Raw genomic sequence first — 134,203 nt, forward strand, 5'->3', positions numbered from 1 at the left:
CGCTGCAGCTGTACATAGTCCATCTGTAAATAGCCCATCTACCTACCTCATCCCCATATTGTTTGTTTTTTTACTTTGCTGCTCTTTTGCACACCAATACCACTACGTACACACCACCTGCTCATCTAACACTCCAGTGTTAATCTGCTAAATTGTAATTACTTTGCTACTATGGCCTATTTATTGCCATACCTCCTCACGCCATTTGCACACACTGTATATAGACATTTTTTTTTCTATTGTATTATTGACTGTACGCTTGTTTATTCCATGTGTAACTCTGTGTTGTTTGTGTCGCACTGCTTTGCTTTATCTTGGCCAGGTCGTAGTTGTAAATGAGAACTTGTTCTCAACTAGCTTACCTGGTTAAATTAAATGCAAGGTGAAATAAAATAAACATTTTAAAAAACGGTGCCATTCAGAGGGTGAATGGGCAAGATTTAAATGTTTTAACGGGGTATGCTAGTAGGTGCCAGGCGCATCGGTTTGTATCAAGAACGGCAACACTGCTGGCTGTGTGTGTCAATAATGGTCCACCACCCAAAAGGGGTGTATATACAGTAAGTGATGAGGGAAAAAAATCATTTTTAGCCGTATCCATTTTCCCTCAGATCAAATCATATACACTTAACTGTCAATATGTATAATAACGGACTGTGTTTTGAGACTTCTGTGAAGTAAAATGCCTCCAGAATTGATGTATGGTTGAAGATATAAAATTAAAATATTCTCTTTATTTCATTCTATTACAGATGAACACCACTTGAGATTGTGATAAAAGCACACAAAAGGCTACAGACTGAAATCCGGTCACGGATAATTGGAAGAGGGAATTAAAGAAAATATTAGACGTGTTATTTCTAAAAATGCAGAAAGTTACAGGGGAGAGAGAGAGAAGTTGTGTGCCACATTGACTTCTTTGTCATTGCTATCGATGTTTTATTCTGTACAGAGGACAATTTTATACAAAATTAATCTAGATATAACACTACATAAAACAAAGTAAATCATATGTACAATATTAAATGAAGCCACGTAGTACAGATCACAGACAAAAGGACACTTGTCAAGTTATTATATTCTGGAAAGTACATGTTCTAACTAAAAACCTGCAGAGGCCAAGCAAAGAATTCCGGAAAACATTTGTTGTCTAACTTGCCATACGAGTAATTGATGTGTCTTAAAAAAAAACAGTTTGAACACAAATAAAAAGCAAACTGATCAAACATCTTTCCAAATGGTACTGTTATATAAAAGTGAAGATTTGGGCGGGGCGGGGGGGGGGGGGGTCAAATTGTTTTGGTGAGTGCCATTCGTCCAGGACAAAAGATACATGGTAGTTAAATGAACACCTTTTTGCATTGAAGTATTAATAATGCAGTTACCAAGCCAAGCCTGGATGTCAGTCTTTCAACATTGGCCTTTTCCAGCTACAATGCAAAAACGAGCATCCAGGCTACCAGTTGCCAGAGACTAGAAACAGAAAAGACAATACAGATTGGATACACGTACTAGATTTGCAAGTTCAAACAATGGTACCAGAGAAAGACTAACATTTACAATGGGGCCCCAATCAAATTAAAATTGTATTCGTCACATGCTTCGTAAACAACAGGCGTGGACTAACACTGAAATGCTTACTTATGGGTCCTTTCCTTGTCCAGTCCAGGAAATGGACAGCTTCCTGAACTGGAGAAAGCAGAACAGACTGTACATATAGACTCAACGGGACACTGAAGAGCGCTTCATTGAAGATACACAAACATGCCACATCTTTCAAGTTTCAGGAAGTGCTTTTTCAATGGACTTATTCTTGATGGTTACAGATATCATCCAAAGAGGTATTCAGGTTTGAAATCACCTCTTCCTATGCTCATTCAACGGTCACATGAAATGGTTGTCATCCAAACAGTGTTGCTGTTCTCATTGTGTAACATTCCGCCATTCGATAAACGGCTCTCTGATCCCCATTTGTTCAGTACTTCACAACAAGACAAGTAACAGTCCTTTCAGCTCCACAGCAAAGCACTTCTGGGGAGGAGGGCACTGGTAAAAACCCACACGGAGAAACGTGAGACCGCTGTGGGGGGGGGGGGGGCTTCAGGGCATGTGATACCATGTGTACCTCTGGAACATGCTTGACTAGCAAGCAGCGCCAGGGCTTCTGAAAAGCCTGCATCGGAGGACACGGTGTGCTTTTGAGAAGGACTTCATTACAGTCGGGCTGTGCAGAATCACAGTTCTACAACATCACCTTACATCCCAAATAACGTATTATGTGATCGAGATGAGTAATTCTGCACCTCGCCTTCCTCAAACTGACACCCCCAGGTAAAGTGTCAATGTAATTTCTGTTGGAACGTTTGTGGAATGTTTCTGCATAACGTAGCATTACAGTGTGTGTGGCTACAGGTGTCTTGATGGACTCTGTGTCAAACCAAACACTTCCTAGCTGGCCATTGAGAGTTAAATGAAGCTTCCCAATAGCAGTAAGAACTGGGGACATGCATTATGTATGAATTAAGGAGACTGACATGTCTAAGAAGGGCCTTTGAATATGACAAACTGGGTGCAGACCAACAACCACCCAATGTGTTTCTCCGTATGAAATAAGTACCATTGTTTGAACTGTCAATATTTCATTGTGATCTGGCTCACATATTGCCAATGGACTTAAACAGAAGGGAAATCAATCCAACGAAAGAATGTGCATGGCACAAAGTGTAGGGTGTAAAGAGTCCAGTGTCCACAGAGAACCTCCCGTCCTCCCTCCATCCTAGTCACAAAGTGACTTCATCAGAACAGATGGATCAGTCACTTCAGAAAGTCCTGTTGCTCTTCAGCTTATTTTAAAAAAAAAACATTTGAATCATCTGAGGCTCCAAAAAACGAAGGCAAACGACGCAGGCTGTCTACCTAGATAGTCATCCTGGTTTCTCTCACACAGAAAAACACAGAAAGAACAAACAGTCTTGGCACTGGCAAATGTCCCTGGGATTACAAAAAAGAAAAAAAAGAAACTAAAGAAACAAAACTTCCGAAAAGTTGATCCAACAGTCACCCCCCACCATCCAACAATGGCTGTTCTTAGTTTTGTTTCCCCTCAACAGAAACTGAAATGAGGAAACGAGAGGAGCCTCCCCCATTCTGTTTCTGCTCTCTACCAACTGCGCTCAATGAGGGAACATAGGGGCTTGTCATGTTGCTAGTGGAACGGAACTTCCCCCCCTTTTCATGTACAGTAAGAGCCTGGAGGGATGAGCCGATACTGTTATGCACGATTAAGCAAAAAAAAGTTGACGGCAAGACTAAAAAAGAAAGTTGCGGCCCCACCCCTCCCAAAAAGAAACACCTGAGAAAGCAGAAATCCAGGGGGAGGGGGGGGGGGGGGGGTGTTGTGTACTGGCGATGATGAGGAAACTGGGCCAGTAATCTGAATGTGCTGTGTGGATGAGGGTGGAGAGAAGAGGGGACTGGACACTAGAGGAAAGAGAGAAGATGGGACTGGAAACTAGAGAGAGAGGGGCAGACCTAGAGCCCATCGCGGGTAGTGATCATGACGTCGGCTCGGCGACGGGTCTCCAAGGCTTTTGCGGTGTAGATGTCCTGAGGGAGATCAGACTTACGCCGCATCATAGGCCGGTCTTTCCTCTGGTCTCTCGTTCGTAACTGCAACCAGGGAAGGGGAGAGTGTTAGAGAGAGTTCGGTCCAATGGAATTAAAATGCTTTGCTTGTAACTACAGTATCCTCCTGGGTATGGTCTACTACGTTTTTGTCACAAGTACCACTCTATTTTTCACGTTACAAAGTCATGTTTAGAGACAATCACCAACTGACAGAAAACCGCTCACCATGCGTCATGCTAATGAACTAAGGCAGCCATGCACCAAACAGGACGTGAGAAAAGAGTTGGTGAAATGTTAGCTACCAGGACTACCCTCATGACAATTAACAGAAAGAAAAAGAAAGACAGAAGGGAAGGAAGGAAGGAAGGAAAGGTGAGAGTCGAAGAGAGAACAGACAACAACAAAAGTAGTTGATTCCAGTGTTCAGTCCATGGTCTGATGAGTCATCCCTCCTCTTATAGGAGAAACAGTTGATGAGTCATCCCTCCTCTATAGGAGAAACAGTCGATGAGTCATCCCTCCTCTAGGAGAAACAGTCGATGAGTCATCCCTCCTCTTATAGGAGAAACAGTTGATGAGTCATCCCTCCTCTATAGGAGAAACAGTCGATGAGTCATCCCTCCTCTTATAGGAGAAACAGTCGATGAGTCATCCCTCCTCTTATAGGAGAAACAGTTGATGAGTCATCCCTCCTCTATAGGAGAAACAGTCGATGAGTCATCCCTCTTATAGGAGAAACAGTCGATGAGTCATCCCTCCTCTTATAGGAGAAACAGTTGATGAGTCATCCCTCCTCTATAGGAGAAACAGTCGATGAGTCATCCCTCCTCTTATAGGAGAAACAGTTGATGAGTCATCCCTCCTCTTATAGGAGAAACAGTCGATGAGTCATCCCTCCTCTATAGGAGAAACAGTTGGAGTCATCCCTCCTCTATAGGAGAAACAGTTGGAGTCATCCCTCCTCTTATAGGAGAAACAGTCGATGAGTCATCCCTCCTCTTATAGGAGAAACAGTCGATGAGTCATCCCTCCTCTTATAGGAGAAACAGTCGATGAGTCATCCCTCCTCTTATAGGAGAAACAGTCGATGAGTCATCCCTCCTCTTATAGGAGAAACAGTCGATGAGTCATCCCTCCTCTTATAGGAGAAACAGTCGATGAGTCATCCCTCCTCTTATAGGAGAAACAGTCGATGAGTCATCCCTCCTCTTATAGGAGAAACAGTCGATGAGTCATCCCTCCTCTTATAGGAGAAACAGTCGATGAGTCATCCCTCCTCTATAGGAGAAACAGTCGATGAGTCATCCCTCCTCTATAGGAGAAACAGTTGATGAGTCATCCCTCCTCTTATAGGAGAAACAGTCGATGAGTCATCCCTCCTCTATAGGCGAAACAGTCGATGAGTCATCCCTCTGTAGGCGAAACAGTCGATGAGTCATCCCTCCTCTGTAGGCGAAACAGTCGATGAGTCATCCCTCCTCTATAGGCGAAACAGTCGATGAGTCATCCCTCCTCTATAGGAGAAACAGTCGATGAGTCATCCCTCCTCTATAGGAGAAACAGTCGAGGAGTCACCCCTCTATAGGAGAAACAGTCGAGGAGTCACCCCTCTATAGGAGAAACAGTCGGAGTCATCCCTCTATAGGAGAAACAGTCGGAGTCATCCCTCCTCTATAGGAGAAACAGTTGATGAGTCATCCCTCCTCTATAGGAGAAACAGTTGATGAGTCATCCCTCCTCTATAGGAGAAACAGTTGATGAGTCATCCCTCCTCTATAGGAGAAACAGTTGATGAGTCATCCCTCCTCTATAGGAGAAACAGTTGATGAGTCATCCCTCCTCTATAGGAGAAACAGTTGATGAGTCATCCCTCCTCTATAGGAGAAACAGTTGATGAGTCATCCCTCCTCTATAGGAGAAACAGTTGATGAGTCATCCCTCCTCTATAGGAGAAACAGTTGATGAGTCATCCCTCCTCTATAGGAGAAACATTCCAGGACACATTTTGAAAAGAGTGATCAGGGCCCAATGTCATAACATGTCTCCGAGTAGATCATAATGATTAAGATGACAGGTGCAGGGGGGGACCTGATCCAAGATCAGCACTGACGGACAGACCGAAGACGGACAGTTACCTGAGCGACTTCTTCCGTTAGTCTTTTTTAACCTGTGAACTTCTTCATAGGTTAATGGACCATCAGACGCCATTGCTACTGGACCGTTGAGGCCAGTGGAATCAACACGGATAAGAGACTAATGTTAACAGGAAACGAACACACAAAAAGAAAAAAAATGGGAGAAAGAGACTTAAGTCGCATGCAAAGACGAATGATTCAGAGAGAGAGAGAGTTTAGATAAACAGAAAAGTTTTGAAATTGGATGCTGGAGTCATGGCTTCTATTAGTGATCTGGTGAGAGTAGAAAATGATGCGGTGCAGACAGACTAATTCAACTGATCGTTAGTAAGGTCATCAAGAGTAGATTTTTACCTTATACTAGGACTGTTCAACATCCACCCTAGAAGACTACCTATAATAAAACAAGACATTGGGAATGCAGTTCACAGTAGATACGTCCACCTTAGTTTGTATTTACTGAGACCAGAAATGAAGCCATATAAAATAGGAATGCAGTTTAGGAAGACCATTCAGTCAACTGGCATTTCACTTGACTTAGTACAGGGTTGGCTACGGAGATCGTATGCCAATATATCATTCAGCAACCAACCAATCTCCTGATCAACCTCCTGATCTTAACCAGGAAAGGGTGATGCAGAGCATGTGGTAGAAAAGACTGGTCATGCTCTGCACAGCAAACAGTCCTCAGAGCGAAGACGGAGAGGAAACTACTTCAGCTCTTTAGGATGCCACGCATGCACACACTGCTGTGTGTCCCTCACACACACACACTCACCTGTGGGTTGGATTTGGCAAGGTTCTCAATCTTGATCCAAGCCTCTTCCCGGTCTTTTGACTTGGCCTTCTCTCTATAGGAGGAAACAAACATCTACAATCATAACCTTAGCCCCCCCCCTACAGTCACTACAATGTATATATGATATATTATCATTCAGATTTGCATATGTAATAATCATTACAATACTGTCTAAACTTTGAGGCATGCTAATCTGGAAGAAAATATATTATCATAATCTATTTACCATTACAATATTTGGTCAAGATTTGATACATGCTAATCTGAATGAGAATATTTACTGAACAGGTTCCACATTTGAAATGTAATATTATCATTCACATGAGTATATCATATTCTAGTCTTAACTACAATCTGTAGTCGAGATTTGAGACATACAATATTCTCATTTCGGATTAGCAAATTACATACTTGTTTTTCTCTGCTCTGAACTGCTGTGTGCAGTCATCAAACAACTTCTGGTTCATCTCCATGAAGAGTTTGAGAGCGTTGTAGATGAGGCCATGGATGGTCCTGCACAGAGAGACAGACACACAGGCAAAGACAGCAGCGAGAGTCAGTCTGCCCGTCATGTCTATAAGGGTAGCCCTGTCCTCCAGCCCAAACCAAAATTAGATTCCAGTGAATGACTAAAGTAAGTCTGAACCACTGTTGAGCTCCCTGCAGTCGACACTAGCACTTTCAGAGCAGCTTAATATTAAAAGAAGTCTCGTTCCACGTACAGTTTGGTAAGGTGTTGAACTTTCTAATCATACATTGTTTTTGTTGTTTGTTAATTAAATATGCCTCCAAGGAACAGAATGTGTTTTATTGGTCATCTGTTTGATATAACCTGCCTGTAATGCCAGATGGCTGTGTACTTTTGCCACTGGTTATTTTGCGCCAGGCAAGCTCACAAAAAAAAAGCCAGGCAAGCTCACAAAAAAAAAAGTCAAGCAAGCTCACAAAAAAAAAAAGCCAGGCAAGCTCACAAAAAAAAGCCAGGCAAGCTCACAAAAAAAAAGCCAGGCAAGCTCACAAAAAAAAAAAGCCGGGCAAGCTCAATCAAGAGCAGCTAAAAAGTTTATAGTATTTAAACCCAGGTCTTGCTAATACTACATGTTCTGAGATCTTGGAGTGAGTGGCCTATGAGGGCAGATCAAGGTCACTGTTATTAGGTGTCACAGCGGAAAATGAAAAGTGTCTTCCTGGACCAGGTAATCCCACCATATCTTAGTTTGTGGTCTTTCTTTTGGTGCCTAATGAACACGGCTCTTTTTTGAGGAGGGGCTACTTACTTGTTCCAGTGGGTCTTGGAGTTGCGGTAGAGCGCCGGGAACATGATGGGCAGGATCTTGGCTGCGTTGTCGCTGATCAGACTCATGATGTACTCGTTGTTCCAGTAGTACAGAGCTCTCTCTGCTACCTGCACAATGACCCAAAGCACACAGCACCATCGATGAGGACAGCTCACTCATAATGGTGATGGCAGGAGGCGCAATATATACAGTCGTGGCCAAAAGTTTTGAGAATGACACATTAATTTCAACAAAGTTTGCTGCTCCAGTGTCTTTAGATATTTTTGTCAGATGTTACTATGGAATACTGAAGTATAATTACAAGCATTTCGTAAGTGTCAAATGCTTTTATTGACAATTACATGAAGTTGATGCAAAGAGTCAATATTAGCAGTGTCAACACTTATTTTTCAAGACCTCTGCAATCTGCCCTGGCATGCTGTCAATTAACTTCTGGGCCACATACTGACTGATGGCAGCCCATTCTTGCATAATCAATGCTTGGAGTTTGTCAGAATTTGTGGGTTTTTGTTTGTACACCTGCCTCTTGAGGATTGAACACAAGTTCTCAATGGGATTAATGTCTGGGGGGTTTCCTGGCCATGGACCCAAAATATCAATGTATTGTTCCCCGAGCTACGTAGTTATCACTTTTGCCTTATGACAAGGTGCTCCATCATGCTGGAAAAGGCATTGTTCGTCACCAAACTGTTCCTGGACGGTTGGGAGATGTTGCTCTCGAAGGACGTGTTGGTACCATTCTTTATTCATGACTGTGTTCTTAGGCAAAATTGTGAGTGAGCCCACTCCCTTGGCTGAGAAGCCTACACATTAATGGTCTCAGGATGCTTTACTGTTGGCATGACACAGGACTGATGGTAGCGCTCACCTTGTTTTTTCCGGACAAGCTTTTTTCCGGATGCCCCAAACAAATCGGAAAGGGGATTCAGAGAAAATTACTTTATCCCAGTCCTCAGCAGTCCAATCCCTGTACCTTTTGCAGAATATCAGTCTGTCCCTGATGTTTTTCCAGGAAAGAAGTGGCTTCTTTGCTGCCCTTATTGACACCAGGCCATCCTCAAAGTCTTCGCCTCACTGTGCATGCAGATGCACTCACACCTGCCTGCTGCCATTCCTGAGCAAGCTCTGTACTGGTGGTGCCCCGATCCCACAGCTGAATCAACTTTAGGAGACGGTTCTGGCTCTTGCTGGACTTTCTTGGGTGCCCTGAAGCCTTCTTCACAACAATTTAACCGTTCTCCTTGAAGTTCTTGATGATCTGATAAATGGTTGATTTAGGTGCAATCTTACTGGCAGCAATATCCTTGCCTGTGAAGCCCTTTTTGTGCAAAGCAATGATGACGGCACGTGTTTCCTTGCAGGTAACCATGGTCGACAGAGGAAGCACAATGATTCCAAGCACCACCCTCCTTTTGAAGCTTCAAGTCTGTTATTTGAATTCAATCAGCACGACAGAGTGATCTCCAGCCTTGTCCTCGTCAACACTCACACCTGTGTTAACGAGAGAATCACTGACATGATGTAAGTTGGTCCTTTTGTGGCAGTTCTGAAATGCAGTGGAAAAGTTTTTGGGGGATTCAGTTCATTTGCATGGCAAAGAGGGACTTTGCAATTAATTGTTATTCATCTGATCAATCTTCATAACATTCTGGAGTATATGCAAATTGCCATCATACAAACTGAGGCAGCAGACTTAGTGAAAATTAAAATGTGTCATTTAAAACTTTTGGCCACGACTGTTGAGAGATAGAGAAGCACACTTGATTGGTGAAACATCCTTCCATTAAGCCTAAAAATAACTGTACCAACATATCTCTAGAACCCCTCATGTTGGTTTCCACTACAAGGTCGAACCAGGCGGTACGTTCATTACATCCTGGATCCTGTTCGGTTTCAATGGACTGCTTAGTTCTAGGAACCAACTAGAAACATTTCACTACTCAAATTCACTTTCCCACATAACCGTAATGACTAAAAGTTAAAAGGACACCAATAACAGGGTTCCCATGGCATGGGGTCAGTCACCTGGAAGTGTGGGCTGGACACACACTTGGCCAGCTGCCTGAACAGTGGCTCCATGACCTTGACGAACTCGGATGGCTCGATGACGTCTAGAATCTCCTCCAGCTCGTTAAGGAACATCACCTCTTTGGGGGAGTGAGTCTTGGGCCAGTATTTCAGAAGGGCCATGACCACCTGGGAGACGCATTGAGCAGGGAGTGGAGTGGATATTGACCAACAGATCAGTGAGTAACGTATACAATAACGTTCGTGAATAAGCAAAAACATTACTTTAACTTTAAATTTAACTTTTTATAAAATAATTTATGTTAACATGAAAAGAGCATTTACACACATTACTGTTCATTAAAGTCTAAATAAATTATTTGTCACATGCGCCGAATACAACAAGTGCAGACCTTACCTTGAAATGCTTACTTAAAAGCCCTTAAAACAGTTAAGAAAATATTTACTAAATATACTAAAGTTTTTTTTAAAGTAACAATAAAAGCTCTCGAGTGGTGCAGCAGTCTAAGGCACTGCATCTTAGTGCAAGAGACAAAACTACAGTCCCTGGTTCGAATCCAGCCTGTATCACATCTGACCATGATCGGGAGTTTCATAGGGCAGTGCACAATTGGCCCGGGGGCATCCGGGTTTGGCATGGGTATGCCGTCATTGTAAATATGAATTTGTTCTCAACTGACTAGCCGAGTTAAATAAAAAAAATAAATAACAAGGCTATATACAGGGGGTATCGGTACCAAGTCAATGTACAGGTTAGTCGAGGTCATTTGTACATGTACAGCACCAGTCAAAACGTCTGGACACACCTACTTATTCTAAGGGTTCTCTTTACTTTTGGACACGCCTACTTATTCTAGGGGTTCTCTTTACTTTTGGACACGCCTACTTATTCTAGGCGTTCTCTTTACTTTTGGACACGCCTACTTATTCTAGGGGTTCTCTTTACTTTTGGACACGCCTACTTATTCTAGGGGTTCTCTTTACTTTTGGACACACCTACTTATTCTAGGGTTTTTCTTTAATTTCACTATTTCATACATTGTCTTAACTATTATTCTACAAACTATGAAATAACACATATGGAATCACGTAGTAACCACAAAAAAAAGTTAAACAAATCAAAAATATATTTGAGATTCTTCAAAGAGGCCACCCTTTGCCTTGACAGCTTTGCACACTCTTGGCATTCTCTCTACCAGCTTTACCTGGAATGCTTTTCCAACAGTCTTAAAGGAGTTCCCACATATGTTGAGCACTTGTTGGCTGCTTTTCCTTCACTCTGCGGTCCAACTCATCCCAAACCATCTCAATTGGGTTGAGGTCAGGTGATTTGGCATGACACATACCCGTATGGCTCACAAAATCATTTTAGACCCAAGCCACCCCGCTGTACCTGGACTTTGAATTACTCCCCTCTGGGCGCAGGTATAGGGCACCCCTCAGCAGGAAAAACAGAATGAGACAATTTGTGCCAGGTGTGATATCCCTCCTAAATAGCTCGGGTGAATGTTCCCATTGACCCTGTAAGGCCAGCAGGCTAGTCTTTTCTTCTTTAAAAAAAAAGTTATTGCTTATTTCTTACCATTATTAGTTTTATTGGTGTGTAACTGTTATGAAAGTTGTATTGTCAATCTTGTTTTGTATTTCAACGCCATTTTAAATGTGTAGTCAGTAAGTAAGTAAATAGCGCCTGAATACCACCCCTACCATGTCACAACACAACTGTATGGCTCAAACGCATTAAGAAGGAAAGAAATTCCACAAATTCACTTTTAACAAGGCACACCTGTTAATTGAAATGCATTCCAGGTGACTACCTCATGAAGCTGGTTAAGAGTGTGCAAAACTGTCAAGGTAAACTTTGAAGAATCTCAAATATACTTTGATTTGTTTAACACATTTTTGGTTACGACATGATTCCATGTGTGTTATTTCATATTTTTAATGTCTACACTATTATTCTATAATGTAGAAAATAGTAAAAAATAAATAAAAGGAAAACCCTTGAATGAGTAGTTGTGTCCAAACTTTTGACTGGTACTGTAGGTAGGGGTAAAATTGCCTATGCCTAGATAAACAGCAAGTAAGAGCAGTAAAAACAAAGGGGGGGGGTAGGAAGCTTGCCCCCAGTGATGTACTGGGCCGTACACACTCCCCTCTATAGAGCCTTTTGGTCGGATGCTGAGCCGTTGCCATACCAGGTGGTGATACAACCTGCTCTCGATAGTGCAGCTGTAGAACCTTTTGAGGATCTGGGGACCAATGACAAATCTTGAGTCTCCTGAGGGGGAATAGGTGTTGGGTTGTGCCCTCTTCACAACTGTCTTGCTGTGTTTGGACTAGAGGTCGACCGATTAAATCGTCATGGCCGATTAATTAGGGCAGATTTCAAGTTTATAACAATCAATTTATAACAATCGGTTATCTGCATTTTTGGACACCAATTATATTGCACTCCACGAGGAGACTGCGTGGCAGACTGACCACCTGTTATGCGAGTACAACATCAAAAGGACCTGGTGGCTGCAAAGAGCCACGGTAAGTTTCTAGCTAGCATTAAACTTATCTTAGAAAAAAAACAATCAATCTTAACATAATCACTAGTTAACTACACATGGTTGATGATATTACTAGTTTAACTAGCTTGTCCTGCGTTGCAAATAATCATTGCGGTGCCTGTTCATTTATCATCGAATCACAGCCTACTTTGCCAAACGGGTGATGATTTAACAAGCGCATTCGTGAAGAAAACAAAAGCACTGTGGTTGCACCAATTTACCTAACCATAAACATCAATGCCTTCCTTAAAATGAATAGACAAGTATATATATATATATATATATATATATATATATATATATATATATATATATATATATATATATATATATATATATATATATATATATATATATATATATATATATATATATATATATATATATATATATATATATATATATATATATATATATATATATATATATATATATATATATATATATATATATATATATATATATATATATATATATATATATATATATATATATATATATATATATATATATATATATATATATATATATATATATATATATATATATATATATATATATATATATATATATATATATATATATATATATATATATATATTTTTTTTTAAACCTGCATATTTAGTTAAGAAATTCATGTTTGCAGGCAATATTAACTAGGGAAATTGTCACTTCTCTTGCGTTCAATGCAAACAGAGTCAGGGTATATGCAGCAATTTGGGCACGTTGAACAGTGTGAAGACTATTTCTTCCTAACAAAGACCATAATTAATTTGCCAGAATTTTACATAATTATAACATAACATTGAAGGTTGTGCGATATAACAGCAATATTTAGACTTATGGACGCCACCCGTTCGTTAAAATACGGAATGGTTATGTATTTCACTGAAAGAATAAACTTTTTGTTTTCGAAATGATAGTTTCCGGATTTTACCATATGAAAAGACCTAAGGCTCGTATTTCTGTTTGTATTATAAGTCTATGATTTGATAGAGCAGTCTGACTGAGTGGTGGAAGGCAGCAGCATGCTCATAACCATTCACTCAAACAGCACTTTCCTGCGTTTGCCAGCAGCTCTTCGCAACGCTTGAATCACAGCGCTGTTCATGACTTCAAGCCTATCAACTCCCGAGATTAGGCTGGAAATACTCTAGTGCCTATATGAACATCCAATAGTCAAAGGTATGTGAAATACAAATGGTTTAGAGAGAAATAGTCCTATAATTCCTATAATAACTACAACCTAAATCTTCTTACCTGGGAATATTGAAGACTCATGTTAAAAGGAACCACCAGCTTTCATATGTTCTCATGTTCTGAGCAAGGAACTGAAACGTTAGCTTTTTTTATTGCACTTTTACTTCTCCAACACTGTTTGCATTATTTAAACCAAATTGAACATGTTTCATTATTTAATAGAGACGGAATACAACGTCACTGAAGGGGTAATCAATACACCTTACTTGTGAGCAGAAATTTCACAACTTACTGGTTCAGTGAGAGTGCTGTCCTTCTCTAGAAACTGCACCACACAGTATGCCAACTAGGGGGGGGAGAAAAAGACAATGGAACAAAATTACTGTCTGATCCTAAAAATCAGACTAATTGTGTTGACATTCACAACGATAGGACACAATTACTGGTGACACTGGCTGGTCCCGTCAGCCTAATTGTGTTGACATTATCAACGACAATAGTCACTGACAAATAATTGCAGTCATGAAGTTGCAGTAACTGTAATACTTGCAGTATAACTGCAATGTAACAACATTACTTTTTGTGAGGTGTTCTCATTTTGCATTAGGCTAGCTCTAACACAGTTGATCAAGCTGTAATGTAGATATTATGCCATGGTCCATAGAGCAATGTATAGCACAGCAGTTTCACTATATATATATATATATATATATATATATATATATATATGCGAGAGATAGAGATATCTCTATCTAGTGAAACAGTCCGGCAGACACCAAGAGAAACACAGCAAGCGAGAAGCTGGCCCAGAAAGAGGGAGAGGCCCCTGGACAAGGACCTTTGTCTTCATAGTAATTCTGGCTTGTGAGTAGCAGATATCTGATTCCAGCTAGCTTGTAGCAGCCAGGCTACTGCCCTCACCTGAACAGGCCAGGCCCCACTGGAAATAAGCCCCACCTACACCTAATATCAGTCATTTCCGTAGTGTGCATTCAGTAGGGCAAAAGGGGCAGGACAATCAGAATGTGGCAGATAGAAAGAGATTAAATAGAGCTGAAACTCCCTATTACTGTTGGCAGAGAATCATGTCTGTTGTATACACTCTATTTCTGTGTGAACATTCTGTAACGTCGCACCCTCTTGAAATGAGCCCATGGCTGATAGAACAATCAGAGCTGTGTCGTGTTCATTACGGTCACACAATGGAAAACGTTTTAAAATGTCCACACACACTACACGTTAAAAGTATGTCAATTGTAAAGTATTTTGTAATTTTATTTTTGTTATGGTCAGAACCCAGTAAGACTAGCTGTCGCCATTGGCGTGAGCTAATTGAGATGAAAAAAAGATGAAATCAAATCTTTCAACGGAAAACGAAAACACACGTTTCTTATTGGACCAGGAAGTCCCTCCCTGTTCCAGTCTGTTTTCTTCCATTTTGTACCCAATGAACACGACCCAGACCCTAAACAGACACAAGAGCTTACCTGCGGATGGTAGACACTAAGTGATTTGACTTTGTGCAAAGGCAACAGGACCTTTAAAAGGAATATCTTGTGCTCCTCTTTTAGTGGTAAGGCAAACCCATTGATTATACTGTGAAAGAGAGAGAAACAATTAGAATGATTCTAATATAAATCACTTCAACTGAACTCAAAATAGTAATGAATATGAAACAGATAAAACAGCAGCAGAGCAATGGTTAGAGATCCTATCTGCAGTCCAGAAGACATTGTGAGACTGGATAAAAGTCCAAAATAACTGTACTGCAATACACGCCGAGTTACAGCTTAAGGTGTACCTTCCAAGTATCTCCAGTAATTCTGCTATTCCATTATGGTGCTCAGTCTCATAGATAAACCTGTCAAAAAACACAGAGATATTACATTTTGGTTACACAACCAAACATCAATTTCTTAGTGGTATGAAACTAAAAACAACCACAAGTCACCATTGAATCTTTAGCAATTGATTTGATGTGTTTTTTTATTTATTTTATCTTTATTTAACTAGGCAAGTCAGTTAAGAACAAATTCTTATTTTCAATGACGGCCTAGGAACAGTGGGTTAACTGCCTGTTCAGGGGCAGAACGACAGATTTGTACCTTGTCGGCTCGGGGGTTTGAACTTGCAACCTTCCGGTTACTAGTCCAACGCTCTAACCACTAGGCTACCCTGCCGCCCCAATAATAAACTATCTGACATAAAAACGAAAGCGGCTAAGATTAAACTTACCTATAAAATATATTATTGATGTGTTTTCTGATGTAGGCCCGTAGTCCCAGGAACTTCCCATATATCCTGTGGAGGGTGGTTTTGAGGAAGTCCCTCTCCCGTGGGTCTTCACTGTCAAACAGGTCTAAAAGCTGTGGACACATGACATCCCTCCAGCGCTTAACATTAACTTATTTTAGAACAGATTTCTTTAGTAAATAAAATGGTTCCTAACACCATGTGCCAAAAATGTGACTGAAAATTGTGTTGTGCGATGCAAGGAAACGCTTGAATAAAAATATCCTTCATTAGTACCACTGGTGTTGACAATGGAAGACTGCTGGTCTCTGATCCCATGTAAGTGCATCTCTTGCCGTTGTGCCATGAGCAAGGCACTTAACCCTCCCCAAAGTTAAATATTGCACTGATAGGCTACAGTATAAAACACGTGGTCTGTCAAGCCCCACCCACCTGGAGAGCAGGCCTTTGATCCAACCCTGCTCAAACACAAGAGTTGGCTTATCAAGGTCCTGTTGAGCAGGTGATTTTTTTTTTTTAACTAAATGAGCTGTGGTTGAGCAGGTCTGGAGCAAATGCCTGCATACCCCGGAGCTCTCCTGGACACTCGAGGAGGAGGGTTGGTCTCCCTGCAACATTACAATTACAACCAAATACTTTGTCTTTATAAAATAATTCCCTCATTCGGTGAACCAAGGAGCAAATGGCTAAGGAGGATGAGGTAGCGAACAAAGATGTCCATCTTTTGTAAAGGTTAAAATATTCAGGGGAAATATTGACAGCATAGGTCATAGGAGTTACTTGTCAATTAGTAACTTTGACAGAATTACATGGTCAGTGTATGTTAGGAGGCGAATCCTGGCCAATTTTAAGCGCTTGAGAAGGTTTTACAAATTGGAGTATTCGGGAATTGTGGTTCCACACGAGCACCTGTACCAAATGGGTGTCAGGCATGTGCGGTTCTACATGAGTGCCGGTGGAAAGTTATTTTAAAATTAATACATGCTAATAGCTAAATAGTTAACTACACAATATACAATATTTTGAATTGGCCATGTAGTTATCTTTATTTTACCTGCTGGGCAAATGTCCCTCCCCCCTCTGGCAACAGCAGGTTGCTGTTGCAGGTTGCACACACCATTATTTTTATAGGATTTTCATTGGGAAAAAAAAGTTTATTTTATTTGACCCCCCTTTTCTCTTAATTTCATGATATGGTAATTGGATCGCAATTGGATCTTGCCTCCTCGCAGCAACTCGAACCAACAGGCTCGGGAGAGGCGAAGGTTGAGTCATGCGTCCTCCGAAACATGGCCCACCAAACCGCGCTCAACACCCACCCGCTTAACCCGGAAGCACCAATGTGTCGAAGGAAACACTGTTCAACAGACGACCGAAATCAGCCTGCAGGAACCCGACCCGCCACATGGAGTCACTGAAGCGTAATGAGCCGAGTAAAGCCCCCCCTGTTTAACCCTACCGTAATCCGGACGATGCCGGGAGAATTGTGCGCCACCCTATGGGACTCCCGGTCACAGCCGGTTGTGACACAGCCTGGGATCGAACCCGGGTCTGTAGTGACGCCTCAAGCACTGCGATACAGTGCCTTAGACCGCTGCGCCACTCGGGAGGCCCCCACACTAGTAATTATTATCAACAAATGTGCAAACACAGCTAGGCTCGCTTTGTCTCAAAAACACATCTCACGACAGCATGATTAAAAAAAACCTTCGTGCTGGTCAATGTAGGCCTATATTAATTATACTCCGATGCACTCTGCAGAGATTTGGAGGACACTGAGCAAAACATCGCATCCGGAAGGAAGACTCTGATCGGAGAATTCTAATTGTTTGATATAGTGATTTGAGTGATTTTGTTTACCTTGCCCATTCGGACAATTTAAAATGTATAATCTATGTGTTTCTTTCAGCTCTTACCTGCATCACAAACTTCTGGTCGATGTACTTCTTTGCTATGTTCGGTTGAAAGTCAGGAGATTCTAAAAACCGAAGGAAAAATTCGTAGACGAGCTGGAAAGAAAACATTTTTAAAATGCATAATTTGCAGAATGCATAGCAAGAGTGCCCTTCCTTACAAAAATGCTTGGTAAAAATCTTAAAATATGTTTCATTAGAGCACATAATTAGACAACCTAAATTTCATTAGATCACATAACAGCGTCAGTAATTTGGTGGGTAAAATGTGTATATAACATCGTATCATAATGATCCATAATAAAAACAGCCGTGCTCTTTTTGTCCAAGCCGAGAGGTAAGGAAGGTCCAACGATGGTTTATGCTGATTAGATACTTTAATTATACAGCACTGTACTTGAGAGAATGTAAGGTCTGCAACACTTCATTCCTACTCAAACAGCAGGTTCGTGTGTTCATTAGGACACGCAACAGAAAACAAAAAAATAGCCGGCTAAAAGTCCAGATAGTACCTTCGGTTTTAAGTCTGTTTTCTTCATTTTGGTGCGTAATTAACACGACCCAGGCCATGTGAACTGTGTTAGTAAATATCCCTAGGTACCTGGAGATGTGGCCATGCAGCCTCAAGTGTAGGCTCGTCCTCCTCGGGGTCGAACTCTGCTCCTGTGGGGTTGGACGATGGAGGCAGCGTTCGGAACATGTTCACCGCAAACTAAGGGGGGGGGGGGGACAAAAAGAGTATATTCAGAGTCAGTAGACCACAGTGATGAAGGCCAGTATGGAGTCAAATTGCTTCAGTGGCTGTTGTTCTACATTGAATGTAACAGGATTGCCAAGAACACATACTTGACCTTTCCGTCATACCTTAAACCAGGGCTATTCAACTATATTCTTACTGGGGCTAGATGTAAAAAAAATAAATAATAATAATAATAATAATAATAATAAAAAAAATGTCCTACGTGATTATTCTGAAGAACTGTATAAAACATTTAAAAAAATTTTTTTTTAAAGCGGCACACCAATAAAAGGAGTCGTCTTAAACGTTGCTAAAAGTAATTTAGAAAGATGGTCGCAACCCAACAATTAGATCATAATTGAAAAGGAAAAGCAACCATTGTTATTTTTTATTTATTTAAACTATTAAAAGCTTCCTAAAACTTTAGGTAATCTTTTTTTTTTTTTTAACTAAGCATCTCAATAAACTAAAATATGTCAAATCAGGTAATGCCAAATTCCAGTCTGAAGGAAGTATGCTTTGAATTAATTTCCCCTCAGTCATTTTGTGCATCGTTTGTCTCACTCCCTTCAAACAAGTCCTTGTGAGCGTCAGAGGGGGAAACAAAAAGGCACGAACGTGTTCCTTAAGAGTCATGGCTTTCAGAAATATTTTGTAGCTGAAACCATTCAAAACGAGAGAGCCAAATTCAAAATAAATAAAATAGTCAACATGCAACATAGGCGCTTGAAACTGCTAAAAACCCAGACTACGACAATCCACTATAGTACTTGTCATTTTGGCACTGAAAGTCTGGATGAGATATTTTATAATGATCAGAATTGATCAAAGGGCCAGTCTAAATCAATTAAAACAGTCTGGATTTGGCCTGCGGACAGCCAGTTGCATAGCCCTAAACTAATCACAGATCTGAATTAGTGAAAGTGATAGAGGAGAGCACGTTATCCCATCTAAAATCACTTCTAGATCTGTGTTTACCTCAAGGGACCAAGGAAGGGAGGGGGGGGATGTCTGAAGTATTCCAAACACGCCCCTAGTTAGTATCCACTTGGCAAAGTCTAACACTGTTCAATCCTTTGACCCAAGCGGGTTACCATTTGTCTCTGAACATCAACTGACTCTGCGTGTGGGGAGCTATAACTGCTTCTGGCAGTGAAGACAGATCATGAGACAGTGCAGTTGGCTTGAGGAATAGAACACTGCTATTTCTGTTGGGCTGATCGCTAGGTACGCTATGTTCAAGCCTAGATTTAGCTTTGAAAAAAAAAGAAAGAGAGATGTGTTTTACATTTTAATATGTCATCTTGTCTGTATGTAATTCGAATAATGAACTGCCTTTTGAAGATATTTCAAAGTTCTCCGGATCTGAAGATCCATTCATTCAAAAGAGGGACGTTTTCTTGAAGCACTGTCAAACTATTATAATAACTCTCATTTGCTGCCCAGCTACATATGGAAGCTTAGATCTATAATAGAGAAACATTTCAGACTGGACATGGGTGATGACGTCAGACATACAAGGAAGAGTAGAGTAGGAGATTAGGAATCCAGGGCAAAGAATTATGACAATATATATATATATATATATATATTTTTTTTTTTTTTAAATCAGGACTAAACGGAAGATTTTGACACATGAAAAGGCTTGCTGCATTTACACTTATTCATGAAAGCCTTATGCCGAGTCATAATGACATTTCACATTAAAAACCACGATGGGCGGCACGCATGCAGGGTATTGCGTCGCTCTCCATATTTCAATTATTATTCTTTGCAGCTTTGACATCCATAGCTACTTCCTATTTGTATGCGAGTCGTAACCAGGGTTCATGTCAATTCTGGAAGTCAATTAACATTGTACTATATTGAAGCTTCTGGTAGGCTAATTGACATCATTTGAGTCAATTGGAGGTGTACCTGTGGATGTATTTCAAGGCCCCTACCTTCAAACTCAGTGCCTCTTTGCTTGACATCATGGGAAAATCAAAAGAAATCAGCAAAGACACAGAAATAAAAACATTTGTAGACCTCCACAAGTTTGGTTCATCCTTGGGAGCAATTTCCAAATGCCTGTAGGTACTACGTTCACCTGTACAAACAATAGTATGCAAATATAAACACCATGGGACCATGTAGCCGTCATACTGCTCAGGAAGGAGACGTGTTCTGTCTCCTAGAGACGAACGTACTTTGATGCAAAAAGTGCAAAGTGCCGGAACAACTGCAAAGGACCTTGTGAAGATGCTGGAGGAAACAGGTACAAAATGATCTATATCCACAGTAAAACGCGTCCTATATCGACATAACCTGACCACTCAGCAAGGAAGAAGCCACAGCTCCAAAACTACCATTAAACGCCAGACTACAGTTTGCAACTGCACATGGGAACAAAGATCATACTTTTTGGAGAAATGTACTCTGGTCTGATGAAACAAAAATAGAACTGTTTAGCCATCGTTATGTTTGGAGGAAAAAGGGGGATGCTCGCAAGCCGAAGAACACCATCCCAACCGTGAAGCACGGGAGTGGCGGCATCATGCTGTGGGGGTGCTTTGCTGCAGGAGGGACTGGTGCGCTTCACAAAATAGATGGCATCATGAGGTAGGAAAATTATGTGGATTTAATGAAGCAACATCTCAAGACATCAGTCTTGTAATAAAGTGCTCGCTGCATGGAAGTTAAAGCTTGGTCACAAATGGGTCTTCCAAATGAACAATGACCCCAAGCATACTTCCAAAGTTGTGGCAAAATGGCTTAAGGACAACAAAGTCAAGGTATTGGAGTGGCCATCTCAAAGCCCTGACCTCAATCCCAAGGAAGATTTGTGGGCAGAACTGAAAAAGCGTGCATGAGCAAGGAGGCCTACAAACCTGACTCAATTACACCAGCTCTGTCAGGAGGAACTTATTGTGGTAAGCTTGTGGAAGGCTACCCGTAACATTTGACCCAAGTTAAACAATTTAAAGGCAATGCTACCAAATACTAATTGAGTGTATGTAAACTTCTGACCCACTGGGAATGTGATGAAAGAAATAAAAGCTGAAACAAATCATTCTCTATTATTCTGCCATTTCACATTTTAAAATAAAGTGCTGATCCTAACTGACATAAGACAGGGAATTTTTACTAGGATTAAATGTCAGGAATTGTGAAAAACTGAGTTTAAATGTATGTAAACTCCCGACTTCAACTGTATACACACATACTTTATTGCATTATTCTTTTGGTGCACAAAACAATTTAGGCAACAGAGATATTGATCCAGGAGGGGATTGAATGTCTCTGCGGTCACCAAGAAGCTTGATCTTGGCATCAAGCTAGCAAGTCAGAAAACCAAATGCGTGGGGCCCTGAGCTTGATATAATTTGACACGTTAGATTTCTTATAGTTATACTTAACTTATAAGCAATGGCTAAACTCATATCGTCGGCATTTTGAAATAACCTCGGTATACTGGCCAAACCTAATGGGCAGCGCCATTGTGGCCATTTTATTCATTGGCTGATTGCTCCCAACTCATAGGAATCCCCACCCAGTTGATTACTTTAAAATGGTGGAAGCCCTCAATGGAAACGCCCATGCTAAAAACAGGTTATATCCAGTATACCGAGGTTATCCATTATAGGTCCTCTATTCATCTCTATGAACACAGGAACAGCGCCGTTATGAAGTACATATTTTTCTAAAGTTGACGAAATTCCATGTGTCCACTTACATCAGTGCATTCATAACAACCTAACCGTTATGAATTATCTATTTGATCAAATAAGCCTCATGTAGGATTTTAGCAATTGCATTTTTTTTGTTGACCAAATTCAACACTCATTGACCTCCATACAAAATATCCTAAATTCGGATTTTCATGGACGGATTTTGGGGTGGAGTAAAACATCCCGCTTCGGCTCTTTCTCACTGCCATTGCTTTCAATAATTGGGGGTAGCACATCCTGAACAGTAAGTCAGATTGTCAGAAGGTTGTTTGTCCTACCCGCTCTGAATGTGCGACCCCCAATAGAGATGAGAGATTATGGTAGCACATTTGGTAATATTGAAATGTGTGCTACCCTACCCTTTGTATTCAATTCTGAACAGTAGAGACACAATAGTAGCACATTCTGATGGACAGCACAGACTGTCAGAAAGTAGCACTTTCTGGGCAGTAGCAGAGATGATCATAGCACCAGCCATAGAGACACCCCCGATCGAGCTGGCCTTAGGGGTGTCTCCTCTCCTCAGTCTGCTGACACTCACCACGTGCACCACCTCTGGGTAGATGGGCTCTGTGATGACATTCCGGTTGTGCGTGATGTACTCCACCATCTCGCTCAGCGCCGCCCGCTTCACCTCCTTCCATTTCAGGTCACTTAGTGGGTCTGACAGGAAGTCAAAGAGCACGCAGCACTGGCGCAGCTTCTGCACAAACAGCTTCTCCTGCTCTGCCGGAGCACAGTCTGAGGGGAGAGAGAAAATAGTGTTTAAAATATTGTGAAAAAGTCATTTTCAACGTAATAAAGTGCTCGCTGCATGCAACAAACTACATACAGAAAAAAAGTCAAACAAAACACACTCATCTGAAGAACACATTCCAGTTTTTACCCTGTTAACTTGAGTCAACTTCCTTATAACCCCATATGGTCTTACAGCTGGGGAGGTCCTTCATTAGAATTTGAAACGCTTAAGTTAAATTATTGCTGAAAATTCTAGTTCAAATCCCTGCTTGACCGGACTTAATGTTATGTCCCCTACTCAGATAAAAAGCCATCTTTGCCTGTTCCCACAAAAGAAGATGATTTGGGGGGAGCAATATATAAAATAGAGGTCGACCGATTATGATTTTTCAACGCCGATACCGATTATTGGAGGACTAAAAAAGCCGATACCGATTAAACAGGACGATTTTTTACCTTGGCTTACTGCGTTCGCGTAAAAGGCAGTCTCCTTGTGGAGTGCACCGAGAGAGGCAGGTCGTTATTGCGTTGGACTAGTTAACTGTAAGGTTGCAAGATTGGATCCCCAGGGCTGACATGGTAGAAATCTGTCTTTCTGCCCCTGAACAGGCAGTTAACCCACCGTTCCTAGGCCGTCATTGATAATAAGAATGTGCTCTTAACTGACTTGCCTAGTGAAATAAAAGGTATTAAAAAATAAAAAATAAATAAATAGAAAAAAAAAATCAGCACATCAGCGCCCAAAAATACCGATTTTCGATTGTTATGAAAACTGTTTGATCTTTCGGCCAATCCGATTAAATCGGTCGACCTCCAATATAAAAGCCAACAGATGTGTAGAGAGGGTGGCAATATGTGAGAGCCTACAAATGCGCAGTCAGGTCACTTCATTTGGTCAAATACACAACTGAAAAGGCATCACTTCCTGTATGTACAATACAGAGTTAAGAACATTGTTTCCACCGTGGTAACCAAAATGCTCAGAACATACACTCTTGCTGCACAGCCTGCACCATGTCCCAAAGTCACCAATAACAACACTGCTATTGTAAACAACAAAGACAGCAAGCAAATAAGCACATATGCCATCACTAATCCCCCATTTGCCATGGCAGGGTGGTAGGCAGTCAGCATGACAGAGAACTAGGGCTGGGCAATACATTGATTTGATTAATTCCAATGTATGTTTGTGAGCGATATTCCAAATGCCTGTATCACAATAAAACAAGTATTTTGTATCATTTATGTACATTTGTTCTAAAAATCTTTTTGGTCACATTTCTGTCTCTCCTTGTGTGGGGTGGGCACCTCTCCATTAACACGAACACATGCCAAGCCCCTCCCCCGTCTCACACACAACAACGATGACAGATCACTCCTTCCTCCCTGACAAGTGGTTTCAACTCGCTACATCCATTTGAAGTTTGATTCCAACAGAAAATCAGTCATATGGACACCAAAACACATTGAGACATTATTTTTACTGTAATAGGAGAAGGTCACTTTCCTAACGATATCCTTTTTATGTCTCAACTCATCAAATTGCAGAGTAGACACTTCTGAAAAAGGAGTATCAATTAACATTGATGATGGGAAATGTATGCTTAGGTTGTGTCACGTGGCATTTCGGTACCACATGCTGCTAGTAGCATTTTAGCCAAAGACGAATACTAGACTCGTCTTCTTTATTTTTTTTACAAAGTGTGCAATAAGCATAAAATCACAATTATATAAAAGGAATTGGAGACTCGTTCTCATTCTGAGAAATAAGGCAGGCCACTTGATTTCAACATCTTAACAAAGTGGACAGGCTAACATGCTGTTCAAACAGTTGGAGATGGATAGAAGGGTGTGTTCATTACAATCCAACTGTTCTGTCTTGTTAGCAAATAAGTTGGCTGGCCTATCACTAGCACGTGGCCTTGTGCTTGAGACCCGTGTTACTTTTCGATGGTGCCTGCTACGAGAAGGGCAGGTGCATTATGCTGGTTCTGGTTAAATTGAACAAAAATATCTTCAAAGACAGATCAGTAAGTATTGCAAAGAAAGGAGGTTAAACTATTTAGATAAAATAATGACATAATTAGCAGGCCTTACGGTTGTGGAAGGCTTAATTTAGGAATAATTTCACCTGATTTTTTTCTTACTTGTTGGAAATGCAGTGTATTTGACCTCTTGTACAACACAGCTTTGAGAAATGTATTTTTGTCATTTTAAAGATCGAGATGCTGCAAATTGTCCATCAGTAACACAAAATAATAAATGGAGATCTGATTTAGGCCATATGGCCCAGCCCTAGAGATAATGTCAGTAGAACATGCTAACACATACACAACTTGGGGCACATTCCACAGCACATTATTTAATGTATTGGTGGGGGGAGGGAACTTGAGAAGTCTAATGAGATCATAGGCCTACTGATATGTATACACACACACACACACACACACACACGAGGGGGTACTCCGGTCAAAACAAAATTCAGTTGGTGGTACAGTAACCGGAAAAGGTTGGTAACCACTGCTCTACAGTCCTACACCTGTCAATCAACTGATCAACGCATCCTACTGCACGCTGCCTATTAATAAGGTGGTAACACAAGACCCTTCAGTGCTTTCTGACCTGTTGCATCCTGACCGGTTGCATCACCGCCTGATATGGCAACTTCTCGGAATCCGACTGTAAGGTGCTACAGAGGGTAGTGCATAAAGCCCACTACATCACTGGGGCCAAGCTTCCTGACATCCAGGACCTACACTGCCGTTCAAAAGTTTGGGGTCACTTAGAAATGTCCTTGTTTTTGAAAGAAAAGCAAAAAAAAATAAATGGGTCCATTAAAATAGCATCAAATTGATCAGAAATACAGTGTAGACATTGTTAATGTTGTAAATGACTATTGTAGCCGGAAACGGCTGATTTTTTTCATGGAAAATCTACATGGGCCCATTATCAGCAACCATCACTCCTGTGTTCCAATGGCACGTTGTGTTAGCTAATCCAAGTTTATGATTTTAAAAAGGCTAATTGATCATTAGAAAACCATTTTGCAATTATGTTAGCAGAGTTGAAAACTGTTGTTCTGATTAAAGAAGCAATAAAACTGGCCTTCTTTAGACTAGTTGAGTATCTGGAGCATCAGCATTTGTGGGTTCGATTACAGGCTCAAAATGGCCAGTGTCAGACACTAGGCGGTGTCAGAGGAAGGCCCAAAACATTGTCAAAGACTCTAGTCACCCAAGTCAGGCTGTTCTCTCTGCTACTGTATGGCAAGCGGTACCGGAGCGCCAAGTCTAGGTCCAAAAGGCTCCTTAAAAAGCTTCTACCCCCAAGCCCTAAAACTGCTGAAAAAGTCATCAAATGGCCACCTGGACTATTTACATTGACCCCCCCCCCCCCCCCCCCTTTGTTCTAACACTGCAGCTACTCACTGTTTATAATCTATGCATAGTCACTTTACCTGGCATTTCACAATAAGAGGAATGGCCTATAGTGGAGGCTTACATAGCCTATTGCGCATGGGAACAGCTAGAAGAGAGGTCAGTGATGTGTGCAGCCAAAGTAAAAAGCTAAATATTAGGGCTAAAGGCCAAATATTTACCAGTCAAAGTGCACAAAAAACAGTAAACAGATTATGAAATGGCATATCTGTCTGTTCCTCCAGGCTACGCTCAGTGGTGCCCGGGCATGCAACGCTCCACTATTGATTAGGCCTACGTTTTTACGACACAGCGCAATGTATTCTTACCAAGCGAGTACACAATTACTTTCTATAGGCTGTAAACGGTCTTGATGAAGGCTAATGATTAGGCCTGATTACCAACAATGATATGACAGCCTACAGGCAGGAGAAGAGAGATCTGGCGGAGTGATTCCAGGAAAATAACCTCTTCCTCAACAAAAAACGAAGAAGCCGAGTGTGGACTTCAGGAAACAGCAGAAGGAGCACGCCCCCATCCACATTGACAGGGCCGCAGTGAAGAGGGTGAAAAGTTAAAGTTCCTCGCTGTGCACATCCCTGACAACCTGAAATGTTGCATCCACACAGACAGCGTGGTGAAGGCGCAAGTGCGCCTCTTCAACCTCAGGAAGCTGAACAAATTCAGAAACAAGATGCACCTGAGCTCAATTTCGAGTGTGTAGATTGATTAGCATTTTTTTATTTGATTTTATCCATTCTAGAATAAGGCTGTAAAGTAACAAAATGTAGAAAAAGTCAAGGGGTCTGAATACTTTCCAAATGCACTGTTAGTCACCACTAGCCAGCATCCGCCCAGTACCCTGCCCTGAACTTTAGTCACCGTTACTTGCCGGCTACCACCCGGTATGCAACCCTGCCCCTTAGAGACTGCTATCCTATGTACATAGTCATTGAACAGTGGTCACTTTAATAATGTTTGGTTTTTGCCCTAGCACTTCACAGCTGATTCAAATAAATCAACAAGCTTTGATAATTTGAGTCAGCTGTGTAGTGTTTGGGCAAAAACAAAAACGTGCACCGTGTTTGGGAAACGCTAGGTTATAGCCTACTGACGTTACACGTGTGATTCAGAAATGAGGGATAGATTTTTACATTTACAGAAGAATGGATTCACAATGATATATTTCACATTGGATTTATTAAACTACAAAAAATTAAGAATTCTTAAATTTGGTGCCACTCTGCACACAAACTTGTTAGCTAGGTAGCTCCGGTCCAAGGTTTAGCCAACTCTCAGAAGTTCAAAGACAAAAGCCCTTCACAGAAGCCGCTCCTCCTCCGTAGGTAGTGTAGCACCCCGTATTATCGACATATTCAACAGCGTTTAAGAAATATTACCTTCAACGGTGTTATCTTGAGATCAAACCATCAATATTTTGTGATTATTGGTGTCGTAAAAAATGTTAGCTGGGTTAGCAATTAGCATGTTTGACATTTCAGTGGAAATACTCCTATCAGCTTTTTGATAAGCGTTTTTTTTTTTAAATTAACATTTATTTATTTATTTTTTAAAATAGGTCCCGCATTAACGGCATACGGTCCCCAGTTATTGGCACCTCACTATTTTGTTCAATTACAAGATATATCCGATTGATGTTGTTAAAAAAAATATTATAATAATAATTTTTACAGGTCACCAGCCTCGTATCCAACGTGCTTACTAGATAGTTGGCTAGCCAACCAGAAGAAAAATAATGCCTGTCAACTTTTCACTGCGTAGCCTGGTGCGCCCTCCTGTAGACTTAAGAATGGTCCTTCAACCCGTCTTCTTCATCTTCAGTGTGGGAACCAAATAATGTCTCATTTGTTTTAGACTAATCTTATGTTAAGTAGATACGTTTAATACGAACACATGAGTATGAATAATGTAGGTAAAAAGTAGGATATTAAATTGTGGTTTGTTGCGCAGACACATTTTACAATAAACAGCATATACATATAAACTTTTTTGAAAACTCTCAAAACCTAACTTGCATAAACTGCAATGAAAATCGGTGGTCTTCTAGCTAGAAGGGTGCCTTCAAATCAAATTTAATTTGTCACATACACATGTTTAGCAGATGTTAATGCGAGTGTAGCGAAATGCTTGTGTTTCTAGTTCCGACAATGCAGTAATAACCAACGAGTAATCTAACCTAACAATTCCACAACTACTACCTTATACACACACACACACACACACAAGTGTAAAGGGATAAAGAACATGTACATAAAGATATGAATGAGTGATGGTACAGAATGGCATAGGCAAGATGCAGTAGATGGTATTGAGTACAGTATATACATATGAAATGAGTAATGTAGGTTATATAAACAAAGTGTCAGTCAGTCGCAAAACGTACGGTTATATTCAGGCCATTTAAAATGTTGAGCCAACCCCTGGTTTAAAGCGGGCCTTGCAGGTGAAGGCGGTGTGTGTTTAAAGCTATGGAACGCCGTATGGGTCATCGCGTGTCAAAAAAGATACGTCAAACACTGTTCTATTATAGAATGTTGTGTGTGTCGAATTTGCATGTGCAAGCCCAGCACCACCATTACCGTCACTGTCAAAGCTGTACAATACTGTGTTGCTAATAAGGCATTATTTGTTCAACTGTGTGAGCATTTGAAATTAGATCAGGACCAAAATGACAAGGATCAAAAATGTTTGCAAATAACTTTGATACAGATGATATTAGCAACTTCTTGGGTACCTAGCTAGCACCAATACAACCAGCCTGAAAACAAAGACCAGTAGAAACGGCTGTCATTGTCAATATTCTTTGCAATGATTTAGGAATCCATGTGAGTAAGTATTAGCTTGGTAGCCACTTGTTCTTCTATTGAAATAACTAGCTAGCCAGCTACTTAGCCTTGTTGCCCAAAACTAGCGTCAGAAGCAGCCATCTAGCTAGTGTGGCTTGACCAGACGGGGTTGCGTGTTGTGAAACTAGCCACAATAAGGATTAGACAATAGTGGAATTTGCATTTCGACATTCAAAATAAAATCACTCTTAGAAAGTAGAGGTCGACCGATTAATCGGAATGGTCGATTAATTAGGGCCGATTTCAAGTTTTCATAACAATCGGAAATCTGTATTTTGGGGCGCCGATTAAAAAAAAAATGTTTATACCTTTATTTAACTAGGAAAGTCAGTTAACAACACATTTTTATTTTCAATGACAGCCTAGGAACGGTGGGTTAACTGCCTGTTCAGGGGCAGAACGACAGATTTGTACCTTGTCAGCTCAGGGATTTGAACTTGCAACCTTCCGGTTACTAGTCCAACGCTCTAACTACTAGGCTACCTAAAAAAAAAAAAAAACTATCACTGGACGACTGTACCCAACCATAAACGCCAATGCCTTAAAATCAATACACATAAGTATATATTTTTAAACCTGCATATTTAGCTTAAAGAAAGTCAGGTTAGCAGGCAGGTGAAATTAGCAGCCAGGTAAAATTGTGTTATTTCTCTTGCGTTCATTGCATGCAGAGTCAGGGTATATGCAACAGTTTGGGCAGCCTGGCTCATTGCTAAACTAAATTGCCCGAATTTTACATAATTATGACATAACATCAAAGGTTGTGCAATGTAACAACAATATTTAGACTTAGGGATGCCACCCGTTAGGTAATATACCAAACGGTTCCGTATTTCATCGAAATAAACATTTTGTTTTCGAAATGAGTTTCCGGATTCGACCATATTAATGACCAAAGGCTCATATTTCTGTGTGTTATTAATGTTATAATTAAGTCTATGATTTGATATTTGATAGAGCAGTCTGACTGAGCGATGGTAGGCAGCAGGAGGCTCGTAAGCATTCATTCAAACAGCACTTTAGTGCATTTTGCCAGCAGCTCTTCCTTGTGCTTCAAACATTGCGCTGTTTATGACTTCAAGCCTATCAGCCTAATGGCTGGTGTAACGGAGGTGAAATGGCTAGCTAGTTAGCTGGGTGTGCGCTAATAGCGTTTCAAATGTCACTCGCTCTGAGACTTGGAGTAGTTATTCCCCTTGCTGTGTAAGGGCCATAGCTTTTGTGGAGCGATGGGTAACGCTGCTTCGAGTGTGGCTGTTGTCGATGTGTTCCTGGTTCGAGCCCAGGTAGGGGCGAGGAGAGGGGCGGAAGCTATACTGTTACACTGGCAATACTAAAGTGCCTATAACATGCAATAGTCAAAAGGTATATGAAATACAAATGGTATAGAGAGAAATAGTCCTATAAATACTATATTAACTACAACCTAAAACCTCTTACCTTGGAATATTGAAGTCTCATGTTAAAAAGGAACCACCAACTTTCATAAGTTCTTATGTTCTGAGCCAGGAACTCAAACGTTAGCTTTTTTACATGGCACATATTGCACTTTTACTTCTCCAACACTTTGTTTTTGCATTATTTAAACCAAATTTAACATGCTTCATTATTTATTTGAGGCCAAATTGATTTTTAATGATGTATTATATTAAGTTAAAATAAGTGTTATTTCAGTAGTGTTGTAATTGTCATTATTACAAATAAATTTAAAAAAAAATAAAAAATGTATAAAATCGGTCAACCTCTATCAGAAAGTGATGCCGAAGGTCACAAATTGGTGGAATCATTCCATATTTAGACTAGATAATATTAAACAAGGTTGGACTATTGGAATGTGGAGCAGTGAAATGGGGTATCAGTCTACTCGGTGACACCCAGATTAGCATCGTAGCTCTTATTGCGGGACTTTGACTGTGGGAAATCATCTCCCCAGTCAGCCTATTGTGCATATTGACATTCATATTGCACTGTACAGACTTACCTAAGGATTGGAGATCAATGAAATGGTTCTTCTCAGTACCCAATTGCTTTCTTCCCCCCAAAGCACTCCTCGGAGTTATCAGGCACCAAAACATACATTGTCAATCAAACGTAAAAAGGGCTTTATAAATACATCAGCAGATGTCAGAGAGCCTTACTTATATTGTTTTTCCTCTGGAACAGTGTTCAATACACATAGTAGGTTGACTGGTACAATAAATGCGCCTCAATTCAAAGTTGTTTCAGAGTCCCGCAATAAGAGCTACGATGCTAATGTTCTCTGGGTGGCACGGAGTCGACTGATACCCCATGTCATTGATCCACCGTCCATAGGTTAAGGCTGTACAGTGAAATAAGTATGCCACCAATGCAATTCTAAAGTCTAATAGATCCAGCGGGATTTCAACAGATATGTCAACAATTTGTCCGTTTGTTTTTATATTGTTTTGCACAATCTATTCCACTATTTGTATTAAAGTGCATCACTTCCATACAGAGACTTATTTTTGAAGGCAAACTGCAAATTCCACTATTGTGGCTAGCTTTCACATAGGTGGGTCCGACCACCCTTAATGAAATAAGAACGGTCTTATAAAATTAGGGGGTATTTCAAATGATGACACCTTGCTAGATAGTTTGCTTGCTAACTATAGCTACTGAAACACTGTCATTTTGCTAGCTTTATGACCAGCACTGTCCAGAGGGGGGGGGGGGGGGGGGGGGAGTGTGTTTGCGCTCGTGCTGCAGGTGCACGAGACAATTTTACCAGCATCATAGCATGCGTGTCGTTGAGACATATGAAATACAAGTGATTGTAATAAATGAGTAATAACTACGTAAAAAATGTATGAATGTGTTAAATGATTGTGACGTGCAGTCATTAAGGTCTTGATTGGTCAACAAGTTATTTGACACGCAAAGATTCAAACGGCATTCCATTTCTACTGGTGGGTATTTGACACTGGGCAAAGACTCAGTTCGAATACATCAGAAAGGACTCACATATCCACATTGTTTGGATTGGGCAAAGTAATAAGGCAGTGTGACATTTCTTTCAGCCATCCAATCACTTAAAGATTTGTGTTAAATCGCAAGGAAACAAGGGACAGAATGAAGGATCAATAATGCATTCTAAAGTAATCTAACAGTGCCACAGTCAGTTAAAATCACCAGCCCTGCATGCACCCATACCTTGCCTATGTCATGTGCAGACTACTCCAATTACAAAAACGCTTGCTGATAAAGTTTCTGTACATGTGCCTAAAATACCCTCTAATGGGATGTGCAAGAGAGATAAAAGCATCTGCATTAACCCTGATGTAACCCCCATTACTATAGGACACAATAGTGTCACAGAGGCAGCCTTGATCATCTTTACGTGACTATAATAACAGCAGTAATGGGAGTCACGTTGGATTAAGAGTGACATCTCCGTAGGTCATAATAACATAATAGTTAACAAAAAAAAGAAAAAAATCGCAATCTGTTTCAGTAGGGGCTACTTTAAGTTGTGAAAAACTTTCCAGGCAAACATTTTGGTTGTGTATTTCAAGATAGCGGTATTACAACCTTTAAAACGAGTTTAGCAAGGAGCGCCAATGTGACATAAGGTCTGTTATAAACGGAGTGGTTCGAGCCTTAAATACTGACTGGCTGTGCAATACCACGGGTATGACAAAATATTTACTTTTACTGCTAATTACGTTGGTAACTAGTTTTTAATATCAATAAGGCACCTCAGGGGTTTGTGGTATATGGCCAAAATACCAGGGCTAAGGGCTGTATCCAGGCACTCCGTGTTGCGCATAAGAACAGCCCTTAGCTGTGGTATATTGGCCATATACCACACCCCCTCGTGCCTTATTGCTTAAATATACAACGGCTTTCATTCAGCCAATCAGCATCTAGGACTCAAACTACCCGGTTTATAATGTCATTTAGTAGAAACTTTAATCCAAAGCAATTTACAGCCAGGCATGCATGCATTTTTTTTCTTCTCATATGGGTGGCCCCAACGGGAATCAAACCCATGACCCTGACGTTGCAAGTACCATGCTTTACCAACAGCCACAAAGGACCAGTGAAAATTACTTTTTGTATTACTTTGACAGGTCACTGGCAAAGACATGGGCTCTGAATAGGTCAAGCATGCCTCATAAGCAAAACACAATGCACCCATCGCATTCTCCACATTTTCATTGTACCTTTCTTTCTGAATAATACACCTAAGGCCTTTCTACTGCCTTTTCCCCTAGTATATTAGCAAGAGGGAGCCTCCGATGTCTTACAAGGACACTGGGGATAAGAGGGAGAGAGACCACTTGATTGTTCAAAACAAATGAATGTCATTCAATGTAGGGGTGTTGGTCGACTCCAATTCTGAACCAAATCAATAAACTCCCCACGGCATAACGGATCTTATTCAACACCATCAACTCCATTGGCTTTCACAGAACAGTTGGGGGCATAGGCCCACCTTTCCAGAACAGGCCATGTCTGCGTGCTATTGACTCAGTGTGCTGGCTAGCCCAGAGCTTAGTAAATGCGCTAGCAGCTAGCCTATTAGCCTACTGCTAGCCTATTAGCCTACTGCTAGCCTATTAGCCTACTGCTAGCCTATTAGCCTACTGCTAGCCTATTAGCCTACTAACTGTGACTCTCAAAGGTTTGTTGTTTCAGGCGAGGGAAATACCAGGCTTTTGCCCTTCTTTGGCGGTGGCGACCTCTCCTCCGTTGGGAAGAGGAAGGAAGACAGATAAGGGCGGGGAGGCAGCAGAAGCAGAAAAGGGGCTACTGCTGCGGAGGCAGTAATCTACACACCTCTGGCCAATTTGTGCCCAGATTAACTGGAGTGTGACAAACCATGGGCCAGAAAAAAAAGAGGTAACGAACACAGGCCGAGTCTGCCGTACAACCTCTTAAAACTCTTACAAAGATATAAAAACATACAAATCACACTCTCAAAACACAGAGGGAAACATAATGAAAACCTTCCCTAGGCTATGACCTCACTGGGCTGTGCGGGGGATGGGCAGAGGGAGTAGAAAAACCAGCTTTTTCTCAATCTTTTCATGTAGCTCTGCCTGCAATCCCTAAGAAAACCATCCCCTGATCCCCTATAAGGAAACAATAAAACCCTTTCCAAACGGCTATCCTTCTGAAACAAAGACCCTTAATGCTTATCTTCCCATCTTGGTAACAAAATCAGCCAATAACCAACGGAGGGGAACAGATAGAGAAATGCTGTCTCTGTTCTCGAGGACAAAATGTAACAATGGTTCCTACGTACCTCTGAAGTGCATAAGAGCCACCGGCTGGAAAGGCCCATTGGAATTAGGTGCATCCACAACCATCCTGATTCCAGCTTTATTGCATGTCAACATCTAAACTCGACCAGGAAGGCAATCCACTTAAGGTAAGGGGCCAGCCTCCATTTTAGCACAAAAGCAGATGAGAAAATGAAGCGTTCTGCTGCTGGAGGGAACTGTCTAGTTAGTGACGTCAGCGGTAAGGAGCAAGCCGGTTGGCTGAGCCCAGCCACATAAAGTGACGTGGGCAGGCAGCTCGGGAAGCGGATGTTGATTGGTAAACAGAGAGTAGGGGGCAGGACTTGCAGAGACAATATATTGGTCTGTGATTGTTCAGAACCGTTTTGAGCTTGGCCCTGCCTTCTTTAAGGACTAGGAGCTCTACAAATTCACTGTATTCTATTCCAGACATTACTGAATATGACTCCAAGTGCCTAATGGTTGGTAAAATTCTCAATTTGAATGACAAAAAGGTACATACATGGATTTTTTAAGATACTGTTAGAAGTAGGGTTTCAGATGTTTTCAGAAGATGGGCAGAGACTATGCTGTCCTAGCTTCAGGGGGAAGCTGATTCCATCATTGGTGAGCCAGGACAGAGAAGAGCTTTTGACTGGGCTGAGCAGGAGCTGCATTCCTGTAGGGGTGGGAGGGCCATGAGACTAGAGGTGGCAGAACGGACTGCTCGGGTTGAGGTGTAGGGTTTGAGCATAGCCTGAAGGTAGGGAGGAGGGGAAGTTCCTCTTGCTGTTCCATAGGTAAGCACCAATAATATTGTTTAACATGATTTTTGAATGACTACCTCATCTCTGTACCGCACACATACAGATAATTGTAAGGTCCCTCAGTTGAGCAGTGAATTTCAAACACAGATTCAACCACAAAGACCAGGAAGGTTTTCCAATGCCTGTCAAAGAGGGGCACCTATTGGTAGATGTGTGAAAATATAAAGAGCAGACATTGAATATCCGTTTGAGCATGGTGATGTCATTAATTGCACTTTGGATGGTGTATCAATACACCCAGTTACTTCAAAGATACAGGCATCATTCCTAACTCAGTTGCCTGATAGGAAGAAAAGTGCTTGGGGATTTCACCTTGAGGCCAATGGGGACTTTAAAACAGTTACAGAGTTTAATGGCTGAGATAGGAGAAAACTGAGGATGGATCAAACTAAGGATGGATCAACAACATTGTAGTTACTCCACATTATTAACCTAATTGACAGAGTGAAAAGAAGGAAGCCTGTAAATAATAAAAATATTCCAAAACATGCATCCTGTTTGGAACAAGGCACTAAATTAATACTGACAAAAATGTGGCAAAGCAATTCACTTTTTGTCCTGATTACAATGCGTTATGTTTGGGGCAAATCCAACACAACACATCACTGAGTACCACTCCACATATTTTCAAGCACGGTGGTGGCTGCATCATATTATGAGTATGCTTGTAATCGTTAAGGACTGGGGAGTTTTTCAGGATAAAAAATGGAATGGAGCTACCCACAGGCATAATCCTAGAGGAAAACCTGGTTCAGTCTGCTTTCCACCAGATACTGGGAGATTAATTCACCTTTTAGTAGGACAATAACCTAAAACACAAGCCCAAATCTACACTGGAGTTGCTTATCAAGAAGACAGTGAATTTTCCTGAGTGGCCGACGCATAGTTTTAGCTTAAATCTACTTGGAAAATCTATGGCAAGACCTGAAAATGGTTGGCTAGCAATGATCAACAAACAACTTGACAGAGCTTGAAGAATTCTGAAAATAATAATGGGCAAATGTTGCACAATCCAGGTGTGGGACTTACCTTGACAGACTCACAACTGTGAGAAACAAAGTCCATAACTTGCTTGTAAGCGATGACATTCACATTCCGACTAGCTATGAAACTCACTTAGACAATACCTTTGATGATACAGTGGTAGCAATTAGAGGTCGACCGATTAATCTGAATGGCCGATTAATTAGGGCCGATTTCAAGTTTTCATAACAATCGAAAATTTGTTTTTTTCGACTCTGATTTTGAAGATTAATTTTTTTATTTATTTATTTTAACACCTTTATTTAACTAGGCAAGTCAGTTAAGAACACATTCTTATTTTCAATGACGGCCTAGGAACGGTGGGTTAACTGCCTTGTTCAGGGGCAGAACGACAGATTTTTACCTTTGTCAGCCTGGGGATTCAATCTTGTAACCTTACAGTTAACTAGTCCAACGCTCTAACCACCTGTCTCACAAGGAGCCTGCCTGTTATGCGAATGCAGTAAGAAGCCAATGTAAGTTGCTAGCTAGCATTAAACTTCTCATAAAAAACAATAAATCAATCATAATCACTAGTTATAACTACACATGGTTGATGATATTACTAGTTTAACTAGCGTGTCTTGCGTTGCATATAATCGATTCGGTGCGCATTTGCGAAAAAGGACCGTCGTTGCTCCAACGTGTACCTAACCATAAACATCAATGCCTTTCTTAAAATCAATACACAGAAGTATATATTTTTAAACCTGCATATTTAGCTAAAAGAAATCCAGGTTAGCAGGCAATATTAACCAGGTGAAATTGTGTCACTTCTCTTGCGTTCATTGCACATAGGGTCAGGGTATATGCAACAGTTTGGGCCGCCTGGCTCTTTGCAAACTAATTTGCCAGAATTTTACATAATTATGACATAACATTGAAGGTTGTACAATGTAACAAGAATATTTAGACTTAGGGATGCCACCCGTTAGATAAAATACGGAACGGTTCCGTATTTCACTGAAAGAATAAACGTTTTGTTTTCGAGATGATAGTTTCCGGATTCGACCATATTAATGACCTAAGGCTCGTATTTCTGTGTGTTATTATGTTATAGTTAAGTCTATGATTTGAGAGAGCAGTCTGGCTGAGCGATGGTAGGCACCAGCAGGCTCGTAAGCATTCATTCAAACAGCACTTTCGTGCCTTTTGCCAGCAGCTCTTCGCAATGCTTCAAGCATTGCGCTGTTTATGGCTTCAAGCCTATCAACTCCCGAGATTAGGCTGGTGTAACCGATGTGAAATGCCTAGCTAGTTAGCAGGGTGCGCGATGGAAGCTATACTGTTACACTGGCAATACTAAAGTGCCTATAAGAACATCCAAAAGCCAAAGGTTAATGAAATACAAATCGTAGAGAGAGAAATAGTCCTATAATTCCTATAATAACTACAACCTAAAACTTCTTACCTGTTCTCATGTTCTGAGCAAGGAACTGACACGTTAGCTTACACGTTAGCTTTCTTACATGGCACATATTGCACTTTTACTTTCTTCTCCAACACTTTGTTTTTGCATTATTTAAACCAAATTGAACATGTTTCATTATTTATTTAAGGCTAAATTGATTGTATTGATGTATTATATTAAGTTAAAATCTTCATTCAGTATTGTTCTAATTGTCATTATTACAAATACATTTAAAATTTAAAAAAATAAACGTTTTTACATCGGCCGATTAATCGGTATCAGCTTTTTTTTGTCCTCCAATAATCGGTACCGGCGTTGAAAAATCATAATCGGTCGACCTCTAGTAGTAATACATGGTTATAACATCTACCGAAAAGACAGAAATGCCAACAGAGGCGGTATTGCTGTCTATATTCAGAACCACATTCCTGTAAAGCTTAGAGACAATTTCATGTTAAATATTATTGAAATAATATGGCTACAGGTTCATCTGCCTCACCTAAAGCCCCATTCGTGTTGGAAGCTGCTATAGACCACCAAGTGCTAACAGTCAGTATCTGGATGTGATATCAACAGAGAAATATATTTTCTGGGTCATTTAAATATTGACTGGCTATCATCAAGCTGCCCACTCAGGAAAAAACTTCAAACTGTAACCAGTGCCTGCAACCTGGATCAGGTTGTCAGTCAACCACCAGAGTAGTTACAAACAGCACAGGAATTAAATCATAGACATGTATTGATCACGTTTTTTACTGACGCTGCAGATATTTGCTTTAAAGCAGCATCCAAATCCATAGGATGTAGTGATCACAATAGAGTAGCCATATCTGGGAAAGCCAAAGTTCCAGAGGCTGGGCCTAATATAGTGTATAAGAGGTCATACAATACGTTTTGTAGTGATTCATATGTTGATTATGTAAAGAATATTTGCTGGTCTGTGGTGTGTAATGAGGAGCAACCAGACGCGGCACTTGACACATTTATGAAATTACTTATTCCAGTTATTAATAAGCACGCAGACATTAAGAAAATGACTGTAAAAACTGTTAAATCCCCTTGGATTGATGAGGAATTTTAAAATTGTATGGTTGAGATGGATGTGACAAAAGGTATGGCATTTAAGTCTGGCAGCCCAACTGATTGGCAAACGTACTGCAAATTAAGGAATCATGTGACTAAACTAAAGAAAATGAAACTACACTATGAAACAAATATACATTATATTAAGAATGATAGTAAACAGCTTGTAAGCTGGTAAATGAAATTTTTGGGGGGGGAAAGCCAACTCGGCTCCTTCATTCATTGAATCAGATGGCTCATTCATCACAAAGCCCACTGATATTGCAAAGTACTTTAATGACTTTTCATTGGCAAGATACGCAAACTTGGGGATGACATGCCAGCAACAAACGCTGACACTACACATCCAAGTCTATCGGACCAAATTATGAAAGACAAGAATTGTACTTTTGAATTCTGTAAAGTCAGTGTGGAAAAGGTGAAAAGATTATTGTTGTCTATCAACAATGACAAGCCACCGGGGTCTGACAATCTGGATGGAAAATTACTGAGGATTATAGCAGACGATATTGATGATTGGCTGAGAGAAATTGATGATAGAATGATTGTGGGGGTTGTCTTGTTAGACTTCAGTGCAGCTTTTGACATTATTGATCATAGTCTACTGCTGGAAAAACATGTGTTATGGCTTTACACCCCCTGCTATAATGTGGCTAAAGAGTTACTTGTCTAACAGAACACAGAGGGTGTTCTTTAATGGAAGTCTCTCAAATATAATCCAGTTAGAATCAAGAATCAGAATCAGGAATTTTTACTAACGACATACCACTGACTGAGTAATGACTCAACACTATACACGTCAGCTACTACAGCGACTGAAATGACTGCAACACTCAACAAAGAGCTGCAGTTAGTTTCAGAGTGGGTGGCAAGGAATAAGTTAGCCCTAAATAATTCAAAAACTAAAAGCTATGTATTTGGGACAAAACACTCACTAAACCCTAAACCTCAACTAAATCTTGTAATGAATAACGTGGAAATTGAGCAAGGTGAGATGACTAAACTGCTTGGATCAACACTAGATTGTAAACTGTCATGGTCAAAACATATTGATGCACTAGTAGCTGAGATGGAGAGAAGTCTGTCTATAATAAAGCAATGCTCTGCCTTTTTAACAACACTATCAACAAGGCAGGTCCTACAAGCCCTAGTTTCTACCTTCTTAACAACACTATCAACAAGGCAGGTCTTACAGGCCCTAGTTTTGTCGCAACTTGACTACTGTTCAGTCGTGTGGTCAGGTGCCACAAAAAAAGAGACTTAGGAAAATTGCATTTGGCTCAGAACAGGGCAGCACGGCTGGCCCTCAGAACAGGGCAGCACGGCTGGGCCTTGGATGTACACAGAGAGCTAATGTTAATAACATGCTTGTCAATCTCTCCTGGCTGAAAGTGGAGGAGCGATTGACTTCATCGCTACTTATATTTATGAGAGGTATTGACATGAATGCACCAAGCTGTCAGTCTAAACTACTGGCACACAGCTCGGACACCCATGCATACCCCACAAGACATGCCGCAAGAGGTCTCTTCACAGTCCCCAAGTCTTCCCATAGTCCAACAGACTATGGGAGGCACACAGTACTACATAGAGCCATGACTACATAGAACTCAATTCCACATCAGGTAACTGACGCAAGCAGTAAAATTAGAAAACAGATTGAAAAAACACCTTACGGTACAGCGGGGACTGTGAAGCAACATAAACACACACAGACACTACTATAGATATGTGCTAGTGGGGGAGTAGGGGCCTGAGGGCACACAATTGTATAAACTGCCTTCATTTTGTTGGACCCCAGGAAGTGTAGCTGCTGCTTTGGCAACGGGATAGATAATAAACAGTAACAGCGTATCTGATGAGTCAAAAGAGATTAGTGCAAAAAGGGTATTTGCAGATATTCCGGGTAGCTATTGGTTAACTATTTAGCAGTCGTACAGCTTGGGGGAAGAAGCTGTTCAGGGTCCTGTTGGTTCCAGATTTGGTGCATCAGTACTGCTTGCCGTGCAGTAGCAGAGATAAGTCTATGACATGGGTGGCTGGAGTCTGACAATTTTATGTAGCTCTGCTGTCAGAAGTGTTATCCTCAGGACAGTTTGACAGTGAATAATAATTTGTGAAACATGGAAATTATTTGTCGGTGCATTATATGTTTTAGAAAACCCTATTTAGTCTGCACAAAAAATATTGTCTTCTCTACACAAGTGAAAAGAGTAGTGGGAAAACTTCAGTAGCAGAGAACTCACATGCAGGGCATTAAATGCCAACTGACCATTGAAGTTGGAGAGGGTAACTAGACAAGAGTAAATTATCGTTGTCCTTGTTTCAGTCTCCATCACATCCTTGTTTCAGGATCCATCACGTCCTTGTTTCAGGATCCATCACGTCCTTGTTTCAGGATCCATCACGTCCTTGTTTCAGGATCCATCACGTCCTTGTTTCAGGATCCATCACGTCCTTGTTTCAGGACCCATCACGTCCTTGTTTCAGCCTCCATCACGTCCTTGTTTCAGCCTCCATCACGTCCTTGTTTCAGCCTCCATCACGTCCTTGTTTCAGCCTCCATCACGTCCTTGTTTCAGCCTCCATCACGTCCTTGTTTCAGCCTCCATCACGTCCTTGTTCCAGCCTACTAACACTTTTCCTCCTCAACCTGCACATTATGCTTTCAGTGTGTTGTCTTGTTTGCTTCTGATCTGGAAAAGACAGTCCGATGTGTTTTTATGGACTGTGTTTTATCTTGCCAAAAAGGTTAAAGTGCTGACATTTCATGAGTAGCCAAGCACTAATACACCTGTTAATCAAAACCCATAGATTGCAGCGCTGAGATGGCAAGAATAGGGCTGAGTAACGACAATTAGCATAATTGCGGATCACATGGATCTCTGAAGAGAGAACTTAACGGTCTGCACCTCTTTCTAATTATAATCTACGAGCCAGGCTTAAGGTTATTAAAGGAGGGCAGCCTACCTGCCCCAATAGAGGAGGGCAGCCTACCTGCCCCAATAGAGGAGGGCAGCCTACCTGCCCCAATAGAGGAGGGCAGCCTACCTGCCGCAATAGAGGAGGGCAGCCTACCTGCCGCAATAGAGGAGGGCAGCCTACCTGCCGCAATAGAGGAGGGCAGCCTACCTGCCGCAATAGAGGAGGGCAGCCTACCTGCCGCAATAGAAGAGGGCAGCCTACCTGCCGCAATATAAGAGGGCAGCCTACCTGCCGCAATAGAAGAGGGAAGCCTACCTGCCGCAATAGAAGAGGGCAGCCTACCTGCCGCAATAGAAGAGGGCAGCCTACCTGCCGCAATAGAAGAGGGCAGCCTACCTGCCGCAATAGAAGAGGGCAGCCTACCTGCCACAATAGAGGAGGGCAGCCTACCTGCCACAATAGAAGAGGGCAGCCTACCTGCTACAATAGAAGAGGGCAGCCTACCTGCCACAATAGATGAGGGCAGCCTACCTGCCACAATAGAGGAGGGCAGCCTACCTGCAACAATAGAAGAGGGCAGCCTACCTGCTAAAATAGAAGAGGGCAGCCTACCTGCCACAATAGAAGAGGACACCATACCTGCTGCAATAGAGGAGGGCAGCCTACCTGCCACAATAGAAGAGGACAGCCTACCTGCTGAAATAGAGGAGGGCAGCCTACCTGCTGCAATAGAGGAGGGCAGCCTACCAGCTACAATAGAAGAGGGCAGCCTACCTGCCACAATAGATGAGGGCAGCCTACCTGCCACAATAGAGGAGGGCAGCCTACCTGCAACAATAGAGGAGGGCACCATACCTGCTGCAATAGAGGAGGGCAGCCTACCTGCTACAATAGAAGAGGGCACCATACCTGCTGCAATAGAGGAGGGCAGCCTACCAGCTACAATAGAGGAAACACAGTACAGGGTGTGAGCTCCATTGGAAACTGGGTTGGGGTCAATTCCATTGCTGTTCAGTCAATTCAGGAAGTAAACTGACATTTCAGAAATGTAACTAAGGAGAATTTAATTAACATAAATCCAAATGAAATTGACCCCAGCCCTGATTGGCTGATATTCTACCACCATAAGAGAAGCCTCTCCAATAGGGAAACTCATGAGACGGTATAGGCTAACAGAATACCATCTTGTTCCTTATTTCTCAAGGTGTCTTTCCTAATGCATATGTACGTTCCAATCTATGCCAAAGGCCTGGAGCATTAAAGATTCATTTTAGGACTAGACTTTAAAAATAGGCATTTACCATTAATTTACCATTTATCCAAGTCTCCCGATTGCAGCTTCCAAATGTTTATATGACTTCTAAGTCGTCTGACACAGGTGAATAACATTTAGAGATTTATGACGCCTATCCGTTTAGTGGGGTTATTGGTGCCTGCCAAGTGGGTGAATGTACTGCAACAAGTAAGAACACATAAACCATTGTAGTCTGACATACTGTAACTTTACATTTGTAGGTATGTAGGTATTCAAATGTTTTGAGAGAAGCTCCCTGCTCGCCTATCAGATGCAGTTAGTTAGCAAATAACTTATAATTTATATGTATGTCATTAGCTATTTGCCAGGGAATAGTGGACTGTCAACAATACATAGTGATGCGCGGGGGGGCAGTCCTGTACAGCCACAGTGCAGTCCTTAAACATGTCAGGTGTGATTTGTGTGATGACATTAAAAGGTTTGGCTTGCTCAGACATGCTCCGGTTGCTCCCACCTTTGCTTAGAGTGGTTACTGCAAAACAAACCAAGGACAACACCAATGCCTTTGTGTTGTCTGGTAGAGAAAAACAATATCCATACTGGCGTCTAAGTGTAGAATGCACGGCCAATACACTGCTTCTCTGTACGTAGTAAGATATGCTAGTAATGTTGGATCAGTAGGAAGGAGAGTTGTGTTTGTGGTCTGGGGGGACAAAACATGTTGTGCTCTGATATCCTTATTAGCATCGGCTACAACTTGGAATGCAATGCCAATACACTGCATTCTATGTAGTATGCTATTGTATGGATATTGGCACAGAACCAAGCACTGTTTAAACACGGTTTAAGCTTTGAACGTGCCTGGTTGATTGTGTACAATCAACATAATTCCTCTATAGAAAAGTAATACCTCTGTTTGTGGTTCTTTGTTGTCAATCAATCAGTCATTCAACCAATCAATGTCTTTCTTCTGCGGGTAAGAAGAAGAGACCCACTGGGCTCAGATGAAAACAAAAATACAAAATTCCCTTACGTTGATGCCGTGTCACCATATCCAATCAGTTTACCATTCAACGTCATCACATATACTTTTTGGTCTGAAATGACGTGGAAACAACATTGATTTAACCAATTTGTTTGGCCCCAATGGGGAGCGCACTGTAGGATACTTTTCTGAAAGCAAACGATCTTGTCTGTAATGCTCTGTGTAAACAACTGAGTCATGTAAAGGTGTAAACCTCAACCCCCTATATCTCATCGAGTGCATCACACAGGTAAGACCAAACAACAACTGCCAAGTATCTGTATAAAATATAAAATCACTCAGTCAGTCCTTTCAATCACTGTTGGTGGGCAGCATGTCGAATGGTACATCATGTCACTCTGCTCCCTCGAATATTACATAACAATCTATACTTAAATTATTTTATTTTTTTAATTAAAAACAATAAATGGAAACAAAACAGTGGAAATAAAGGATTTTTATCTAGATTTGCGGAGAGTCTATTTCTCAGGTTAATTATTTCCAAGAAGCAATACAGGGCCCTATACCGAAAGCATCTCAGAGTAGGATTGCGGATCTATTCATTTTTATCTGAAAAAGCTAAACTGATCCTAGATCAGCACTCCTACTCAGAGACACTTTGTGAATATGGGCCCTGGGCCCATATGTGTGCTGAGATATGATCTGAATAGCAAAACTAATATTAACGAATAACATTATATAAACAAGATGGCAGCTGATACTAGATCAGCACTCTATTTTGTCATTTGTTTAATTTTATTGAATATTAAAACATACAAATCTACCTGCAGTGAAGCCGCTCAAGATTATATTACATTCAGTCATCTAACAGACCCATCTAGAGTGATCCACAGAAGCAACCATGGTCAACACTCTTACCTTAACTGTGCCGATTCCATAGTGGCACCAATCCCACTAATGACCGATCTTTGTCTCAAGACTCCATTTGAATCACTGTTACCCTAGACATGATGTGCAGTCCGTCTCTAGGGACTATCTGTTTCTTCAAGATAAGACTTGAGATACAGTTGAGTGCAGATGATTAGCATTGGCGATAGACATGAACTGCCATCCGCTATGGTCTAAATAATGTAGCACGCTAAGTCCTGAAGGTTAAAAAGCTGGTTATGAGAATCCTAGGAGCCTATGAATTGTTAATATAACCTCCCCTGATCCTAATAGGTCAGAACTAACGGTGCTACGCTAATGTCATGCATGTGATTACCGGTAAACACAGAATGTGTGAGCCCTTGAGACATATTGAACTCAACTGTACAATGATAAACTGAGAACAGTGAATATTTAAGAGGAGTCACTAACTTCTTGTCCTACTCCGATTCTAAAACGTCATCTTTGAGGCCATATTGGAAGTGAGAGAGTGTTTGTTTGGAACCACACTCTTGTGATAAGTAACCTTTCCTGAGACCTGAAGACTTACATTGGCTCCCTGAGCTAATACCTAGGCTTTAGCTCAGTGGGCTAACACAGTCTTGTTAACTCGGAGACTTGAGTTTGAACCACCCGAGTCTGTCACGTGTACTGTATATGTGCATCTCAAGAGTACCTTTAATAGCAGGCAGCGTCTGCAGCTTCCTATTGGTGCTGATGGGGAAGACAGACGCACTCAGCCTCCGCTCCCTATTGACTGCTGAGTTTGAGCCAGGTTTCACCCTCAGCAGCTGGGTGTTAGGCGGCTGCGCGCTCTTCTTATTGGAACCCTGTGGAAACAAGAGTCGCAAAGCGAGGGTTCCCGTTACTGGCCAGCAGTTTCCTGCCCAAGGAAGCCAGGGATCACAATTACCCAAATTGTTTCCACAGGGAGGAGTCAGTGATGATGTGGAGTTGTGGTTAAGGGTCATGTTCCTCTTCCAAATCAGATGTTTCCCTGGGAGGGAACCTGATCAGAGGTGCTGTGTGTGTGTGTGTGTGTGTGTGTGTGTATGTATACGGTCTCTGTTGACACAGGGTGTGTAATGGAGTCCCACAGAGACAGATAACTGATAGAGCTGTACAGGCAGTGATAGTGGCATCATGCTGTCTGTCTGTCTGACTGTCTGTCTGTCTGTCTGTCTGTCTGCCTGCCTGCCTGTCTTCTCAAGGTTCAAAAGTTGTCTGGAAGTGTAAATTACGAATATGGACAGAGTTGTTCTCATCTCACCCTCTGCAATATCCTGGGTGTATTTTCCAGGTAATGATAACCACAAAACACACCCCAGATAAAAAACAGTATTACTATGCAATAAATGCTATATGATACACAATAATATTTGTTTAACAGTGACAACTGTGTGTTATCAATATCGTATCACTTCATTGTGACTACAGATAAAAAGTAATAACAGTCAATAGGCTTGCTGCTACGATTCTCTTCTAATCAGTATTCATGTTCACACTGGTGTGGTAATTATACAGCACAAGAGCCTCTTGGTCAAGGGACTTATCAGATATACATATGTTTTAAGTCTAAATAAATACTACAGTACCATACTGTAGGACCATACGGATAGACTGTAGACAGCCAGATGTGACTGTCTAGTTTTAGTCAGTACCTAACAGTCGATAAACTGACAGTGTATTAAAAAAACACTTACAATGCATAACACTAATATTGATTAGTAGGTTTTCTAAGAACTCTGCATGCCAGAGGAACCCTGAGGCTTTGTTCCAAATGGCACCTTTTCCCTATTTAGTGCACTACTTTTGGTCAGAGCCTTATATGCCCCTGTGCACTAGATAGGGAATAGGGTACCATTTTGGAAACACTGACAGTGTATTTATAGAGCCAGAAGTCTGAAGCTAGAAAGGCTCTAAAAAGGTGAAAGAGGATTCATGACATCTCTCATTAGACCGGTTTGTTCTTTCCACTAACCCCAATTAACCCCAGATAAAGTCATATATTCCTTGGCTCATTGAGTACTTGTACAGCTTCCCGAGAAGACACCTTCCTTTGCCTATTTTAGAAGAATCCATGCAGTTTGTTTCACACATGAGTGTAAAAGTATATTGATTTTCACCTTGCTTGATAAGTACTTGATGGGTGTAGATAGAATATAACAGAACAAAACAAAGATGGGTCCAACTCTGTTTTCAAATCAAAAGGTTCATCAGTATCATTGTTCATCAGTACTTTCCAACTTTTTTTTAGATTTCTTTGAAGTATGGTGGCAAAACTAAGAAAATACAGGTTGGACTGCTTCCTACCTCATGGTCAGAGTTGGAATGTCCATTTTTGCATCCAGGTTTGCTTGATTTCACAGGCTTGGAAGATTCCTACATAAGACAGACAAACTGTGTGAGTGACAGTAGGCCCAGGTTAGATAAACAGATAGATAGATAGATAGATCTGGCAAAAAGTACTTGAATCAGTTAGAGAACACATTGCCCTTTATGGTTGTGAGATCTGGGGTCCACTCACCAACCAAGAATTCACAAAATGGGACAAACACCAAAAACAGTGTACAATGTAAAACACCAAATAATGCATGCAGAGCAGAATTAGGCCAATTCCCACTAATGATCAAAATCCAGAAAATAGCCTTGCTATTGAGAGAGGCTGCTGTTGGCAGACCTGGCTCTCAAGAGAAGACAGGCTATGTGAACACTGTCCAAAAAAACAAGGTGGAAACTGAGCTGCACTTCCCAACCTCCTGCCCAATGTATGAGATTACACAGTCCCACAAAGAATTTGAAAACAAATCCAATTTTGATAAACTCCCATATTTATTGGGTGAAATACCACAGTGTGCCATCACAGTAGCAACATTTGTGACCTGTTGCCACAAGATAAGGGCAACCAGCAGTGGTGTAAAGTACTTAAGTAAAAATACTTTCAAGTACTTCTTAACTTGTTTTTGGGGGGGTATCTGTGCATTCCATATATTTTCCCTGACATCCAAAAGTACTCGTTACATTTGAATGCTTAGCAGGACAGGAAAATAGTCACATTCACACACTTATCAAGAGAGCAACTCTGGTAATCCCTACTGCATCTGATCAAAATACTTTTACACTTTTACTCAAGTAGTATGTCACAGGGGGACTTTCACTTTTACTTGAGTAATTTTCTATCAAGGTATCTTTACTTTTACTCAAGTAATACTAAACTCAGCACTGTCAACTGTGTTTATTCTCAGCAAACTTAACATGTGTAAATATTTGTATGAACATAAGATTCAACAACTGAGACATAAACTGAACATATTCCACAGACATGTGTCCCTGAACAAAGGGGGGCGGGGGGGGGGGTCAAAATCAAAAGTAACAGTCAGTATCTGGTGTGGCCACCAGCTGCACTAAGTACTGCAGTGCATCTCCTCCTCATGGACTGCACCAGATTTGCCAGTTCTTGCTGTGAGATGTTACCGCATCCTTCCACCAAGGCACCTGCAAGTTCCCGGACATTTCTGGGGGGAATGGCCCTAGCCCTCACCCTCCGATCCTACAGGTCACAGACGTGCTCAATGGGATTGAGATCCAGGCTCTTCGCTGGCCATGGCAGAACACTGACATTCCTGTCTTGCCGGAAATCACACACAGAACGAGCAGTATGGCTGGTGGCATTGTCATGCTGGAGGGTCATGTCAGGATGAGCCTACAGGAAGTGTACCACATGAGGGAGGATGTCTTCCCTGTAACGCACAGCATTGATATTGCCTGCAATGACAACAAGTTAAGTCGGATGATGCTGTAACACACTGCCCCAGACCATGACGGACCCTCCACCTCCAAATCGATCCCAATCCAGAGTACAGGCCTCGGTGTAACGCTCATTCCTTCGACGATAAACACAAATCCGACCATCACCCCTGGTGAGACAAAACGGCGACTTGTCAGTGAAGAGCACTTTTTGCCAGTCCTGTCTGGTCCAGTGACAGTGGGTTTGTGCCCATAGGCAACGTTGTTGCCAGTGATGTCTGGTGAGGACCTGCCTTACAACAGGCCTACAAGCCCTCAGTCCAACCTCTCTCAGCCTATTGCGGACAGTCTGAGCACTGATGGAGGGATTGTGGATTCCTGGTGTAACTCGGGCAGTTGTTGTTGCCATCCTGGATCTGTCTCGCAGGTGTGATGTTCGGATGTACCGATCCTGTGCAGGTGTTATACATGGGCTGCCATTGTGAGGACGATCAGCTGTCCGTCCTGTCTCCCTGTAGCACTGTCTTAGGGGTCTCACAGTACGGACATTGCAATTTATTGCCCTGGCTACATCTGCAGTCCTCATGCCTCCTTGTGTAACCAATGTGAAATGGCTAGCTAGTTAGCGGTGTGCGCGCTAATAGCGTTTGTGGCGCGATGGGTAACGATGCTTGATGGGTGTCAGTTGTCGATGTGTGCAGAAGGTCCCTGGTCCGAGCCCAGGTAGGGGCTATATTGATGCTGTTGACCCGGATTGCTGGTTGCTGCGGAAAAGGAGGTCAAAAGGGGGGGGGGGGGGGGGTGTAACCGATGTGAAATGGCTAGCTAGTTAGCGGTGGTGTGCGCTAATAGCATTTCAATCGGGTGACGTCACTCGCTCCGAGACCTGAAGTAGTTGCTCCCCTTGCTCTGCGAGGGCCGTGGGTTTTGTGGAGCGATGGGTAACGATGCTTCGTGGAAGGCAGTTGTTGATATGTGTAGAAGGACCCTGGTTCAAGCCCAGGTAGGGGCAAGGAGAGGGACGGAAGCTATACTGTTACACTTGCAGCATGCCTAAGACACGTTCACGCAGATGAGCAGGGACCCTGGGCATCTTTCTTTTGGTGTTTTTCAGAGTCAGTAGAAAGGCCTCTTTAGTGTCCTACGTTTTCATAACTGTGACCTTAATTGCCTACTGTCTATAAGCTGTTAGTGTCTTAACGACCGGTCCACAGGTGCATGTTCATTAATTGTTTATGGTTCATTGAACAAGCATGGGAAACAGTGTTTAAACCTTTTACAATAAATATCTGTGAAGTTATTTGGATTTTTAAGAATTATATTTGAAAGACAGGGTCCTGAAAAAGGGATGTTAATTGTTTTCTGAGTTTATTAGGTACTTTTTCCACCACTAACAACCAGTGAAGAACACACCATTGTAAATACAACCCATATTTATATGTATTTATTTTCCCTTTTGTACTTTAACTATTTCCACATCGTTACAACACTGCATATAGCCATAACATGACATTTAAATGTCTATACTGTTCATTTGTGATTGTTTATTTAACTTTAGTTTGTTATCTATTTCACTTGCTTTGGCAATATGTTTCCCATGCTAATAAAGATCCCTTTGAATTGAATTGAATTGAGAGAGACTCATTCAATAACCAATTAGGCTATTTCACCTATGAATCCTAACAGTTTTGTTATTCAATAATATCTTTACATCTAGCCTACTCACCTTATATTTTTTCCCTTTATTCGGCATTTTTAGGCGAGGGTCGGAGCCCCCCGTCCTTCTGAAAACTCCGTTCGCTCCCTCAATGCCTCTGATCCCTCCGTGTGACAAAAGTAGCCCACACCTCTGTTTTCGTCCATAGAGGTTTGAGTCGTTGACTTCGGTCATGTGACTTTAAAATCCATCCACACAGCTCTCCACTTCATTTACCGTCACTGCCTATGGTTACTGCACTGTCATAATCCTTAACGACCTTGTGCCAACTCAATAGGGGTGTCAGACAGACTGTGATAGGCTATAATATCAAGCTAGTCCGTACTAAATTTGTAATATGTCATAAAACGACAGGGATTTCAGTTTATTCACATCAAAATATATTAATAGAAGGTAAGAGAAATGACATTTGATTTAGTAGGTGCCTAGATAAATATAAACCTGTCTAAAAGAGTTTAATTGAAATGTTTTCCGTGACTGACACATTCTTGAATAGCAATACCGCCCCCTAGTGGTACAATTAGCTTGTAAATGCTCTTTCTGAACCCGCATTTGTTCAAAGATTGTTTTATCACAGAGACATATGAATTTTCGCGAAAATCTGATTGTTTCTTGTTAAAAATATACCACAAAGGTTGGGCAATACTGTAGTTTAGGTTAATATTAGTTTTCAGGCAGTAAAACAATATGAGTTTATCAGCCTACTCCCATTTCCCCCCCTTCAGACAAAAGTTGAGACCGGTCTGAATTGCATTGTGGGTAGCGTAGTAGTTTTATGGGACATTTCCATCGACTGAAAGCTTCAAATTCGTCATCTGGTACTACAAATACCAGCATGCACTGCATGAAGACATCTGAAGGGTAGCAAATGTACCGCCGCATTGACACGTTACCAGTTGATGTGGTTTGACCAGGCGTTTCTTTGTTCAGTCTACGACCGACTGTTGGTCGTTATTTCGGAAAATGTCGGACGGTGGCGGGGGCGACGATAGCTCCGGCACCATGGAGGTGTCTACTGCCGTACAAACGGTTGCTGATGCCGCGGTGCTGCAGAAGCATATTCGTAAACTTGTCCCTCTGCTCCTGGAAGATGGCGGCGATGCTCCGGCCTCCTTGGAAACCGCCCTAGAAGAGAAGAGCTCCATAGAGCAAATGAGGAAGTTTCTTTCGGACCCCCAAATTCACACCATTCTGGTTGAGAGAAGCACACTCAAAGGTCAGTCTGATTCAACTAAGGTAGTTAGTTAACTAACTAGCTAGTTAGTTTAAGAAATTGCTAGATAATTGTTTTTAAAAAAGAAATACAAAAATTGCTAGCTAATGGACTGCACCTTCGTAGGCTACATCTTAACGTTATCTAACCAGTCAAATGAAATGTACTCATGCTGCTGCAGCGTCCGTCAGAGGATTCCTCTCACCCAAACATTTACTGGCGGTTTACGTAGCTAAGTTAAAATGTCAGAGGTACAATCTTATAGAAAATACAAGGCAGTCTTGACTGCCAAAAGCAGATAACGTTTACAGTGGATGCGCGGTGCAATGAACGGCTCCGTTGTTCTATAGTTTTGCCCTCAGCTATAGGATCATGTGAAAATCAGGCTCCTGTTAGTCCTAGACCACTGTGCCAGATAGAAATGCCATTTCAGTCACACACGCACGTCTATATTCCTTTTATCATCTAGGCGTGGCACACTTAACTAAGGAAATTAGATAGTTATCTGTGCTGATCATATAGTTATCTGGCTACAGTGACGAGGAGTAGAAATGTCTCCATTCGAGTAATGGACTTTGATTGTTTTCTGTAGGCTTGGTTGGGATGCACAGACAGAAAGTGAATATTTATATGAATGCTGCAATGCAGATTTTTATCTCTAGCAGCAGTGAGTGACCTCATATTGCAGGGAGGGGAGCACAAAAGATTTGAGTCATCTCTGAAAGCAGTGTCATGCGCTCAGTAGGGTTGGGCGATTTTACGAATGTATCATCTATCGACTAGGTTTGACAGCCATCGTCGATAGATGACGCATTCGTAAAATTGCCTATCGACTAGGTTTGACAGCCATCGTCGATAGGCAATTTTACGAATGCGTCATCTATCGACTACGTTTGACAGCCATCGTCGATGGTGAAAACATCGTGATGTCATCAACATATTTGAACTTGACTACACCTCCGAAGTCTGGCAGAGCACCACATGTGTGTGGTAGTTAGACTACTAGCATAAATCAAGAGAACCGTGACTTAACTAGTTAAATAAAATAAAAAAATATTGTAAAGAGAGCGGAGAGGGCAAAATGTCAGCGCCTGACATGCCCCCCCCCCCCTCCAATGTCGGATGATCATGGGCCTTTTCAACTTCGTTGTCTTGGTTATTGTTTTACAATCTTAATTTCTCCTTAATCGCCATTCGATTTGAATGTGACTTGTTGGCCTAGGCATAGCCAAATCTTTCATGATCAACCATCAAATGAATATATTTGCCCAACGGATTTCCATTTCAGTTGTTTGCCAATAGCCGCCTAAATAAGTAACAATAGTAGTAATGAGAGGGGGAACAAACAATTGCAATATGGACTAATAAAATTGGAAGTTTAAACAAACTTTATACGTTTCTGCTTTACTTGACCAGAGTGTATGCAAAATAATTTGTGCAGTCAGAAAATTTCAAACCAAACGGGAAATAATAGGCTATAGGCCTACGCATACCCTTAGTCCATATAGACCTGATCAGAAGGAATTTGCCTCGACCACGCCAACAAATTGGGGGGACATTCTTTCCCATTGACCCCAATTGTCAACATTTTTGTTTTGTAATGTTGTTTTTTTGTTATACAGAATTTGCAAAGCATGCTGAAAATCTGCTGTGTTCAATGTACATGTAACCAGGTAAAAAAAAAACATAAACCTACAATTCACAATGCTCCCATGTAAGGAAAAAGACCTTGCGAGAAGAACCCTGTGCTGTGGCTTCAGGTTATTAGGTGTGGGAGAGTAGGGGAGATGTGAGGACCCAGCGTCCAAGTAGGCTTAACGTAGCTATGTGTATGGAAAACATTTCACCACCGGTAACAGGCTGACAACACTGCTCGTGTCGCGTGCGCGAGCGTTGCAAAAATAAATTCAGAAATCTTTGTTATTCTATTGTTGCACCCACACTGCTCGTGCGTGCCAACGAGCGTCTGCTTTGCCAAGGGATAAAAATAGAAATCAGTTATATTTCTGATGCAGATTGCGCTGCAAGTCCTGCCTCTCCCATCTACTCATTGGTTAATAGAAGCAGGTACCCGCGGGCCATTTCCTCATTGGTTATACCCTCGTGGGTGACTGAAAGACGAACAAGGTCAGTGGCGATAATGCACCTAATTTATGAAAGTTGCCAATCCCAATATAAAGTCAAGAGAAGAAAAGGCCTGGAAGGAAGAGATGACTAGAAACAATTTGGTTGACCATTTTAAGTGTGGATTAATTGAAGGAGTAGAGGACCTTGTGCATTTCAGGTAAAATAACAGCTCAATGTTTATATCCCAGGACAAATTAGCTAGCGCCAGCAAGCTAGCTAAATAGGACAAATTAGCTAGCAAGTGCAAGCTAACTAGCTAAATTGCCATATGTTTAATGCTTTTCGACCTGTCCCCAAATTAATATAATTGGTTCAGAGTGTTTTGATATTTTAACCTGCGTGTCGTGGTCACGTTTGGTGTGGGAGGACAAAATAAATGTATGCACAATGGCGCACGTGCGCAGCCTGTTTGGGTTCCGTGTAAGGCTGTATCACAACTGGCCGTGATTCGGTGGAGCACAATTTGGCCCAGCGTCGTCTGGGGTAGGCTGTCATTGTAAATAAGAATTTGTTATGAACCTTTTCTAGGGCAGGCGTTCTGCTAGCGGAACCCCTCCACAACATTCCGCTGCAAAGGCAGCGCGAGAAATTCAAAACCTTTAAAAAAAATGTTTTTATGTAACTTTCACACATGAACAAGTCCAATACAGCAAATGAAAGATAAACATCTTGTTAATCTACCCATTGTGTCCAATTAAAAAATAAATAAATAATGCTTTACAGCTAAAGCACAACCCATGATTATGTTAGGTCATAGCCAAGTCTAAAAAACACACAGCCATTTTTCCAGCCAAAGATAGGAGTCACAAAAAGCAGAAATAGAGAGAAAATGAATTACTAACCTTTGATCTTCATCAGATGACACTCATAGAACATCATGTTACACAATACATGTATGTTTTGTTTGATAATGTGCATATTTACATCCAAAAATCTGTTTACATTGGCACATTGCGTGCAGTAATGTTTTGATTCCAAAACATCCGGTGATTTTGCAGAAGTACTCATGATAAACCATGATAAAAGATACCACTGTTATTCACAGAATTAAAGATAGACTTCTCCTTAATGCAAACGCTGTGTCAGATTTCAAAAAACACTTTACGGAAAAAGCATAATCTGAGAACGGCGCCCAGAGCCCAAAACAGCCAGAGGATTATCTGCCATTTTGGAGTCAAGAGAAGCTGGAAATAACACCATAAATATTCACTTACCTTTGATCTTCATCTGAAGGCACTCCCAGGAATCCCAGTTCGACGACAAATGACTGATTTGTTCCATAAAGTTCCATCATTTATGTCCAAATAGCCACTTGTTGTTAGCGTGTTCAGCCCAGTAATCCATCTTCATGAGGCGCAGGCACTTCGTCCAGACAAACTTGAAAAGTTCAGATGTATGGAATCAATCTTTAGGATGTTTTTAACATAAAACATAAATAATGTTCCAATGGGAGAATTCCTTTGTCTGAAGAAAAGCACTGGAAAGAGAGGTAACTCTGTCGGGAGCGCGCGTCATGAGACCAAGGCACTCTGCCAGACCACTGACTGAGGTCTCATGAGCCCCTCCTTTATTGTAGAATCCTCATTCAAGTTTCTATAGACGATAATAATAATATGCATATATTAGCATCTGGGACAGAGTAGGAGGCAGTTCACTCTAGGCATGCTATTCATCCAAAAGTGAAAATGCTGCCCCCTATCCCAAAAGAGTTAACTGACTTGCCTTGTTTTATTTAACAACATTTAAAATACTTGTTTAGTATTGCCCGTTTTGTAATGCCACTCACTACTTGTATCTGTATAGTCCGTTTGTGTTGGTGGTCTTAGCTAGTTACCGGAACATTAAGCTAGCCATCACTCACTCACGTGGCTGCCCAGCACTGTGATGAAAAGGGATTTTCATACTTTCTTTTTTTAAAAGTAGTGAGAACACTCAGGAGCGGGAAATGTTGAAAATTGATCTTTAGAAATGCTGTACATTCCTTAAATTACGTTTTGTTAACTAAAACAAGCAGACAACAAGAAAATTGCATTTGAAAAAGGTCAAGTTTTTTGCTGTGAGCCAATGGGGTAACCTCGATAACCACATGTTGTTTTACCCCTCAGGTGGGTGGGGCTGTGATGTTCTATCTCATTCCGACTGGGCATATAGGCTACTGTCAATCCAATAAAAGTTGCAGTAGGCTAAACGTTATATATATGGAAGCTCTGTTTATTTATATATATATATATATAAAAATGGAAGAGGTGGATGGATGGGGGAATTTGGGGTTGTTGGTACTGTTTTTCTGTTGTCATATCTGATACATGCATACAGTGGGGAGAACAAGTATTTGAAACACTGCTGATTTTGCAGGTTTTCCTACATAAAAAGAATGTAGAGGTCTGTAATTTTTATCATAGGTACACTTCAACTGTGAGAGAGACGGAATCTAAAACAAAAATCCAGAAAATCACATTGTATAATTTTTAAGTAATTAATTTGCATTTTATTGCATGACAAGTATTTGATCACCTACCAACCAGTAAGAATTCCGGCTCTCACAGACATGTTCGTTTTTCTTTAAGAAGCCCTCCTGTTCTCCACTCATTACCTGTATTAACTGCACCTGTTTGAACTCGTTACCTGTGTAAAAGACACCTGTCCACACACTCAATCAAACAGACTCCAACCTCTCCACAATGGCCAAGACCAGAGAGCTGTGTAAGGACATCAGGGATAAAATGATAGACCTGCACAAGGCTGGGATGGGCTACAGGACAGTAGGCAAGCAGCTTGGTGGAAAGGCGACAACTGTTGGCGCAATTATTAGAAAATGGAGGAAGTTCAAGATGAGGGTCAATCACTCTCGGTCTGGGGCTCCATGCAAGATCTTCTCACCCTGTGGGGCATCAATGATCATGAGGAAGGTGAGGGATCAGGCCAGAACTACACGGCAGGACCTGGTCAATGACCTGAAGAGAGCTGGGACCACAGTCTCAAAGAAAACCATTAGTAACACATTATGCCGTCATGGATTAAAATCCTGCAGCGCACGCAAGGTCCCCCTGCTCAAGCCAGCGCATGTCCAGGCCCGTCTGAAGTTTGCCAATGAGCATCTGGATGATCCAGAGGAGGAATGGGAGAGGTCATGTGGTCTGATGAGACAAAAATAGAGCTTTTTGGTCTAAACTCCACTCGCCGTGTTTGGAGGAAGAAGAAGGATGAGTACAACCCCAAGAACACCATCCTAACCGTGAAGCATGGAGGTGGAAACATTGTTCTTTGGGGATGCTTTTCTGCAAAGGGGACAGGACGACTGCACCGTATTGAGGGGAGGATGGATGGGGCCATGTATCGTGAGATCTTGGCCAACAACCTCCTTCCCTCAGTAAGAGAATTGAATATGGGTCGTGGCTGGGTCTTCCAGCATGACAGCGACCCAAAACACACAGCCAGGGCAACTAAGGAGTGGCTGCGTAAGAAGCATCTCAAGGTCCTGGAGTGGCCTAGCCAGTGTCCAGACCTGAACCCAATAGAACATCTTTGGAGGGAGCTGAAAGTCTGTATTACCCAGCGACAGCCCCGAAACCTGATGGTTCTGGAGAAAGTCTGTATGGAGGAGTGGGCCAAAATCCCTGCTGCAGTGTGTGCAAACCTGGTCAAGAACTACGGGAAACGTATGATCTCTGTAATTGCAAACAAAGGTTTCTGTACCAAATATTAAGTTCTGCTTTTCTGATGTATCAAATACTTATGTCATGCAATAAAATGCAAATGAATTACTTAAAAATCATACAATGTGATTTTCTGGATTTTTGTTTTAGATTCCGTCTCTCACAGTTGAGGTGTACCTATGATAAAAATGACAGACCTCCACATGCTTTGTAAGTAGGAAAACCTGCAAAATCGGCAGTGCATCAAATACTTGTTCTCCCCACTGTACATACATACATACACATATAACAGAAACACAGTAACAACAACCCCAAATTCCCCCATCCATCCACCTCTTCCACCCACCCTAACAAGGCATTATACAAGATATCAAAGAAAAGTACATTAACTAAAATACATTGTTATAAAAACAAAAACAATGAACACTAGAACAGGCATGACTGCTGACCAAAATATACAAGTTACACTAAGTAAAAAAGACAGTATCTCCATGTATTGTATGAAACTAGTGCCATGCAAATGCAGCATTACATGGTAATGTAGAATAGTGTAAACTACTGGAGAAAAGGAGCAATTGCTGCGTGAGTATTGTGTGTGCCAAACAGACGTGTTTGTTTGGGATGCCCTGGATCAACGTGTACGACAGAGTGTTCCAGTTCCCACCAATATCCAGCAACTTCGCACAGTCATTGAAGAGTGGGACAACATTCCACAGGCCACAATCAGCAGCCTGATCAACTCTACACGAAGGAGATGTGTTGCCCTGCATGTGGTTACCCAGATACTGACTGGTTTAGTGATCCACACCCCTACCTAATTTTTTTTAAGGTATCTGGGACCAACAGATACAGTGTAGAGGTCGACCGACTAATCGGAATGGCCGATTTAATTAGGGCCGATTTCAGGTTTTCATAACAATAGGAAATCGGTATTTTTGGGCGTCCATTTTTTTTATATATACCTTTATTTAACTAGGCACGTCAGTTAAGAACAAATTTTTGCCAGCAGCTCTTCGTTGTGCGTCAAGCATTGTGCTGTTTATGACTTCAAGCCTATCAACTCCTGAGATGAGGCTGGTGTAACCGAAGTGAAATGGCTAGTTAGCGCGCTAATAGAGTTTCTAAAGTCACTCGCTCTGAGCCTTCTAGTGGTTGTTCCCCATGCTCCGCATGGGTAACGCTGCTTCGATGGTGGCTGTTGTCGTTGTGTTCCTGGTTCGAGCCCAGGGAGGAGCAAGGAGAGGGACGGAAGCTATACTGTTACACTGGCAATACTAAAGTGCCTATAAGAACATCCAATAGTCAAAGGTCAATGAAATATACATGGTATAGAGGAAAATAGTCCTGTAATTCCTATAATAACTACAACCTAAAACTTCTTACCTGGGAATCTTGAAGACTCACGTTAAAAGGAACCACCGGCTTCCATATGTTCTCATGTTCTGAGCAAGGAACTGAAACGTTAGCTTTCTTACATAGCACATATTGCACTTTTACTTCTCCAACACTTTGTTTTTGCATTATTTAAACCAAATTGAACATGTTTCATTATTTACTTGAGGCTAAATTGATTTTATTGATGTATTATATTAAGTTAAAATAAGTGTTAATTCAGTATTGTTGTAATTGTCATTATTACAAATTAATTAATTAAAAATCGGCCGATTTTAATCTGTAGCGGCTTTTTGGTCCTCCAATAATCGGTATCGGTGTTGAAAAATCATAATCTGTCGACCTCTAACACAGTGTATTTGGAAAGTATTCAGACCCCTTTACTTTTTTCACATTGTTACGTTACAGCCTTATCCTAAAAATGATTAAATCGCCTCAAGCCTACACAGAATACCCCATAATGACAAAGCAAAAACAGGTTTAGACATTTCCACAAAAAAATGACTGAAATATCACATTTACATAAGTATTCAGACCCTTTTCTCTGTACTTTGTTGAAGCACCTTTGACAGAGATTAGACTTGAGTCTTCCTGAGTATGACACATGCTTGGCACACCTGTATTTCGGGAGTCTCCCATTTTTCACTGCACATCCTTTCAAGCTTTGTCAGGTTGGATGGGGAGCGTCGCTGCGCAGCTATTTTCAGGCCTCTCCAGAGATTTTCGATTGGGTTCAAGACCACTCAAAGACTTGCCACGAAGCTACTCCTGTTTTCTCTTTGCTGTGTGCGTAGGGTCGTTGATCTGTTGGAAGGTGAACCTTTGCCCCGTCTGGTTTTCATCAAGGATCTCTTTGTACTTTGCCCTGTTAAACCTTTCTATTGATGCTGACTAGTCTCCCAGTCCCTGACGCTAAAAAACATTCCAACAGCACGCTACCACAACCATGCTTCACCATAGGGATGGTGCCAGGTTTCCTCCGGACGTGACGCTTGACATTCAGGCCAAATAGTTCAATCTTGGTTTCATCAGACCAGAGAAGCTTGTTTCATGGTCTGAGAGTCCTTTAGGTGCCTTTTCGCAAACTCCCAAGCGGGCTGTCATGTGCTCTTTGCTGAGGAGTGGCTCATGTTTGGCTACTCTACCATAATGGACTGATTGGTAGAGTGCTTCTGCAAGGTTCTCCCTTCTCCACAGAGGAACTCTAGAGCACTGTCAGTGACCATCGGGTTCTTGGTCAACTCCCTGACCAAGGCCCTTCTCCCCCGATTGCTCAGTTTGGCTAGCGGCCAGCTCTAGGAAGAGTCTTGGTGGTTCCAAACTTTTTCCACTTAAGAATGATGGAGGCCACTGTGTTCTTGGGGACATTCAATGCTGCATACATTTTTTGGGACCCTTCCCCAGATCTGTGCCTCGACATAATCCGGTCTTTGAGCTCTATGGACAATTCCTTCGGCCTCATGGCCTGGTTTTCGCTCTGACATGCACTGTCAACTGTGGGACCTTATATAGACAGGTATATAAACCAGTCAAAAGTTTGGACGCCTACTCATTCAAGGGTTTTTATTTTTATTATTTTCTACGTTGTAGAATAATAGTGAAGACATCAAAACTATGAAATAACACATGGAATCATGTAGTAACCAAAAAAGTGTTTTGTATTTGAGATTCTTCAAAGTAGCCACCCTTTGCCTTGATGACAGCTTTGCACACTCTTGGCATTCTCTCAACCAGCTTCACCTGGAATGCTTTTCCAACCGTCTTGAAGGAGTTCCTACGTATGCTAAGCACTTGTTGGCTGCTTTTTAGGGATGCGCGGTATGTCGGTGAACATCAGTTTTGGCCCAATGTCTAGTTTAACACGGACGTCAAAGCTGACGTGCATACCTACATGACGCTACGTAAAATGTTGCGCTACACCTGCAACACAGCATTCCTAACCTAGCCCACAATGTCTGCTGTGTGGATCAAGCAGTGAAGTCGAGCAGTCATTTTAAAGAGTAACAATTTCAGCGAGACAACTTGAAGGCGAAATCCATTAACACCAAGATAATGGAATTCATTGCCCTTGACAATCAACCGTTCTCTGTCGTGGGTGATGTTGGCTTTTGCGACTGGTCGAGCCCCGGTACACACAAACGTTACCAAGTGCGCTATTGTTCAGATGTTGCCCTACCGGAGTTACACAGCGTCACTGTCATTAGCTTCACGACATACTATGGAACGCCGTTTTGGGTCTTTGTGTGTTAAAGATACACGTCAAATAATAGTTCTATTATAGAATGTTGTGTGTTCTGAATTTGCACGTGCAAGCCAAGCGCCACCACTACTATCCGTAGCACTGTCAAAGCTCAACAAAAAAGTTTGCAAACACCGGCCACAAACGATGTGTTTACAATACCGCGTTGGTAATAAAGCATTATTTGTTCTACCGCAACTTCTGGGGTAGCTAGCTTAAAGTATTTGTATATCATTAAAACATTTATGCCGCTGTTTCATTTGAATCATATTCTAATTGTATTTTAATATCTTAGACTGGGCTTTCCTCTTCGGGATGTTACATATTGTTCTTTAGGTAAAGCAGGCTGAATCCATACACCCTTTTTTTTAATGCTTCTGTGCTTTCACTGACTGGTATTCTTGTTTTTCTCTCCTCAGAGGATGTTGGGGATGAAGGAGAGGAAGAGAAGGAGTGCATCTCTTACAACATCAACATTGACATCCACTATGGGCTTAAGTCCAACAGGCAAGAACTTTTATGATACAGGAAGTAAATGGCAGTATCAGGGAGAATTACGCAACAACGGAGTGTGAAGCGAGAACCTAATCTCCCCCCTCCCAGTTGTTGGAAAGCTATCATATTGTAGGAGAGTGAAGCGTGCACATGCGCTCTGTGAGTGCGTTGTCTTGCAGTCTGCAATATCTTTGGTTCACCCAGCCGCTTGTGGCAATGTCATGTCTCTGAGTCTGTTTTAAGCCCTGAGTCATCCTTGACCGCAAGATCATCAAGTGATATCCATTTTGAGATTGTGATGGCATATGATTTCCATTTTAAGACGGGCCTAGGGATAGTTAGACTGATTATTTTACCAGTTAGATAGGCCTGCCCTACATGTTACCTTTCTGTATCAAACTGTGGTGAAACAGTTCCTAACATTGCATAATACTACATCAACTAGCCTATATCCCTGTTTATTCACATGTGGATTGTGACATTTTACAACTTTGTTTTTCAGCCTGGCTTTCATCAAGAGGACTGGAGTGATTGACGCTGACAAGCCCATATCGACCCAGGTGCGCGTGTTGACTCTGAGTGAGGATTCTCCCTACGAGACCCTGCACTCTTTCATCAGCAATGCTGTTGCTCCCTTCTTCAAGTCCTACATCCGTGAATCTGGCAAGGCAGACAGGTAAACCAGGAACTAAGTGGACTATCATGATAGATTTGTAAAACTGTTCTTTGTTTTCATATTTTGCGCATCTCGTTTATACCCAGTGGGTTAATAATGGCTCCATTTTGTCCTGGTCTAGGGATGGCGACAAGATGGCTCCCTCTGTGGAGAAGAAGATTGCAGAGCTGGAGATGGGCCTGCTACACCTGCAGCAGAACATCGAGATCCCAGAGATCAGCCTTATCATCCACCCCATCATCCTCAACATCGCCAAGGCGTGCTACGAACGTGGTGAGAAGCCCAAGGTCACTGACTTTGGCGACAAGGTGGAGGACCCCACCTTCCTCAACCAGCTGCAGTCGGGGGTCAACCGTTGGATCCGGGAAATCCAGAAGGTGAGGGTAGAAACAATGAGAAATTGGGTGCCAGGTAGTGTTCAGTAGCAGGCCATACAAGCAAAACAGTTTACAAAGAAAAATAACGTTTATATTGAACACGTTAAGTTAGTACCTCCCCCGCTTCACTCCATTTTGAAATGCTTGCCACCGACTGAACATGACCATGGCTTGCTGGTTGCATTTGGCATCTCTTACTGTGTTTTTTTTTTTTTGTGTTCTCCGGCTAGTCTGAATGGTTGTTTTTTGAATACTCTCCTCTTCCTGTCAGGTGACCAAGCTGGACCGTGACCCGGCCTCTGGGACAGCCCTGCAGGAGATCAGTTTCTGGCTGAACCTGGAGCGCGCCCTGAACCGCATCCAGGAGAAGAGGGAGAGCCCCGAAGTGCTGCTCACTCTGGACATCCTAAAGCACGGCAAGCGCTTCCACGCCACCGTCAGCTTTGACACTGACACCGGTGAGTTTTGTTCGATGGAACAAGCCCCAAATACCTCTTTATGAATTAGATATTACAAGGAACCTTTTATTTATTTATTTGTTTGTTTGTTTGAGGACACTTAAACCTCCGGTCAATATACATTTTCCACTTTTGTGATTGACATCACTACTTTAGAACCATGGAGATCCTATTGTATTCTGATTCCTAATTCTATGTTTAGAACGTGCCATCGTTTTATTAGACTTAATGACTTGAATATGTTTCCCAGGTCTGAAGCAGGCAGTGGAGACGGTCAACGACTACAACCCCCTGATGAAGGACTTCCCCTTGAACGACCTGCTGTCAGCCACTGAGCTGGATAAGATCCGCCAGGCGCTGGTGGCCATCTTCACCCACCTGAGGAAGATCCGTAACACCAAGTACCCCATTCAGCGAGCCCTGCGGCTGGTGGAGGCCATCTCCCGAGACCTCAGCTCCCAGCTCCTCAAAGTGCTGGGCACCAGGAAGCTCATGCACGTGGCCTATGAGGAGTTTGAAAAGGTGAGTCTACAGTGGCAGCTGCGACATATACTCCATAGACGAGTTGGTTGTTTGGCAAGAAAACCGAGACGTGTGCAACTATGGGGTAAAACGGACAGAGTTGGCTTAGATTGTTGACAACATGTAAGCTATATTTCGTCTCCCAATGTTTTTTGGTAACATGAATACATTTGCACATTGAACACTTGTCTTTCAAATACATTGTTAGTAGTTGGTTGGCTAGCTAGCAAGCGAATTTTAGCCATATTAGCATTGAAATGACATCAGTCAAAACAAGACATGGTACCAATAACACGATTAAATGAGCTACTTATGATTCCCCACACAGCAGTTTCTTGTCGTTCTTGCTAGCAATCTGGCCATCCACATTCACAACAACACACTGACTTATGCCCCATGGATGGGTGCATATGGTTTATGTGTCGTTGTCAACAAACCCATCTATACATTCCTATACTCTTCTATATTGTTGTATTGACATTACTTAGTTGATAGTAGCATTAGTTTATAGTAGCATTTAGTTGATACTTATTTCTATCCCATTGTAGGTGATGGTAGCGTGCTTCGAGGTCTTCCAGACCTGGGAGGATGAATATGAGAAACTCCAGGTCTTGCTGAGAGACATCGTGAAGAGGAAGAGGGAGGAAAACCTGAAGATGGTGTGGCGCCTGAGCCCAGCCCACCGCAAGCTCCAGGCCCGCCTCGACCACATGAGGCGCTTCCGCAGGCAGCACGAGCAGCTGAGGGCCGTCATCGTTCGTGTACTCAGGCCTCAGGTAAGAAAGGGACAGAGATTTGTCAATGGTTAGTGCCCCCGAGGGTTGGTATTATGGACCCAGATTAAGTTTATATCTGGATTAACCACTTTTTATGGAGATTTCTCTATTGAGCATACACCCCCCCCCCCCCCCCCCCCCCCCCCCCCCACACACACACAATGACTTGCAGTTTTGGTCAAGAGTTGCCCTTGCTGGTTTCTAAGTGGTAATATCATACATCATTGCTAAAAGGTTTTCTTTCTCTCTATGCCTTGTCAAGGTGTCTGCGGTGCCCCAGCACGCCCCAGGCGAGGCGGTGGAGCCCACTGAGATGAAGGTGGCGGAGGTGCTGTTTGACGCTGCGGACGCCAACGCTATTGAGGAGGTGAACCTGGCCTATGAGAACGTTAAGGAGGTTGACGGCTTGGATGTGTCCAAGGAGGGCATGGAGGCCTGGGAGGCGGCAATGAAGCGTTACGACGAGCGCATTGACCGCGTGGAGACCCGCATCACTGCCCGCCTCCGTGACCAGCTGGGAACGGCCAAGAATGCCAACGAGATGTTCCGTATCTTCTCGCGTTTCAACGCGCTGTTCGTGCGCCCCCACATCCGCGGCGCCATCCGCGAGTACCAGACACAGCTCATCCAGCGCGTCAAAGATGACATTGAGTCACTGCACGACAAGTTCAAGGTGCAGTACCCACAGAGCCAATCATGCAAGATGAGCCACGTGCGTGACCTGCCACCTGTGTCGGGCTCCATCATCTGGGCCAAGCAGATCGACCGGCAGCTGACCGCCTACATGAAGCGTGTGGAAGACGTGCTGGGCAAAGGCTGGGAGAACCACGTGGAGGGCCTCAAGTTGAAGCAGGATGGCGACAGCTTCCGCGCCAAGCTCAACACCCAGGAGATATTTGACGATTGGGCACGCAAGGTGCAGCAGCGCAACCTGGGCGTGTCGGGCCGCATCTTCACCATTGAGACCAGCCGGGCCCGCGGTCGCACAGGAAACATGCTGAAGCTCAAGGTCAACTTCTTGCCCGAGATCATCACGCTGTCTAAGGAGGTGCGCAACCTCAAGTGGCTGAGCTTCCGTGTGCCGCTTGCCATCGTCAACAAGGCACACCAGGCCAACCAGCTCTATCCATTCGCCATCTCCCTGATCGAGAGCGTGCGCACGTACGAGCGCACCTGCGAGAAGGTGGAGGAGCGCATCTCCATCTCGCTGCTGGTGGCTGGCCTCAAGAAGGAAGTGCAGGCTCTGGTCACGGAGGGCATTGCCCTGGTCTGGGAGTCCTACAAACTGGACCCCTACGTCCAGCGCCTGGCCGAGACCGTCTTCAACTTCCAGGAGAAGGTCAGTGTTTTTTGTAACCATAAGGTTGGATCTCACCTGGCAATTTTTATTTTAAGTGTGCAGTTGCAAGACTTGCATTCCGCACTTGAAGATCGTATGTTCGGATTCTGCCCTGAATGAATGTATGATATTCATGTATTTTATTTCCAGGTGGACGACCTTCTGCTCATCGAGGAGAAGATCGACCTTGAAGTGCGCTCTCTCGAGACCTGCATGTACGAACACAAGACCTTCACAGATATCCTCAACCGCGTGCAGAAAGCTGTGGATGACCTCAACCTGCACTCCTATTCTAACTTACCCATCTGGGTCAACAAGCTGGACATTGAGGTCTGTGCAAAACCCTTACAACGCTCTCCAGTGTACGTTCTGTGTTGTTTTGGGGCTCTTACCCTGTGTCCTACTGTTCACATTCCTGAGGAAATTCCTATTTAAAACTGCACTTCCCTCCGAGTACTCCAATTACAAGTTGGCACTCTTTTTCATGGTCCTTCGAGCCGGATAGTTGTCCTGGAACATGACCAGTAGGGGCCACAAATACCAGCACCTATTCTGTTGCTGCTGGTCCCTGTTCTGGTAAAAAAAAAAATGTTTTTTATTGAATCAATATTCATTAGAAATTGTATTTTCCCTTTGTGTAGATTGAAAGGATCCTCGGGGTGCGTCTGCAGGCTGGGCTCAGGGCCTGGACCCAGGTTCTCCGGGGTCAGATGGAGGACAAGGCTGATGTGGACATGGACACAGAGGCCCCTCAAGTCAGCCACAAGCCTGGCGGAGAGCCCAAGATCAAGGTAAGGGTTCAAGACTGCAGGAGGAGGATTGATAAGGATTGATAATTGATAAGAATATAACGAATAAAATGTCTTCCCAAAGGCACAAATTGCAGTTTATGAAACTTTTTTTTTTCTACTTGTGAAAGAACGTTGTACATGAGCTGAGGATCACCAACCAAGTGATCTACCTAAACCCGCCCATTGAAGACTGTCGCTACAAGCTCTACCAGGAGATGTTTGCCTGGAAGATGGTCATCCTCTCTCTGCCCAGGATCCAGAGCCAAAGATACCAGGTCTGGAGGCCATGCAGAGCACCTTTTATATATTCAATTCATTGCCATCACCTAGCTAACTGCTTTAGCAAGTTAGTATTGAATTCATTGCTATCACCTAGCTAGCTTCTTTAGCAAGTTAGTATTGAATTCAGTGATATCATCAAGCTAGCCTCTCTAGCATGCTGGGTACCAGTACATGGGATGTTTTGGTATAGGTTGCTATAGTTGATGTATTGGTGTCCTGGCCACTAGGTGGGCGTCCACTATGAGCTGTCTGAGGAGGAGAAGTTCTACAGGAACGCACTGACAAGAATGCCAGACGGCCCAGCTGCCCTGGAGGAGGCTTACAACTCGGTCAAGGACAACGTCAACGAGGTGGAGCAGTACGTCAAGGTATGCAATCAATCGTGTTGATGTATTGGTGTCCTTAACATTTCTGTTTGTGTCAGATTTAGCCAGCTAGCTATTTGAAACACCCATAAATTATACTGGATCTTTTTCTCAACTGTTTTTTTGTGTCCTTGGTTCCTCCCCTTGTACCTTGTCCTCCAATGTCTTTTTGAGCACAAGAAGCAAATGACGATTATTGAGATTAATCCCAAGATGGAGTTCACTTCAGCTATTGGTTCTGTCACTCACCCATGTGTCTCTGTTGTGTAGGTATGGCTGCAGTACCAATGCCTGTGGGACATGCAGGCAGAGAACATCTACAACCGCCTGGGGGAGGATCTGACCAAGTGGCAAGCCCTGTTGGTCCAGATCCGCAAAGCCAGGGGGACCTTCGACAACGCTGAGACCAAGAAGGAGTTTGGGCCCGTGGTCATTGACTATGGCAAGGTAAAGAGACTGACGATTCAGCAATAGAGTAGAGCAATTTCTGCTGTTCTGTTCAGTTGTGCGCTGATGAGATGCATTGTTGCCTAGAAATGTGGTGAAGCGGATTGGTTGTATACTTTGTTCAACTCCAGGTCCAGTCCAAGGTGAACCTGAAGTATGACTCCTGGCACAAAGAGGTTCTCAGCAGGTTCGGCCAGATGCTGGGCAACAACATGCAGGACTTCCACTCCCAGATCTCCAAGGTAAGCCCCCTCTCTGCCAAGAGAAACAAACTGGTTTCATTGTAGTCACTGGCAATATGTTCCATTGTCATAACTAGCATGAAACTTAGAATGCACACCCAATACATTGCTTCATTTTAAGTGGCATGTTAGTGTGGCTGTTGGAGCAGACTATTTGTCTCTATCTGATTTCAACTCCCCTGTCCTTCATCTGTCCCACCACAGTCCCGCCAAGAGCTGGAGCAGCACTCGGTGGACACCGCCAGCACTTCGGACGCTGTGACCTTCATCACCTATGTCCAGACGCTCAAACGCAAGATCAAGCAGTTTGAGAAGAACGTGGATGTAAGTACTGTCGAAATGATTTTTCATACGATCCTCACAAGCTGTGACCTCAAATCGTTGTCATGGGGTGAGAACTCGTACACAAGCACGCGCACAGTCAATGCTGCTGTTCGATTTATATACTATTGATTCCACTACCCACGTTCTATTTTTTAAATACATTCCATTACTATTACGCATCTCCCTCTTCTATTACTTCTAATACTTGTCATTTTTTAAATGAAAGTATTGATTAATGTACTGCATTGTTGATGGCGCTAGCACAAGTATTTCACTGCCCTCTTTTTTTTTACCCTGCTGTTAACTGTATGTGATGTACATTTGATTTTGATTTTTTTGATATGAAAAGATGGATGGATTTTTAAAATCCTGACTTCTTTCTTCGCAGCTTTTCCGCAACGGTCAGCGGCTTCTCGAGAAGCAGCGCTTCCAGTTCCCGCCATCGTGGCTGTACATCGACAACATCGAGGGCGAGTGGGGTGCTTTCAGCGACATCATGAAGCGCAAGGACACGGCCATCCAGCAGCAAGTGGCCAACTTGCAGATGAAGATCGTCCAGGAAGACAAAGCCGTGGAGGGTCGCACCATCGATCTCCTTGCGGACTGGGAGAAGACCAAACCGGTGGCTGTAAGAGAAAATCATTTAAGATACATTTTTGTTTGAAAGATTGATGTAAAGGATGGTTTTTATTTAATTTGATCTTTGCATAAATCTTTCATATGAGTTTCGCACTTGGAATTTTGGTGAGGGTATAAGCTGATCCTAGATCTGTTGTTCCATAGGGGGCCCTGCGTCCAGAGGAGGCCCTCCAGTCTCTCACCATCTACGAGGGAAAGTTTGGCCGGCTGAAGGATGATCGGGATAAGTGTTCCCGAGCCAAAGAGGCCTTGGAGCTGACCGACACTGGCCTGCTGAGCGGCAGCGAAGAGAGAGTTCAGGTATGATTGTCACACCTCTGTCTTTTTAAACTAGAGGTGTTATCTTTTAAGCGCTATGCTATCTGCAGCCAGCCGCTACTGCATTTTAGACTGTTCATTAGTCCGTGTAAGAGCAACTCGGCATATGACATCGTTGTTCCCCTTGCCTCATTGTGCCTGGAGTCTTGGTATATCTGTCGATACAAACATGTCACTTCACAGTAAGATGTCCTCATGCTCCTCTGTGGTGCTAAAGTTTGATATGTTTCTATGTGCTGTAGGTGGCTCTGGAGGAGCTGCAGGACCTGAAGGGGGTGTGGTCAGAGCTGTCCAAGGTGTGGGAGCAGATTGACCAGGCCAAGGAGCAGCCCTGGGTCTCTGTTCAACCACGCAAGGTAAGATTAATTTGTCTTTGTGTTCAAGGACACTGTGGACCATGTCTGTTTAGGGCCCATCTATTGGGCCAAGTCTGTTAGTGTAATGTGTATCTGTATTTCCGATTTTTGTAGCTGCGTCAGAGTTTAGACGGCCTGCTAAATGAGCTGAAGAACTTCCCAGCTCGACTGAGGCAGTATGCGTCCTACGAGCACGTCCAGAGGCTTCTCAAGAGTTACATGAAGGTAAGACCCTGTATTTCCCTCGGTACTAGTCGAAACTAGACATTGCATTGTTGCAATTGAAAAGTAGTTACTTGAGACAAAAGATTGAACCATGTCTGGTTGACATTCCTCTTGGATGGGAAAAGCTTGGACAAAAACTTTGTACTTGTGATCAGGATGTTATTCAATATTAACGTCTACAATATACCTGAATCAAGTTTCCTATCCTAACACTAAACGGTCCTTTTGTCTCGTCACTCAGATCAACATGCTGGTGATCGAGCTGAAGTCGGAGGCCCTGAAGGATCGCCACTGGAAGCAGTTGATGAAGCGTCTGCACGTGAACTGGGTGCTGTCGGAGCTGACTCTGGGTCAGATCTGGGACGTGGACCTGCAGAGGAACGAGATGGTGGTGAGAGACGTGCTGCTGGTGGCCCAGGGAGAGATGGCCCTGGAGGAGTTCCTCAAACAGGTAACCACAACATTCCACTTAAACAAATCTTTGTTCCCTGCAGCGCAATTACAAAAATGATAAAGGATTTAAAATCTGGGTAGTCAAGTATGTCCATAGAGACTGCAATATTAGTGCACCTTTCGACCAATTGGTGATCAAGTCATGTCTATGACAGTAAGTGGCAATATTGATGTATTTTTCCATTGGTCCGGGACAGATCCGTGAGGTCTGGAACGCCTACGAGCTGGACCTGATCAACTACCAGAACAAGTGCCGTCTGATCCGCGGCTGGGACGACCTCTTCAACAAGGTCAAGGAGCACATCAACAGCGTGTCAGCCATGAAGCTGTCACCTTACTACAAGGTCGGTGGACGTTTAAATTCAAATGGGTTCTTGCCAGAGATGTACTCTTGATCTTGTGGTCTTTACATCATATAAATGCAGTCTTGGTCTCGTGATGGGATCTGGTTTCTTAAGAGGTTGGGCCTGGATCTCAAGGGATCTGGACTGGTCTTGGTCTGGATCTCGAGTTCCTGTCTTGACTCAGTCTCTGGTTCTTGTCGGATAGAATAAGAACACATGGTTTACATGGTACGGTCCTAGTCTCCATGAGGCATTAATGGTTCCTTCTGTGTGCCTTCAGGTGTTTGAGGAAGATGCTATGAGCTGGGAGGACAAGCTGAACCGGATCATGGCCTTGTTTGACGTGTGGATCGATGTCCAGCGCCGCTGGGTCTACCTGGAAGGCATCTTCACTGGCAGTGCTGACATCAAACACCTGCTGCCTGTGGAGACCCAGAGGTTCTCGAGGTAAGATCCGTAGTTCTTCTCTTCTGATCTTCTCCTCCGATACATTTTGTGACAGAATCAAGGAAATATTTGAGGTTCCCCCCCTTGTCACCTAAGATTGGGAATAGGCCAAAGAACCTTGTCTGTGGTAAGGAGGACTTGGTAAAGATCTTGGTAAGCTTTTCGGGGATACCTAGTCAGTTCAACTGAAATGTGTCTTCTGCGTTTAACCCAACCCCTCTGAATCAGAGGTGTGGTGGGGCTGCTTTAATTGACAGCCACTTCATCGGCAACTGCGCTTTGCTCTGGGGCCAAACAACAGATTTTTACTTTGTCAGCTCAGGGATTCGATCCAGCAACCTTTCGGTTACTGGCCCAACGCTCCTACCCGCCAGGCTACCTGCCACCCCAAGATAACATTGCTCAACCTTTTATTTATCTCTCCCATATAGCATCAGCACAGAGTTCCTGGCTCTGATGAAAAAGGTAACCAAGTCTCCTTTGGTGATGGACGTGCTGAACATCCAGGGGGTGCAGAGGTCTCTGGAGAGGCTGGCCGACCTGCTGGGAAAGATCCAGAAGGCTCTGGGAGAGTACCTGGAGAGGGAGAGGTCCTCATTCCCCAGGTAAGATGTTATCCATGTCTCTAATAGTGTAATCTGCCATAGGCCTGTCTCTCATTTCCGTTTTTGGGAAAATCTGGGAAATCCTATATCCGGTCTAAAGTGTAGGGTCTTTTCTCAATAGAAATGGCTCAAACCAAGAGCAAGTCCTGTTGTAGCGTACCTCTTGGTTTGAATTCTGAAAAAACAGGGCTGTATCTAAAGCTTCGCACTTTAAAGTCAACCCTGGGTTGGGCTGGCCTTGGTGGGCTAGCTCAAATTGCATTTCCACGACCTTGGTTAGAGAAATTATGTAATGTTGCTAGCTAGCCAATATGACTGTGCAGCTAGCTTTGCTAATGTTGCTAGCTAGACAACTAAAACATTTTGCAAAGTCCTTTGGCAACAACTAGCTTAATACACTTGCTAGCAATGTTGAAGAAATAATTAAATTAACCCTCACCACACTGTAACTAAAGTTACCTTATACTCCCAATGCCAGCTAGCCAAATGTTTAGCTTGCTAGCTAAACGGTTAGCATCTACGCCTACATAACAGGCTAACTAGCTGAATTCCTAACTTTGTTTCCCATGTCACTGGCTACTAGCTAGCAGGCAAACAAAACACACCAGACAGGTTTGGTAGCTCACTAAAATCCCTGCTATCTCACATTTGCTAGCCAGCATTTTTCAACTCTGATTTGCAAGCTAACGTTAGCTAGCGTTTGAGGGCCGACTGTTCTTATAAATGTTTGTGTAGTGCAAAAATAAATGACGGATCCACCTGTGTTGGTTATTTGTGTCATGTCTGACTACTGCAGTACTGCTTGTCCATATGCTAGCTAAAAGCAACAAACCCAGACAAACTAAACGTGAAAGCATCCAACAGCGATCAGCTTGTCATTAGCTGGCTAACGTTAGCTATATTATAGCTATAAAGTATTGTTTACTCTTACTGTTTTTTAAATAAAATTATATATTTATTTGATTGTATATACATAGCCTTAGCAGGCTAAGCAGCAAGCTAAGCTTTTTAATCTGTAATATTTAGCCCCCCGTTGAAGAAATTAGTAGTTGCTGTTCATTTAGTATGGTCATTTAGTCCTGTATACACACTGTAAAGTGACTGATGTGTATCCTGAATGTGATGACCATGTTTATTTATGTTTACCAGGTTCTACTTCGTTGGTGATGAAGACTTACTGGAGATCATCGGAAACAGCAAGAACGTTGCCAAGCTGCAGAAGCACTTCAAGAAGATGTTCGCCGGCGTCTCCAGCATCCTGCTGAACGAGGAAAACACGGTGGTGCTGGGCATCTCATCCCGTGAGGGCGAGGAGATCTTCTACAAGACCCCCGTGGACCTCCTCGAGCACCCCAAGATCAACGACTGGCTGACCCTGGTGGAGAAGGAGATGCGGGTCACGCTGGCCAAGCTGCTGGCCGAGTCGGTCACAGAGGTGGGCGCGTTCAACAAGGGCAACTCCATCGAACTCGATAAATACATTGATTGGATCGACCGATACCAGGTACGGAACGTCGCAGTTGGGCTATTGTTCATCCAGCAGTCCACCATGATCATGTTGAGTCGGCAATGACACAACAAAAATTGGCCACGACCCACAATCAATCAATTTTATTTACATAACCACTTTGTGACAAATAGTTTTGTGAAAAGGGCTAACGGATAGTAATCCGGTTGGTAGCCCCGAAAGAATATCCATGAAAATTGTAGTCTGACCTGTAACGCCCACAAAGATCTTGAAACCAATTTAAACATGTTGAAAAACATCTCTCCCTCTACTAACTCCAGGCTCAGCTGGTAGTGCTGTCTGCTCAGATCGACTGGTCTGAGAAAGTGGATGCCGCTCTGACCACCATCTCGGGTGGCGGGGACATGTCGCCCATGTCGAGCGTGCTGACCAATGTGGAGGCCACCCTGAACGTGCTGGCTGACACCGTGCTGATGGAGCAGCCTCCACTCCGCAGGAGGAAGCTTGAACACCTGGTGAGTGGGAGATGACACATCGGCAGACATTCTGGACAAGTTGGTTTGGAAGAATGGGTGTAGCTTTTGAGAAGAGCTTTCTCCAAGTAGGATTTCAAAGATGATTAATTGTTAAATGCACAGACTTTGGCATCAAGCTTTTCTCTGTCAGTCCCACTATCCAAACGGATGATAAAGTAAACTGTTTGTGCTCCTTTCCTATAGATCACTGAGCTGGTCCACCAGAGGGACGTGACCAGGCAACTGATCAAAAACAAGGTCGACAACCCCAAGTCGTTTGAGTGGCTCAGCCAGATGCGCTTCTACTTTGACCCCAAGCAGACGGACGTGCTGCAGCAGCTGTCCATCCAGATGGCCAACGCCAAGTTCAACTATGGCTTTGAGTACCTAGGAGTCCAGGACAAGCTGGTCCAGACCCCGCTGACCGACCGCTGCTACCTGACCATGACCCAGGCCCTGGAGGCCAGGTTCGGTGGAGCGCCCTTTGGTACGCTCCATGAACTGCATGCCACTCTCTAGACAAGGCCTGGGTAACTCCAGTCCTCAGGGGCCTGATTGGTGTCACACTTTTGCCCCAGCTAACACACAGGACTCCAATAATCAACTAATCACGATCTTCAGTTAAACATGTAGTTAGTTTAAATCAGGTGTGTTTGTTAGGGATGGGGGGAAAAGTGACACCAATCAGGCCCCCGAGGACTGGAATTGCCCAGGCCTGCTCTAGACTCTACATAGCCAATAAAGTAGATAGTTTAAATTCTGAAAGCCAAACTGAGTTGTAACTTTATAGCATATCCTGGTGATTTTTCGCTCTTTATTTCCAGGGCCCGCTGGAACTGGAAAGACCGAGTCTGTGAAGGCTCTGGGTCACCAACTGGGACGCTTCGTCCTGGTCTTCAACTGTGACGAGACTTTCGACTTCCAGGTACGCTAATACTGACTGATACATTACACTAAAAGAGGCTAATCTTGGATTAATGTTATTTTCAGAATCAGAGAAGCCTTTCTTTTATTTATTTTTTTATAAAGATCTGTTTATCTGTCTCCAGGCGATGGGTCGTATCTTCGTGGGCTTGTGCCAGGTAGGCGCCTGGGGCTGCTTTGACGAGTTCAATCGTCTGGAGGAGAGGATGCTGTCGGCCGTCTCACAGCAGGTCCAGTTCATCCAGGTGGCCCTGAGGGAGCACAGCAACCCCAACCGAGACCGCAGTACGTATCTCCACAGACTCATTAATAAAAGCTTCTTAGAATTTCATTTGAAAGTGCTTTTTAGTCCATGAAAATGTGTTGTCCGAGAGGCCTTATGTTATATATAAAAATAAAAAAACGTTGGATGACTGCTGACGATATTGCATCGTTCATTTTAAACCACGCATGTTTTCATATGGCGGTGCTCTTAAGAATGTAAGTTAGTCAATGTCGCCGTTTCCCCCTTCTCCAGGTGCTCCTGTCACCTGCGAGCTGCTCAACAAGCAGGTGAAGGTGAGCCCCGACATGGCCATCTTCATCACCATGAACCCCGGCTACGCCGGCCGCTCAAACCTGCCCGACAATCTGAAGAAGCTGTTCCGCTCCTTGGCCATGACCAAGCCCGACCGCCAACTCATCGCCCAGGTCATGCTCTACTCACAGGGTTTCCGCACCGCAGAGATCCTGGCCAAGAAGATCGTGCCCTTCTTCAAGTATGTACTATATTATCTACTATTATGTAGTATGTACTATATTTCCAACAACATTTGAGAGATCAAATAATGTGAAATATTTCATGCATGCCAGCACTACTACCCTTGAAAGCTCTATTGGTTTTGTGTTCCGTCTCATTGACTGAAAATCTATTTTTCTCTCTGTGCACCTGCAGGCTGTGCGACGAACAGCTTTCATCCCAGAGTCACTACGACTTTGGCCTGCGAGCTCTCAAGAGCGTGCTGGTCAGCGCCGGCAACGTGAAGCGGGAGCGCATCCAGAGGATCAAGAAGGATAAGCGTGAGCGCGGCGAGAACGTGGACGAGAACGAGATCGCGGAGAACCTCCCCGAACAGGAGGTAAAGGAACTGAAGTATCTTTGGGTTTTCTCTCTTCAGTTTTCTGCATTATTAAAACATACTAAAACTACAGTCACAATACACTTCCAGTTTTATGACCACCAGCTAATCCCATGAGCCATATTTTTTTTTACACTGGTTTAGGAGACCATGCCACCCAAAGTATAAAGATTAAAAGGCCTGCCAATATTGCATGTAAGGCATGGCTTTTCTGTTATCTAGAAGGGGTTGTCGCCTAACCTAGAAGATAAGTCCCCTTTCCTCTGTGTCCCTGTGGAAGTGATAGGACCTCTAGAAGGGATGTCACCGACCTCTGTGTGTCTCTGTCTGTGTTCAGATCCTGATCCAGAGTGTGTGTGAGACCATGGTACCCAAGCTGGTGGCTGAGGACATCCCCCTGCTGTTCAGCCTGCTGTCGGACGTCTTCCCAGGCGTGCAGTACATGCGTGGCGAGATGACGGCTCTGCGCGAAGAGCTCCGCAAGGTCTGCGCCGAGATGTTCCTCACCTATGGAGACGGAGATGACGTGGGCAGCATGTGGGTTGAGAAGGTACGTAATGTCGTCCCCAATTATTCACTGTGTGGTTTCACCCAGAAATATACACCTACTCAATCTAGGTGTGCAAGACTGTCATTAAGTCAAATGGTGGCTATTTTGAAGAATCTCAAATATAAAATATATTTTGATCTGTTTAGCACTTTTTTGTGGTTACGACATGATTCCATATGTGTTCATAGTTTTGATGTCTTCACTATTATTCTACAAAGTAGAAAATAGTAAAAATAGAGAAAAACCCTTGAATGAGTAGGTGTTCTAAAACTTTTGACCTGTAGTGTAGATTGGCAAAACCAAACTCTCTATGACAGTATTGTTACTACTTTGAACTCTAACTTGAATGTAATTCCCTTAGAACCTTTGGTGCCGACATTGATTAAAATGTCTGAATTTGAAACCAAGTTTGTCTGCACTCCCAAGATGTCAGCTAAGTGTCAAGTCTGTAATGTTAAACCATATCATTCCAGGTGCTCCAACTGTACCAGATCACCCAGATCAACCACGGCCTGATGATGGTGGGACCCTCTGGCAGTGGCAAGACCATGGCCTGGAGGGTGCTGCTCAAAGCCCTGGAGCGCCTGGAGGGGATGGAGGGTGTGGCCCACATCATCGACCCCAAGGCCATCAGCAAGGACCACCTGTACGGAACCCTAGACCCCAACACCCGTGAGTGGACCGATGGGCTCTTCACGCACGTGCTCAGGAAGTAAGTATTAGCAGGCTTCAATGTAATGTATTGTTGTTCAAGCTATTCTATGTAGTGTGTTGATTTTAAGCACCACATGGTCTCGCGACACGACTGGTGTCCCCCAGGGCTACGAACTAAGCCCTCTTGGTGTCTCTTGTCATTGTCAGGTTGATGACACTCCAAAAGTTTTTCTCTTTTTGTATTACAAATCCAGTCAATTAATTAATCGATTGTTTTGGGGATTTTTCATCCCAGGATCATTGACAACGTGAGAGGCGAGTTGCAGAAACGGCAATGGATCATCTTTGATGGTGACGTGGACCCCGAGTGGGTAGAGAATCTCAACTCTGTGCTGGACGACAACAAGTTGCTCACCTTGCCCAACGGAGAGCGTCTCAGCCTGCCGCCAAACGTATGTCGTGTCCCCTCGAGCCAGATCCCTTTTTAATGAAAAAAAATCCAGAACCATAACACAAGCTTTACATCTGTAATACCATTGGTCACCCTGTGAAGTCCACTTTTGAAACACACTTGCACATACTGATTCAGTTTTAGTCCAGGTGGAGGTTTAATTTGAGTGTGAAACTGCGCCATTGAATTAAACTGGTCATTATCTTTTAGTCAAAAAAAAAAAGATCTAGAAAGAGTTGTGTGCAAGTCTTTTTATTTATTTATTTATATAGTTTACAGTTTATTCACTGTTAGTCAGCACCACCACACTAAACAATTCTATCTGGGTGTGTTCCAGCTCCAGCTTTTTATTGGTCCAAAGGGGACTACCATTAAAACGATTTACATTTGGATCTGTGACATCAGCATTCCTCTCCATAATGTGGTGTCTGTAGGTGCGCATCATGTTCGAGGTGCAGGATCTGAAGTATGCCACCCTGGCCACTGTGTCACGTTGTGGCATGGTCTGGTTCAGCGAAGACGTGCTCAGCACTGACATGATCTTCAACCACTTCCTGGCGCGTCTGCGCAGCATCCCATTGGACGAGGGCGAAGATGAGGCTTTCCGCATGCACAAGGGCACCGAGGACGAGGGCGAGGAGACCGCCTCCCCCATGCTGCAGGTTGGTACTGTTGCTACCCGGGTCCTGTTCAGTAGGGTGCAACAAAACACTTGTTTCACTCTGTTGGAAAACATTTTCTCCCTATTGAACACAGCCCTGGCTCATCTAGCGTTACGTTAACAGTCTTATAACACCCCCCATTGTCCTCTCTCTCCCCCTCTCCAGATCCAGAGGGACACAGCGGCCATCCTGCAGCCCTACTTCACCTCCACTGGGCTGGTGATCAAGACCCTGGAGCACGCCTCCAAGATGGAGCACATCATGGATTTCACGCGGCTGCGTTGTATGGGTTCCCTGTTCTCCATGCTACACCAGGCCTGCCGCAACGTGGCGCTCTACAACAACAACCACTCAGACTTCCCCATGCCCAACGACCAGCTGGAGCGCTACATGCAGGTCAGTCAGCGGTGCCACAGCGCCTCCTGCTTGTGGGGAGGCTAAATGGAGTCCCTCAGGGCTTGGTGTCAATTCCATTTGAATTCATTTAAATTTAGGAGATTAATTGAAATTGTAGTTCAAGAATTGAGTAGTTAGGGGGGGGGGGGGGGTGCAAATGTTTTTTCAATTTACTTGGTGGATTGATTGAGTTGAAACTATCCTGTCAGACTGGAAACTTACCCCAGATAATTAAATCTGATGAATCCAGAGAACATTGCACTAAGCGTCATTATTATTATTATTATTATTATTATTATTATTATTATTATTGAGTGCTTTTCAAGAATCCAAACAATAATACTACATGGGTTTGTAACAATGCTGCACTAATTGTGAACTTGATTTTTGTACAATAAATATATTAGAAAAAATAATGAATGGGTTTTATAAATGTTAAACCATATTTCTGCCGTTTGTGTCCACAGAGGTACTTGATCTACGCCGTGCTGTGGTCCTTCTCAGGCGACGGCCGGCTGAAGATACGTGGCGAGCTGGGTGAATATATCCGCCGCATCACCACTGTGCCCCTGCCTTCGGCGCCCAACGTGCCCATCATCGACTACGAGGTAGGAATGGACGTGCTCTTGAATCTCAGATCATCAAGCTGAATAACAAAGTGGCTCACCCATTTAACTCTCATTAAAATTCAAAAGGTTATTTATTTAAATTGTTTGTCCTATCCTGTGGTAGAACTGGAGCCAGGGCATAACATTAACTTTCAATTTTAAATCAATCAACTTTTTGGTCCACCAACCACTGGCAGGTATATAAAAAAAATCTACCAGCCATGTTTTTTACCAGACAAATGTATTAAAAAAAAAATGGCACTAAAATTACACCAACAAAACAAAAATGGATGAGGATGCTTTGTAATGTTTCTAAAACATATGTATTACTAGTTAGAAGTAGTGTGATATGTTTAATTTCTTTTTTTTTGTGACCTTGAGTATTTTAACCAAAATATCACAGATGAGACAAATGTTCACCTGCCCCTTTAAGGGCAGGGGGTTACCGTGGTAACGTAACAAGTCATGTTTGTGCCCGTGAGATTCTGTTGAAACTCAAAAATAGAAAAACATCCTAGCTTGTGAACAAACGATGTAAACAGCTGGGAAACACAAGGACAAAGTCTCACTTCAGTAGATTTTTCATTCTAAAAATGAATCTTTCACTCAGCTCTTCACAAGCGAGGCAGTGTGAGGAGTCATAGTTCTTTGTTGCGATTTCATTTACCAGCTATGAAACAAAACGACAAATACTTTTAAGACTGCTACTGCAGCATTGATATTACTATAAATGTGATCATACTTGACTAGTGAAATACTTGCACTGTGGAGCCCCGACCACCCGCTAACGTGGCTGGTGGAATATAATTTTTACCCGCCGATGCCAAAATGTATCAGCATGTGGCGCGTGTTAGACCCTGACAGGAGCCCTGAGTTTTTCCTGTTTTCCTGACCATATGAGCTAACTAGGAAAACTTCTTGTCCCTAGAATTTTACCACAACCCTCATTGTTTTTGTTCCTGTCAGGTCACCATCTCCGGCGAGTGGCAGTCTTGGCAGGGCAAGGTGCCACAGATCGAAGTGGAGACCCACAAGGTGGCTAGCCCGGATGTTGTGGTACCCACCCTGGACACGGTGCGCCACGAAGCCCTGCTCTACACCTGGCTGGCTGAGCACAAGCCCCTGGTCCTCTGCGGCCCGCCCGGCTCGGGTAAAACCATGACCTTGTTCAGCGCCCTCCGAGCTCTGCCTGACATGGAGGTAAGTGTGGTCCCATCAGGAACGCTGTTTACTGGGTTTAGATGGCGCTAGACCTGTGGGTTTCAATTGTAGTCTAAACTGTCGTGGGGTGATTCTCAAAATGCATACTACCGTGCTCTGAGCACTCGAGGGTCGGAGTAAGAGTCCAAATCAAAGTATGAGTTCAGTTATCAAATGCGTACTCTCTTTGTACGTATTTTCACTCATGCATCGTTGTGGGTTTCAACTGGAAGTATGCAAAGAAATAAGAGGCAAACGCGTAAAAAAAATAATTACACAATGTATTTAAAATCAATGTAATGTTTTATGCGTTCTCCGTGCAAGAACGTCCTCTGAGAATACACTCGGAACACGGTAGTATGCATATTTTTTTGTTGTTGTGCTGAATTGGAACAAAAGCAGGCGCACCCCTTCAGCTGGTCACCATAGAGATGGACTTAGGTCAGCTTCCAATGTCCACTTAGAATGCATACCACTTGGAATGCAAAACCCAATACATTGCTAATTCGACAATAAGTATGCTAGTGTGGACATTGGACCAGAGGCTACATCTTCAAGTGTGCCAATGAGTCTTTCAAATGAATAATAGGTCTTCCTGCCTAAATTAACCCTTTCACCTCTGCTCCCAGGTTGTGGGTCTGAACTTCTCCAGTGCCACCACCCCGGAGCTCCTGCTAAAGACCTTCGATCACTACTGCGAGTACCGTCGCACGCCCAACGGTGTGGTCCTGGCCCCCGTGCAGCTGGGCAAGTGGCTGGTGCTCTTTTGTGATGAGATCAACTTGCCTGACATGGACAAATATGGTACCCAGAGGGTCATCTCCTTCCTCAGACAGGTGAGGCGGTTTCGGCGTGTACATACATACACACGTACTGGCTGTGTCTCAATAGGTTTAACATGACTGCTTCCTCAATGGCCTTTCTACCTACCAGTGGTACTGAAGTAAAGGAGACCAGGAAGGATGCCATTTGAGAATGGGCCGGTGTGTTCTGAAGTTAAAGGCAAGGATGGGCAACCCTGGTCCTGGACCGCAGGCACTTCATGTTTTTTATTTTTTATTTAACCGACCTGTGTTGAATTTAGGAAATCACTGAATTTATCAATTATCTGTTGATCAGGTGTGTTGCCTGCAGCACTCCAGGAACAGGGTTTCCTACCCCTGCACTAAGGCCTATGTTATGCTGAGTTCCTGCGAGAGCATTAGCTCACCTTCCTCTGGTGTTTTCCCCTGCAGATGGTGGAGCATGGAGGCTTCTACCGTACCTCAGACCAGACCTGGGTCAAGCTGGAGAGGATCCAGTTTGTGGGAGCCTGTAACCCCCCCACCGACCCCGGCAGGAAGCCCCTCACCCACAGGTACTGTCAACATGACCTATGTCCATTTTGAGACCATGTAGCTTTTTCCTAGGTCTTGTTTAGTAGTAGCGACTCACATGGCACACAGCGAGGGAGCGATGTGACAAACTCTAGCAAAACGTTTTGAAACGGGAAAAGGAGTGTTTTTTTGTATAGGTGAAGTAGTCCCCTACCCGTTTTCAGTCAGTTTTCTACCGTTTGGTGCCTAATGAATACGACCCTGGTCGGTTTTGAATGATGGGTAACTGTTGGTATTTTTATTTTTTATTCCAGGTTCCTGCGCCACGTGCCAGTGGTGTACGTGGACTACCCCGGCCCCGCCTCCCTCACTCAGATCTACGGCACCTTCAACCGGGCCATGCTGCGTCTCATCCCCTCGCTGCGTACCTTCGCTGAGCCACTCACCGCCGCCATGGTGGAGTTCTACACCATGTCTCAGGTAAGAGCTTACATATCAAACCTAGACGGATAAAGTAGTAGAGGTATTTACAGTTATCTGCAGTAGTAGAGGTATTTACAGTTATCTGCAGTAGTAGAAGTATCTACAGTAGTAGAGGTATTTACAGTTATCTGCAGTAGTAGAGGTATCTACAGTAGTAGAGGTATTTACAGTTATCTGCAGTAGTAGAGGTATCTACAGTAGTAGAGGTATTTACAGTTATCTGCAGTAGTAGAGGTATTTACAGTAGCAGAAGTATTTACAGTAGTATTTTGAGTTTTGCCATGACTTACGCCATGTTATTTTGATATCTGACTGACTAACAAGATCAATGGGGGCCCCCTGGAGGTCAGGGCCCCTGGGCGCGTGCCCGGTCCGTATTCGACGACAATTAGTTTAGATGGCTGGCGTAGACCAACATGCTCATCTAAAAATGGTTACCTGTCAGTGACTGACAAAACCAGAGAAAAACTGCTGATGCAAAATCAAATTTTAAAATGGTGTATTCTACTATTCTGACTCTAAACAGTAAGTTGAGACCCTGACTGAGTGGCTATTTTTTATTTTATATATATATATATATAACGTCACAAACTGATCTGGGACCAGGGTAGACTGGATGTGCTGTAGGGGAACTGACCTTTTTGTCCTCATGGAGCATGTCCCTCTGTCCACTACAGGAACGCTTCACCCAAGACACCCAGCCCCACTACATCTACTCTCCCCGTGAGATGTCCCGCTGGGTGAGGGGCATCTTCGAGGCCCTGCGGCCCCTGGAGACACTCCCTGTGGAGGGTCTCATCCGCATCTGGGCCCATGAGGCCCTGCGCCTCTTCCAGGACAGGTGTGCGGCTACTTCCCTAAGGACTGAACACACAGACTCCCCCAAAGTAGCCTAGTAGAGTCTTTGGGGGAAAGATTGTTTAGCGTTATTAATATGGCTTGGAGTTTTCCCTTGCCGGGAATAACACCAGGTGCTTGTTCCAGGCTGTAACCTGGAAAACCCTGAGTTTTCTTTATTGTGTGACCTGATTGAGTTTAAAAGTATGCAAAGAGATTCAATGTTGTTGTCTAAGGTCCTGACTGACCTGTTAAAACTATTCTCTCCCGTGCACAGATTGGTGGAGGATGAGGAGAGGCGCTGGACAGACGAAAACATTGACATGGTGGCCCTCAAGCACTTCCCCAACATTGACCGTGAAAAGGCCCTCAACAGGCCTATCCTCTACAGCAACTGGCTCTCTAAGGTGAGCTTCCTGCCCATAGTAGCAATATAATACGCTTCTGTTTATACAGACGCAATATAAGTAATTTTTTATATATATATATCACTGCACTGTCCCTTTCGCTAAACCTGCATTAACATCTGCTAAACATGTGTATGCGACCAATAAAATGTGATTTTGATTTGAGATGCAATATAACATGGTTCTGTTTAATTCTGTGTATCAGCATATGTTGCAGCATCACCTACCATACCAACTACCATATAGACATTACCCACTGTGAATGTAGAGCCAAGAAATTGACAATCATGGCTTGTGTCGGTTGAATGAAAGATGTTTTTGTGTTAATGGCTGTCTGTCCCCATCCTCAGGATTATATCCCAGTGGAACAGGAGGAGCTGCGAGACTACGTCAAGGCCCGTCTGAGGGTCTTCTACGAGGAGGAGCTGGACGTGCCCCTGGTGCTCTTCAACGAGGTTCTGGACCATGTCCTCCGAATCGACCGGTAAATTAAAAAAACAAAATACTTCTCTGCTTCAACATTGTGAAATTTAGCACGTGGATACACTTTAGTTTTTTTTATATGACTCCTTACTTGACACTGTTGAAAACGGCCAATTATTGTCCTTTTCCAGAATCTTCCGACAACCCCAGGGTCATCTCCTCCTGATTGGAGTCAGTGGAGCAGGAAAGACCACCCTGTCTCGTTTTGTGGCCTGGATGAACGGCCTGAGTGTCTATCAGATCAAGGTTAGTAAAGAAAAGTCCTGTGGTAATGGCTAACTGTAAATCTAACTCTGTTCCTTTTTTAATTACCATTTTTAAAGCTATCTGAATCGTCATCTCGACACAATACAACAAAATATTATGGGTGGGAAAAGTAGTGTTTCAGAAGTTATTATTTTTTTAGGTCTGTGGAATCCATTGGATGTTTTATTATTTTTTTTTATTTCACCTTTATATAACCAGGTAGGCTAGTTGAGAACAAGTTCTCATTTACAACTGCGACCCGGCCAAGATAAAGCATAGCAGTATGAACAGACAACAACACAGTTCCACATGGAGTAAACAATAAACAAGTCAATGTAAAAATGGAACAAGTCGATATGTAGGTTCTAATGCGTTGAGTGGTTGAATGAGGTGCTGACTGCATTGTGATGTCTGTGTCCAGGTCCACAGGAGATACACGGGAGACGACTTTGACGAGGACCTGCGGACGGTGCTGCGTCGCTCCGGCTGCAAGAACGAGAAGATCGCCTTCATCATGGACGAGTCCAACGTCCTGGACTCTGGCTTCCTGGAGCGCATGAACACCCTGCTGGCCAACGGAGAGGTAGAGACCGCCAACCCAAGCTTACACTTTAATACTCAAAAATAGAACAGTCTCCGTTCCTCTGTCTGCACTGACGTTGAAGAGACAGGATGGGGTGAAGGCCAAATCAAGATCATATTGCTTTTTACCTATCTTGTCAGCTCAGAGCAGAAGGGACAAGGAGAAGGTAGTCACTTTAAACAGATCCCTTGTCGCCTCTTCCATTGGTTCCTACCTAGATACTGCTATTGAGAAACTTGTTGGATACTGCTATTGAGAAACTTGTTGTTAGGAAATACCATACCCTCAAGTTCCTATATACATGACCAAAGGTATGTGGACACCTGCTCGTCCATCATCCCATTCCAAAGTCATGGTCATAAATATGGAGTTGGTCCCCTTGTTGCTGCTATAACAGCCTTCACTCTTCTGACAAGGCTTTCCACTAGATGTTGGAACATTGCTGCAGGGACTTGCTTCCATTCAGCCACGAGCATTAGTGAGGTCGGGCGATAAGTTCTGGCTTTCAGTCGGGTTTCCAATTCATCCCAAATGTGTTTCATGCTCTAGCAGGGCAGAAATTTGATGACTTGATTTGTTGGAAAGGTGGCATCCTATGACGGTGCCTAGTTGAAAGTCACTCTGAACTCTTCAGTAAGGTCATTCTACTGCCAATGTTTGTTTATGGAGATTGCATGGCGGTGTGCTCAATTTTATACACCAGACAGCAATGGGTGTGGCTGAAATAGCCAAATGCACTATGTCCACATACTTTTTGTGTGTGTGTATATTCTCTAACATGTGTCCCTGCCCAGGTGCCAGGTCTGTTTGAGGGTGACGAGTACGCCGCCCTGATGACCCAGTGTAAGGAGGGCGCCCAGAAGGAGGGTATGATGCTGGACACGCATGAGGAGCTCTACAAGTGGTTTACCAGCCAGGTCATCAGAAACCTACATGTGGTCTTCACCATGAACCCCTCATCTGAGGGCCTGAAGGACCGCGCCGCCACCTCCCCTGCCCTCTTCAACAGGTGGGGGCCTCCTATATCCACACCTGCAGTCAAGTCCTAAAATTTACTTTTTGTTCCACCAACCACTGTGGCAGGTAGATGGAAAAAATCTACCAGCCACTTAGATTTTTTTTTACCAGCCGAAATGTTTTGTCATAATTAACAAACATAAAAAACAGATGACCGTGCTTAATGATTCTAACGCAAAAAAATGTATTTGTAAGAAGTAATGTGATAAATTGCTCAATTTCGTTAAATTTTTATTAACAAAAATATCAGATGAGACAAAATATTCAGCTGCCACTTTAAGGGCGGGAGGTTACCGTGGTAACGGGGCCACTCTAGTCATGTCACGTGGCCATGATTTTGGATCTGACTAGTAGACCCCGCATCTCCTTCGCTATCACTCAGAGCCTCCAAAAATGACTCTTATCAGCACAAAGCTCCCCAGCCAGGCCTTGTTACTGCGTGAGGTGGGATATAGATTTTATATTTCTTTGTGCGATTAGCAGCTGTGAAACAGCAGAAAAACAGCTACTGCAACATTTATAAATCACAACTAGCAAATGTGCTCCTACTTGACTTTTTGTACTAAATGTTTATTTGCAAATGTAACGCTCTCTCTGTAGAGCCCTGCAAATTGACCACCCACCTATGTGGCTGATGAAATACACCTTCTTACCTGCCTATACCTAAATCTACCGCATTTGGCAGGTGCTAATGTTATGCCCAGCCGACAGTACCGTGGCGCTGGTATTACCTTAGTAGCTGACTCTAAACCCACTCAAATATTTCCATTGAACAGGTTTGCACACTGTCACTGGTCCCGAGTAGTGGCTGATTCGGAAGTCTTAGAAAAAAACATATTTTTTTTTTCGTTGAATTGATACTTTGGGATCCCATTTGGATAGACAAGACACAATGCACTCACCACCACCCCCCCCCCCCCAGTCGTTTTCAGATCTGTCATGATTGTAGCCTTCCACTGCAGTATCTGTGTTGGACTCTCATAACTCTTTCTCCCTTCCCTTCCACAGGTGTGTGTTGAATTGGTTTGGAGACTGGTCAACTGAGGCCCTCTACCAAGTGGGCAAAGAGTTCACCATCAAACTGGACCTGGAGAAACCCAACTACAAGGTGCCTGACTACATGCCGGTGGTGTACGACAAGCTGCCCCAGCCACCATCTCACCGCGAGGCCATCGTCAACGGCTGCGTGTTTGTCCACCAGACACTGCACCAGGTAAGACTCACGCTTTGGTAATCAGACCTGGGTTCAAATTGTGTTTGTTTTTTAATTATTTTTTCAAATACCTCAGCTGAGCTCGCCTAGTGCAATGGAACCAATGGAATAGTCCCAAAAGTGCAAAAACACGGCCCTTCTGGCACTCCAGGCAGGCTCAAACAAACCCTTAAAGTATTTGAAATAATAGAAATACCAGGCCTATGCACTTGTGGAGATCTGAGAGGATTTGATTGGTGTAAGCAATATAGTGAAACTACTTGATTATACCTGTCAATTCCTCTCAGATCTCCACAAGTGGGCTTAGAGGTACGATTTGGGACTGGGACAACATTTTAAACCAGGTCTGTCGATCATATGACGGTAAAATGGTACTCACGTTTGCTTACGATGGCGTTCTTCCTCCTCAGGCTAACAGCCGGCTGTCCAAGCGTGGCGGGCGCACCATGGCTATCACCCCGCGCCACTACCTGGACTTCATCAACCACTACGCCGACCTGTTCAACGAGAAGCGCAGCGAGCTGGAGGAGCAGCAGATGCATCTCAACGTGGGCCTGAGGAAAATTAAGGAGACCGTGGACCAGGTGACGCTTCCTTCCATAATGGTCTTTCCTGACAAACATTAACTTAAGACGTGGATAGAGCTAGCTAGCTAGCTAGCTAGCTAGCTTGCAGACGTACAATTTGGCTCAGTGTTTCAAGATTATGGTAGATCTGTTTGGATTTTTATTGTCCGTTCGAGTTGTTTGTCACCACAGTCTGTATCTTGATCTTCACCCATAGGTGGAGGAGCTGCGTCACGACCTGAGGATCAAGAGCCAGGAGCTGGAGGTGAAGAACGCGGATGCCAACGACAAGCTGAAAAAGATGGTCAAGGACCAGCAGGAGGCAGAGAAGAAGAAGGTAAGAGAGAGAGGAACTATTTCACTGTATACCAGTGGTCTGACAATACCGTCCCTCTGGGCCAAGAAATAAGCAGATCAGGTCCTGATGTGGCTCCCGGGCTGGGACTTTCAGATCTCTGCTGTATACTAACTTCTGTGGAAGTAGATGGTGGTTGTATTAGACCTGTGTGTTTTCCATTGGGATTTCTAGGTGATGAGTCAGGAAATCCAGGAGTCTGTGTACAAGCAACAGGAGAAGATCAAAGACAAACAGCTGAGTGTCAAGGTAGACCTGGATCAGGTGGAGCCCGCTGTTATTGAGGCCCAGAATGGTACGTCTCCCTTTCTGTTTTATTTTGTATTTAATTTCCTTACACTTCTGATGACTGCTTTAGACATTGTTGCAAAATCAGCTTAGAGGCAGGCTGATCTATTTAACAAGCAGTGTTGTTTTGGGAGCGTTCATAATCACAATGTCACTGCTGCTGTTGAATGATTACATCCCCAAGTTTACATTATGAAATGCCCAGCTGATAGAAACAACACGTTTACATTATGAGATGCCCAGCTGATAGAAACAACAAGTTTACATTATGAGATGCCCAGCTGATAGAAACAACAAGTTTACATTATGAGATGCCCAGCTGATAGAAACAACAAGTTTACATTATGAGATGCCCAGCTGATAGAAACAACACGTTTACATTATGAGATGCCCAGCTGATAGAAACAACACGTTTACATTATGAGATGCCCAACTGATAGAAACAACACGTTTACATTATGAGATGCCCAGCTGATAGAAACAACACGTTTACATTATGAGATGCCCAGCTGATAGAAACAACACGTTTACATTATGAGATGCCCAGCTGATAGAAACAACACGTTTACATTATGAGATGCCCAGCTGATAGAAACAACACGTTTACATTATGAGGTGCCCAGCTGATAGAAACAACACGTTTACATTGAGATGCCCAGCTGATAGAAACAACACGTTTACATTATGAGATGCCCAGCTGATAGAAACAACACGTTTACATTATGAGATGCCCAGCTGATAGAAACAACACATTTACATTATGAGATGCCCAGCTGATAGAAACAACACATTTGCATTATGAGATGCCCAGCTGATAGAAACAACACATTTACATTATGAGATGCCCAACTGATAGAAACAACACATTTACATTATGAGATGCCCAGCTGATAGAAACAACACGTTTACATTATGAGATGCCCAGCTGATAGAAACAACACGTTTACATTATGAGATGCCCAGCTGATAGAAACAACACATTTACATTATGAGATGCCCAGCTGATAGAAACAACACATTTACATTATGAGATGCCCAACTGATAGAAACAACACATTTACATTATGAGATGCCCAGCTGATAGAAACAACATTGCTCTTTTTGAGCAGATTTCTTTTTCTTTCCAAGTTCTTTATTGTCCTCTCTCCCGCGGTCTCCCGGTACGAGATGGATATCTCTCTTCTTAATCTAACTTCTCTGCTTTTCTTCTCACTTTCCCTCTTTGCTGTTGATTCTCCCCTCCGTCCTCTTGTGCCCCCCCCCCCTCCTCTGGCCGGGGTTAGCCGTTAAGTCCATTAAGAAGCAGCATCTGGTGGAGGTGCGTTCCATGGCCAACCCACCGGGGGCGGTCAAGCTGGCCCTGGAGTCCATCTGCCTGCTCCTGGGGGAGAGCACCACAGACTGGAAGCAGATCCGCTCCATCATAATGAGGGAGAACTTCATCCCCACCATTGTTAACTTTTCTGCCGATGAGATCAGGTGACCATGAGTGTTTTGTTGGAGGGGGAAGATTGCGGCGGTGGGGTTTGCGTGACCGAGGGAAGGGGTGTCTGTGATTGATCAATGGCAGAGAGGAGTTGTGTGATTTGACATTTGATTGAACCAATTACAGAGCGGTTTGGTTTGAACTGCCGACATGTTTTGGCACTTCTGCAGTGAAATCTAGAGCAAGACGCATTCCTGCTAGCAAGTTTTAAGAGATCCAAAATGGCCTCTTTCCTCAATGGAGTTCAAATACCTAAACACCTCTGCCCTGAAACACAGTCCCTTTGCCCCCCTCTTCCAACCCTGCTGCTGTCAAACCCCCCTCCTCCCACCCCTTCTGTCCTGCATGGTTCCTAAAGAGTGGCCCCCCCCTCTTTTTCCCTCCCCCCATCATCCCTCCCCAGCCGTCAGCTCTATTAAGCGTCACCATCTTGTTGAAGTGCGTGCCATGACCAACCCCCCTCCCACGGTTAAGCTGGCCTTAGAGTCTATCTGCTTACTGCTGGGCGAGGAGACTAATGACTGGAAAAAGATCAGACAAGTTATTGTCAGGGACAATTTCATCACCAACATAGTCAACTTTGTCTCAGAGGACATGAGGTACTGTGCTTATCCGTTTTATATTACTCTGATCGCAATCTTCCTCACGCAGTTGTGATTCACTGTATTATTGTTAATTGCCAAGTGGTTGTCTTGAGAAATCAGAAGAGTAATGTACTGATTTATTGATAGTAGACTAATCTTTGAATCAAGTTAGCATGTCCAGCAGTTGGCTAGATATGTTTTCTGACCGTAGTTGGTAGAAAAACAGTCTGAAATCAGTCACTACGATCTGTATCCATTTGGATGAAACATTTCAAAATGATTCATACTAAATAGAATGCAATTTTCCAGTTGAAGGGGAATTTCACCCTAGCTCTGTCAGTCATTACTACCCACTATGTCATCTATCCATCAAAAATATCCCCAGTACAAGCTACAACAAGTGCATTTTCATTTCACCGGTAGAATCAAACTTCCTGTGTATTCGTCTGCTCCAAGTGTACCACCACTCCGGCATTCATAGCGAATGCACGATGCACGACGGGGCCAGAGCAGGAAGCGCCACTCCACACCAAGCTGTAGTCTTTCAGTGAATCGGCCAATAGGAGCATTGCTGAAAAGACGTCTAATGGCTCTGTCAAACAAAGACAACCATATCTACACCCAGATGTATGGTGTGGTCGGTATAACATGGAGGCTTCGTGAAATGCCTTTTTAGATCTCATCCATCACATCAATACACCGGATGTTGTCATCGGGTGTATCGTTCGGCACGTGAAACCCAGACCTGCTGCCTTTGTGGTCAAATATGTGTGAAACACTTCTCACTGTGCTAGAAGCGTTTCAGACACGATCCAAGTCATATTTTGGTGAAATTTCTCTTTAAAAGCTGTAACAACCAAAAGGCTTTTTTTAAATGTTTGCTTCCTTGCACGCCACCCCCTTCGTACATAATTTCATCATAATCATTTCTGAATACCCTGCTTTCAATTTAATTCATTTGACATTTTTATACAATTGCCTGTTGCTCTGTCCTAACCCTGTGACCTCTATTGTAAATGCAGTGAGTCAATCCGTGAGAAGATGAAGAAGAATTACATGTCCAATCCCAACTTCAACTACGAGATGGTCAACAGGGCCTCCCTGGCCTGTGGCCCCATGGTCAAATGGGCCATCGCTCAGGTAAGGAAACCACCACCCACTGACCTTTATAATGGGAACGGTTCAAGGGTGAATCTAAAGTCTTTCCTCGATTCCTTGCATCCTCTCTCCTCGTCTCCCTCTCAAAACACATTGGAGGAGAATGTCATAGAGGAGGATTCTTGGATCTTCCAATGCATTTGGAGAGGAAGTATTTGAGATTCATGTAATGTCTGAGTGCCAGGAGTAAATTCTTCCTTACCATGTGTGTAAAAAAATTATAATAATCTGTACCTTACTTATAACCTGCAGTTATAGCCTGCAATTATATTGACCCATCTCTTCCCCCTCTTCTAGTTGAACTACGCTGACATGTTGAAGCGCGTGGAGCCGCTGAGGAACGAGCTGCAGAAGCTGGAGGACGATGCCATGGACAACAAGTCCAAGGCAGAGGAGGTGGAGCAAATGATTCACGACCTGGAGTCCAGCATCGCCCGTTACAAGGAGGAGTACGCCGTGCTCATCTCTGAGGCCCAGGCCATTAAGGCAGATCTGGCCGCCGTCGAGGCGAAGGTAGGGAAGTCCATCCACCCATAAAACAACCATTTCACCATCTCCATAACCTTAGGAATTAGCAGCAGGCTAACATCCAGGTACTGGGGGCGGGGGTGTAGGTCACCTGCAGCAGGCTAACATCCAGGTACTGGGGGCGGGGGTGTAGGTCACCTACCATTTTTCCATAACCTTAAGAATTAGCAAGAGATTTAGGAAATACGTTTGAGCAAATAGTGTTTTTTCAAAGAAAAAGGCGTGGCATCTCAACTATGAACATTCTGTAAGTCAATGCCCTAGACTTGACAATAGAATGTTGCCCAATGGGATGAGTCTTCAGTTTAAAACTCCATTCCAATGCAATTGAAGACTAGGTGGAAAAGCCCTGTATCAATCCAATCCATCGTTGTTCTCATTGTTAAATCCGACCTTGACCGTCTTCTGTGAGTGCAGGTGAACCGCAGCACAGCCCTGCTCAAGAGCCTGTCTGCCGAGAGCGAGCGCTGGGAGAAGTCCAGCGAGACGTTCAAGAACCAGATGGCTACCATCGCCGGGGACTGCCTGCTGTCCGCAGCCTTCATCGCTTACGCGGGCTACTTCGAGCAGCAGATGAGGCAGAACCTCTTCACTACCTGGTCGCACCATCTGCAGCAGGCTAACATCCAGGTACTGGGGGGGGGGGGGGTGTAGGTCACCTGCAGCAGGCTAACATCCAGGTACTGGGGGGGGGGGTGTAGGTCACCTGCAGCAGGCTAACATCCAGGTACTGGGGGGGGGGTGTAGGTCACCTGCAGCAGGCTAACATCCAGGTACTGGGGGGGGGTAGGTCACCTGCAGCAGGCTAACATCCGGGTACTGGGGGGGTGGGTTGTTCAGTGGCTCATGTAATGGGGGTAGTTCTCAGCACTAGGCTTTCGTTGACATCATGAGTAGGGGAGGGGTCATGAGTTTTTCCATTTCAAATGAGGGATGATGAGGATTAAAAATACTGGCCTTAATGATAAATGACCTTGCCGGAGATGTGGAGAATTGGGTTGGCTCCCACGGCTATTTCCTAGGCTTTAGTTCAGACGGCTAACTGTTTTAAGTCGCATGGACAACCCAAGTTCGAAACGTAGACTTTTACGCCTACTCTGGCAACTCAAGGCCTTATTCTATGTAATGTTCTAGACTCCCATTTTGTATGGCTAAGCAGATCTGTCTCTCCCACTAGTTCCGTACGGACATCGCCAGGACTGAGTACCTGTCCAATGCGGACGAGAGGCTGCGCTGGCAGGCTAACTCCCTCCCGGCGGACGACCTCTGCACCGAGAACGCCATCATGCTCAAGAGGTTCAACAGGTGAGTGTGTCCATCCGATTCACAATATCATCCACTTTTTTTTCCACGTCTAGGAGTTGGAAGTGTTCTAAATGACCAACACAGAGTGGTAGAGGATGATAGTTCTATCATAAACCTCTATAGAAAGCTAAACACTTCGCTGTGGATCCTGTCAGAAGATACAACACTTTACCATGGAAATGTTTGTATAACGAATGCCTATCCTAGTTCCACGGTGCATCCAAGAGTGTGATGGATAGACTTTTTAAAATTATTTTTTTAAGACTTCTGGAAAGCTGTCCGTTTCTTTGGGCTAAATGAGATTCTAATACATCAAAAAAATGAAACCTTTCCCAGGTATCCACTGATCATCGACCCGTCCGGCCAGGCCACAGAGTTCATCATGAACGAGTACAAGGACCGCAAGATCACCAGGACCAGCTTCCTGGACGACGCCTTCCGGAAGAACCTGGAGAGCGCCCTGCGTTTCGGAAACCCTCTGCTTGTGCAGGTCAGAACAGACTTCTAGGTCGATCCAGCATGTTCCAGACCATGTGTACCTCTATAATAGCATGCTAGTAACACATGCTATTCATCTGAATACATTGGGAGGTAGTACTCTGCTTCTGCCGCAAAATATAATCTCCCTTGAGACTGGTAACATTGTTACTATATTTAACATAAGCTTTAACGTAAATGTTAGGTCCAGTAGCTAGCTAGCGAATGCAACGTTTGGTTCTGGGTTCCAAGATTACTGTTGGGCTAGCCAACCTTGGTTCATTTGGATAAAACCATTTAGCTTCCATGTAACTAATGGTAATATGTAACAATGTCTCCCCCAGGATGTAGAGAGCTACGACCCCATCCTGAACCCGGTGCTCAACAGAGAGGTGCGCAGGACCGGCGGACGCGTGCTCATCACCCTTGGCGACCAGGACATTGACTTGTCGCCATCCTTCGTCATCTTCCTCTCCACACGCGACCCCACAGTGGAGTTCCCTCCAGACCTGTGTTCTCGTGTGACCTTTGTCAACTTCACAGTGACACGCAGCAGTCTGCAGAGCCAGTGTCTCAACGAGGTGCTGAAGGCTGAGAGGCCCGACGTGGACGAGAAGCGTTCCGACCTCCTCAAACTGCAAGGTGAGACGCTTGCTTGCGCAACTCTCGTTCCGTGTGCCGACAGTCTCTTGCATTTAGATGATGAATCTATCCAGAACCTGATTTCATGTGAATGAAACTCGCATACGGATCTGACTGCTGATATGCAATGCACACGAAAGTATCTACTCTCTACTCTTAGTCCTATTTTATCCATTAACCCTCCCTCCCTCCACCAGGTGAGTTCCAGGTGCGTCTGCGCCAACTGGAGAAGTCCCTGCTGCAGGCCCTGAACGAGGTCAAGGGTCGTATCCTGGACGACGACACCATCATCACCACCCTGGAGAACCTGAAGAAGGAGGCGGCGGAGGTGACCAGGAAGGTGGAGGAGACTGACATTGTGATGGCTGAGGTGGAGGCGGTGTCGCAGCAGTACCTGTCCCTCTCTTCGGCCTGCAGCTCTATCTACTTCACCATGGAGGCCCTGAACCAGGTACACACACTGCTATCTCTTATAAAGATTATCCCTTGTGCAGACAGCGTCTTGCATTAAATGATGAATATATCCCAAGCCTGAGTTCATGTGAATGAAACTCTTATACGGATCTGACTTCTGATATGCAAGTCTCTTCTAGTTCTGTTTCTATGGTGATGACCCTCTTAAAAACCTTCTAGTAGTGAACCAAAAAGTACTGTACCTGTCCGTCTCCAGATGCACTTCCTGTACCAGTACTCGCTGCACTTCTTCCTGGATATCTACCACACGGTGCTGTACGAGAACGCTAACCTCAAGAGTGTTAGCGACCACACTCAGCGCCTCACCCACATCACCAAGGACCTCTTTCAGGTAAGCGCACATCTCAAACACCCACTAGAACCTAGAATGTCTAAAAAAACCTCACATCTAGAACACCTTCTAGAACATCTAGAGCTGGAGTTTTTTCTTCAAGGATTAAGTTTATGGGTTTTTGTTTAGAGGTTTTCTAGTGCAAAATCACCAATCCCATTTTCTCGTTTTCAGGGGGCGTTCAACAGAGTGGCCAGAGGCATGTGTAACCAGGATCACATCACCTTCGCCATGCTCTTAGCCAGGATCAACCTGAAAGGCATGACAAGGTATTGAACTTTGAACTTTCTACACATTCCAGGTTATAATGTGAAGGATAAGGTCCATGGTTCAGTTCCAAAATCTACACTACCACAATGTATTGAGGATGCATTCTAAGAGGTATACTAGTGTGGACAGTGTGGCGTTGCCCCTGCATGTCATTGATAACCATTTCCTGTTGCCCCTCAGCGAGCCGTCCTACGACGCGGAGTTCCAGCACTTCCTGCGTGGTGCGGAGATGGTGCTGAAGGGTACAGCGGTGCCCAAGGTGAAGGGCCTGACCACGGAGCAGTGTGAGGCCATGATCATTCTCAGCCGTCTCCCCGCCTTCAAGGACCTGGTCTCCAAGGTGGAAGCTGATGAGGTGAGAAACTTGGGGGGGAAGAAAATGACTTTAGCAATGTGAAGCTCTTTAATAAACCGTTTGTTAAACTGACTCTTTACTAAACTGTTTAAGCAGAAGAGCATTACAATTATTTTTTAGAAGAAAAGAGTAAGAAAGGAACATTTAAGTTGTCGTCGAGGTTGGCGTGTTTTTTTTTTATGTTTTGTTTTTACCATTGCAGCAATTCTTCATGTGGATTGAGAGCAACTCCCCTGAGCTGTCCGTGCCCTACCTGTGGACAGAGGAGAAACAGTCAAGTGAGTATTTCAATCCGATTTACTTTGGGGGAAGCATAGAAACCCATGACGTTCAGAGGCTGCTATGCATTGTCGAGATCCCAATTATGCTCTTGATAGAATTTGCATTAAAAATACAAAATGAATGTAGAGAATATGGGTAGTTTGTGGTTCAGTGGTGGTGGTAGAGTGCTACGGGGATTCTGTGCAGTCCCGACTGCAATGTAGTCCATGTAAAAAATGTACTTTGTCTGTCCTCGACAGCCTCCATCGGTCAGGCAGTGCACCAGCTGCTCCTGATCCAAGCCTTCCGTCCGGACCGCATGCTGGCCATGGCCCACATCTTTGTATCTAAGGTCCTGGGAGACACCTTCATGGCCATCATCGAGCAGCCCCTTGACCTGGGCAACATTGTGGAGAGCGAGGTAACAGAGCATAGAAATAGAATCTACCATCGTAGAATCTACCATCGTCATTTCATATCTATGGTACAGAAGTCTGGACATCCCTGAATCGAAAATCAGCTCAGATATAGTGTGTTATTTGTACTGTGTTTAAGGGTCACTGTTCTACGTACCATTTGTGTATTACAACCGCTCATCTCCTCATGAAACTTGTTCTCCTACCCGCCTAGGTGAAACCCAGTACCCCTGTTCTGATGTGCTCCGTACCCGGGTACGACGCCAGCGGCCTGGTCCGGGACCTGGCAGCTGAGGAAAACAAACACATCACCTCCATCTCCATTGGTAGGTAGCCTACAGCAGGGTTTTAGTCAGTTCAGTTTGAAAACAGCCCAGGAGGAAGTATGAAACATCTACAGGCATCTTAGAAACCTGGTTCCTCCTCTTCTTCTCTCTCAGGTTCTGCTGAGGGCTTCAACAAGGCCGACCGCGACATCAACACCGCTGTTAAGTCCGGCAGGTGGGTGATGCTGGAGAACGTGCACCTGGCTCCTGGTTGGCTGATGCAGCTGGAGAAGAAGCTCCACTCCATGCAGCCCCACGCCAGCTTCCGTCTCTTCCTCACCATGGAGATCAACCCCAAGGTCACATTCCACTTTCAACTTCCTTAGAAAAAATAAACAAGATAGCGAGTATGACAGTGTTTTACTCTGTATTGAGGACTAGAAACACATAACAGTAAACTTAATGAAAGTGCTAGAAAGGGGTTTTTGAAGAAAGTTCAAGCTCACTCAATTGTTGATAATAACAAATAAAATAAAATGTTTTTAAAAACAGTGATTTAAAAAAATATCCACGTTGTTACTTGGGAGTATAACTTATCACTGTGATTGGTTAACCTCAAGCTTTTTCTCGCCAAGTGGCACAGTTATGAATGTCTTGACTGTTGAGAGATCTAAATGCGTTTTCTCTGTTCCTCTCAGGTGCCAGTGAACCTGCTGCGTGCTGGACGTATCTTTGTGTTTGAACCTCCTCCTGGTGTCAAGGCCAACATGCTGAGGACCTTCAGCAGCATCCCTGTGGCTCGCATGTGCAAGGTGACCAACACAACTATATGAATACTGATTACTCTCTCGCTCCTTTTCTCTCTCCTGTTACTTTTTGCCCCTCTGTTCGTCTCATACCTTCTTCCTCCGTAAACTTGGATGAATGATTTATTTTTACCTTTGACTATTAAAGGGTCAATCTGTAATTGTGACTATTTTTTGGGGGACTTTTAACTTCTTGATGCACCCATCCCGTTAGCGGGTTTATCAACATCCGCTGAATTGCAGAGCGCCAAATTCAAATTAAATTACTAAAAATCACAAGTGCAATATAGCAAAACACAGCTTAGCTTGTTAATCCACCTGGAGAAAGCATACCAAGCGTTTATGTAAGGACATCTCTCTCAGTAGACAAAACATTACAAACAGCTAGCAGCCAAGTAGATTGGTCAGAAAAGCAATAAAATGAATCGCTTACCTTTGATCTTCGGATTTTTGCACTCACGAGACTCCCAGTTACACAATACATGTTCCATGAAGATAATTTTTATATCCAAAATGCCACCATTTGGTTGGCGCGTTTAAATGTTCAGAAATCCACAGGCCTGGAGCGGTCATGACATCGCAGACAAAAATTCCAAATAGTATCCGTAAAGTTAGTAGAAACATGTCAAACGTTTTTTATAATCAATCCTTAGGTTGTTTTTACAATATATAATCGATAATATTACAACTGGGACTGTAGCTTCTTCAATAGGAGAGAGAGAAAGTAATGTCTGCTCCAAGCTGTTGCGCATGCAAAACGCTGCTGGCACCCAGCCATACAATGACGAGATGTGATCTTTCTCGCTCATTTTCCAAAATAAAAGCCTGAAACGATGTTTAGACTGTTCACACCACGGGGAAGCCATAGGAAAAGGAATCTGGTTGATATCCCTTTAAATGGAGCGAAGGCAGGCAATGAAACAGAGAGCTTTCAGGAAAAACAGCACTTCCGGGTTGAATTTTCCTCAGGTTTTCACCTGCAATATCAGTTCTGTTATACTCACAGACAATATTTTGACAGTTTTGGAAACTTTAGTGTTTTCTATCCTAATCTGTCAATTATATGCATATTCTGGGCCTGAGAAATAGGCAGCTTCATTTGGGTACGTTTTTCATCCAAACATCAAAATACTGCCCCCTACACTCAACAGGTTAAATTAATTATATTTTTTATATTAAATACCCATAGGTTCTTTAAGAATATAACTAAGGCCTGTTGAGCTTAGTTTAAGTGTCCTACCCCATCAAGAACCCAAGATATAAGCTTGTTTTACTCCATTGTTTGTAAACAATGTAATTGAAAACTAACGTTGTCTCGCCTTGAAACAACATGGTTAAAACTATCATTTTAATATTGTGGATGGTCAGTCCTTGCATGCATAGCTCTGTCTGAATTTGAGAGCTCCAAACCCATTCCTCAGCTATTTACCAAAACATTGGTGGAGTGGCTACTTTGTTTGAACTTCAGATTGCCCCTATAAAAACAAACTCTTCTACTTGTCTGTCATCCTCTGCAGGCACCCAACGAGCGTGCCCGCCTCTACTTCCTGTTGGCCTGGTTCCACGCCGTCATCCAGGAGCGTCTGCGCTATGCCCCGCTGGGCTGGTCCAAGAAGTACGAGTTCGGAGAGTCGGACCTGCGCTCGGCCTGCGACACCGTGGACACCTGGCTGGACGACACCGCTAAGGTCAGTCACACGCTGTTGTCTCTTACGTTGGGTTCTTTCTGTATGCAGAACGTCTCTTGCATTAGAGCAGGGGTGTCAAAGTCAAATGGACGGAGGGCCAAATAAAAAAATCAGCTACAAGACGAGGGCCGGACTGTTCGAATGTTCATTGAAAAATTTTTAAATGACGCATATAGTCTAGTGAACCTAATTGAACCTACTGAAAACCTAACAAATATATTACAATATGATCAGATAAATAAAGCAATATTTTCTTATGGCTCTGTCAGTAATCTTTAATTTTCAACAGACACAAAAGACAAATTTCCTTTATATAAATATCCCCATAACATGAACATTAAATGAAAGAAACCGGTATTCAAGGCACCATCAGTAGACTATATTTTCTATTTTAGCAAAAGTGGGCTAAATTTACTTCAAAGAAAAAACAATAATAGCAATTTTCTATCATCCACTCAACTGAAATATTTTTAAAATATAATTGGATTGAAATACAAAAAAATAAAGTGCAAAAATCTATTAATCAAAAACAACACTTTGTTTAAGGAGAAGTAACATGCAGTGAAAACAAATATTAAATTTTAACTTTTAAACTTGAACTGAGTAAAAACTCTAAATATGTGATTGCACAGTAATGTTCACTTGTTTGAGGTTGAGGGTGATACTTGGTGGTGTCCCATCTTTTCCACAAGTTCATCAATGTTCGGGGTAAGGCTCTGAGCTGAAGAAATCCTCAGAATTGAGTGGAGGTGTTCAGCAGTAAGTCGACTTCTGTGTGATGTTTTGTTCAGGTTCATCAAAGAAAAGTTGTTCACACAGGTATGTGCTGCCAAACATAGACAACGTTTGAGCAGCCTGGATGCGCAGCTGGGGCATTGTGCCGGGGAGGAAACGGGCGAACTCCGCAGCACCCACTGCCGCATATTTTGCCCTCAGTGCATCATTGCATTGGAGGTCAATCAACTCCATTTGGAGGTTTGGTGGTGAGCTTTCCACGTCAACAGCAAATGGGTTACCGAGCAGTTCCAACCTGCTTTTTTGTGCTTCAAAGTCAGCAAATCGGCGTCGAAAGTCAGCGGCAAGCATACCTATTTTATCAGCCAACTGTGTGCTCGGGAACGCACTGGTAGAGAGCTTCTCTTTCATGGTCTGGCAGCTGGGAAAGTGGCTCAAATTTTCTTTCCGCATCTGCGTCTCCCACAGAGTCAGTTTGGTTTTAAATGCCTTCACTGTACTGTACATATCAGAGATGACACGATCCCGACCCTGCAGCTGCAAGTTTATTGCATTCAGATGACTCGTAATGTCACACAGAAAAGCCATTTCACACAGAAACATTTCGTCTCGGAGTTGTGTTGTGTCTTTCCCTTTGCTGTCCAAGAACAGACAAATCTCCTCACGAAGCTCGAAACATCTTTGAAGCACCTTTCCCTGGCTTAGCCATCGCACCTCTGTGTGATAAGGCAAATCACCATGCTCCGTTTCTAACTCCGTCAGAAATGCCTTGAACTGGCGGTGATTCAAACCTTTGGCTCTGATAAAGTTAACTGTGCGCGTGATGATGCTCATTACATGCTCCATTTTCAAGGCTTTACCGCACAACGCTTCCTGGTGTATGATACAATGATAAGCTGTCAGCTCACCTGTCGCGTTTTCCTCTTGCATCTTTTCCCGTATCTTCGCCACCAGTCCGCTCCTGTGTCCACACATCGCAGGTGCTCCGTCGGTTGTCAAACCCACGAGTTTTTCCCAAGGCAGCTCCATCTCATTTACACATCTTGACACCTCTTCATACAAATCATGCCCCGTAGTTGTGCCATGCATAGGACGTAAAGCCAAAAACTCCTCTGTCACGCTTAGGTTGGAGTCCACTCCGCGGATGAAAATTGACAACTGGGCAATGTCAGAAATGTCGGTGCTCTCATCCACAGCCAAGGAATATGCAATAAAATCTTTTCCCTTTTTCACAAGCTGCTCTTTTAGATTGATGGACAACTGGTCTACTCTCTCGGCAATGGTGTTTCTGCTCAGACTCACATTTAAAAAGAGTTGCCTTTTTTCTGGGCAAACTTCGTCACAAACTTTAATCATGCAGTTTTTGATGAAATCCCCCTCCGTAAATGGCCGGGCTGATTTAGCGATCTCTTCTGCCAAAATAAAACTGGCCTTGACAGCAGCCTGGCCTTGTGATTTGGCTTTTTTGAACAGAGCCTGTCGAGATTTGAGGCCTCGTTTTAATTCCTCTGCCTTTTGTAGCCTTTGTTCCATGTCCATATTCTTGTTTTTGTCCGCGTGTTTCGTTTCATAATGTCGTCTCAGATTATACTCTTTCAGTACCGCCACACTTTCTCCACACAGAAGACACACAGGTTTTCCAGCTACCTTCGTGAACATATACTCCGACTCCCACCTTGTTTGAAACCCCCGGTTCTCAGTATCCACCTTCCGTTTTGCCATTTTTGATGGGTATCTGAAAGTTAATTTTACTGTGATGCTGACGACTGCTGTGCCAATAAATATTGAAATGAAGCAGCCTACTGCTCGGTGCGTCACCTTTGCATTGTGGGAAATGTAGTATTGGTGCGTGTAAAAGATCTGCGGGCTGCCGGCTTGCTGCGGGCCGGTTCTAATAATAAATCAAGATCATCCCAGGGGCCGTAAAAAACCTTCTTGCGGGCCGGATGTGGCCCGCGGGCCTTGACTCTGACATATGTGCATTAGAGGATGAATTTATCCCGAACCTGATTTCATGTGAATGAAACTCTTCTACGGATCTGACTGCTGATATGCAATACACACACATAATATATACATTCTTGCAATTAGGAATGAAGTTGAAGGTCACTCAATAAAAACTAAAAAATTACTAGTCTCTAAGTTGGATGGGTGTGGTGACAATAGAACAGGTATACTATGTATTTCTGTGGTGGTAACCCTCCGTTCTCCTCTTCCTCCACACCCCCAGGGCCGTCAGAACATCTCCCCAGACAAGATCCCCTGGGCAGCCCTGAAGACCCTGATGGCCCAGTCCATCTACGGCGGCCGCATCGACAACGAGTTTGACCAGCGCCTGCTCAACACCTTCCTGGATCGCATCTTCACCACGGGCAGCTTCGACTCAGAGTTCAAGCTGGCCTTCAAGGTGGACGGTCACAAGGACATCAAGATGCCCGATGGCATCCGGTCAGTGGCTGGGGTTGGGGTGGTAGTTTTACTTTAGTGATATTACAAAAATATAAACGCAACAGGAGTATTTCTGTCAGAAAGCCCTTTTGTGGGGTAACATGCATTCTGACTGGACCTGGCTCCCTGCCCAGTCATGTGAAATCCATAGATCCAACTGTAGTGCATTAAAATCTTTGAAATTGTTGCGTTTGTGTTTTTCGTGTGTATCAGCTGAAAACTAAGGTGTAGTATACAGTACATACAAAAAAACTATATATTGTGATCAATTCTCAGTAAAATGAAATTCAGGAATTCAGGGGAAATTCACACATTTAGGCATTTCAGGTGATTTTCTAACATCCTCCCTCAGTAAACGCTGTTCTCTCTCTCCTCCCTCCTCTCTCAGTAACACTGTTCTGTCTTTGGTTCCAGGCGTGAGGAGTTCATGCACTGGGTGGAGATGCTGCCAGACACCCAGACCCCGTCCTGGCTGGGCCTGCCTAGCAACGCTGAGAAGGTCCTGCTCACCACTCAGGGTATGCTATTGGCTACAGCTGGTTGGCCCCGGCTGCAGCTGCACTCAAGCGGCTTGTCCGGTTTTGTCTGTGGGATCCTTTGTCTGCAGCGAAGGAGACTGCCGAAACTCATCACTCATCTTTGGTTTCTCCTCTCTCCATATCTGTTGTAACACATCTTATTTCCACAGGCCTCATTCTCATCTAACTAGAGAAATGACTACCATTGGTGTAGAGCATATTCTAACTTGGGCAAGGATAGGCAACCCTGGTCCTGGAGGGGCCGCAGGCACCATGTTTTTTGATTTAACCGACCTGGAAGACCAGGTGTGTTGAATTCAGGAAATCACTAGTCCTGCAGTGGCACTCCAGGAACAGGGTTGCCTTCCTCTGAACTACAGGAAGGACTACCAGGGCCTAAAATGTACTTTTTGGTCCACCAGCCACCGTGGCAGGTTTGGTCCACCAGCCAATTGTATTTTTTACCAGCCCAAATATTTTTTCACCTTAATGACATAAAAAATAATAAACTGATGACCATGTTTCTAAAACAAATAAGGTTTTTAGTAAGAAGTAATTACTTTTTTAACCAAAATATCAGATGAGACAAAATATTCAGCTGCCCCTTTAACAAAGAGGAGACAGAATATATACCTAGTATTTTGTGTTTAACAGCATCACATTGGTCAACCACCATCTGAGTTGTCTGTGTGCGTGAGAGATTTGGGATCTGACTAGGGCGTCTTTAAGCTATCAGTTGAAGCAGCAGAGTCAAACTAACGTTGAAAAACATCCAAGCTTGTGAACAAAACAATTGAAATAGCCAAGAAACACAAGGACAAAGTCTCACCTTGTAGACTTTAGAGTAAATTAGACTAACTTTGATGCCTGTGCACAGTGCCTCCTAAAATGAATCTATCATCACTTCCCTCAGAACGCACAGCTCTGATAGGTGAGATTAGCAGCTATGAAACAAAATGGCAGCAGTACTTTGAAAACCGCTACTGCAGCTTTTTTTAGTGTGTGTTAAATCACAACCAGCACAAGTGCTCCTACCCGCCAACGTGGCTAGTAAAATGGGTATTCTTACCCACCAACGCCTAGATCTACCTGCATTTGACAGGTGTTCATTTTATGCCCTGATGACTACCATTGATACAGAGCATATTCTCTCACTGCTTCCAGTAACGTGGTTGTAGGCCCCTTTCCTCTCCTTGTTCCTTTCCTCATAGCAGTTCCAGTGTTCTAACCGAAGGCCCCCGTGTGGTAGCCTTACCCATGGGAGTGTTCTGTCCAGCAGAGGGGTGTTCTCACCCTCCAGCAGCTGTATTTCACATTTATCGTGTCTCGCTTGGCTTCCAGTTCCAACTCCCAGCTGTTGATGCATCCATCCCTCCCATCCACCCCTCAATCCATTCACTCATCCCCTTCATCCATCCTTTGGTTACAACTGATTTTTCCTCAGAGAGCCCCAGAAAATGTTTTCACTTCTATAGGTCCTCTTTAAATAAATATTGCATGGTCTCCCTCCATTTTGTTGGTACTGACTTGTTTTTGTCAGATGTTGATTTGTTGTTTTACTGTCTGTCCGTCTTTGACTTTATGTTGTAATCCCTTGTTTTTGATTGTGAAACACAACAACCCTTTCATTAACACGTCTATGAGGATGAGGCAGTACAAGGCTATGTTCTTGGTCCACCGTTGATATCTTCTTCCCACACTCCTCCCCCGGGCTTGTCTCACCTCTTCCACCCCTCTCCCCTCTTCCACCCCTGTTCTCTCCTCCCTTACCCCTCTCCTGCTCCCCTTGCTGGCTGCTTCAGGCACTGACATGATGGGTAAGATGCTGAAAATGCAGATGCTGGAGGATGAGGATGATCTGGCCTACGAAAAGGAGACTAAGCGCGAGCGCACGGCGTCCACCTCGGCTGAAGCCCAGCCCGCATGGATGCGCACGCTGCTCACCACCGCCACCAACTGGCTGACGCTCATCCCGCAGGTGGTCAACCACCTGAAGCGCACCGTGGAGAACATTAAGGTAACGTCCCGACAACGTCTCATCTGGTCAGTGTGACGCCTGGGATCTGATGAGCGTTCTGATGCCTTTTTTATTCACAACCTACACACACTGTAATCTCTCTTACATTTTTTTACATTTACTTTTTTCCCTTTATGCAGTAAGTGATGAATCTATCCCAAACCTGATTTCATGTGAATGAATCTCATATGGATCTGACTTCTGATATGCAATTCGAACACTGTGTGGGTTTCTTCCAGGACTATACAGGTGAAAATATCTTGTTTAATCAACTTCTATATATTTAACACCCCCCCCCCCCCCCCCCCCCCCCCCCCCCCACACACACACACACAGGATCCTCTGTTCCGCTTCTTTGAGCGCGAGGTGAAGATGGGCGCCCGCATGCTGCAGGAAGTGCGTCAGGACCTGACTGATGTGGTGCAGGTGTGCGAGGGCAAGAAGAAACAGACCAACGACCTGCGCACCCTCATCAACGACCTCGTCAAAGGTTCTCCTCTCATTATCTAATATGGTTACATCGTGACAATGTGTGAGGATTACAGTAATAGTTAATGGCCATGTGTGGTACTTGGTTGTTTTTATACAAGTCTTCCATTGACATCAATGGATGTTTCTACTTAATGGTCAAAAGTTATACTCATGCAACTCGAGTTAGGATTTGGCATGTAGTTTCTACAAGGCTTCCCAGTGCTAACGGTGTGTCTCGTCCAGGTATCCTGCCTCGTAGCTGGTGTCGCTACACCGTGCCTGCGTCCATGACTGTTATCCAGTGGGTGGCCGACTTCAGCGAGCGTGTCAAACAGCTGCAGGCCATCTCCCAGGGAGCCGCCAGCGGGGGCGCTAAGGAGCTCAAGGTGCCTTCATCTGACCTCCTATATCAAAGGGGTTGTTCATCTGACCTCCTATATCAAAGGGGTTGTTCATCTGACCTCCTATATCAAAGGGGTTGTTCATCTGACGACATGTATCAAAGGGATAGGAAGACCTAAGTGGATTTGGTGTTGCCTTAAAATTATTCCATGAACATAGACAGCCGGTTTGCCTAATTCTTTAGGTTGGAATATTGCTAGTATCCCATTGGATTTTATTCATTTAATTCTGAATGACAAACTACTTTAAAGTCCATGAACAAGTTGTCACTTTTTAAGAGTTAAAAATAAAGCCATCCCATTAATGGGTGCTTTGCAATGAAATTATACCATAATTGACCCCGGGAACTTGACATTAGACGAGGTATTGGACTCTAAGCATTAGTGTTACCCATAACTCTCCACCAACTCTGAATCAGTGTCTTTTCCTGTCCAGAACATCCATGTGTGCCTAGGCAGCCTGTTTGTCCCCGAGGCCTACATCACGGCCACTCGTCAGTACGTGGCCCAGGCCAACAGCTGGTCCCTGGAGGAGCTGTGTCTGGAGGTCAACGTCACCACCGCCCAGGGGGCTGCGCTTGATGCCTGCAGCTTCGGCATCAAAGGTCGGCTCACCAGTCACTCTCATCTATATTAGTATACAGTACCAGAAAGCAAGAATTAACACCAAAGCTACTTTTAATAGTTATGGTCTGGCTGGGATCCTCCAGGGCCTGGATTATTTATCCATCCAGTATACATGATCAACCCAAGTGACCTTTACGAATCCCTTTTCTCCCCGACAGGTCTGAAGCTGCAGGGAGCCACCCACGGCAACAACAAGCTGTCTCTCTCCAATGACATCTCCACGGAGTTGCCATTGACTCAGCTGCGTTGGGTGAAGCAATTGAGCGCCGAGAAGAAGCACATGGTATGTCTGAGCCACATACAAATGTGAAGCTTGAGCACAACGCTTTCAATATCCCCTCGGGGGTATTGCTAGATTACATATACATTTTCTCCACAGATGCTAGACCAGACCTCTCACAATTCCCTTCAATAGATGGTTCATAGAATGTTGGGAGTTTGTCGTTCTCCAAACACCATGAACATCGCACTGTTAATAACCACTCACTTGTATATCCGTCATTCCCACAGGTCACCCTCCCCGTGTATCTGAACTTCACCAGAGCTGATCTCATCTTCACCGTGGACTTTGACATCGCCACCAAGGAAGACCCTCACAACTTCTACGAGCGTGGAGTGGCAGTGCTCTGCACAGAGTAGACTCTGGAAATGTATTTTATTCCTCATTCCTATTAATCACTTAATCCTAGTGTAGTCCACGGGGTAATGTAGTCAAGTAACATTAAGTCATTGGTAAGTGGAAGAAAGTCTTGAGTAATGTGGTCAGTTGGATTGTGAAAGGGAAGTTGGAAAGAGGTAACAATTTTTATGAAGGATTCTGTATGTTATGATGGCGTAAATGACATGGAAAATAAAGTATCAATGGTTTAACATGGCTAACAGACTGGGTATAGTTTGTTTTTGGACTATGGTCCATGATCAAGAAAAAGCACAGCAACCATATTGCTGCTTATCCATCTTCTCCGATATGAGGGGCTAAACCCGAGCATTTTAGTTCCCGCTTTCTGTAGGCTGAATGACATGCACACTAGCCCCTTTGTAAATGTGGAATTTTCTCAATAGGATAATTGTTCAAGCCTTTCATATCTACAGATGATTCTTTGTAGTCTGCCATTCTCATTTGGAATGTACCCAATGAATTCACATTGAGGGGAGCTGTCTGGAAATAAATTAAGGACTCAAATGTAGTCAATTTGGTAGTACAGCTTTATTTAATATTAGTCTGAAGCAAATCTGTCTACCACTACCATACAATAGCACTAGCAAATGCATGATTTATTCAGTCCCCCCCAAATATACAGCACCTTATGAATATAACAACGCAAATGAATATATTCAATTTAGTGTAAAAAAAAAAAGTGCATCTAAGTGAAGAAATAACATGTGACACATTCTCCTAGTTAACGTGAATAGCCTCAACATCAAATCACCTAGTCTACTTGTTCTGCAGAGAAAGGTCAAGTGTCCCCGTTTTTCCAGTGTCATGACCCTGTCCAGAAACCGCTCCTAGCCACCTGTGTAGATAAAGCAGGTATAAGCAATAGTGTCTCTAGGCTAGGGGGGGGGTGTTTCTGGTCATGGACCAGCTCACCTCAGGAGGAGAATCCCCAGCCTCCATTTTGGTGACACACTGCTTCTTCCTGTGGTAACAATCTTGTAGTGCCTCTGCTCCTGGAAGACTTAACTTCCTTTTGAAGGCACCCCTGAGGGGGATAGTACTGTCGGGAGATTTCTCTGGTATCTGGACTTTGGGGACAGAGGTTGCTGCCCCCACAAAAGTGGGAAACACAGGTGTGCATGGTGAAGATTTAGTGAGCACTCCTGAGTCTGCAGATGTCTCTGCCACAGGGCCCCGCCCCTTGCTGTGGCTGCAGGATGACATGGTCTCCATGTGGCTGCATGTCCATAGCTCAGAGTCACTTGCTGACCTCATCTGGACATCAATGAGATGAGGCTCTGTTGGACCACCACTTTTGATCACTTCTTTGAGGATGACAGTGGGAGTGTGATTGTTCCTCCTTTGGCTCCTGCCCCAATACCTGCAGCTCCCCTGCCTCGGTCGCCTGGGGCCAGCTATAGACTCGTCCGAATCTTCTGAGCTACCGTCATATGGGTCCAAGGACTGAAGCGAGACGGGTATTTTATACTGTTAAGTATAGTATGAATGTAAGTGATTTGCTCATCAATGCTTGTGAATTGCAATCCTACTTACCAAAGAAAGCCACGAATATCGTCCCACCGGCTTGTGTGAACATGTTAGCATCCTTTGAATGGGTTGTCTGCTCTCTGCCGCACTACTTCCACATCCCTGATCAGAGTAACATTGTAGAAACTAGTTAAAGTGCGTAACATTGTAGTCGTAACATAAAATAAATACGTTTTTTTAACTTGTATCAAAAGGTGAGGGCATGCTAGTTCTTGGTCATGACTCAGTTCCATTGCACAAAGGCGTTTAAGAGCACGATGCTCAATCTGAACATTGACATGAGTCACTTGCGGAAGTTTTTGGAAGCATAAGGAACTTAACTTTCATATCAGTAAGAAAAAAGTTGAATTGATACACATTGATAGGTTTAGTGTTCCCACAAGGTCATATCTCCATGTTATTGCGCTTGTTTACGAAAGACAAGAGGCCACCACCTGTGCGTCAGCGTAACTCAAAGTGTAGCGGAAGTCATTTCGTGGATGAATGCTGCCTATCCATACCAAAAAAAAAGACTGCAGTCAGAGGGCAGTGTAACTGCAGTCTTTCATAAGGGTGGAGTTTGAGAGTTAACAGCATGCATGCTCATAATTATTGTAGACTGCCTACCATAACTTACTGTCAGTCAAAAGGACATACAATGAGACTATTACCATGGTGCTGGTATCAGACCATCTTGGACTGACATCTGATTCGGAATCAGTACTGGACTCCACTTTACACAGCTCCTACAATAAAATAAGGGAAGAAAGAAGAGCTATTACATATTACTCACCTCAAAGTTGTGGCACAATAATGTTTACCTATGCTACAGGCGTTGACTAACCGTCTAGAATATACAAAATGTGCATACAACTGCATCTTTGAATTTCCTCACCATGTATTTGAATGCAAGCTTATCCACACTACTGGGGCCACTTTCAACAAGACTGTCATCAGGAAAACCTGCGAGTAAAATAAATCCATATGTATATTTTATAAGGTAAACCATCAGTAGGCCTAATTAGAGTATGTTTTTCTGTCATCACAATTCATAACGTCACCTCAATTGGCCTTCTGTGATAAAAGACCCACGTTTTTGTAAAAACATTGGTTAAACTCGTCACGTTTAAAAACAAGGTTTTTCTATAGAAACGCACGTCTATTCGGATGAAAATATAATGTGCATAAGTCTGTATGCATTCGGTTTACATTGCTCACTACCATCTGTAAACACTGAGACTCAATTCATCCAAAATTACCTGGAAGTGAGTGTTGCTGCTGCCGGTTAGTTGTCGCCATGCTCCTTGATTGACCACCAACTTCACAGATTTGGGCAGGTGCGCCTTGTCAGCATCTCAGCTGACTGCTGTGAACTGATTGACTAGTTTATTAGTTTTCATTGGTTCATTTCAAACAGGTAATTTTACCTTCATGCCTCGTTTACCAAGGAGATAAACGTGAGTTTGCCAGTATTAAACTTCAATTGGAACAAAAAACATGTTTTAATGGTTCTCATCTGTTCAACCCCTGTCCATTTGAATAGGTCACACTCACTTGCGCGAGTCGACTCCAAGCTACCCATGAACGGTGATGCGCATGCTCCATGCGTAAGATCCGGGCTCGAGGAAGGATGAATGTTATTGTTCATTTTAAAGATGGCGGCGGAGGGAGGAGGGAAGGAGTTGAACGAAATTAAAACTCAGTTCAATACACGGGAAGGCGTCTATAAACTCCTCACTCACTCCGAATATAGCCGCCCCAACAGGGTGCCTTTTAATTCCCAGGGTTCAAACCCCGTCAAAGTCTCCTTCGTCAACGTCAATGACCAGTCTGGTAACGGCGACAGAATATGTTTTAATGTGGGCCGGGAACTGTACTTCTACATCTACAAAGGCGTTAGAAAGGTAGGTAGCTAAACATTATGTCAGCTTGCTTATAATTGATGTGTCTTAATTGATGACCACAGGTCAGTGTTGTCCAATTTTCATGGTTTATGACTAATGCACAGCACTCTGTCCTAATAGCACCACCAGTCTGTTCTCACTGCACAGTCCACCTCGTCCAAAAGTGTTGTGGTATGCACAGCGAGCCAGCTAGCAGACTGGCTAACTCTAATCTGACAGTCACCGTTAGGTTGTAACATCTATCGACGCACCATGGACATGGTGGACATTTGGCTAGAATCCCAATATTGGCAGTGAATGCATGCTCGTGACATCACAAGAGTGACCTCTATTTGTACTTCCACTTGGGTGGTGAATTACAGTGCACGGATGTTCTGTCTGATGTGACCTAGGAAATCTAGCCTTTAAAGGTGTTAAGCTAGCTACATGACTGCTTAAACAACAGTTGTGGCATCAAGAACAAGGTGTTGTTGTGAATTAATTTGCACAATTACTTGACATTTACATACAGATGAAGATGTTATATAACCCGAATCTAAATCTGCATACAAGATTTCCATTAACTTCCAATGATGTGTCGGTGTGGTGACAGGAAGTGCTTCCTGGAGTTCAGTCAGACAGAGGGGCATCTTAGTGAGTGAGTTGCTGTGAACTTTTGGACATGACAAGTTGATAATGCAGGACTACAGGTGCTTGATCCTATTTTCCTCAGTGTGGCAGATAGTAGACCAAATCTATAGTTTTTAATTTCTTCCAAGTGTGTAAAGAGATCTAAACTTCTACAATATTCACAAGGACTATACAGGTGCATCAATTCTATTTTGCCCTGTTTATCAAAACTTGTCAACAATCAACTGACTGGCTTTCTTGATGTCTATAGTATTCTCTCTGGTATGCAATCTGGTTTCCGCTCAGGTTATGGATTGTGTCACTGCAACCTTAAATGTCCCTTAAAACCTCTTTGAACCACCCCTCCCGGATCCGGGATAATTGTCATCAGCAACGCTGAATAGCATAGCGCAACAGTCAAATAATATTACTAGAAAATATTCATGTTCATGAAATCACAAGTGCAATATAGGAAAACACAGCTTAGCCTTTTGGTTAATCACCCTGTCGTCTCAGATTTTGAAATTATGCTTTACAGCGAAAGCAATCCAAGCGTTTGTAAATTTATCGATAGCCTTGCATAGCATTATGTACACTTAGCATCAGGAAGCTTGGTCACGAAAATCAGAAAAGCAATCAAATTAACCGTTTACCTTTGATGATCTTTGGATGTTTTCACTCACGAGACTCCCAGTTACACAGCAAATGTTCCTTTTGTTCCATAAAGATAATTTTTATACCCAAAATACCGCCGTTTGTTTGTTGCGTTATATTCAGAATTCCACAGGAAAGAGCGTCACGACAACGCAGACGGAAATTCTAAATAGTCTCCATAATGTCCACATAAACATGTCAAACGTTTTTTTATAATCATTCCTCAGGTAGTTTTTAAAATATACATTCGATAATATATCAACCGAGTGTGTAGCTTTTTCCATAACAGCGGGAGGAACAATGGCCGTCTTACTCAATTGCGCACCAACTCACTCTGAGAGCCCCCACCTGTCCACTTACGCAATGTGATCCTTCACGCTAATTTTTTTAAATAAAAGCCTGAAACTATGTCTAAAGACTGACACCTTAGGGAAGCCACAGAAAAAGCAATATGGTTGATATCCCTTTAAATGCGCAATAGAGATGCATAAGAACTGAGACTTCAAAAACAGGGGCACTTCCTGATTGGATTTTCCTCAGGTTTTAGCCTGCAATATCAGTTCTGTTTAACTCAGACAAAATTTTGACAGTTTTGGAAACTTTAGTGTTTTCTATCCCAATCTGTCAATTATATGCATATTCTAGAATCTGTTCCTGAGAAATAGGCCGTTTACTTTGGGACCGCAATTTTTCCCTCTAGCTTCACAAGGTCCCTTAATGATGTCATCATTGCCCTTGATTCTAAGCAATGTTGTGCTGCTATTTTTATTGAATTTGATACGGGCGACCATTCCATTCTTGTGGGCCGGCTAAGGAGTGTTAGTGTCTCTGAGAGAGGTAGTTAGTAAACCAAGCCAAAGATCCCTCAAAGAGTGCAGTGTATAAAGTCAGAACATCCTTGGTGATAGGCAGTGGCTGAGACAGCAGGTGTACCCCAAGGCTTGGGCCTAGGCCCCACGCTCTTCTCAATTTACATCAACAACATAGCTCAGGCAGTAGGAAGCTCTCTCATCCATTTATGTGCAGATGATAGTCTTATACTCAGCTGGCCCCTCCCCGGATTTTGTGTTAAATGCTTTACAACAAAGCTTTCTTAGTGTCCAACAAGCTTTCTCTACCCTTAACCTTGTTTTGAACACCTCCAAAACAAAGGTCTTGTGGTTTGATAAGAAGAATGCCCCTCTCTCTACTGGTGTGATTACTACCTCTGAGGGTTTAGAGCTTGAAGTAGTCACCTCATACAAGTACTTGGGAGTATGGCTAGACCGTACACTGTCCTTCTCTCAGCACATATCAAAGCTGCAGGCTAAGGTTGCATCTAGACTTGGTTTCCTCTATTGTAATCCCTCCTCTTTCACCCCAGCTGCCAAACTAACCCTGATTCAGATGACCATCCTACCCATGCTAGATTACGGAGATGTAATTTATAGATCGGCAGGTAAGGGTGCTCTCGAGCGGCTTGATGTTCTTTACCATTCGGCCATCAGATTTGCCACCAATGCTCCTTATAGGACACTTCACTGCACTCTATACTCCTCTGTTAACTGGTCATCTCTGTTTACCTGTCGCAAGACCCACTGGTTGATGCTTATTTATAAAACCCTCTTAGGCTTCACTCCCCCTATCAGATATCTATTGCAGCCCTCATCCTCCACATAGAACTCCACCAGTTCTGCCAGTCACATTCTGTTAAATGTCCGCAAAGCACACACATCCCTGGGTCCTTCCTCTTTTCAGTTTGCTGCAGCTAGCGACTGGAACGAGCTGCAAGAAACACTCAAACTGGACAGTTTTATCTGAAACTCTTCATTCAAAGATTCAATCGTGGACACTCTCACTGACAGTTGTGGCTGCTTTGCGTGATGTATTGTTGTCTCTACCTTCTTGCCCTTTGTGCTGTTGTCTGTGCCCAATAATGTTTGTACCATGTTTTGTGCTGCTGCCATGTTGTGTTGCTACCATGTTGTGTTGTCATGTGTTGCTGCCTTGCTATGTCGTTGTCTTGGATCTCTCTTTATGTAGTGTTGTCTCTCTTGTCGTGATATGTGTTTTGTCCTATATTTTATTATTTAAAAAAGAATGATCCCGTCCCGGCAGGAGGCCTTTTGGTAGGCCCTCATTGTAAATAAGAATTTGTTCTTAACTGACTTGCCTAGTTAAATAAAGTAAAAATATTTTTTTTAAATGCTAAAGCGTGTACCTTTCTGACATTCCCTAACTGGAATATACCTTATGGGCCTATGGTTGGAATAGGCCTATGCAAAAACAGCTGAGCTGTCTGGAGACACAAGAAAACTTTCCACTCTAAAACTTTCCGATCTGCTGTCACCAGTGTGACTGTTGTGCTAGTAAACTCACTGTGCCCCTGAGGCATTTTGAATAAAGCACAAACTTAAAAGGCTAGAGTTGCATGCCCTGGTCTGATTCTTTATGTCAGTATTGTTCGTAACACACCGCATCAAGCCCCCCCTGAGACACTACATTGTTATGTTAGGCCTTTATTTCAGGAAGATCTTTTTTTAAGGATGTCTTTTTGATGTCCTCTGATTATTACAATTGATTGTACTGTAATGCAATTAAACTATTGACTTCAAAGGCTGCGTCATAGACCTAGTTACCACTTCAAAAGGCCTTTTGTGTTTGCTGTCATGTTCAAAGAATTCTATGTCGTCATGAGCACTCTACTCAAGTTGGCTTCGTTGCTTTTGCATGCCACCCTTGATGCTTTGATCTGCGATTTGACCAGGAGCCGAAAACACACAACACTGAAAAGATTAGGGCAGTAACCGTATCTCACTGTTTTTTTTTTTTTTTTGTACTCTTTTCTTTCAGGCGGCTGACTTGAGCAAGCCTATCGACAAGAGGATATACAAGGGAACACAGCCCACATGTCATGACTTCAACCACCTGACGGCCACGGCGGACAGCGTCTCCCTGCTGGTGGGCTTCTCGGCAGGCCAAGTGCAGCTCATCGACCCCATCAAGAGAGAGACCAGCAAGCTCTTCAATGAGGAAGTAAGTTGTCATGAAAGTCTCCAAATGAAATGTAAAGCCACATAAAGCTGTGATTGGCCAAAACCACCATAGATTGGGGTAGAGAGAGAAAGGGTGTTTAGTTACTGACTTCAAATGTAATTTTTTTGACATGACTCAATGAAAGCCAGTGTTGCTTACATTTGCATTTGAACATGTTTTGTTCCTTCTCTCCCTCCTCCCTTTCTCTCCCTCCTCCCTTTCTCTCCCTCCTCCCTTTCTCTCCCTCCTCCCTTTCTCTCCCGAAATGCTTTCCCCAGAGACTAATAGACAAATCCAGAGTGACTTGTGTTAAATGGGTGCCCGGCTTAGAAAGGTTGTTCCTAGTCGCTCATTCCAGTGGAAACATGTACTTGTACAACGTAGAAAACACGTGCGGCACCACGGCGCCTCACTACCAGTTGCTCAAACAGGGCAAGAACTACTCTGTGCACACGTGTAAGAGCAAATCCACACGCAACCCTTTGCTCAAATGGACGGTGGGCGAGGGAGCGCTCAACGAGTTTGCCTTTTCACCCGACGGGAAGTTTCTGGCGTGTGTCAGCCAGGACGGCTTCCTTCGGGTCTTCAACTTTGACGCGGTGGAGCTGCACGGGACCATGAAAAGCTACTTTGGGGGTCTGCTGTGCATGTGCTGGAGTCCGGACGGAAAGTATATTGTCGCGGGGGGTGAGGATGATCTGGTGACCGTGTGGTCGTTTGTGGACTGCCGGGTTATCGCGCGCGGTCACGGACACAAATCATGGGTCAGCGTGGTGGCGTTTGATCACTACACAACCAGCGTGGAGGATGCAGACCCTATGGAGTTTAACGGCAGCGACGAGGACTTCCAGGGCCTCCACTTTGGTCGCGACCGGGCCAACAGTACGCAGTCCCGGCTCTCCAAACGCAACTCCACAGACAGTCGGACAGTACACACCACATACAGGTTTGGCTCAGTGGGCCAGGACACTCAGCTGTGCTTGTGGGACCTCACAGAAGATATACTTTTCCCCCACCTCCCGCTTTCCCGGACAAGAACACACACCAATGTGATGAACGCTACCAGCCCCCCGGCGGGAGGTGAAGTCGCTGGTGACATAGTGAACAATGTGAGTAATAACCCTAGCACGAACGATAGCAGCGCCAACACCCCCAGTAACTCCCTCTCCTCTCCCCTGCCACGCTCCAACAGCTTACCGCACTCGCCAGCTATGACTGCCAACAACAAGAGCAGTGCCATCGCCTCGGGTGTCAGCAAGTTCGCAACGCTCTCCCTTCACGATCGCAAAGAGCAGCACCAGGAGACCGACCACAAACGGAACCACAGCATGGGTCACATTAGCAGCAAGAGCAGTGACAAGCTCAACATGCTCACCAAATCCAGAACAGACCCTGCAAAGACTCTGGGGACACCGCTCTGTCCCCACATGGAAGACCTACCCCTACTAGAGCCTCTTATCTGTAAAAAGATAGCACATGAGAGACTGACTGTCTTAATATTTATTGAGGACTGTATAGTGACAGCTTGTCAGGAGGGATTTATTTGGACATGGGCGAGGCCTGGAAAAGTGGTAAGTTCTTTTTGAATAGAATTTAAGTTCTGCATAATACCCATGCATTTGTCTTTGTGGTTAGTTTGGGCACTGCAAGGATCCATTTTGAAAACTTTTGTATATTTGTGAACATTTTGGACAGCGTTGTGTTGTGACATACTGCATGTGTAGGAGATCCCATCTCAAATCTGTCTGTATGTGTGTAAGTTTTGTGTGCCACCCCATGCAAAGCCCATACATTTTCAAAATATGAATAATGGTTAGACACTTGTATTATGTACAATCAAGTCACCTGGTGGATAAGTAAGTGCACTTAGGCAGCCCTCCTTATCAGTGGAAAGAAGACATTGATCACAACTGAGGGTGTTTGTGTGCATCGGCTCGAAAACACCCATTTTGACTCATTACCATCCCACATTGCACCGCAGCATAACCAAGCAAGACCTCTGCACGATTCTTTCAGCTTTCTACGTTAATGCATTATATTCACTGCATCATGCACTCACTAACTGCTGTGCAAAGGCCATTTGAATGCAGGAAAGTAGGAGAAGGAAGATGGGGGGGGGGGGGGGGGGGGGGGTGTTGATTCATTTGATGCTTTGAAAACTTTCCCCAATGTCAAATCTCCTTGTTTTCCTTTCCAGGGTTTGTCATCCCAAAAGCAAGCAGTCTCTCCCAGTGGAACGATAATATAGCCAACACTATTTCTGCTGCTAAGAAACCTGCATTACACCAGAGCCTGGTGCTGCTCTTCACCCCACAATGCATTGCAAGTTTTTTCCTTTCTCTTGTTACTTTTTCTATTCTCTCTTTATTTTTTGGTTATCATTCACATGGTCTAGATGGTAGAAGTATTCAAATGCAGAAATGGAAAGGGTGTGGAGACATTTTGGACAGTGATTCTAATGTATTTTCTGGATTTTTTAAAATGTTTTTTTTGTTTTTGTCTCGTTTCGCTCCCACATCTGGACTTTGAGCTTGGCTTAGTTAGATGCAAACCAATCAAATTATGCTTGTGTTTTAAAATGAAAATTTCATAATTCCTATGCAAGTGGTCTATGGACCAGGAGTGACTGCCACCAGCCGCTACAGTAAAGTAATGGAGTTCCATGAGTTGCTCACCAACCATAGTCTAAAAACTGCACACAAAAAATCAATTTGTTTAGCCTTTATGATTCTGAAGATGTGCACTGTCAAAAGGTATCTAAGTTGCTAGAGTCCCAACTATTTTCTTAACCGAGCTACAGACGATCACAGGTTTCGGTGTGCCTTGCCTTCCGTTAGCATCCAAGGATTTGCCTCTAACCAAATTCTTTACAAGTGTTTTATTTATTTTTATAGAATCTCTCCATTGAGAACTTTGCACAGATTTTGTTACAGTGACTGCAAAAACCACACCTACGATGACAGACTGTCTTCTGACTGGAAGACGAGGCACACCGAAACCTGTGATCGTCTGTAGCTCGGTCAATACTAAATAAAAATATAAATACAACATGAAACGATTTCAACGATTTTAATGTGTTACAGTTCATATAAGGAAATAAGTCCATTTTAAATAAATTCATAAGGAATACAGACATGCATCTGTTGGTCAGATGCCAACAAACAAAAAACGTAGGGGCGTGGATCAGAAAACCAGTCGGTATCTGGTGTGACCACCATTTGCCTCATGCAGCGTGACACATCTCCTTCACATAGAGTTGATCAGGCTGTCGATTGTGGCCTGTGGAATGTTGCCCCTCAATGGCTGTGCGAAGTTGCTGGATATTGGCGGGAACTGGAACACGCTGTTGATCCAGAGCATCCCGAACATGCTCAATGGGTGACATGTCTGGTGAGTAACTCAACATGTTGGTCCCATTTTTTAATGAGCTGAAATAAAAGATTCCAGAAATGTTCCATATGCACAAAAAGCTTATTTCTCTCAAATGTTGTGCGCATATTAGTTTACATCCCTGTTAGTGAGCATTTCTCCTTTGCCAAGATAATCAATCCACCTGACAGATGTGGCATATCAAGAAGCTGATTTAACAGCATGATCATTACACAGGTGCACCATGTACTGTGGACAGTAAAAGGCCACTTTAAAATGTGCAGATTTGTCACACAACACAATGCAACTGATGTCTCAAGTTTTGAAGGAGTGTGCGATTGGCATGCAGAAATGTCCAACAGAGCTGTTGCCAGAGAATGTAATGTTCATTTCTCTACCATAAGCTGCCTCCAACGTGGTTTTAGAGCATTTGGCAGTACAGCCAACCGGCCTCACAACCGTAGGTCACGGACCATGTGTGATCACAACATCCCAGGACCTCCACATCCGGCTTCTTCACCTGTGGGATCATCTGAGGAAAGGTGGGGGATTCTCAGAAGTATCTCTGTCTGTAATAAAGCCCTTTTGTTGGGGAAAACGTATTCTGATTGGCTGGTCCTAGCTCCTAAGTGGGTGGGCCTATGCCCACCCATGGCTGCGCCCCTATCCAGTCATGTGAAATCCATAGTTTAGGGCCTAATGGATGTATTTCAATTGACTGATTTCCTTCTATGAACTGTAACTCAGTAAAATCCTTAAATTGTAGCATGTTACGTTTTATTTTTGTTCAGAATAGGTTATTAGAGGAAAATGGCTTTACATTTTGGGAGTGCAATAACTCTGACAGCTGTTAGGAAGGGAAATTATTAACAACCTTTTATATCTAGTAAAGGAACACTCTACCCGAAAACTATATTTTGGTATTTTTGTTGTTGATATATTCCCAATGTTTTGCATGTCAGCAATCAAGTTTTCAAGATGTGTAACTTTCAAAATTAAATATACCGGCTGTATTTCTGTACTTTTAAGTTATACAGTACAAGTCAAAGGTTTAGACACCTACTCATTCAAGGGTTTTTCTTTATTTTTACTATTTTCTTCATTGTAGAATAATAGTAAAGACATAAACGATTACATAACACACATGGAATCATATAGTAACTAAAAAAGTGTTAAACAAATCAAAATATATCCGAGATACTTCAAAGTAGCCACCCTTTACCTTGATGACAGCTTTGCACATGCTTGGCATTCTCTCAACCAGCTTCACCGGGAATGCTTTTCCAACAGTCTTGAAGGAGTTCCCACATGCTGAGCACTTGTTGGCTGCTTTTTCTTCACTCTGCGGTCCAACTTATCCCAAACCATCTCAGTTGGTTTGAGGTTGGGTTATTGTGGAGGCACGGTCATCTGATGCAGCACTCCATCACCTTCCTTACTGGTCGAATAGCCCTTACACAGTCTGGAGGTGTGTTGGGTCATTGTCCTGTTGAAAAACAAATGATAGTCCCACTAAGCACAAACCAGCTGGGATGGCATATCGCTGTGGTAGCCATGCTGGTTAAGTGTGCCTTGAATTCTAAATAAATCAGTGTCACCCACAAAGCACCATCACACCACCTCCTCCGTGCTTCACGGTGGGAACCACACATTCAGAGACCGTTCACCTACTCTGCGTCTCACAAAGACACGGCGGTTGAAACCAAAAATCTCCAATATGGACTCATCAGACCAAAGGACAAATTTCCACTGGTCTAAAGTCCATTACTCGTGTTTCTTGGCCCAAGCAAGTCTCTTCTTCTTATTGGTGTACTTTAGTAGTGGTTTCTTTGCCGCAATTTGACCATGAAGGCCTGATTCCTGTAATAAGGGGTGGCAGGTAGCCTAGTGGTTAGAGCGTTGGGCCAGTAACCAAATCCCCGAGCTGACAAGGTAAAAAATCAGTGTGGCAGATGGTAGACCAAAAACAAAAATCTGTCGTTCTGCCCCTGAGGAAGGCGCAGAAAACGTGGATGCCAATTCAAGGCAGCCCCCCGCACCTCTCTGATTTCAGAGGGTTTGGGTTAAATGCAGATGACACATTTCAGTTGAAGTCATTCTGTTGTACAACTGACTAGACTACAATCCTCCTTTCCCTAATGTTGATGTCTGTTACTTGAACTACGTGAAGTATTTATTTGGCTGGTACAGTAAAACTGGGAACTCTAATGAACCTATCCTCTGCAGCAGAGGTAACTGTGGGTCTTCCTTTCCTGCGGCGGTCCTCATGAGAGCCAGTTTCATCATAGCGCTTGATTGTTTTAGCGACTGCACTTGAAGAAACGTTCAAAGTTCTTGAAATGTTCCGTATGTCTTAAAGTAAGACTATATGTCTTTAAAGTAATGATGTAATGTTTGATCTTTGCTTATTTGAGCTGTTCTTGCCATAATATAGACTTGGTGTTTTCCCAAATAGGGCTATCTTCTGTATACCACCTCTACCTTGTCACAGCACAACTGATTGGCTCAAACTTAAGAAGGAAAGAATTCCACAAATTAACTTTTAACAAGGCACACCTGTTAATTGAAATGCATTCCAGGTGACTACCTCATGAAGCTGGCTGAGAGAATGCCAAGAGTGTGCAAAGCTGTCAAAGGCAAAGTGGCTACTTTGAAGAATCTCAAATAAATGTTGATTTGTTTAACACTTTTGGTTACTACATGATTCCATATGTGTTATTTCATAGTTTTGATGTCTTCACTATTATTCTACAATGTAGAAAATAGTTTTAAAAAATCTGAAAAACCCTGGATTGAGTAGGTGTGTCCAAACTTTTGACTGGTACTGTATATCTTAACATGTAAAACATTTTTGGACTATATCAACAATGGACTAATGAAACAAATGCCAAGATATTTTTTCCTGTGTAGGGTTTTCCTTTAAGCATTTATTGTAATTATTTCTAATTTAAATCTGCTCTATCGTATTATTGGAATTCAGTGAGTGATCGGGGTAATAGCAAATTATTACTGTAGTGTAAGTTCTAATCATTTAAGGAAATGGGTATATTTCTAATGCAGAAAAATATACATTAATTATATTAAAATCTTGAGAATGCAGTTTTCTTTTCTCTAGTACAAAATTCATCCAGATGTATTTTGATATACTAGATTAATGTATGAAATGCTCAAAATAAACGCTTAGAATAATCACAATGTGCAGAAGTCAGACAAAGCTGCTGTCAACTTCACAAATATTATGAAGCTCAGGAAGTCTTAGACTATGATAAAGAATATATATTTTGCTTACCATCAGCAATGCTTTTCTATGTGTCCCAAAAGACCCACAGTAGGACCTTGTTCCGTGTGACACCTATTTAAGGAGTTAAGTGACTCCACCCACACTAACCACAGAAGGAACGAATGGTGAAGTGAATATATTTTTTGATTGTGGTTAACATTTGACACTTTTTTTTTTTATTCTTCATTAAAAAGGTATATATTCTATTACACTTGTATTGTTACTGATTGTTTGTCCATTTTATTGTGCAGATTGATTTTTATAAGTGCTTGGTGAAATGTTTTTACGTGTGGGTTGTAAAGATAAGATACACATCATGAAACACACTTCCACTTTGCTTGTTCAATATAACAGTAAAATAGCTTAATACTTATTTAGTAAAACATAGAAGGTATGTAAAAATGTACCCTACCCCCACCCGTGTAGGAAAGAGCACTTTCTAGAGAGAAACTTTGCAGCTCTCTAGTTTTACAATACGTGCTGGGATAAGTATGGACGTACACTGTATATGCCTTGTCATTGCATATGTACAATAATACCTCCGTCTCAAATGACTTAAACAGTCTGTCACGGTATTGGAAAATCTTATGTAATATGTCATAGAACAAAAAGGCAAAACATTCACATAACTTACAAAATATGTTGCTTTTTCTCAATAGTTTATGTTATACTCTTATGGCAATGCAGTCGTACAGGGGTAGGCAACCCTGTTTCTGATGGAACTGAAGGATTTTGTTCCAACTAGGCACCATACCTGATCAACTGAGGTAATTGATCAGTTTAGTGATATATTCAACCCGCCTGGTCTTCCGGGTTGGTTAAATCAAAAACATGAGGTGCCTGTGGCCCTCCAGACCCAGGGGCGATACTAAAACATTGAGAGTTTATGGAGTTGGTTACTTTTGTAATTGTCATGTACTTGACTATTGCTTTGGAAGTCGCAGGTGGTCTAGCAAATCTACAATTTTGATTGTATCATGAAGATATGCTGTGAGCAAAAAAAAGAGAATTTCCAAAAGTCAGATTTGATCTAGCACTGGGATTCAATGCACTGTGCTGAATCAATGAACCTGATCTCTCATAAGATTTGTATTAAATACACTGAGTGTACAAAACATTAGGAACAGGGCCTCCCGGGTGGTGCAGTGGTTAAGGGCGCTGTACTGCAGCGCCAGCTGTGCCATCAGAGTCCCTGGGTTCGCGCCCAGGCTCTGTCGTAACCAGCCGCGACCGGGAGGTCCGTGGGGCGACGCACAATTGGCCTAGCGTCGCCCGGGTTAGGGAGGGCTTGGTCGGTAGGGGTGTCCTTGTCTCATCGCGCACCAGCGACTCCTGGGCGCAGTGTGCGCTAACCAAGGTGGCCAGGTGCACGGTGTTTCCTCCGTACGGGAGTTGTAGCGATGAGACAAGATAGTAGCTACTACAACAATTGGATACCACGAAATTGGGGAGAAAAAGGGGTCAAAAAACCCCCCCAAAAAACATTAGGAAGATATTGAGTTGCACCCCCTGCTTTTGCCTCATATTTCTCATTGAATGGACTCCACAAGTTGTTGAAAGTGTTTTGCAAGGATGCTGTCCCATGTTGACTTTAATGCTTCCCACAGTTGTGTCAAGTTGGATTGGGTGGTGGACCATTCTTGATACACAGGGGAAACTGGGGAAACCCAGCATTGTTGCAGTTCCTGACACAATCAAACTGGTGCGCCTGGCACCTACCATAACCACTTAAATATTTTGTTTTGTCCCTTCACCCACTGAATAGCACACATACACAATCCATGTCTCAAGGCTTAAAAATCCTTCTTTAACCTGTCTCCTCCCCTTCATCTACACTGATTGAAGTGGATTTAACAAGTGACATCAATAAGGGATCATAGCTTTCACATTGTAAGTCTGTCATGGAAAGAGCAGGTGTTCCTAATGTTTTGTACATTCAGTATATCAGAGCTCGTCCTTGGAAGTTCTGCTTTGCATGTGAGTAGTCATTTTCTCACTTTTGAGCGAATTTATCAACAACCGTTAAGAACATGACACAACTAGTTAGGAAACGGTTGGGTTATTAACGCTCATTTGCCTAATACTGATGACAGAGTCAAATATACTTTGTGGATCATGTTGTATTTCATCTGCCAGAATGATGACTTATACAAATTAACCCTGGTAATTATTGCTATGGGACATTCCTTTGTCCAACACCATGTTAGCATTGCTCACAAGAAAGCAGCAGGCTTTGAAGTAACTAAGTAGCTTTGTTCAACGATGTCTAACCAAATTTTTTAAAAATCAGATCAGAGTATGTACAGCAGGTACAACAGGTCTGTTGAACACCAACAGTTCTTAAGAGTTGGGGCTCTCAGTAGCCACCAGGTTTCCTATCCAGAGGAGGCATGTAGTAGGTCTTGAAAGCAGAGCAGTGGGATTCATCCCTTGGCTGTTGGGTAAAGAGAAAAAAATGGGGTTAAAAGAAATACAGTGCCTTGCGAAAGTATTCGGCCCCCTTGAACTTTGCAACCTTTTGCCCACATTTCAGGCATCAAACATAAAGATATAAAACTGTATTTTTTTGTGAAGAATCAACAACAAGTGGGACACAATCATGAAGTGGAATGACATTTATTGGATATTTCAAACTTTTTTAACAAATCAAAAACTGAAAAATTGGGCGTGCAAAATTATTCAGCCCCTTTACTTTCAGTGCAGCAAACTCTCTCCAGAAGTTCAGTGAGGATCTCTGAATGATCCAATGTTGACCTAAATGACTAATGATGATAAATACAATCCACCTGTGTGTAATCAAGTCTCCGTATAAATGCACCTGCACTGTGATAGTCTCAGAGGTCCGTTAAAAGCGCAGAGAGCATCATGAAGAACAAGGAACACACCAGGCAGGTCCGAGATACTGTTGTGAAGAAGTTTAAAGCCGGATTTGGATACAAAAAGATTTCCCAAGCTTTAAACATCCCAAGGAGCACTGTGCAAGCGATAATATTGAAATGGAAGGAGTATCAGACCACTGCAAATCTACCAAGACCTGGCCGTCCCTCTAAACTTTCAGCTCATACAAGGAGAAGACTGATCAGAGATGCAGCCAAGAGGCCCATGATCACTCTGGATGAACTGCAGAGATCTACAGCTGAGGTGGGAGACTCTGTCCATAGGACAACAATCAGTCCTATATTGCACAAATCTGTCCTTTATGGAAGAGTGGCAAGAAGAAAGCCATTTCTTAAAGATATCCATAAAGTATTGTTTAAAATTTGCCACAAGCCACCTGGGAGACACACCAAACATGTGGAAGCAGGTACTCTGGTCAGATGAAACCAAAATTGAACTTTTTGGCAACAATGCAAAACGTTATGTTTGGCGTAAAAGCAACACAGCTGAACACACCATCCCCACTGTCAAACATGGTGGTGGCAGCATCATGGTTTGGGCCTGCTTTTCTTCAGCAGGGACAGGGAAGATGGTTAAAATTAATGGGAAGATGGATAGAGCCAAATACAGGACCATTCTGGAAGAAAACCTGATGGAGTCTGCAAAAGACCTGAGACTGGGATGGAGATTTGTCTTCCAACAAGACAATGATCCAAAACATAAAGCAAAATCTACAATGGAATGGTTCAAAAATAAACATATCCAGGTGTTATAATGGCCAAGTCAAAGTCCAGACCTGAATCCAATCGAGAATCTGTGGAAAGAACTGAAAACTGCTGTTCACAAATGCTCTCCATCCAACCTCACTGAGCTCGAGCTGTTTTGCAAGGAGGAATGGGAAAAAATTTCAGTCTCTCGATGTGCAAAACTTACAGACATACCCCAAGCGACTTACAGCTGTAATTGCAGCAAAAGGTGGCGCTACAAAGTATTAACTTAAGGAGGCTGAATCATTTTGCACGCCCAATTCTTCAGTTTTTGATTTGTTAAAAAAGTTTGAAATATCCAATAAATGTCATTCCACTTCATGATTGTGTCCCACTTGTTGTTGATTCTTCACAAAAAAATACAGTTTTATATCTTTATGTTTGAAGCCTGAAATGTGGCAAAAGGTTGCAAAGTTCAAGGGGGCCGAATACTTTCGCAAGGCACTGGCTAGACAATCTGGACCCTTTCTTTCTAAAATTATCTGCCGAAATTGTTGCCACCCCTATTACTAGCCTGTTCAACCTCTCTTTCGTGTCGTCTGAGATTCCCAAAGATTGGAAAGCAGCTGCGGTCATCCCCCTCTTCAAAGGGGGTGACACTCTTGACCCAAACTGCTACAGACCTATATCTATCCTACCATGCCTTTCTAAGGTCTTCGAAAGCCAAGTCAACAAACAGATTACCGACCATTTCGAATCTCCCCATACCTTCTCTGCTATGCAATCTGGTTTCAGAGCTGGTCATGGGTGCACCTCAGCCACGCTCAAGGTCCTAAATGATATCTTAACCGCCATCGATAAGAAACATTACTGTGCAGCCGTATTCATTGATCTGGCCAAGGCTTTCGACTCTGTCAATCACCACATCCTCATCGGCAGACTCGACAGCCTTGGTTTCTCAAATGATTGCCTCGCCTGGTTCACCAACTACTTCTCAGATGGAGTTCAGTGTGTCAAATCGGAGGGTCTGCTGTCCGGACCTCTGGCAGTCTCTATGGGGGTGCCACAGGGTTAAATTCTTGGACCGACTCTCTTCTCTGTATACATCAATGAGGTCGCTCTTGCTGCTGGTGAGTCTCTGATCCACCTCTACGCAGACGACACCATTCTGTATACTTCTGGCCCTTCTTTGGACACTGTGTTGACAACCCTCCAGGCAAGCTTCAATGCCATACAACTCTCCTTCCGTGGCCTCCAATTGCTCTTAAATACAAGTAAAACTAAATGCATGCTCTTCAACCGATCGCTACCTGTACCTACCCGCCTGTCCAACATTACTACTCTGGACGGCTCTGACTTAGAATACGTGGACAACTACAAATACTTAGGTGTCTGGTTAGACTGTAAACTCTCCTTCCAGACCCATATCAAACATCTCAAATCCAAAGTTAAATCTAGAATTGGCTTCCTATTTCGCAACAAAGCATCCTTCACTCATGCTGCCAAACATACCCTTGTAAAACTGACCATCCTACCAATCCTCGACATTGGCGATGTCATTTACAAAATAGCCTCCAATACCCTACTCAACAAATTGGATGCAGTCTATCACAGTGCAATCCGTTTTGTCACCAAAGCCCCATATACTACCCACCATTGCGACCTGTACGCTCTCGTTGGCTGGCCCTCGCTTCATACTCGTCGCCAAACCCACTGGCTCCATGTCATCTACAAGACCCTGCTAGGTAAAGTCCCCCCTTATCTTAGCTCGCTGGTCACCATTGCATCTCCCACCTGTAGCACACGCTCCAGCAGGTATATCTCTCTAGTCACCCCCAAAACCAATTCCTTCGTTGGCCGCCTCTCTTTCCAGTTCTCTGCTGCCAATGACTGGAACGAACTACAAAAATCTCTGAAACTGGAAACACTTATCTCCCTCACTAGCTTTAAGCACCAACTGTCAGAGCAGCTCACAGATTACTGCACCTGTACATAGCCCACCTATAATTTAGCCCAAACAACTACCTCTTTCCCTACTGTATTTAATTGATTTATTTATTTTGCTCCTTTGCACCCCATTATTTTAATTTCTACTTTGCACATTCTCCCATTGCAAATCTACCATTCCACTGTTTTACTTGCTATATTGTATTTACTTTGCCACCATGGCCTTTTTTGCCTTTACCTCATTTGCTCACATCGTATATAGACTTGTTTATACTGTATGTTTGTTTTACTCCATGTGTAACTCTGTCGTTGTATGTGTCGAACTGCTTTGCTTTATCTTGGCCAGGTCGCAATTGGAAATGAGAACTTGTTCTCAACTAGCCTACCTGGTTAAATAAAGGTGTTCTCAACTAGCCTACCTGGTTAAATAAAGGTGTTCTCAACTAGCCTACCTGGTTAAATAAAGGTGAAATAAATATAAAAAAATAAAAATATGAACAACACGCTATTCTATTGAGTCATAAGGCTGTAAATCAAGGGTCTCAGAGTAGGAATGCTGATCTAGGATGTGTGTAGCTTTTTAGATCATAATGAATAAGATTACATGGACGGATGGGGTCTGATCCTAGACCAGCACTCCTACTCGGAGATTCTTGACACATACAGCCTCAGATGTTATTTAAGATGGGCAATAAAGTCATGTCTGTACAGGACATTTTGTCGAAGGGAGTAGACATACTAGTGATTAGAGCGTTGGGGCCAGTAACCGAAAGGTTGCTGGATCGAATCCCCGAGCTGACAAGGTAACATTTTTATTTTAAATCGGTCGTTCTGCCCCTGAGCAAGACAGTTAACCCACTGTTCCCTGGCGCCGAAGACGTGGATGTCGATTAAGGCAGCCCCCCGCATCTCTCTGATTCAGAGGAGTTGGGTTAAATGCAAAATACACATTTCAGTTGTACAACTGACTACGTATCCCCCTTTCCCATAGGGATGTCCTAAAATGTACACCATAATACAGTGTGTTTACCTTAGCCAACCGGGAGTGGCACTTTTTTGATGTGATGGCTGGGAGGGACCCACGGTGAGTGATGGTGAGAACTGGCACTGTGCTAACAGGGTAGGTAATCTGGGGTGCAGGCACTACCACATTGAGCTTTGGTAATTCCACATGTGGGGCTTTGCGTCTGATCAGAGGCTCGGCAACGTGCTTTATGTTGTGCTGCAAAACATAATAATATTATTCCATCATAAGGGACCTACCATCATAGTAGGGCAAAGTACATCCAAATTATGGAATGTTTTGTCATTTTCCCAGTATGTAGCATATAAAGACATTTTATCCTACCTTTTGTAATGTGGTTGATTACTCATAAAATGTGATGTAGGGTCAACCATTTTAGGAGATGTGTCCGTCTCTTACCTGCCTCCTGCCCTGTCTGGCCATGCGCCGCAGGTGATCGACAGAGTTGGGGGTCCCACTGCTCTCTCCTCCCTCTACAGTCACAATGGCCCTGCGCAGACTATCAGCTCTCCTCTCCGCCAGCCTGAGACAAGGACAGGAGGAGGGAAGATGGCATTTACCATATGAATTAAATTAAATACTTTCTCTCACACTACACATACTACAATTATAAAGCACAGTATGTCTATGTGTTTTTATACAGTACAGTTTGTGTGCTTACCGTAGCTCTCTAAAAAAGATGTGCTGTAGCGCCGCTCTTGCGCCAATGCGCTCCTCTGGGTCGTAGGTCAGCATCTGGTAGAGCAACGACAGACTGGGTGCCGAACAGTTTGGGATGAGCTGAGATATTCCACTGCCTTTCCGCAGAGGGAAGTCAAAACGCATCGCCCTAGACCTGTCAAAAAATGTATGTACAACACTGTCACTGAGGACAATAGTTTCCACTGAACATACTGTAAGTCATTGGTCTTCATTACATGATAAGCGTATCTAACAAACATACTGAGGGAATTTTTGAAGGAGACTGTTGTCAGGTGTACCCAAAACATCATGGATCTTGGTCACCTGATCCAACTCGTTGCTTCCCGGAAACAGAGGGCTGAGACTGAAATACACAAACATGATCGTCTGTGATGTCATCAAGGCTATTTACGCGACAGCAGCTGTTCACGAATGTCTGTGGCGTCGACCGTAGAGGGCCACAACCAAAGTCTCCTACTAGAATGAACATAAGCAGTTCTGTGTCCGATTTGATGATAGATGAAAGGTACCTGATGATCTCGTAGAAAACACATCCTACACTCCACATGTCCATCTTGTGTGAGTAATAGCCGTCTGTGAGGAGGCACTCTGGGGCTCTGTACCAGCGGGTGGAGATGTACTCTGTGTGGGGAGGTTTGGAGTGCAAACTCCTGCACGAGCCAAAGTCTCCAAGTTTGAGCACGTCGTGCTATGGAAGCAACCAACCAAGTCATGGACAACATATGGTAAACAATGTTACAGTAACACTTCTGATTTACCAAATCAGCAGGCAAGGTTTTTAGCATCATAATTTTAAAAAATTCAAAATAAAAATGTTTACTTACTTTGATTAGAATGTTCTCTGGCTTAACGTCCCGGTGAAAGATCCCGTTGCTGTACCAAGATAACAACACAGTACAACTGTTCAGTTTTAGGGCAAGCAACAACAACAAAAAACAGACCCTTAAAACCCCCTCTGTGCCAGTGAAAAGGTCTGTAGGAAATGTATTTATACACGGACAAGATCCCGTCTCCATATTTTCATTCTTACCTATGCATATGATCGAGTGACTTGCAAAGTTGGTACATGTAGTGTCTGATTTTACTTTCTGGCAAAGGTTGCTGCCTCCCTGCAAGTGAGACAAGTTAGGAATGCACAAGATAACTGAATGGGGAATAGAATTTGATGTGCTGTAGTTACAGTTGTGGTAGACGTTTTATGTCATTCACAGTAGCAGTTTCACTGTGGGTCTGACCTCGTATGAACTCATAGATGTTCATCTCCATCAGCTCACATATCAAGGACAGAGTCCCTGACTCTTTGTCACTGTAACACATTGAATGAATCAGACAAAAATGATCATGTTCTTGTTCAGTTGAGGCTTCGCACAAACAATTAAAAAGACAGGGACAAACATTGTACTCACAATATCAATTCATGCAGCTGAATGATGTTTGGGTGAGGGTTCAGTCTTTTCATGGCCTGGACTTCTCGCAGGTTGTTGGCCTGTTCCAGGCTGAGCAACAAACAATAAAACCATGTAGCGAAACCTGTTATTAACTCTGTAACTGACTGATAACCACCAACACGTGTTATATTGTAGAGAACATGTATCATCGTGTCATGACTTATTTTCAAAGACGATTCACAAAATTGAGAGTTAAGAGTAGTTAGCTATACAGGTTAATAAACGTTAATGTACAGGCTTAGAAAAATCTGTTCTAAAAAGCAACATTGTCCCTAGCCGAACTCAACCTCGCAAGGTCACAGTCAGGGTATGTTGACAGTGACCTCCAGTTGGATAGGCAGGGTTAGGCAGGCTAGCTCAAGTTTCAAGGCAAGGGTCCATACACACAGAGGACGTAGAGCAGCTCAAGGCAAACAGCAGGCAGAACAATTATAAGGCAGCACACCTGATAGTTAGTTACCTGCTGAGTGACTGCTTCATCGTTTTACACGCATAATATTTCCCATCTTTCAGGCTTTGAGCCTTCACCACTTCTGAAAATGTCCCTTCTCCAATTTTGTTGATTATCTTGTAATCTGCATAACAAAACAGAGTTTAGACATGTAGCTAACGTGACTCTTGTAATAATTATTTAAAAAAAACATGCAGCTCTAGCTAGCAGCTATCTAACGTTAGCTGTATAAATATGAGAATATGAAAAGTTGCCTGGAACAGAATTTAACATGCCACGATATTTCCTAGCCAATGTAAGGTTAGCTAACGATAGCTAGTAACGTACTATCCATTCTTCAAAGTGTTCACTGCACAGAAGTAGATTATCCATACTAGTCCTATATTTAAATAAAACATTGCGATAATTTCATGGAACAGCCGTGTTGTGGAAAGATTGCTAGTTGGCTGATCGAGATAGCTCCCCCGAGATTGAAAGGCTGGAGAGAGAGAAGAAAAAAAACGCCTCGCTGCTCTAGGTAGCCATGTTAGCTGGTAACCAGGCACACCGCACCCTCAACTCTCTGACCTAAAAGGTGGATGATTGAAAACAATACATTTGTCTGGTTACAATGGTTACGCCTCGATCACACTGACATTGCAGGTGAATTTAAAAAATGGTACGCGGCACAATTTGGATATGTGTGCAACATTAATAACATTCTGCTACCATCTTTGTCAAACCGTCTACGCATATGTTAGATAAATCCAACGTACACAGAACGTACAGATTCGTCCTCTGTAACGCAATAGTGCAAGGCACACGCAGCGTTCCATTGGAAATTAATGTACTTCTGGTGTCCCAAATTGCAATGACACACTCGATGTGATTGAGGCGTTACAGTGGCTGGCTATCTATGCAGAACAAAAATATAAACGCAATTTGCAACAGTTGGGAGCTAGGCCCGAACAACGGGAGAGTCAGGCCCAGCCAATCAGAAAACGTTTTTCCCCACATAAGGGCTTTATTACAGACATAAATACTCATAGGTTTCAACAGCTGTCTGCGTGGCTGGTCTCACATGATCCCGCAGGTGAAGAAGCCGGATGTGGATCCTGGGCTGGCATGGTCTGTGGTTGTTAGGCCGGTTGGAAATACTGCCAAATTCTCTAAAACAATGTTAGAGGTGGCTCACGGTATAAAAATAAAGATTAAATTCTCCGGCAACAGCTCTGATGGACCTTGCTGCAGTCAGCATGACAATTGCACACACCCTCAAAACTAAAGACATCTGTGGCATTGTGTGACAAAACTGACCATTTTAGTGGCCTTTTGTCGCCAGCACAAGGTGCACCTGTGTAATGATCATGCTGTTTAATCAGTTATTGGGCTAATTCTGGGCCATTTTATTTCAGCTTATGAAACATGGGACCAACACGTTACATGTTGTGTTTATATTCATATTTTATATTTTTGTTTAGTATATATATATATATATACACAGTTGAAGTCGGAAGTTTACATATACTTAGGTTGGAGTCATTAAAACTCGTTTTTCAACCACTCCACACATTTCTTGTTAACAAACTATAGTTTTGGCAAGTCGGTTAGGACATCTACTGTGTGCATGACACAAGTGATCTTTCCAACAATAGGTTGCAGGCAGATTATTTCACTTATAATTCACTGTATTACAATTCCAGTGGGTCAGAAGTTTACATACACTAAGTTGACTGTGCCTTTAAACAGCTTGGAAAATTCCAGAAAATGATGTCATGGCTTTAGAAGCTTCTGATAGGCTAATTGATATAATTTGAGTCAATTGGAGGTATTGTGGATGTGGATGTATTTCAAGGTCTACCTTCAAACTCAGTGCCTCTTTGCTTGACATCTTGGGAAAATCAAAAGAAATCAGCCAAGACCTCAGAAAAGAATGTGTAGACTTCCACATATCTGGTTCATCATTGGGAGCAATTTCCAAATGCCTGAAGGTATCACGTTCATCTGTACAAACAATAGTACGCAAGTATAAACACCGTGGGACCAGGCAGTCGTCATTCCGCTCAGAATGGAGACACATTCTGTCTCCTAGAGATGAACGTACTTTGGTGCGAAAAGTGCAAATCAATCTCAGAACAACAGCAAAGGACTTTGTGAAGATGCTGGAGGAAACGGGTACAAAAGTATCTATATCCACAGTAAAACGAGTCCTATATCGACATCACTGAAAGGCCACTCGGCAAGGAAGAAGCCACTGCTCCAAAACCGCCATTAAAAAGCCAGACTACGGTTTGCAACTGCACATGGGGACAAAGATTGTACTTTTTGGAGAAATGTCCTCATGTCTGATGAAAATGGGGGGGGGGGGGGGGGGGCTTGCAAGCCAAAGAACACCATCCCAACCGTGAAGCACGGGGTGGTAGCATCATGTTGTGGGGTGCTTTGCTGCAGAGGGGACTGGTGCACTTCACAAAATGGATGCCATCATGAGGAAGAGAAATTATGTGGATATGATTATCATACCTTTATTTCAACAAGGAACACAGACTGAGACCAAGGTCTCTTTTACAGCTGGGCCCTGCATATACATGTTTACACATACAGTTCAGGTACAATGATTAAGAAACTACACAAGACAAAACCATCACAGATAACACAAACAAATACAGCAGCAGATTGTTACATTTACACACAGGTTATTCCCCTAACAGGTTATTCCTCTAACAGGTTATTCCTCTAACAGGTTATTCCCCTAACAGGTTATTCCCCTAACAGGTTATTCCCCTAACAGGTTATTCTCCTAACAGGTTATTCCTCTAACAGGTTATTCCCCTAACAGGTTATTCCCCTAACAGGTTATTCCCCTAACAGGTTATTCCTCTAACAGGTTATTCCCCTAACAGGTTATTCCTCTAACAGGTTATTCCTCTAACAGGTTATTCCTCTAACAGGTTATTCCCCTAACAGGTTATTCCTCTAACAGGTTATTCCTCTAACAGGTTATTCCTCTAACAGGTTATTCCTCTAACAGGTTATTCCCCTAACAGGTTATTCCCCTAACAGGTTATTCCCCTAACAGGTTATTCCTCTAACAGGTTATTCCTCTAACAGGTTATTCCTCTAACAGGTTATTCCCCTAACAGGTTATTCCCCTAACAGGTTATTCCTCTAACAGGTTATTCCTCTAACAGGTTATTCCCCTAACAGGTTATTCCTCTAACAGGTTATTCCCCTAACAGGTTATTCCTCTAACAGGTTATTCCCCTAACAGGTTATTCCCCTAACAGGTTATTCCCCTAACAGGTTATTCCTCTAACAGGTTATTCCCCTAACATGTTATTCCCCTAACAGGTTATTCCCCTAACAGGTTATTCCCCAAATAGGTTATTCTCCTAACAGATTATTCCCCTAACAGGTTATTCCCCTAACAGCACAAGAACTTGCATTACCCGAAACAGTTACAAGCAATAGACAAATACAAATCCTCCAATAAATGTTTAAAATGGGCAACAGGGGGACAAGAGTCTCAAATTTAAGTTTAGTCTGCAGGCTATTCCATAGGCAAGGAGCATAACAGGAAAAGACAGCCATACCCAACTCTGTGGAAATCACATGGGCCTCAAGTGTAATCCATGTTTGAGACCTGTTTTCATGAATTATAATTATAATGTTGAGAAGTGATGATAAATCAGAAGGTAGTTTATTCAGAAGTGCTTTATAGACAAACACGAGAGCATGTTGTTCTCGTCTCATGGACAGCGAAGTCCAACCCACATTTTGATATAAAACACAGTGGTGAGTTCTGTAGCTAACACCCGTAATAAATCTGAGTGTGCAATGATAAGTAGCATCCAGCGGTTTAAGTGTTGATGCCGTAGCATGCATGTAGATAATATCCCCATAATCTATAACA

The 134,203-nt window shown here is 43.3% G+C and overlaps 5 protein-coding genes and 4 non-coding genes across 19 annotated transcripts; 6 read left to right on the top strand and 3 right to left on the bottom strand.

The window, feature by feature from the left end:
• Window positions 1-700: 700 nt before the first annotated feature.
• On the bottom strand, window positions 701-51,162 carry ppp2r5ca (protein phosphatase 2, regulatory subunit B', gamma a). 5 transcript variants are annotated; one of them, XM_036955173.1, is made up of 16 exons: window positions 50,437-51,159; window positions 47,277-47,345; window positions 45,640-45,793; window positions 22,802-23,001; window positions 18,413-18,523; window positions 17,815-17,907; window positions 15,881-16,011; window positions 15,447-15,506; window positions 15,133-15,241; window positions 13,938-13,991; window positions 9,885-10,055; window positions 7,839-7,966; window positions 6,973-7,074; window positions 6,541-6,613; window positions 6,117-6,156; window positions 701-3,669 (listed from the first exon to the last, which is right to left on the bottom strand). In XM_036955173.1, exons 1-15 carry the CDS (start codon window positions 50,599-50,601, stop codon window positions 6,145-6,147), a joined length of 1,632 nt encoding a protein of 543 aa, XP_036811068.1. In that variant the 5' UTR covers window positions 50,602-51,159; the 3' UTR covers window positions 701-3,669; window positions 6,117-6,144. The 5 variants fall into 5 exon arrangements, with proteins under 5 accessions (XP_036811068.1, XP_036811067.1, XP_036811071.1 ...); XM_036955172.1 differs by lacking the exon at window positions 6,117-6,156 and having other exon boundaries at window positions 50,437-51,162; XM_036955174.1 differs by lacking the exon at window positions 701-3,669 and having other exon boundaries at window positions 6,115-6,156; window positions 50,437-51,161.
• A 129-nt stretch (window positions 51,163-51,291) lies between these two features.
• On the top strand, window positions 51,292-107,018 carry dync1h1 (dynein, cytoplasmic 1, heavy chain 1). Of its 2 annotated transcripts, none has more exons than XM_036955170.1 (75): window positions 51,292-51,643; window positions 61,474-61,561; window positions 62,052-62,225; window positions 62,347-62,602; window positions 62,874-63,060; window positions 63,311-63,582; window positions 64,131-64,358; window positions 64,621-65,697; window positions 65,848-66,027; window positions 66,339-66,488; window positions 66,617-66,763; window positions 66,998-67,138; window positions 67,406-67,582; window positions 67,714-67,824; window positions 68,029-68,148; window positions 68,537-68,776; window positions 68,932-69,087; window positions 69,348-69,461; window positions 69,576-69,686; window positions 69,928-70,137; window positions 70,337-70,483; window positions 70,764-70,930; window positions 71,362-71,535; window positions 72,685-73,039; window positions 73,324-73,518; window positions 73,723-74,005; window positions 74,343-74,443; window positions 74,568-74,727; window positions 74,960-75,200; window positions 75,377-75,560; window positions 75,898-76,110; window positions 76,584-76,822; window positions 77,060-77,216; window positions 77,650-77,877; window positions 78,043-78,273; window positions 78,741-78,881; window positions 79,848-80,081; window positions 80,711-80,917; window positions 81,317-81,438; window positions 81,712-81,877; window positions 82,558-82,721; window positions 82,995-83,124; window positions 83,475-83,608; window positions 83,739-83,853; window positions 84,275-84,436; window positions 85,231-85,445; window positions 86,462-86,666; window positions 87,077-87,250; window positions 87,450-87,569; window positions 87,762-87,882; window positions 89,159-89,354; window positions 90,968-91,085; window positions 91,401-91,616; window positions 92,049-92,261; window positions 92,809-92,936; window positions 93,273-93,426; window positions 93,758-94,055; window positions 94,253-94,506; window positions 94,726-94,860; window positions 95,035-95,129; window positions 95,311-95,485; window positions 95,688-95,763; window positions 96,007-96,167; window positions 96,377-96,488; window positions 96,603-96,787; window positions 97,127-97,240; window positions 98,752-98,922; window positions 101,888-102,105; window positions 102,520-102,623; window positions 104,426-104,640; window positions 104,977-105,130; window positions 105,355-105,497; window positions 105,949-106,117; window positions 106,298-106,422; window positions 106,650-107,018. In XM_036955170.1, the coding sequence occupies exons 1-75, from the start codon at window positions 51,391-51,393 to the stop codon at window positions 106,776-106,778; spliced, it is 13,935 nt and encodes a 4,644-aa protein (XP_036811065.1). In that variant the 5' UTR covers window positions 51,292-51,390; the 3' UTR covers window positions 106,779-107,018. The 2 variants fall into 2 exon arrangements, with proteins under 2 accessions (XP_036811065.1, XP_036811066.1); XM_036955171.1 differs by lacking the exon at window positions 89,159-89,354 and adding an exon at window positions 89,765-89,960.
• Window positions 94,108-94,179, top strand: LOC118941557. Its single transcript, XR_005037854.1, has one exon. It is a non-coding gene; the product is annotated as a small nucleolar RNA SNORD50 (small nucleolar RNA).
• Window positions 94,562-94,633, top strand: LOC118941558. Its single transcript, XR_005037855.1, has one exon. It is a non-coding gene; the product is annotated as a small nucleolar RNA SNORD50 (small nucleolar RNA).
• Window positions 101,639-101,710, top strand: LOC118941559. Its single transcript, XR_005037856.1, has one exon. It is a non-coding gene; the product is annotated as a small nucleolar RNA SNORD50 (small nucleolar RNA).
• Window positions 104,779-104,848, top strand: LOC118941556. Its single transcript, XR_005037853.1, has one exon. It is a non-coding gene; the product is annotated as a small nucleolar RNA SNORD50 (small nucleolar RNA).
• A 309-nt stretch (window positions 107,019-107,327) lies between the features above and the next one.
• Window positions 107,328-109,942, bottom strand: LOC110498184. 2 transcript variants are annotated; one of them, XM_021574801.2, is made up of 6 exons: window positions 109,879-109,942; window positions 109,584-109,697; window positions 109,220-109,287; window positions 108,996-109,070; window positions 108,352-108,447; window positions 107,328-108,261 (listed from the first exon to the last, which is right to left on the bottom strand). In XM_021574801.2, the coding sequence occupies exons 2-6, from the start codon at window positions 109,621-109,623 to the stop codon at window positions 107,689-107,691; spliced, it is 852 nt and encodes a 283-aa protein (XP_021430476.2). In that variant the 5' UTR covers window positions 109,624-109,697; window positions 109,879-109,942; the 3' UTR covers window positions 107,328-107,688. The 2 variants fall into 2 exon arrangements, with proteins under 2 accessions (XP_021430476.2, XP_021430478.2); XM_021574803.2 differs by lacking the exons at window positions 109,584-109,697; window positions 109,879-109,942 and adding an exon at window positions 109,386-109,577.
• On the top strand, window positions 109,882-117,705 carry wdr20a (WD repeat domain 20a). 2 transcript variants are annotated; one of them, XM_021574799.2, is made up of 4 exons: window positions 109,882-110,228; window positions 114,324-114,506; window positions 114,785-115,615; window positions 115,699-115,985. In XM_021574799.2, the coding sequence occupies exons 1-4, from the start codon at window positions 109,959-109,961 to the stop codon at window positions 115,846-115,848; spliced, it is 1,434 nt and encodes a 477-aa protein (XP_021430474.1). In that variant the 5' UTR covers window positions 109,882-109,958; the 3' UTR covers window positions 115,849-115,985. The 2 variants fall into 2 exon arrangements, with proteins under 2 accessions (XP_021430474.1, XP_021430473.2); XM_021574798.2 differs by adding an exon at window positions 116,704-117,705 and having other exon boundaries at window positions 109,884-110,228; window positions 114,785-116,077.
• Window positions 117,706-123,257: 5,552 nt separating this feature from the next.
• Window positions 123,258-131,487, bottom strand: LOC110498186 (MAPK/MAK/MRK overlapping kinase). 4 transcript variants are annotated; one of them, XM_036955177.1, is made up of 12 exons: window positions 131,372-131,487; window positions 130,321-130,435; window positions 129,819-129,908; window positions 129,648-129,718; window positions 129,443-129,521; window positions 129,237-129,285; window positions 128,922-129,100; window positions 128,654-128,755; window positions 128,372-128,545; window positions 128,110-128,233; window positions 127,717-127,908; window positions 123,258-123,589 (listed from the first exon to the last, which is right to left on the bottom strand). In XM_036955177.1, the coding sequence occupies exons 1-12, from the start codon at window positions 131,415-131,417 to the stop codon at window positions 123,512-123,514; spliced, it is 1,299 nt and encodes a 432-aa protein (XP_036811072.1). In that variant the 5' UTR covers window positions 131,418-131,487; the 3' UTR covers window positions 123,258-123,511. The 4 variants fall into 4 exon arrangements, with proteins under 4 accessions (XP_036811072.1, XP_021430479.2, XP_036811074.1 ...); XM_021574804.2 differs by lacking the exon at window positions 131,372-131,487 and adding an exon at window positions 131,078-131,273; XM_036955179.1 differs by lacking the exon at window positions 131,372-131,487 and adding an exon at window positions 131,067-131,258.
• Between the last annotated feature and the right edge of the window lie 2,716 nt (window positions 131,488-134,203).

The sequence above is a fragment of the Oncorhynchus mykiss genome, chromosome 19, assembly GCF_013265735.2.
Source record: "Oncorhynchus mykiss isolate Arlee chromosome 19, USDA_OmykA_1.1, whole genome shotgun sequence".
NCBI lineage: Eukaryota > Metazoa > Chordata > Actinopteri > Salmoniformes > Salmonidae > Oncorhynchus > Oncorhynchus mykiss.

What these genes read in the sequence shown, in the direction of transcription:
- dync1h1 (XM_036955170.1), top strand. Translation starts at nt 51,391, where the DNA reads ATGTCGGACGGTGGCGGGGGCGACGATAGCTCCGGCACCATGGAGGTG. An exon ending in GCGGAGAGCCCAAGATCAAG is followed by an intron (nt 66,489 to 66,616) that starts GTAAGGGTTCAA and finishes TACTTGTGAAAG; the next exon opens with AACGTTGTACATGAGCTGAG. An exon ending in AACCTGAAAGGCATGACAAG is followed by an intron (nt 95,130 to 95,310) that starts GTATTGAACTTT and finishes GTTGCCCCTCAG; the next exon opens with CGAGCCGTCCTACGACGCGG.
- ppp2r5ca (XM_036955172.1), bottom strand. Translation starts at nt 50,601, where the DNA reads ATGACCGAAGTCAACGACTCAAACCTCTATGGACGAAAACAGAGGTGT. An exon ending in GACGCTGCCTGCTATTAAAG is followed by an intron (nt 23,002 to 45,639) that starts GTACTCTTGAGA and finishes CTCTCCCCTCAG; the next exon opens with ACTGTGCTCCGGCAGAGCAG. An exon ending in ACAGCACTCTCACTGAACCA is followed by an intron (nt 10,056 to 13,937) that starts GTAAGTTGTGAA and finishes TGCGTCTCCCAG; the next exon opens with GTGGTCATGGCCCTTCTGAA.
- wdr20a (XM_021574798.2), top strand. Translation starts at nt 109,959, where the DNA reads ATGTTATTGTTCATTTTAAAGATGGCGGCGGAGGGAGGAGGGAAGGAG. An exon ending in TCTACAAAGGCGTTAGAAAG is followed by an intron (nt 110,229 to 114,323) that starts GTAGGTAGCTAA and finishes CTTTTCTTTCAG; the next exon opens with GCGGCTGACTTGAGCAAGCC. An exon ending in GCAAGCTCTTCAATGAGGAA is followed by an intron (nt 114,507 to 114,784) that starts GTAAGTTGTCAT and finishes TGCTTTCCCCAG; the next exon opens with AGACTAATAGACAAATCCAG.
- LOC110498186 (XM_021574804.2), bottom strand. Translation starts at nt 131,126, where the DNA reads ATGGAACGCTGCGTGTGCCTTGCACTATTGCGTTACAGAGGACGAATC. An exon ending in ATGAAGCAGTCACTCAGCAG is followed by an intron (nt 129,909 to 130,320) that starts GTAACTAACTAT and finishes TTTGTTGCTCAG; the next exon opens with CCTGGAACAGGCCAACAACC. An exon ending in CAGAGAACATTCTAATCAAA is followed by an intron (nt 129,101 to 129,236) that starts GTAAGTAAACAT and finishes TTGCTTCCATAG; the next exon opens with CACGACGTGCTCAAACTTGG.
- LOC110498184 (XM_021574801.2), bottom strand. Translation starts at nt 109,623, where the DNA reads ATGGCGACAACTAACCGGCAGCAGCAACACTCACTTCCAG. An exon ending in GCAGCAACACTCACTTCCAG is followed by an intron (nt 109,288 to 109,583) that starts GTAATTTTGGAT and finishes TTTTACTCGCAG; the next exon opens with GTTTTCCTGATGACAGTCTT. An exon ending in AGCTTGCATTCAAATACATG is followed by an intron (nt 109,071 to 109,219) that starts GTGAGGAAATTC and finishes ATTTTATTGTAG; the next exon opens with GAGCTGTGTAAAGTGGAGTC.